Source organism: Heptranchias perlo, chromosome 31, assembly GCF_035084215.1.
Source record: "Heptranchias perlo isolate sHepPer1 chromosome 31, sHepPer1.hap1, whole genome shotgun sequence".
NCBI classification, from domain to species: domain Eukaryota; kingdom Metazoa; phylum Chordata; class Chondrichthyes; order Hexanchiformes; family Hexanchidae; genus Heptranchias; species Heptranchias perlo.
Window position 1 is genome coordinate 35754258 of NC_090355.1, and position 140856 is coordinate 35895113.

General features: G+C 49.5%; 7 protein-coding genes, 1 long non-coding RNA gene and 3 other non-coding genes across 14 annotated transcripts in view; 7 read left to right on the forward strand and 4 right to left on the reverse strand.

Annotated features, from left to right (window-relative positions):
• The window catches only part of slc2a6 (solute carrier family 2 member 6), a 13973-nt gene extending 4473 nt beyond the window's left edge, over positions 1-9500 (reverse strand). Inside the window, exons 1-8 of the mRNA XM_067970000.1 lie at positions 9087-9500; positions 7453-7615; positions 6786-6992; positions 5105-5204; positions 4172-4383; positions 3033-3185; positions 2236-2344; positions 277-471 (exon numbers count right to left, since the gene is read on the reverse strand). Of these exons, the coding sequence (XP_067826101.1) occupies positions 277-471; positions 2236-2344; positions 3033-3185; positions 4172-4383; positions 5105-5204; positions 6786-6992; positions 7453-7615; positions 9087-9283 (1336 nt within the window). The 5' untranslated portion in view covers positions 9284-9500. The remainder of the gene's footprint in view (positions 1-276; positions 472-2235; positions 2345-3032; positions 3186-4171; positions 4384-5104; positions 5205-6785; positions 6993-7452; positions 7616-9086) is intronic.
• Positions 9501-16352: 6852 nt separating this feature from the next.
• LOC137300738 (piercer of microtubule wall 1 protein-like) lies at positions 16353-24360 on the forward strand. The gene is made up of 3 exons (XM_067970009.1): positions 16353-16668; positions 21720-21798; positions 24007-24360. Exons 1-3 carry the CDS (start codon positions 16385-16387, stop codon positions 24193-24195), a joined length of 552 nt encoding a protein of 183 aa, XP_067826110.1. The 5' UTR covers positions 16353-16384; the 3' UTR covers positions 24196-24360.
• A 3656-nt stretch (positions 24361-28016) lies between these two features.
• Positions 28017-37814, reverse strand: LOC137300740 (uncharacterized). Its single transcript, XR_010958150.1, has 3 exons — positions 37428-37814; positions 35627-35738; positions 28017-32980 (listed from the first exon to the last, which is right to left on the reverse strand). It is a non-coding gene; the product is annotated as an uncharacterized lncRNA (long non-coding RNA).
• On the forward strand, positions 37521-41819 carry dnlz (DNL-type zinc finger). Its single transcript, XM_067970010.1, has 3 exons — positions 37521-37795; positions 39346-39485; positions 40976-41819. Exons 1-3 carry the CDS (start codon positions 37586-37588, stop codon positions 41142-41144), a joined length of 519 nt encoding a protein of 172 aa, XP_067826111.1. The 5' UTR covers positions 37521-37585; the 3' UTR covers positions 41145-41819.
• Positions 41820-44374: 2555 nt separating this feature from the next.
• On the forward strand, positions 44375-60111 carry med22 (mediator complex subunit 22). Of its 4 annotated transcripts, none has more exons than XM_067970003.1 (5): positions 44375-44490; positions 45740-45879; positions 49442-49522; positions 54564-54772; positions 58801-60111. In XM_067970003.1, the coding sequence occupies exons 2-5, from the start codon at positions 45757-45759 to the stop codon at positions 59033-59035; spliced, it is 648 nt and encodes a 215-aa protein (XP_067826104.1). In that variant the 5' UTR covers positions 44375-44490; positions 45740-45756; the 3' UTR covers positions 59036-60111. The 4 variants fall into 4 exon arrangements, with proteins under 4 accessions (XP_067826104.1, XP_067826105.1, XP_067826107.1 ...); XM_067970004.1 differs by having other exon boundaries at positions 58807-60111; XM_067970006.1 differs by lacking the exon at positions 58801-60111 and adding an exon at positions 55892-57317 and having other exon boundaries at positions 44376-44490.
• A 23427-nt stretch (positions 60112-83538) lies between these two features.
• On the forward strand, positions 83539-96428 carry rpl7a (ribosomal protein L7a). The gene is made up of 8 exons (XM_067970002.1): positions 83539-83558; positions 85390-85510; positions 86073-86222; positions 91889-92029; positions 92826-92905; positions 94665-94795; positions 95586-95655; positions 96263-96428. Exons 1-8 carry the CDS (start codon positions 83556-83558, stop codon positions 96365-96367), a joined length of 801 nt encoding a protein of 266 aa, XP_067826103.1. The 5' UTR covers positions 83539-83555; the 3' UTR covers positions 96368-96428.
• LOC137300757 (small nucleolar RNA SNORD24) lies at positions 91733-91810 on the forward strand. The gene has a single exon (XR_010958154.1). It is a non-coding gene; the product is annotated as a small nucleolar RNA SNORD24 (small nucleolar RNA).
• LOC137300755 (small nucleolar RNA SNORD36) lies at positions 93589-93667 on the forward strand. Its single transcript, XR_010958152.1, has one exon. It is a non-coding gene; the product is annotated as a small nucleolar RNA SNORD36 (small nucleolar RNA).
• On the forward strand, positions 95437-95509 carry LOC137300756 (small nucleolar RNA SNORD36). Its single transcript, XR_010958153.1, has one exon. It is a non-coding gene; the product is annotated as a small nucleolar RNA SNORD36 (small nucleolar RNA).
• An 851-nt stretch (positions 96429-97279) lies between the features above and the next one.
• On the reverse strand, positions 97280-108267 carry surf1 (SURF1 cytochrome c oxidase assembly factor). Its single transcript, XM_067970001.1, has 9 exons — positions 108185-108267; positions 105548-105620; positions 104723-104850; positions 103310-103392; positions 101510-101701; positions 100355-100427; positions 99168-99330; positions 97933-98014; positions 97280-97461 (listed from the first exon to the last, which is right to left on the reverse strand). Exons 1-9 carry the CDS (start codon positions 108236-108238, stop codon positions 97395-97397), a joined length of 915 nt encoding a protein of 304 aa, XP_067826102.1. The 5' UTR covers positions 108239-108267; the 3' UTR covers positions 97280-97394.
• Positions 108268-130456: 22189 nt separating this feature from the next.
• Positions 130457-140856, reverse strand: part of ppp1r26 (protein phosphatase 1, regulatory subunit 26) — an 11045-nt gene continuing 645 nt past the window's right edge. Inside the window, exons 2-3 of the mRNA XM_067969999.1 lie at positions 133858-138083; positions 130457-131057 (exon numbers count right to left, since the gene is read on the reverse strand). Of these exons, the coding sequence (XP_067826100.1) occupies positions 131000-131057; positions 133858-138026 (4227 nt within the window). The 5' untranslated portion in view covers positions 138027-138083 and the 3' untranslated portion in view covers positions 130457-130999. The remainder of the gene's footprint in view (positions 131058-133857; positions 138084-140856) is intronic.

Sequence of the window (140856 nt, forward strand, 5' to 3'; positions counted from 1 at the left end):
CCCAGGGCAGGTACAGGGTTAGATACAGAGTAAAGCTCCCTCTACACTGTCCCATCAAACACTCCCAGGGCAGGTACAGCACGGGTTAGATACAGAGTAAAGCTCCCTCTACACTGTCCCATCAAACACTCCCAGGGCAGGTACAGGGTTAGATACAGAGTAAAGCTCCCTCTACACTGTCCCATCAAACACTCCCAGGGCAGGTACAGCACGGGTTAGATACAGAGTAAAGCTCCCTCTACACTGTCCCATCAAACACTCCTCAGAGGGACCTACCGAATATGTAAAGCATGACACTGATTAGAGGAATCACGGTCAGCCAATGTGACATTTTGTGTTGAAATAGATGCTCAACTGTGAAATGGTCTCGGTGCACAGAGGAAATGTTATTGATGGTGGTGTGGTTACTCTGTAGTCCATCCAGCTTGACGTAGATTCCAAAAGCAAATGTGGAGATGAACATGATTGCACCTGGTAGGGGGAGAAGAAAGAGAAATGGGATTTCTTGATGGTTAAAGTGATTATAAACCATGTGTGGGCTGATCCATATGTTGAAAGGTAGTGGTTGCGTTACTGGACTAGTAATCCAGAGAACGTGAGTTCAAATCCCACCGTGGGCAGTTTATGAATTTAAATCCACTTTATGAGATCTGGAAATAAAAAGCTGGGATCAGTAAAAGTGTCCGTGAAGCTGTCGGATTGTCGTAAAAACCCAACCGGTTCACTAACGTCCTTTCGGGAAGGAAACCTGCCGTCCTTACCCGGTCTGGGCCTATATGTGACTCCAGTCCCCGCACCAACGTGATTGACTCTTAACTGCCCTCTGAAGTGACCCCTCATTTGTATCGAACCTGCTACCAGTGGTTCAAGAAGGCGGCCCATCACCACCTTCTCAGGGCAACTAGGGGATGGGCAATAAATTCAGGCCCTGCCAGCGACGCCCACATCCCGAGAATAAATAATAAAAAAAAGAGCCTACCCAGTTCTGCTGATATTCAGAACCCCATAGAATTGGGCTCAGAGTATGTAAACAAGTATCTGGGAGATGAGCTGGGAAGTGTATTCACCCCCTGCTCTTTTGGCTATGTGTCGCTGGATAGTTTTTATGCGGTGTGGTAATGGTCTTGTCCTTTCCCTCTTACTCCTCCTTCCCCAGTTGATACCATCCCTCCCCCACACCCACATCCTACCCTGTTGTGTACTTTGATTGGAGGAGTCATAGAATCTTACAGCACAGAAAGAGGCCATTCAGCCCATCGTGCCTGTGCCGGCTCTTTGAAAGAGCTATCCAATTGGACCCATCCCCCTGCTCTTTCCCCACAGCCCTGCAATTTTCTCCTTTTGAAAGTTATTATTGAATCTGCTTCCACCGCCCTTTCAGGCAGCGCGTTCCAGATCATAACAACTCGGTGAGTAAAAAAATTTCTCCTGAATTTGTTGAGCCTGCAACACAGCTCAGTGAATTCCAGGAGCGTTGAAGACGGGGAGTGCTCTGTCTCACTCCCCCCACCCCATAGATAACCTGACTGGGACCAATGAACCCCGCCCCCGGGAGGAGCCTGAATGTAAAGGTCAGTTGTTGGGTTATCCTGCTCCCCCTTCCCTGAGACCCAGCTCTGGGACCGAGACATCAGGCCAATCAGTTCCAGGGTTACAGGCTGCTCTCAATCTCCCTAATCTGCGCTCAGCAACTCTCCAGACAAGGTCCCGTCAATAACAGCCTCGAGGGGAGGAAGCATCGTTCCCTGATTACAGTCGGGAGGAGCCCAGTCGAGACTGGTCAGATCCCCACAGGATTAGTGACAGAGTTTAAACAGGGGTCGGTCTCCCCTCCCCGGTCCTGGAGGCGCTGGCTCTCCCAGGACTGCAAGCATTAGCCGTTCTCCAGTAACCTCACCCCCAAGAGCCATTCTCCAGATGTGCAACTGGAACAGTGAGAGCCACCAAGCTATTGGACCATTGGAGGCATTGCAGCCGAGTCTGAAACTGTCTTGCAGGGGCCTCTGGACAGTGGTCAGGAGCAGGAGCCCCAGCTCATTCTCCCCCCTCCCTAACCCAGGCGAACCGAGACCAATTTTAGCAAACCGTAGCATCACCCCGGCTGACTCAGCGCGGACCCGCGATGGGAGCTGGACCCTCCCTGGTCAGTGTGGCTCAGTACCACAGCGGGCTGAGTCATCGAGGGAGCCAAGGCAGTTACACTTTTGACACGATAAAGTTCCTGTTCCAATCTACCTGATACAAAGAGAAGTTTTCGTCTTCCAGCTTTATCCATCAGCCAGGCGGCGATACACACGGACACAATCCGAATCACCGCAGTCAGCACTGCATCGACGTCAGGTTTCTAACAGAAAACACCTTCCGTTAGTGCGAGGGAGAGGGAGAGTGAGAAATAGAGAGGAGGGAGAGAGAGAGAGGAGGGAGAAAGAAAAAGAGACAGAGCGAAAAATAGGAGGAAGAGAGATAGAAAAAAAGAGAGAGGAAGAGAGCGAGAAAAAGTGAGAGATAGAAAGAGAGAAGTATGTGTGACTCGAGACCACACCAATGTGGTTGAATTTTAACTGTCCTCTGAAGAGGGCTAGCAAGCCTTTCAGTTGTATGAATAAAGGAAAGTCTTGCATTTCTATCGCCCCTTTCACCACCTCAGGACGTCCCAGAGTGCTTTACAGCCAGTGAAGTACTTTTTGAAGTGTAGTCACTGTTGTAATGTAGGAAACTTGGCAGCCAATTTGCGCACAGCATGATCCCACAAACAGCAATGTGGCAATGACCAGGTCATCTGTTTTGGTGATGTTGTTTGAGGCAGCTGAAGGCACGGCCGCCAATGGTGGAGTGAAGGATGTGGGTGACGGGAAAGAGGCCGGAATTGGAGGAGGGCAGAGATCTTTGAGGGGTGTAGGGCTGGAGGAGGTTACAGAGAGAGTAACTAGGGATGGGCAATAAATGCCGGCCTTGCCAGTGACGCCCACACCCCGAGAATGAATAAGCCCCTGGCTGTTTGGCTGACGACAGAGTCCTACGCTGGTACTTACCAGGATGACTTTCGTACTTTTAAAGATGAGCTGCATGTTGAAGAGGATAACTGTGATCCCACTGAGTTGCTGAATAATCCTCATGATGACAGCAGTCAGCACGGGTTTGTAGATGAAGGGCTGGCGTAGGTCGGCGCACGATATCCGTGTGACCTGAGCGGGGAACAGAGCCAAAATCTCATCGCAAGAAAAGGAAAAGTGAGTGTGCAAAAACTCAAAGAAAGGACTTGCATTTCTGTTGCGCCTTTCACCACCTCTGGACGTCCCAAAGCGCTTTACTGCCAATAAAGTACTTTTGAAGTGTAGTCACTGTTGTAATGTAGGAAAAGCAGCAGCCAATTTGCGCACAGCAAGATCCCACAAACAGCAGTGAGATAATGACCAGATAATCTGTTTTTAGTGATGTTGGTTGAGGGATAAATATTGGCCCCAGGACACCAGGGAGAACTCCCCCCTGCTCCACTTTGAAATAGTGTCCGTGGAGTCTTTTACATCCTGAGAGGGGCAGACGGGGCCTCGGTTTAACATCTCATCCAAAAGACACTCCCTCAGTGTTGCACTGTGAGTGTTGGCCTGGATTTTGTGCTCAAGTCTCTGGAGTGGGACTTGAACCCACAACCTTCCGACTCAGAGGCGAGAGTGCTGCCCACTGAGCCAGGGCCGACACTGCGACCCTTTTGACTCTGTGTACACTTAATGAAACAAAAATACTGCCTCCCGAGATGGCTCAGTGGGTAAAGAGACCACCCGATGTGATACTGAGCCCTACAATCAAGGAGGTCTCAGTTTCAGCCCTCTGGTCTGTGCTGGGATGGCCATTGAGAGTCCATAGTTAGTCTCTGCTCTCAAGGGTTAGGGAGGAGATAAATCAGCAAGGATTCCAGCTCCTTCCTGATTTCTGTCCAGTGACCCCCTTGCTGGGTGAGGGCAGAATCGGCCTTGGCTGCGAAGCCCCCCATGGTCAAATGTCTCAGGCTCGCACAACAGGCATGGCCGCTTGGGTGAGGTATCGGAGGGCTGCTAGTCTCTATGGAACCCATGGCCCAGTTGGGAGTCGGCACCTTCAGGAGAGGAGGGGGGAAAGGCAAGTAAACTGGACATTAAGATTTCAGTCTGAGCTAAATAGAACGACCACTTACATTTCTGCTCAGTGACTCTTGGATCTCCTTGTATTCGAGTTGGAAATTGGCCTCAGCTCCCCGAAGCCACACCAGTGACTGTATGGCCTCGTCCGTGCGGTGTTTGGAGATTAAATAGCGAGGGGATTCCGGCATGAAGCAAAGAATAATAATCATTATGGCCGGTATAAAAGCCCCCACAACAGCCAGCCAACGCCATGGCAGGACCAGGTCTAAGAAAGAACAAAAAGGCTTAGCCTCAATTTTACTCTCGAATCGCTGAATATCTTTCCAGTAATAGAACATGAACTCAACAGATTATAACTCAGACCCCTTCCCATTCACTCCCACTGTACACAATCCCAATGGACCAAACCCCTTCCCATTCACTCCCACTGTACACAATCCCAATGGACCAAACCCCTTCCCATTCACTCCCACTGCACACAATCCCAATGGACCAAACCCCTTCCCATTTACTCCCATTGTACACAATCCCAATGGACCAAACCCCTTCCCATTTACTCCCATTGTACACAATCCCAATGGACCAAACCCCTTCCCATTCACTCCCATTGTACACAATCCCAATGGACCAAACCCCTTCCCATTCACTCCCGCTGCACACAATCCCAATGGACCAAACCCCTTCCCATTTACTCCCATTGTTCACAATCCCAATGGATTAAATCCCTTCTCATTCACTCCCATTGTATAGAATCCCAATGGACCAAATCCCTTCCCATTTACTCCCATTGTACACAATCCCAATGGACCAAATCCCTTCCCATTCACTCCCATTGTACACAATCCCAAAGGCCCAAAACCCTTCCCATTTACTCCCATTGTACACGATCCCAATGGATTAAACCCCTTCCCATTCACTCCCATTGTACACAATCCCAAAGGCCCAAACCCATGGACCATTCATTCCCATTCTATAGAATCTCTCACCCAATGCGAAGAGCAGGAACGATCCACAGACACTCATGAACTGCGGCCCAGCTCCCAGTCTTCCTCTCAGCTCGGCCAGTGATATCTCAGAAATGTAAACCTGGAAAAGAGGAACAAGACACTTTACGTCTCGCTGTACATTTGCTGTCGTGTGAGCTGCCAACTACCCTAAGCAGGGTCTGAGCATTTCATCCCTGTCAGCTGTGTGGGTGGATACCATGGGGCCTTGGGAAACAGGGGGACGCAGAGAAAGTTTAAGTCCCGTTAATCTGCAGATATTTCAAGCTGCTGATACCAACACATCTTGATGTTCACCTTGGCTCAGTGGGTTATCTCTGAGTCAAAAGCCACACTCCAGAGACTTGAAACACATAATCCAAGCTGTCACACCCAGTGTCAGTACTGAGGGAGCGCTGCACTGTCGGAGGGTCAGTACTGAGGGAGCGCCGCACTGTCGGAGGGTCAGTACTGAGGGAGCGCTGCACTGTCGGAGGGTCAGTACTGAGGGAGCGCCGCACTGTCGGAGGGTCAGTACTGAGGGAGCGCTGCACTGTCGGAGGGTCAGTACTGAGGGAGCGCTGCACTGTCGGAGGGTCAGTACTGAGGGAGCGCTGCACTGTTGGAGGGTCAGTACTGAGGGAGCGCTGCACTGTCAGAGGGTCAGTACTGAGGGAGCGCTGCACTGTCGGAGGGTCAGAGCCAAACAGATACTCCAAGCAAAAGTTTGTTCCTGATGATGATTTCTCTCTTGCCTTGACTCTCCAACCTTCTAGCATAATCTTTCTAGACTTTCTCTGTCTATTACTATTTTGCATCCCTAAATTTTTCTCCATTGCCCCTCTTAACGCTCCCGATAACCCACCTGACAGCACCTCCCAAAGCCGCAACCTCTACCAGCTAGAAGGACAAGAGCAGCAGGTACATGGGAACAACACCACCTGCACGTTCCCCTCCAAGTCACACACCATCCTGACTTGGAAATATGTCGCCGTTCCTTCATTGTCGCTGGGTCAAAATCCTGGAACTCCCTTCCTAACAGCACTGTGGGAGAACCTTCACCACACGGACTGCAGCGGTTCAAGAAGGCGGCTCACCACCACCTTCTCAAGGGGCAACTAGAATTATATAGGATTACATCGAATGTACAGCACAGAAACAGGCCATTCGGCCCAACAGGTCGGCGTTTATGCCCCACATGAGCCTCCTCCTTCCCTACTTCATCTCACCCTATCAGCATATCCTTCTATTCCTTTCTCCCACGTGTGTTTATGTAGCTTCCCCTTAATTAGGGATGGGCTATAAATGCCGGCCTTGCCTGCAATGCCCACATCCCCAGAATGAATGTACAAAAAAATCCCTGTAAACAGTTCCTCCTCCCTGCGTTCTCACTCTGTTGAAATACAAACATGTGGCATCACTCCGACTGTAACAAGGATTTCCAAAACACTGGGACTTCCCTCACTTGACTTTCCCTTCCCCCTTCAGAGTACATGATTTAAAATCCAGGCGTGCCATCATCTGACCTGCTTCCCAATTTGCCGTGTCCCTCACCGACTCTGTTCAGCCTGGGTGTTGCCCTGCCCTGCGACCCTTGACCCTACATCTCCAATTCCCAGACCCGGCAATGAGCTGTTTCCCGAGAGTTCAGGGATTGACGACGAGTTATCCATTGCATTCTTACCGGAATGGAGGCAGCGGCCATTCCCCCTGCGATGCCCGTCAATGCCCGGCCAACATCCAGCATCCACACAGCCTGGGCACTGCCCATGATCAAAAAGCCAAGCGCCGAGGGCAGGCTGGACACCATGATGGTCAACTTACGGCCCAGCAAGTCGTTGAGCAGCATAGTGCTCAGACCTCCAGCCGCTGTCCCCAAGGTGAACACCGACTGTAAAACAACACGGACAAAGCACAGGGTCAGGCACAGGTTAGATACAGAGTAAAGCTCCCTCTACACTGTCCCATCAAACACTCCCAGGGCAGGTACAGGGTTAGATACAGAGTAAAGCTCCCTCTACACTGTCCCATCAAACACTCCCAGGGCAGGTACAGGGTTAGATACAGAGTAAAGCTCCCTCTACACTGTCCCATCAAACACTCCCAGGGCAGGTACAGCACGGGTTAGATACAGAGTAAAGCTCCCTCGACACTGTCCCATCAAACACTCCCAGGGCAGGTACAGCACAGGTTAGATACAGAGTAAAGCTCCCTCGACACTGTCCCATCAAACACTCCCAGAGCAGGTACAGGGTTAGATACAGAGTAAAGCTCCCTCTACACTGTCCCAACAAATTGACTCTGCCCTTCATCCCCCAAAATACATCACAACAGTTGCTTTCTTTGCTTACTGTAAACAAGGAGGCCTTTTTGTCATTCAGTCGAAGGTTCGGGTTGGGTGAATCCTGCAGTTTGGGGACCAGGGGAGCGGTGTAGACCATTGCATAGCCGAAGCTTAGATTTCCCAACACAGCGGTAAACACAGCGAGGTACATCCACCTGTTGCAGACAGTCCTGGAAGAAATATCCGGATTAAAGCTGTCTGTCTGCAGTGTAACGAAAGCTGGAAATTGAACCTCCCGACTACAGCCCTGTGCGTCCATCATCTATCATAGAATTTACAGCAAAGGAACAGGCCATTTGGTCCACCCGAGAGGGCAGACGGGGCCTCGGTTTAACGTCTCATCCGAAAGACGGCACCTCCAACAGTGCAGCACTCCCTCAATACTGACCCTCCGACAGTGCAGCGCTCCCTCAGCACTGACCCTCCGACAGTGCAGCGGTCCCTCAATACTGACCCTCCGACAGTGCAGCACTCCCTCAGTACTGACCCTCCGACAGTGCAGCGGTCCCTCAGTATTGACCCTCCGACAGTGTGGCGCTCCCTCAGTACTGACCCTCCGACAGTGCGGCGCTCCCTCAGTACTGACCCTCCGACAGTGCGGCGCTCCCTCAGTACTGACCCTCCGACAGTGCGGTGCTCCCTCAGTACTGACCCTCCGACAGTGTGGCGCTCCCTCAGTACTGACCCTCCGACAGTACAGCACTCCCTCAGTACTGACCCTCCGACAGTGCGGCGCTCCCTCAGTACTGACCCTCCGACAGTGCGGCGCTCCCTCAGTACTGACCCTCCGACAGTGCGGCGCTAGCTCAGTACTGGCCCTCCGACAGTACAGCACTCCCTCAGTACTGACCCTCCGACAGTGCAGCGCTCCCTCAGTACTGACCCTCCGACAGTGCGGTGCTCCCTCAGTACTGCACCGAGAGTGTCAGCCTGGAATATGGGCTCAAATCTCTGGAGTGGGGATGTGAACCCATGACCTTTTGACTTAGAGGCGAGAGTGCTGCTCACTGATCCAAAGCTGTCACCTTGTTAATGTGTTTGTGGGACAATTATTGGTCCAGTATTTTCACCCTGGCATTTAATACATCCAAATAAACAGGCTCAGTACGGTGGTTTAGTGATTATGTTAATAGACTAGCAACGTCGGTTCAAATCCCACCGTGGGTAGTTTGAGAATTTAAATTTAGTTCTTAAAAAATCTGGAAATAAAAAGCTGGGATCAGTGAAAGTGACCGTGAAGCTGTCGGATTGTCGTAAAAACCCAACTGGTTCATTAATGTCCTTTAGGGAAGGAAACCCGCCGTCCTTACCCGGTCTGGGCCTATACGTGACTCCAGTCCCCACACCAACTGCCCTCTGAAGTGGACACTCAGTTGTACCAAACCCGCTACCAGCGAGTCAAGAAGGCGGCGGCTAATCACCACCTTCTCAGGGCAACTCGGGGACGGGCAATAAATGCCGGCCTCGCCAGCGACACCCACATCCCCAGAACGAAAGAGAAAGGTTCACAGTTAATGTCCGACAAACTCTGAGCTACAAACTATCGCCAGATATTTTTTTTTAAAACTTTTTTTTTGTCCTGAAACGCTTTGGTTCAAATATATAGAATTCAGGTTTAAAAAGGAGGTTCCTACTTCTTACCCTGTTTGCGTCTCCTGCTGGTTAATGATGTCTCGGAAGGTGCTGTACTGATGAGGAGTCGGGACCTTTAGCAGTGAGTTCCTCATCTTGGGATGGAGTGAAGTCTTTGCTCTATCGACCAATCCACTTTTATTCTGTCTGGTTTCTCTCTTAATTTCCTCTTCAAGGAGTTTCGTCAGTTTACAGAAATTACTCATCTTGAAAATCAGCTGCGGAACTGGCTGCCGTGGAATTTTTGCAAAATGTGATTCTGGTTGTTAGCACTGACCCTGGACAGTGTCTCAATACCTCCGCACCATGAGGAAGTGAAAACACTGAACCCTCGAGTGAAATCTCCAAAAAATCGTGCGGTGGAAAATGAGATTTCCTCCAACAGGCCACAGGTGGGAACTTGTTAACTCCTGGAATCACAGATTTTTTTACACCGCAGGAGGAGGCCATTCAGCCCCTCGTGCCTGATCCCCCATTTGATAAGATCATGGCTGATCTGTGATCTAACTCCATATACCTGCCTTAATACCTTTGGTTGCCAAAAAGCTATCTATCTCACATTTAAATTTAACAATTGAGCTAGTATCAATTGCCGTTTGCGGAAGAGAGTTCCAAACTTCTACCACCCTTTGTGTGTAGAAATGTTTTCTAATCTCACTCCTGAAAGGTCTGGCTCTAATTTTTAGACTGTGCCCCCTACTCCTAGAATCCCCAACCAGCGGAAATAGTTTCTCTCTATCCACCCTATCCGTTCCCCTTAATATCTTATAAACTTCGATCAGATCACCCCTTAACCTTTGAAACTCGAGAGAATACAACCCCAATTTGTGTAATCTCTCCTCGTAACTTAACCCTTGAAGTCCAGGTATCATTCTAGTAAACCTACGCTGCACTCCCTCCAAGGCCAATATGTCCTTCTGAAGGTGCGGTGCCCAGAACTGCTCACAGTACTCCAGGTGCGGTCTAACCAGGGTTTTGTATAGCTGTAGCATAACTTCTGCCCCCTTGTACTCCAGTCCTCTAGATATGAAGGCCAACATTCCATTAGTCTTCTTGATTATTTTCTGCACCTGTTCGTGACACTTCAAAGATCTATGTACCTGAACCCCTAAGTCCCTTTGGACATCCACTGTTTTTAACTTTTTACCATTTAGAAAGTACCCTGTTCTATCCTTTTTTGATCCAAAGTGGATGACCTCACATTTGTCTACATTGAATTCCATTTGCCACAGTTTTGCCCATTCACCTAATCTATCAATATCGCTTTGTAATTTTATGTTTTCATCTACACTGCTTACAATGCCGACAATCTTTGAAAGAGTTAATCCCCTGGATACCGGGGCTTAAAGGGTTAAATTACGAGGACAGGTTGCATTGATTAGGCTTGTATTCCCTTGAGTTTAGAAGGTTGAGGAGTGATCTAATTGAGGTGTTTAAAATGTTAAAGGCATTCGATAGGGTCGATAGAGAGAAACTATTTCCTCTGGTGGGGGGAGTCCAGAACAAGGGGGCAGAACCTTAAAATTAGAGCCGGGCCGTTCAGGGGTGATGTCAGGAAGCACTTCATCACACAAAGGGGAGTGGGAATCTGGAACTCTCTCCCCCAAAAAGGCTGTGGATGCTGGGGGTCAATTGGAGCTTTTAAGACTGAGATTGAGAGATTTTTGTTGGGTTGGGGTATCGGGGGATTTGGAGCAAAGGCGGGAAAATGGGGTTGAGGTACAGATCATCCATGATCTAATTGAATGGTGGAACAGACTCGAGGGGCTGAATGGCCTCCTCCTGTTTCTTAGTCCCATTTCCTTGCCCGTTCTCCAGTCGGCCCAGAATGCTTGTCCCAGTTCTCTGAAAGAGCAATCCCCTTGGTCCCACTCCCTTCACCGTTAACTGTACGATTTTAAATATTTCTTTGACGAATGTTTATCCACTTTCCTTTTAAAAGCTTTCGTGGATTCCACTCCCACCCTGACACTTCTGTCCTCTCCTGGAGATCTCATCTCTCAGCTCCTCTTAGCATTAGAACCAAGTGCGAATATATCAATCCACATAGTGAGGGTTCACGCGCTATTCACAATTGGGGTGCATCACACCCGAGCACAATCCTATCCTGACCCAATATCCACAACTCAGAGCAACTCTCTGGATAAACATAAGAAATTGGAGCTCTGGCTAATTTAATCCATGCCCCCCCGCTCCCCACTCCAAACTAACCCAGGACAATTATGGAATGCCTAATTTTGCTCCGATTGAGATCTCTGCAAAGATTGAGATCCTGCTCGTAACTTTCCGTGGCCGTGACGTTCGACAGCTCACTGGGCCTGTGCTGGTGATATTTACCTTCGAAAATTCCGTCCCTTTCTCCAGAAGGTCCAGATTCCTTCTGAGGCTCCGCCTACCCACCCAGGACTTCATCCAAACGCTGGGCACAGAGTAAATCTCTCTCTATACTGTCCAATCAAACACTCCCAGGGCAGGTACAGCACGGGTTAGATACAGAGTAAAGCTCCCTCTACACTGTCCCATCAAACACTCCCAGGGCAGGTACAGGGTTAGATACAGAGTAAAGCTCCCTCTACACTGTCCCATCAAACACTCCCAGGGCAGGTACAGGGTTAGATACAGAGAAAAGCTCCCTCTACACTGTCCCATCAAACACTCCCAGGGCAGGTGCAGCGCGGGTTAGATTCAGACTAAAGCTCCCTCTACACTGTCCAATCAAACACTCCCAGAGCAGGTACACGGTTAGATACAGAGAAAAGCTCCCTCTACACCGTCCCATCAAACACTCCCAGGGCAGGTACAGCACGGGTTAGATACAGAGTAAAGCTCCCTCTACACTGTCCCATCAAACACTCCCAGGGCAGGTACAGCACGGGTTAGATACAGAGTAAAGCTCCCTTTACACTGTCCCATCAAACACTCCCAGGGCAGGTACAGCACGAGTTAGATACAGAGTAAAGCTCCCTCTACACTGTCCCATCAAACACTCCCAGGGCAGGTACAGGGTTAGATACAGATTAAAGCTCCCTTTACACTGTCCCATCAAACACTCCCAGGGCAGGTACAGCACGGGTTAGATACACAGTAAAGCTCCCTCTACACTGTCCCATGCATAGAAAAAAATCAGAGAGTTGACAGTTTCTGGGAATAAAAAATTGCAAACACAATTACTAAAAAGTGATGTTGTGAAATGTTGGGGTATTTAGGGCATGCTCTGCTGATGTGTAATGCTGCAATAGGCAGTGTGTTATTGGGGATTCTGGTCACATTGCTTCACCCGAGTTTATTGAGAAATTCTGCAATCGCCCTGTGCTGATTTTAGAGAAATTACTGACAAGGAAACAAAGTAAAATTCAATCTGGTCAGTAATGGATATGGAAATAGCAGAGAAAATGGCATCGAAGGACCAGTGACCAGTGACAGGGGACCAGTGACCAGCGACCATTGACCGGTGACTGGGGACCAGTGACCAGTGACTGGGGACCAGTGACCAGCGACCATTGACCGGTGACTGGGGACCAGTGACCAGCGACCAGTGACTGGGGACCAGTGACCAGCGACCAGTGACCAGTGACCAGCATTCAACGCCCTTTTTGCATGAACTGAGGGCAGAGTTTGCAGCCGAGGAGGTGCCCCTCTGCTGTTCAGTGGGGTCAGACTCAGCAGCCATGGGGAAGGGGTATGGAGGATGTGGGAGAGGGTGAGGAGGGACAGGGGGAGAGTGGGGAAGATAGAAACATGGAAACATATAAAATAGGAGCAAGAGTAGGCCATTCAGCCCTCCGGGCCTTTTTTTTATTCGTTCATGGGATGTGGGCGTCGCTGGCGAGGCCGGCATTTATTGCCCATCCCTAATTGCCCTTGAGAAGGTGGTGGTGAGCCGCCTTCTTGAACCGCTGCAGTCCGTGTGGTGACGGTTCTCCCACAGTGCTGGTAGGAAGGGAGTTCCAGGATTTTGACCCAGCGACAATGAAGGAACGGCGATATATTTCCAAGTCGGGATGGTGTGTGACTTGGAGGGGAACGTGCAGGTGGTGTTGTTCCCATGTGCCTGCTGCCCTTGTCCTTCTAGGTGGTAGAGGTCGCGGGTTTGGGAGGTGCTGTCGAAGAAGCCTTGGCAAGTTGCTGCAGTGCATCCTGTGGATGGTACACACTGCAGCCACAGTGCGCCGGTGGTGAAGGGAGTGAATGTTTAGGGTGGTGGATGGGGTGCCAATCAAGCGGGCTGCTTTATCTTGGATGGTGTCGAGCTTCTTGAGTGTTGTTGGAGCTGCACTCATCCAGGCAAGTGGAGAGTATTCTATCACACTCCTGACTTGTGCCTTGTAGATGGTGGAAAGGCTTTGGGGAGTCAGGAGGTGAGTCACTCGCCGCAGAATACCCAGCCTCTGACCTGCTCTCGTAGCCACAGTATTTATGTGGCTGGTCCAGTTAATTTCTGGTCAATGGTGACCCCTAGGATGTTGATGGTGGGGGATTCGGCGATGGTAATGCCGTTGAATGTCAAGGGGAGGTGGTTAGACTCTCTCTTGTTGGAGATGGTCATTGCCTGGCACTTATCTGGCGCGAATGTTACTTGCCACTTATGAGCCCAAGCCTGGATGTTGTCCAGGTCTTGCTGCATGCGGGCACGGACTGCTTCATTATTTGAGGGGTTGCAAATGGAACTGAACACTGTGCAATCATCAGCAAACATCCCCATTTCTGACCTTATGATAGAGGGTAGGTCATTGATGAAGCAGCTGAAGATGGTTGGGCCTAGGACACTGCCCTGAGGAATTCCTGCAGCAATGTCCTGGGGCTGAGATGATTGGCCTCCAACAACCACTACCATCTTCCTTTGTGCTGGGTATGACTCCAGCCACTGGAGAGATTTCCCCTGATTCCCATTGACTTCAATTTTACTGGGGCTCCTTGGTGCCACACTCGGTCAAATGCTGCCTGGATGTCAAGGGCAGTCACTCTCACCTCACCTCTGGAATTCAGCTCTTTTGTCCATGTTTGGACCAAAGCTGTAATGAGGTCTGGAGCCGAGTGGTCCTGGCGGAACCCAAACTGAGCATCGGTCAGCAGGTTATTGGTGGGGTAAGTGCTGCTTGATAGCACTGTCGACAACACCTTCCATCACTTTGCTAATGATTGACAGTAGGCTCATGGGGTGGTAATTGGCCGGATTGGATTTGTCCTGCTGTTTGTGGACAGGCCATACCTGGGCAATTTTCCATATTGTCGGGTAGATGCCAGTGTTGTAGCTGTACTGGAACAGCTTGGCTAGAGGAGCAGCTAGTTCAAAATGATCGTGGCTGATCGTCTAACTCTGTACCCTGTTCCCTCTTTTTCCCCATATCCCTTGATCCCTTTAGCATTAAGAAATATATCTATCTCCTTCTTGAATACATCTAATGACTTGGCCTCCACTGCCTTCTGTGGTAGAGAATTCCACAGGTTCACCACCCTCTGAGTGAAGAAATTTCTCCTCATTTCGGTTCTAAATGGCATACCCCATATCCTGAGACTGTGACCCCTGGTTCTGGACTCCCCAGCCATCGGGAACATCCTCCCTGCATCTAGTCTGTCTCGTCCTGTTAGAATTTTATATGTTTCGATGAGATGAACTCTCATTCTTCTAAACTCAAGATGGGGCAGAGTTTAGAAGAACTCTAGGGAGGGGGAAGAGAGGGGGAGAGGAGAGTCATGTTCTCTTGAGCACCCCGATTTGAGGCATCATCGAGGGATTGTGATTGCTGCCTGGTTTTTGTAACGATCTTTCTGTGGTCAGATTCCACTGGAGAACAGATTGATCGCAAACCCTCCCTGTTCATGAGGGTGATATGGAGACTCCCTTCCCCGCCCTCATCCCTCCACCGCCCTCATCCCTCCATTCCTCCTCTCCTCCATCCCCCCTCTCCTCCATTCCTCCTCTCCTCCATCCCTCCTCTCCTCCATCCCCCCTCTCCTCCATCCCCCCTCTCCTCCATTCCCCCTCTCCTCCATCCCTCCATTCCCACTCCCCTCCTCCACCCCTCCATTCTCCCTCTCCTCCATCCCCCCTCTCCTCCATCCCTCCACCGCCCTCATCCCTCCATTCCCCCTCTCCTCCATCCCTCCTCTCCTCCATTCCCCCTCTCCCTCTCCTCCATTCCCCCTCCCCCTCTCCTCCATTCCCCCTCCCCCTCCTCCATTCCTCCATTCCCCCTCTCCTCCATCCCTCCACCGCCCTCATCCCTCCATCCCCCTCCCCTCCATTCCCCCTCTCCTCCATCCCTCCATTCCCCCTCTCCTCCATCCCCCCTCTCCTCCATCCCTCCTCTCCTCCATTCCCCCTCTCCTCCATCCCTCCTCTCCTCCATCCCTCCACTCCTCCATTCCCACTCCCCTCCTCCACCCCTCCATCCCCCCTCTCCTCCATCCCTCCACCGCCCTCATCCCTCCATTCCCCCTCTCCTGCATCCCTCCTCTCCTCCATTCCCCCTCTCCTCCATTCCCCCTCCCCCCTCTCCTCCATTCCTCCTCTCCTCCATCCCCCCTCTCCTCAATCCCTCCTCTCCTCCATTCCCCCTCCCCCCTCTCCTCCATTCCCCCTCCCCCCTCTCCTCCATTCCCCCTCTCCTCCATCCCTCCTCTCCTCCATCCCCCCTCCCCCTCTCCTCCATACCCCCTCCCCCTCTCCTCCATCCCTCCATACCCCCTCCCCCTCTCCTCCATCCCTCCATTCCCTGTCTCCTCCATCCCTCCATTCCCTGTCTCCTCCATCCCTCCTCTCCTCCATTCCCCCTCCCCTCCTCCATTCTCCCTCTCCTCCATCCCCCCTCTCCTCCATCCCTCCACCACCCTCATCCCTCCATCGCCCTCATCCCTCCATTCCCCCTCTCCTCCATCCCCCCTCCCCTCCATCCCCCCTCCCCTCCATCCCTCCTCTCCTCCATCCCTCCATTCCCCCTCCATCCCTCCATTCCCCCTCCCCTCCATTCCCCCTCCCCTCCATTCCCCCTCCCCTCCATCCCTCCATTCCCCCTCCCCTCCATTCCCACTCCCCTCCTCCACCCCTCCATTCCCCCTCCCCTCCATCCCTCCATTCCCCCTCTCTCTCCCCCGGGCGGGTATCGAACTTTCAGCTCTCGGGATCCCCGGGCCCGCGATGATGAATTTGTTCCCGCGCCCGGCACTGACCCCGCCCCGGGGAGAGTCAGGTGACCATCCTTCAGGCGCTCCCATTGGTGAATGAGGCACTTCCGGTGTGGGTGATGTCACGGGCCGTTGCCTGGTAACCGTCAGTTTGTTACAGACGCGGCCCCGCCCCTCCCGCCATGGCGCTTTGCCGAGTGAAGGAACCGAGAGTCCGACTCCCGGAGCCCGGCCCGACCCCGACCCCCGCCCGGGGCCCGACCCCGACCCCCGCCCGGCCCCGGGACCCCATCCCCTGCCCGACCCCCACCCCCGCCCGGGACCCGACCCCCACCCCCGCCCCGATCCCCTGCCCGGACCTGGACCTGACTTCCCCCCCGGCCCCCGCCCGCACCAGCCAATACTACCGGGTGCATCCGGGCGTCCCCGAGAGGTTCGAGCACCCGGACTGCTTCAAAGGATACAGGTACCGGGGGAGGGATCCGGGGATTGGGATCCGGGGATTGGGATCCGGGGGAGGGATCCGGGGAATGGGGTCCGGGGGAGGGATCCGGGGAATGGGGTCCGGGGGAGGGATCCGGGGATTGGGATCCGGGGAATGGGATCCGGGGGAGGGATCCGGGGAATGGGATCCGGGGGAGGGATCCGGGGAATGGGGTCCGGGGGAGGGATCCGGGGATTGGGATTCAGGGATTGGGATCCAGGGATTGGGATCCGGGGATTGGGATCCGGGGAATGGGATCCGGGGATTGGGATCCGGGGGAGGGATCCGGGGAATGGGATCCGGGGGTGGGATCCGGGGATTGGGATTCGGGGATTGGGATCCGGGGATTGGGATCCGGGGATTGGGATCCGGGGAATGGGATCCGGGGATTGGGATCCGGGGGAGGGATCCGGGGAATGGGGTCCGGGGGAGGGATCCGGGGAATGGGATCCGGGGATTGGGATCCGGGGGAGGGATCCGGGGAATGGGGTCCGGGGGAGGGATCCGGGGATTGGGATCCGGGGGTGGGATCCAGGGATTGGGATTCAGGGATTGGGATCCAGGGATTGGGATCCAGGGATTGGGATCCGGGGAATGGGATCCGGGGATTGGGATCCGGGGGAGGGATCCGGGGAATGGGATCCGGGGGAGGGATCCGGGGAATGGGGTCCGGGGGAGGGATCCGGGGATTGGGATCCGGGGGAGGGATCCGGGGAATGGGATCCGGGGGTGGGATCCGGGGATTGGGATCCGGGGGAGGGATCCGGGGAATGGGATCCGGGGGAGGGATCCGGGGATTGGGATCCGGGGAATGGGATCCGGGGATAGGGATCCGGGGAATGGGATCCGGGGGAGGGATCCGGGGAATGGGGTCCCGGGGATTGGGATCCGGGGGAGGGATCCGGGGAATGGGATCCGGGGGTGGGATCCGGGGAATGGGATCCGGGGGAGGGATCCGGGGATTGGGATCCGGGGGAGGGATCCGGGGAATGGGATCCGGGGGAATGGGATCCGGGGGAGGGATCCGGGGAATGGGATCCGGGGATTGGGATCCGGGGATTGGGATCCAGGGAATGGGATCCGGGGATTGGGATCCGGGGATTGGGATCCGGGGAATGGGATCCGGGGGAATGGGATCCGGGGGAGGGATCCGGGGAATGGGATCCGGGGATTGGGATCCAGGTAAAGTGATCCAGGGATTGGGATCCGGGGAATGGGATCCAGGTAAAGTGATCCAGGGATTGGGATCCGGGGAATGGGATCCAGGTAAAGTGATCCGGGGAATGGGATCCGGGGATTGGGATCCGGGGAATGGCATCCAGGTAAAGTGATCCAGGGAATGGGATCCGGGGATTGGGATCCAGGGATTGGGATTCGGGGATTGGGGAATGGGGTGCAGAAGGGCCATTTATTCACCTACTATGGAACTCTGCAAATATAAACTATAGGATGTCATGTCACACACAGAATGGGCGTGTAATTGGCAAATGAATTTCAATATAGATAAGTGTGAGGTGGTGCATTTTGGCAGGAAGAATAAGGAGGCCACACACTGCTTGGATAATAAGAGAATAAATGGGATAGAGGAGCAGAGGGATCTGGGGGTACAGATACACAAATCACTAAAAGTAGCGACGCAGGTTAATAAGACCATAAAAAGGCAAATCAAACACTGGGGTTCATTACTAGAGGGATAGAATTGAAAAGCAGAGAAATTATGGTAAACTTGTATAAAACCTTGGTTAGACCACACTTGGAGTATCGTGAACCGTTCTGGTCCCCATATTATAAAAAGGATATCGAGGCACTGGAGAAGGTACAAAAAAGATTTAGAAGGATGATACCAGAACTGAGGGATTATAACTATCAGGAAAGATTGAACAGGCTGGGGCTCTTTTCTTTAGAAAAGAGAAGGCTGAGGGGTGACCTGATAGAGGACTTAAAATTAAGAAGGGGTTTGATAGGGTAGATGTAGAGAAGATGTTTCCACTTGTGGGAGAGACCAGAACTAGGGGTCATAAATATAAGATAGTCACTAATAAATCCAATAGGGAATTCAGGAGAAACTTCTTTACCCAGAGAGTGGTGAGAATGTGGAACTCGCTCCCACAAGGAGTAGTTGAGGTGAATAGTGTAGATACATTTAAGGGGAAGCTGGATAAACACATGAGGGAGAAAGGAATAGAAGGATATGCTGATAGGGTGAGATGAAGTAGGGAGGGGGGAGGCTCGTGTGGAGCATAAACACCGGGATAGACCATTTGGGCCGAATGGCCTGTTTCTGTGCTGTACATTCTATGTAGTTCTATGTTTATAGTGCTGAGCACAGACCCTGTCACTCATTGCTGATCCCCAGCATCAGAGGGACTGAGCGATGAGGAGAGAGGTGGGCTTCTCAGCCTTGAAAGGAGGCATCTGAGGGGGAACCTCACAGAGGGAGAGCAGGTGGTAAGGGGAATGGAAACGCTGGATGCAGAACTCTGCTTCAAACTGAACCGTGACCACAGGACAATGGCACAGGGGCAAACTGGGGAAAGGGAATGAGAGGCAGGGAATGGGACTGGAGAGTTGGATCCAGGCAGTTGGGATCCAGAGAATAATTTGACAGGAAGTAGCTTTTCACACAGTGATCCAGCACATGGAACAGACTGGGTCAGGTGCAGGGTTTCAAACTGGATCCTCAATCTCGGGAGATCTCAGGGATTACAGCCTGTGTTAGATCATCAGATCTCTGCATTTTCCTGAAAATTATTGTCATTTCTGTTGCTGTATAAAGCACATTTACTGTACAGGGAGTCAGTTTCCCTTTGGAGAACTGCTGCTGTGCTTTTGGAAGGTAAGGGAATGTTCCTGAGACTCTGTCGATATTTGTAGGGGGTCCCCGGGACAGTCGATATTTGTAGGGGGTCCCTGGGACAGTCGATATTTGTAGGGGGTCCCCGGGACAGTCGATATTTGTAGGGGGTCCCCGGGACAGTCGATATTTGTAGGGGATCCCTGGGACAGTCGATATTTGTAGGGGGTCCCTGGGACTGTCGATATTTGTAGGGGGTCTCTGGGATTGTGTCGATATTTGTAGGGGGTCCCCGGGACAGTCGATATTTGTAGGGGGTCTCTGGGATTGTGTCGATATTTGTAGGGGGTCCCTGGGACTGTCGATATTTGTAGGGGGTCCCTGGGACTGTCGATATTTGTAGGGGGTCCCCGGGACAGTCGATATTTGTAGGGGGTCCCTGGGACTGTCGATATTTGTAGGGGGTCTCTGGGACTGTCGATATTTGTAGGGGGTCTCTGGGACTGTCGATATTTGTAGGGGGTCCCTGGGACTGTCGATATTTGTAGGGGGTCCCTGGGACAGTCGATATTTGTAGGGGGTCTCTGGGATTGTGTCGATATTTGTAGGGGGTCTCTGGGACTGTCGATATTTGTAGGGGGTCTCTGGGACTGTCGATATTTGTAGGGGGTCCCTGGGACTGTCGATATTTGTAGGGGGTCCCTGGGACTGTCGATATTTGTAGGAGGTCTCTGGGACTGTCGATATTTGTAGGGGGTCTCTGGGATTGTGTCGATATTTGTAGGGGGTCCCTGGGACTGTCGATATTTGTAGGAGGTCTCTGGGACTGTCGATATTTGTAGGGGGTCTCTGGGACTGTCGATATTTGTAGGGGGTCTCTGGGACTGTCGATATTTGTAGGAGGTCTCTGGGACTGTCGATATTTGTAGGGGGTCTCTGGGATTGTGTCGATATTTGTAGGGGGTCCCTGGGACTGTCGATATTTGTAGGAGGTCTCTGGGACTGTCGATATTTGTAGGGGGTCTCTGGGACTGTCGATATTTGTAGGGGGTCCCTGGGACTGTCGATATTTGTAGGGGGTCCCTGGGACTGTCGATATTTGTAGGGGGTCCCTGGGACTGTCGATATTTGTAGGGGGTCTCTGGGATTGTGTCGATATTTCACATTAAAGATAAGGAGACTCAGTTACAAAGTGGGAAAGGAAAGTTCAGGATAGATATGAGAAAGGATATATCGGCCTTGGACGGGGGACAGCGCAGATTCACCAGAATGATACCGGGGCTAAAAGGGTTAAATTACAAGGACAGGTTGCACAGACTGGGCTTGTATTCCCTCGAGTATGGAAGATTAAGGGGTGATCTAATCGAGGTGTTTAAAATGATAAAGGATTTGTAGGGTGATGTCATGGCAACAACACCACCTGCACGTTCCCCTCCAAGTCACACACCATCCCGACTTGGAAATATATCGCCGTTCCTTCATCGTCGCTGGGTCAAAATCCTGGAACTCCCTTCCTAACAGCACTGTGGGAGAACCGTCACCACACGGACTGCAGCGGTTCAAGAAGGCGGCTCACCACCACCTTCTCAAGGGCAATTAGGGATGGGCAATAAATGGCGGCCTCGCCAGCGACGCCCACATCCCATGAACAAATAAAAAAAGGGTAGATAGAGAGAAACTATTTCCTCTGGTGGGGGGAGTCCAGAACAAGGGGGCAGAACCTTAAAATTAGAGCCAGGCCGTTCAGGGGTGATGTCAGGAAGCACTTCATCACACAAAGGGGAGTGGAAATCTGGAACTCTCTCCCCCAAAAGGCTGTTGAGGCTGGGGGTCAATTGGAGCTTTCAAGACTGAGATCGATAGATTTTTGTTGGGTATCAGGGGACTCTGAGCAAAGGCGGGAAAATGCAGCTGAGGTTCAGATCAGCCACAATCTAATGAACGGGTGGCACAGGCTCAAGGGGCTGAATGGCCTCCTCCTGTTCCTATGTTCTTCACACAGACTGATGAACACCTGGAATGGACTGGAGTGGGAGCAGAAACTCGGGTCATTCATGGGGCAAATATGCACTGTTGACGGGGGGGGGTCATGGAAGGGTGTGTTAGATGGGCCGAATGGCTTTGCACTTACCATTGTGACTCTCAAGTTTCTAAATAATACGTACAATAATGTCTCTATAAATGTACGTCTATATGTTTTATCAGTGCAGTTTGCATTGTTTTGTCTGACAATCCTCAGATCTCTGAAGATTAATCCAATATACAGGACAACCAATCAGACATACGGGAGTGATTCGCCAACTGTCCATGAAATGCCGGTAAGAATGATCACTTCCTAAAATCAGTGGGTTTAACCAGGAATTTTACCAAACTGCGATGCCCATCAGTGGTAGAATAGCCTGTTGGTACGCTCTGTCCACCTCTGGCGGAACCCGTACCCCAGTGAGAGTCAGTGTCTGTGGGACCCGTACCCCAGTGAGAGTCAGTGTCTGTGGGACCCGTACCCCAGTGAGAGTCGGTGTCTGTGGAACCCGTACCCCAGTGAGAGTCAGTGTCTGTGGGACCCGTACCCCAGTGAGAGTCAGTGTCTGTGGGACCCGTACCCCAGTGAGAGTCAGTGTCCGTGGGACCTGTACCCCAGTGAGAGTCGGTGTCTGTGGAACCCGTACCCCAGTGAGAGTCAGTGTCTGTGGGACCCGTACCCCAGTGAGAGTCAGTGTCTGTGGGACCCGTACCCCAGTGAGAGTCAGTGTCTGTGGAACCCGTACCCCAGTGAGAGTCAGTGCCCATGGAACCCGTACCCCAGTGAGAGTCAGTGTCTGTGGGACCCGTACCCCAGTGAGAGTCAGTGCCCATGGAACCCGTACCCCAGTGAGAGTCGGTGTCTGTGGAACCCGTACCCCAGTGAGAGTCGGTGTCTGTGGGACCCGTACCCCAGTGAGAGTCAGTGTCTGTGGGACCCGTACCCCAGTGAGAGTCAGTGTCTGTGGGACCCGTACCCCAGTGAGAGTCAGTGTCTGTGGGACCCGTACTCCAGTGAGAGTCAGTGTCTGTGGGACCTGTACCCCAGTGAGAGTCAGTGTCTGTGGAACCCGTACCCCAGTGAGAGTCAGTGTCTGTGGAACCCATACCCCAGTGAGAGTCAGTGCCCATGGAACCCGTACCCCAGTGAGAGTCGGTGTCTGTGGAACCCGTACCCCAGTGAGAGTCGGTGTCTGTGGAACCCGTACCCCAGTGAGAGTCGGTGTCTGTGGGACCCGTACCCCAGTGAGAGTCAGTGTCTGTGGGACCCGTACCCCAGTGAGAGTCAGTGTCTGTGGGACCCGTACCCCAGTGAGAGTCAGTGTCTGTGGGACCCGTACCCCAGTGAGAGTCAGTGTCTGTGGGACCCGTACCCCAGTGAGAGTCAGTGTCTGTGGGACCCGTACCCCAGTGAGAGTCAGTGTCTGTGGGACCCGTACCCCAGTGAGAGTCAGTGTCTGTGGGACCCGTACCCCAGTGAGGGGCTTCAGTGTGACGTGGCACGGTGTAGATTCAAGTCCACAAGTCGCCACATCCACAGTCGAGGGAAGGTGTCAGATGACACCGGGTGTTTCTTGCAGCAGCGTCGGCAGAATCTGGAGGTGGGAGGGGTTGGTGAAGAGTGGGTGATGGAGGGCCTCGGTCTGGCCAATCACCACCTTCTCCTGCTGGACATGGTGCCCTGAAACATAATTAAATGTTCCCAATCGGGATTTAAGAGTTGGCGCTGACACTAGGTGCAGGGAGCAGAACTGATTCAGGTCCCAGTATTGGCCCCTATCCTCCCCTCGCCCCTCCCCTCTCCCCCCACAGCCCCTGGGTGGACCCACAGCGAGTGACGGGCGCAGAGCATCCCAGCCGAGGAGGCAAGGTAGATCGAGGGGTGGGGGGGGTGTCAATGCCTCCCGGGCTCTTGACTGTGGAAAACCTGGTCAAAGAGTTGGTTTTTTCGATGGTGAAGAGGTTCCAGAGAGTGGGTTCGAGGGGCCAGGAGACACAGAGAGCCAGGCGGAGGACCAGACGTGATACGAGGGGGAAAGGAGCTCCCAAAGACTGGGTCGGGCAAGGAGGGATCTGAAGATGAGGAGAAAGGTTTTAAGTTGTTTGTGTTGGGGGACTGGGAGCAGGTGTCGGTCAGTGAGGGCAGGAGTGACAGGCAAATGGGGCTCAGTGCATGTCAGGATACGGCCAATCGAGTTCAGGACGCCTCCTCACCGTATCCCTCAACCCCATCGACCCAACTCCGTTTTGTCAATACTCCCCTCTGGAATCTCGGAATAGTCTTCAATTATTTCTCCTCGGAGTCAACTCTTTTCCAAAGGGGATAACCCCGAACTTTCCCTCAGAAGCTAATAGTGGGACCGTCGATGGGGAATCTGGGGCGAAGGGGGATTTGTGTGTCGGCGACGAGCGATCGCAGCTGTTCAGAGTCGGGGAGGGTGGAAGGGGTGTGTTTCCCCCACTGCCAAACTCAAACTCATCCCTGCTGATCTCTTGCTTTCCAGACCAGCTACCATGCAATATCCCAGAAGCTTTCCAATCATTTAAGTAAATGCGGAATGTACAGGAACCACGGATTAAACGTGGGAACGGAGAAATCCCTGGTCACTGGTCCTGGAAACCTCGTCACCTTCCAGGACCGTCTGAACTTCCACCACTCGTACTTTGACGCTGGGCCATCGTACACGGATTAGTCGAGCCCACTCCCTGCAGGCTCCAAACGGGACGTCAGTGACTGCACCGCACCCTCTGTGACCCCACGATAGACGACTCGTCTCCAATACTCTGTGACCTTCCACCCCCTCCCCAACTGTGTAACGCATTTAAATTTACTGTTATTAAAAAGATTTATTCAAATACCCGTGGAAAGGATTTTATCTTTTTTTGAATCATTGTTATTTGCTCCACCGTGTCAGTGGGAAGCACTCTCGCCTCTGAGTCAGAAGGTCGTGGGTTCAAGTCCCACTCCAGAGACTTGAGCACAAAATCCAGGCCGACACTCAGTGCTGAGGGAGCGCCGCACTGTCGGAGGGTCAGTGCTGAGGGAGCGCTGCATTGTCGGAGGGTCAGTACTGAGGGAGCGCCGCACTGTCGGAGGGTCAGTACTGAGGGAGCGCTGCACTGTCGGAGGGTCAGTACTGAGGGAGCGCTGCATTGTCGGAGGGTCAGTACTGAGGGAGCGCCGCACTGTCGGAGGGTCAGTACTGAGGGAGCGCCGCACTGTCGGAGGGTCAGTACTGAGGGAGCGCCGCACTGTCGGAGGGTCGGTACTGAGGGAGCGCCGCACTGTCGGAGGGTCAGTACTGAGGGAGCGCCGCACTGTCGGAGGGTCAGTACTGAGGGAGCGCCGCACTGTCGGAGGGTCAGTACTGAGGGAGCGCCGCACTGTCGGAGGGTCAGTACTGAGGGAGCGCCGCACTGTCGGAGGGTCAGTACTGAGGGAGCGCCGCACTGTCGGAGGGTCAGTACTGAGGGAGCGCCGCACTGTCGGAGGGTCAGTACTGAGGGAGCGCTGCACTGTCGGAGGGATTGATAGCTGTTGAGGAGGTGGATTGAAGGTTCCAGTTCGAGGAGCTGTCCAGTGAAGGTGGTGGTATTGGGATCAATTGTTTCTGTTACTATTTGGCATCTCTTCCTCCTCTCTGAAGGGCCTTGGGGCAAATTCTTTAACTAGACCTGAGAAGGTGGCCCCAAAAACACATTTCTCAATTCCTATTGAAAATGAGAGTTCTTCAATCTTCTGGGTACGGAAGGGTTAACACTGCACTGATTGGTTGTAACTTTAACATCTGTGATTGAAAGAAAACCCAATTGATTTTTAGCAAATCATGTGGTGAAAAGTATCGATACATTTAAGGGGAAGAAAGGAATAGAAGGAGATGTTGATCGGGTGAGATGAAGTAGGGAGGGAGGAGGCTCATGTGGAGCATAAACACCAGCATGGACCTGTTGGGCCGAATGGCCTGTTTCTGGGCTGTAGACTGGATGTAATTCGATGTAACTCGATGTAATGAGAGTTTGAGAGCCATGGTAGTTTCAAGTTTTTAAATTTTTTGCGTGGCAAGTTGCTGAAAGTGCAAGGTGATAAGGTCACAGTGAGGGAAACAGGGAATCTAGGACCTGAGTGAACAGGGCAAGAAACTGGGTATCTCCTTAACCAATCAGAGTGAAGGGTTGAGAAATAAACAGAAAGACTGAGAAGGAAGTGTAAATTAGAGTGGGTGGATTTAATATCAAATCAGGTACAGAAAGACAAATAAAGAGACAGACAGAACGATTGGATTAAGAGAGAGAGAAAAAAGAGACAGAAAGGAAAAGTTTTTTAAAAAGTTTTACTTTTAAATTTAAAATGTTTTAAATCTCCACCAACAATTAAAACATGAAGGAATGAGACGTCACACTTGTAATAGTTAATTTTCAGTGCCAGAGAGGTTGATTGGCAGTAATTAACAATTATCACATTGTTAAAAGGGTACTCAGACTTGAAATAACTTCACTTAACTCTCTGTTGCGCGTTTAGTTCATATTTACCGCACAAATACAGCAACTTCACGCCATTCGATGCATTTCAAAGGTGAGGCAGACACCGAGATGCCGTTTTCGCGAAGCTAACGGAGGAGCAGCGCATCTCGGACAGCAACTTCTGGATTTCCGCGTTTAACCGCGTAACTGCCCCTCGCCTGAAGTTGCTGTACCACGTGTAGCGTGACATGAACACGTAACCCCACCAGCGAATAAAAGTTATCTGTTTTTAATACAACGGGTCATTCTCTGTCTTTCTCTTCCTTTCGGATGTTTCTCCCTCTCTGTCTTTTGTTCTGGCCGTTTGTGTATTCGGTGGTCCTGTAGGTAACACCTCTCTGTCTGAACACTTTGATTGCCTTGACAACGGGCAGTTGGAAAGATTATCTGTAATCACCAGGTATTGTTCTCTGAATATAAATGCGAAACGTTCAAGGAATCCCACACTCACCTGACGAAGGAGACAATCTCCGAAAGCTTGTGATTTTCAAATAAAATTGTTGGACTATAACCTGGTGTTGTAAGATTCTTTACATTATTTTGACAGCAAATTCTGGCCCATTATATCCCAAGTTAATTCCTGTGCCATTAATGTGCAGCCTTTCTGTTCATTAAATTGTTATTTAGACCCACTCGTGCCTCGGTAGTCAGTGAATATTGAACTGCGTTCACATTCTCCATGTTTGTTTTTGTGCTCCCCATAATTATCAATTCATACTATTCTTATTTTATTTTGTCATAATATATAAATGGCACGAGTCACACAACTGGGGTTACCAACTCTGGCTGGACATATTCCTGGAGGTTTCATCACATGACCTCCTGCCTCCAAATACCCTGCCCGGTCAAACAGCCTTTTTTCCCCCGTCTCCAATATTTTTATAACTAATAAACAAAAGTGTTCAAAGAAAATGGATTAGAAACACATCTTTTATTAATATCCCTATGATTTATTTCCTGGGTTGTTCACAACAGTGTCCAGGAGATTAATTTTTAATTCCTGGAGACTGCAGGACAATTCTGGAGAGTTGGAAACACTAAACACAACTCTGCCTCTGAATACATGGTTGGGTGAGGATGTCAGTCTCGACTTGTTCCCCAACTCTCAATTCTTCACCCCCCCCACCACCCAACCCCTTCCCCCCGGTACTTTTTTGTACCAATTCACAACCTTTTTGTTTAGTCACACTTTGGAGGTGTTCCTTGCTGTGACCAGGGATTTTGAAAGAGCCACTGGTTCTTTGGTGACTGAATCGGCCAAATTCAGCTTTTACTGACCTGGGATTTGGCGATTTACTTACTGGAACTTTGGGGATCACGTGATAGAATTCCATCCAGTGTAACTTTCAAAAGGGAATTGGATAAATACTTGAAAAGGAAACATTTGCAGGGCTATGGGGAAAGAGCAAGGGGAGTGGGAATAATTGGAGAGTTCTTTCAAAGAGCCAGCACAGGCAGGATGGGCTGAATGGCCTCCTGTGCTGTTTGATTCTATGAGTTCTCACAGAGACATCACCCCGTGGAACAAACGTACGCAACATGTGCGGAGTGTGGGGTCACTACAGTCCTTTAAAGGGGAACTTGACAAGTTCCTGAGAGGACATTGCCAGTTACAGGGAGTTGGTGGTTAGTTTAGATTGTGATGTGTCTCCTGGAGCCTCAGGGAGCGGGAGAGCAATTGCCCAGAGGTTTTTCCTGAATTGGCCACCTTTCTTTGTCTGTTCCACGAGACAGTGTTACTAAGAGCAGCGTGCGAGGTTATAATGTCCACTGGATGGGCCTGTTAGCCTTTACTTGCCCTTTTTGTAGGTTTGCTTGTGCAGACTGGGGATTGTCTCTGGGCCCTTCCTGGTGTGTGGCTCAAAGAGTTCACCCAGTCAGTAGCTGAGCCCAGGGACAATCCCCAGTCTGCAATTCCCCATCGGAGAACTCATCTCTCCCCCTTTCTGTTCCTTGCTATGACCCGTGCACAAATCACAAAACACACAGTATGTTAATTTCCAGATGTTAAATTTCTCACATTTATGTTGTTGAAATATGTTGCTCTTAAAAGAGACAAAAAATGACAGGCAGGAAAAGACCCACTGGTCCATCCAGCCTGTGCATCACAAGATATCCACTCCCCACCCCACCCCAGAGCATGTGATCTCTGGGAGAGGCGAGAAACCAGATTAAAAACCCAGACCAATTTAGGAAAAGATAAATCTGGGAAATTCCTCTCCGACCCCCTGCTTCGGTAATGGAAACTAGTCCAGGGGATCACTCCGACCCTGATAAGGACGTGCATTACAAGGCCATTGATTTTGCACTTCCACTCTGCAGACACCATCTGAACAGCTGCCTCGGAGCCCGGTCTCCAACGATCTCCAGTCCAGCTCTGTCCCAGCAGCCACTCCCCGAACATTCAACGATGACTTGAAACCGGTCGGAGGCTTGTCCAGAATTTCCACTTCTGTCTCATTACAGCTTGAACAAAACCTGTCCCAGTCTTTTTTTTAAGTGCCAACTGTAACATCCTTTAATTCACCGGGATCTGATCCCATTCCTTTAATTCACCGGGATCTGATCCCATTCCTTTAATTCACTGGGATCTGATCCCATTCCTTTAATTCACCGGGATCTGATCCCATTCCTTTAATTCACTGGGATCTGATCCCATTCCTTTAATTCACCGGGATCTGATCCCATTACTTTAATTCACCAGGATCTGATCCCATTCCTTTCAGCTGTGCTGTGCTCAGTGGTTTAGAATTTAGTTACTGAGCCAGCAGTGATTGGATGAAACATCAGCCCCTGACCATTGATGGGCCGAATGGGGGGAATGGGGACCTAATTATCGGGAAGCATCGGCATAATTTCCTGGGGAACAATCTCTTCAGGCATGACCTCCATTTTAAGACATTTTTAGATGTCCTAACTTTGAAGAACATTCCCACATGTTTCCCCTCCCTCCCCGGCTCCGGTGCAGTGTTCACTTTTAGCACACTCCAGAACTCAGTTTGTTGACACCCAAAGGCAACCCAGAACGAGGAAAAGACACAAACCAAACACTCCCCACAAGACCCAAGAGACAACCAGGTGGGTGGAAAACGCTGAGTTACTTGGAGAATGAAGAGGACCTTACAAGGGAGCAGCTTACAAAGGGTCAGCTTACAAGGGAGCTGGTGGTCATTCAGGCATTCTTCACACACTGCTGGGGACTAACCAAGTAGCACTGAGGACAAGGAGGATGGAGGTACTTGTAGGGGAACAGAGACTTAAGTGACCAGGACAGACATGATAAAGTGAGTATTACCCATGAATGCCACGCTGCTGGTGTACCCTAATCTGATAGGCATTCCATCTCAACAGCCAGGCCATCAATCAGCAGCTGGCCGGATCCAGATCCAGATTCTGACACTTCAGCTCACTGTTTGGATCGAGCGCCCATGAATCACACTCACTTTGACCTATTTGTCCTGGGAGCCGGATTCTGTTCCCTTGCAGGGTCCACCCTTCTCACCCTGAGTACCAGTTGGACAGTGTCCAGCAGTGTGTGGAGGATGTCAGAAAGAAGCATAAAGATTCCCTAAAAAAGTAGGGACGTCTTTAATCTTCAAATGACTTGGCGTTCTCCCGTGGGCTCCTGAAGTCAGACTAGCAGCATTCAACACAGGGGTTCTGAGAAGCACGGTTTGTGAGGTCAGTAAAGGGTTAACCAGAACCACCATCTGCTGCAATTTTCTCGAGCATCCTGGAGATCAGGCAACCCTGAGCAACAGAATCTAGAAACAAAAGAACAAAAGACTGTCCCAGCCTCCACCTTGACTGTCTGAGGTCCTCGAGCAGATTGGTGATTGTCCGGTGATACGAGCAAGTCGATCGATCTGGTCACTCCCCAAGTCCTGAAGATATTCTGGACTACCTCAGTGTGGATCATCCACTCGTCAGGGTGGACTACAGAGCAGCTGAGTGTGCCGACTGTAGTGTTGTCCACGCCGGCCAAATGTGGCATCAAGAGTGTCACCCCGTCGTTCAAGCACCAATGGGAAGCAATGTGTCATCTTGACAGAAGGACCCAGGAGGGAGTCCCACCCTGTTTGTAGACAAACCGGACGAATGTCATATTGTCTGTCTGGAGACACACTGACTTACCCCGCACCGAGTCTGAAAGTGGATAATGTCCTATTGTACCGTTCACGCCTCGAGCCTGTTGAAATGCCAAGTGAACCCATCCATGTCCACTGGCCTAGAAAAGCCCATTCTCCCTGAATGTGACCCCCACCCGTATGTCAGAGCATTAGCTGAAGAGCCTGATGGCTGTAGCACCAACCCCTGGAGAACACTGTGCTCCCAGGACCACCAGCTCTAGTTCAGATGCTGTGACAAAGGAGACTTGTGGAAACATTACTGACGGAGCAAGACTCAACTGGAGAAATATCCCCAACAGTTGAGCCTTCTGGATGACTATCACTCACTCACTCTCAGTGTGGATGGTAGAAGACCATGATGTCACCTGCCAGTATGCCCACTGGTAGATGGTTCCTCTGATGGTCAAACCAAACCACGTTGTGAAAAACATGGAGGCTCAAGCTGCTAACGCCGAGGATACTCACTACTCCTGGTCTCCTGCACCCATGCGTCCAGAGTAATCCACTTCCACAGGGAAGGACTGGAAATGGCCCACCCATCCAGACCTGTGGTGGGCTATCAAGTCAGAATTACTGCTTGGGGAGGTGAAGCTGGACAGGGTCTCGAAGGTTACTTGTTGCGAGCTCCCTCAATTCTAGGTCCTAATCTGGAATGACGGGCTGGCCTGGTACAAAGGACATTGCGGTCCGGATAAAGCCTCGAAAAGGCTGCTGTCCCTGAAGATGGGGTGTGGGCTAAGCTACAAAATAAGACAATGTTACCCCCCTCCCCCCGAGTGCCAATGCGGGAATGCCTGAAGGTTCTGCTGGAGATGCTTGTAGCCCTGCAGCAGCTCCTCCACTTGCTCGCCACAGAAGCCCTCAGCATCAAACGGCAGCTGCAGTAGTTGCTGCTGCAGTTCCTGAAGGAACCCCAAGGTTTGCTAACAAGCTAATTGGCGATACAAGATCCACTGGGCGATGGACGCTGCTCCGACATTGAGGGCACCCACACGGCCTGCTGCTGCAGTGATGCTCTCTGAAGGTGGTCCTCACTCTGTGGCAGGGATTGCTCCCTCAACTCACCCGCAAAACATTTGCCTGCCGGTAAGTAAAGCCGGCCCCAGTGGATTTGGTGGCAGGGAATGTGGGATATGTGCCAAACCCTGCAGGAAGAACAAGACGAGTTTCCTGGGTGGTGACCTTCCTTCTGGTGCTTTCACGATTGCAGTTCGCCAGCTGGATCAGTGAACTGCAAGGTGTGAAGCAGGGTGGCGGAGGCACTATGGACACTGACTACCTTGGCCATAACCAACGGAAGGGCAGGGACTTCCGGAACCGACAGTTTCAGACTCTGGGTCACCCTTGTGTTGAATACATGAAAAAGCCTCAACGACTGGAGGTCGTGGTCCGACTCAGGCTCCCAACTGGACTTCCGAAGGCGGGAAGCCTCCGGGCAGCTTCCTCGGGCTGAACCGACAGGGAAGGTTGATAGTTAGCCCCTGGGAACAGGGATGAGGGCGGCTGTACCAGCAACGGGCCCATGAACACAAGGGCCGATCGAGTTAAACCCTCGAGACATGAGCCCCTGCCACTCGGGGGAGGTGCCACTGAGGCACACGTAACCTCCCTGGGAGTGAGAGCCCTTGGAACCTGGATGCCCCTCAGGAATTGTAGGGAGCGGCTGACGGTGGCTCCACAGTGGTGGGGGGGGGAGACACAGATCTATGAAAAGTGAACGGAGACCTGTGACTGCCCTCACCAAAGTGGAACTCATCCGCAGCATAGGTGACCCCGAGCGGGGTCGAGTCCTCAGAGGGTGGTGCCCCCAAATGAGCTGGCGCCAACTGGAGACCAATGTCCCGGGGCTGGGTTGGTGTCACCAGAGGGCATGACGGATGCCTCTGGTGAAGGACTCACCAACAGTAGCTGGCGGCGCTTGGGGGAACCAGCCTGATTCTGGCACCAGTCGGCACGGACACCTCAGAGTCAGCTGGTGCCAGAGGAGGACTCTTCCTCTTTATCCCGGGAGGCCTCGGTACAAGTTGGTACCGGGGCTTCACCCGATGGTGTGGACTGGGATGGCAGGGACTGGTTGGCGAGTGGCCTTAACCAGCCCGTCCCACTCTACATCATCGAGACAACAACCGGAGCGTCCTCCTCGAGACTTTCCTGTTCAGTCCCGAGGTGGAGCTCCAGCCGACATCGGTCGGAGATGACTGTATGGACTGGGCCCTCTCCAGTGCCAGTGCAGTTAACCCCGAGCAGTGCCGAACTGAGCCTGGAGTTGGAGCAGGGTTGGTGCTTGATGCCGATGCTGGGACAAGACGGCTGGACGTGGAGGTCCAGCCCAGGGGACTGCGGAGGAGGAGAGCAAATTAACAATGCAAATCGATGTCAGAATAAGTCAAGGCGGAGCTGGTAGGGATAACAGGTTCCTAACCCTAACCCTTAGATTTTGCTAAAGCTGGGAATCTGGGACGGGAAAGAAATGGGACAGAAGGGAGAGAGTGGGTTTAACACCATCTCCAGTCATTGGCTGCATGTTTAGATCGGTCTTTGGGGGGTTGGTAGGTGGCCTTCAATTAAAAAACAAATTAAAAGATGCAGAGTTGGCACCGAGAAATGGATGAGACGCAGAGGGATGGGGTGAGGAGATTTCCAGTTGCACTGCTCCCTCCTTTGTGGGATCTCTGCTGACATTGATTCGATTCCGGTGGCGATGTGCTCTCTCTCCCTCGTATTAGATCCACTTGTCTTTGTCCTTTTCTTACTCACAACTTTAGTCTGTGGGTGGTTTGATCAAAACGCCCATTTCCTCTCTCCCATCCTCGTACCAACCGTGTACCTGTGGCAGAAAAAAAATTACTCACAAAAATCACAGCATTGCAACAAGGACAACTACAGGCATTTTATGGCTCCACACGTATCGTAAACCATTTAACCTGGAAATGCTTAATGCAGATGCTGGGGGCAAAACTTATCGACTTGTTTCTTTTCTTGTGACGTTACTGGCCACAGATTCTGATGCCACCTGAGTATTAAAGGCAGAAGATTCCACCAGTTCTGGAGTTGGACAATTGACACCTTCTTCAGAATCAGAGAGAAGATCCAGAATGGCTGCCATGCCTTCAGGTGAACCAGGATCACTGGCACAAGAGGAGCTTGTCTGACACTCTCGGAGTGCTTTAGATGGCAGTACCTGAACCAGCTGACCCAGGAGGTCCTTGGCAAGGACCCAGGGATTGACCAGTCCAGACGACACCAGTAACCCCTCGGTCAAGAGTTTCTCCCCGACTCCTTCAGTCTCATTGTTTGAGGCTAAGCCCAAGCTCCAGATGATCAGAACAACCATCGTGTACTGACCTGGTTTCACTTTCCAGGATTTGAGCCTTTCCATCTGCACGGTCACTACAGTGGATTTTACTGGTGCTCACCCTGACGGTCACTGGAACTACAGGTCGAAACAAACCTTCTACAGCAACAACTGTCAGCGGGCGAGCGATACTTCCACTGACCGATTCACAAACCTGTTCAGATCTTCTACCCGACCGTGTTCACTCCGAGATAGATCAGCCAGTTAGTCCCAGTCAGTGCAGCTCCCTTTCCTTCACTGAAACTGGTTGTCCAGCCTCCTGCCTCAAACTGACCCAGTTTACAAACCTATTGTGATGTCTGATCTCACTGTGATGCGCAGTGTGAGGGTGAGGCTTGCTCTGCGATCTCAGTGTGACCCGTCCAGTTAAAGGGGCCTCACCCTGCGATCTCACAGTGTGACCTGTCCAGTTAAAGGGGCCTCACCCTGCGATCTCACGGTGTGACCCGTCCAGTTGATGAAACAGAGTTTGGCAAAAACTCTTGGGCTTGATTTAGATTACAATTCGCTAGAATGCGATAACAGGTTTCCATGTGGTTATGACCCAGAGAACAGGGTGCGCCTTGTTAGCCCCTTGAGCCTGCTCCACCATTTAATAAGATTATGGTTGATCTGTATCTTAACTCCATTTACCCGCCTTGGTTCCATATCCCTTAATACCCTCAATTGAAAATTTACCCCCCAGAAGGGGAGAGGGTTCCAGATTTCCACTCCCCTTTGTGTGATGAAGTGCTTCCTGACATCACCCCTGAACAGCCTGGCTCTAATTTTAAGGTTCTGCCCCCTTGTTCTGGACTCCCCCCACCAGAGGAAATAGTTTCTCTCTATCGACCCTATCAAATCCTTTAATCATCTTAAACACCTCGATTAGATCACCCCTTAATCTTCTATACTCGAGGGAATACAAGCCCAGTCTGTGCAACCTGTCCTCGTAATTTAACCCTCTAAACCCTGGTATCATTTTGGTGAATCTGCGCTGCACCCCCTCCAAGGCCAATATATCCTTCCTGAGGTGCGGTGCCCAGAACTGAACGTAGTCTCCAGATGGGGTCTGAGCAGGGCTTTATATAAACTGGAACATCACTTCCACCCCTTTGTATTCCAGCCCCCTTGGGATAAAGGTTAACATTCCATTCGCTGTTTTAATTATTTTTTGTACTTGTCCACTAGTTTTTAGTGATTTCTGTACACGGATCCCTAAATCTCTCGGCTCCTCCACAGTTCCGAGCTGCTCACCATTTAGAAAATACCCTGATTTGTCTTTCTTAGGCCCAGAGTGGGTGACCTCACAGTTCCCCACATTGATCTCCATTTGCCCCAGTTTTGCCCCCTCACTGAATCCATCAATGTCCCTTTGCAACTTTCTGCTCCCATCTACACTATTTACTGGGTCACCTCACTCAGTGTCGTCAGCAAACTTGGATATCCTGCTCTCGATTCCATCATCTAACTCATTGATAAATCCAGTAAAAAGCTGAAGCCCCAGTACAGATCCCTGGGGAACACCACTTGTCACATCCTGCCAATCAGAGAACGTTCCCTTTATCCCTATTCTCTGTGTCGCCTCTCTCACAACCAGTTACCAATCCATGTCACAAGGTTATCTCCAATTCCATGAACATTCATTGTCACCAATAATCTCCTGCGCGGAACCTTATCAAATTCCTCGAAGTCCAAATAAACATCCACAGACACTCCCTGTCCACCATGTTAATGGTCCCCTCAAAAAAATGATTGGATTCGTCAGACATGACGTACCCTTCATAAATCCACACTGAGTCTTTGACTACCTATGAGCAATGCCATGGGAGATCCACCATAGACATTAAGATGTTGTCTACATTTACAGAACGGGGAGTGAGCAGCAAACTCAAGGACAGGGGGCACCTGGTCAGTGAGGGACAACAGGGAGGGACCTGAGTGTGGGGCTCAGTATCGAGCAGTAATCAGGCTCCAGACCCCAGACTACCTACGAGCAACGCCATGGAAGATCTTCTAGTGACAACAAATTCAACTATTCCACCCGACTGTGCATCAATATTACTGGGTCTGTTAAACTGTCCATATTGCTCGTTGTGACTTTCACAAATGAGACAAGATAAACTCGTTAAGACAAACCTTTCAATGTCCACAACCTTCTGTCCAATCTGCTGGTTGATGAGGTTTTCATTGATTGCGTTCTCTTCACAAAGTAAAGCTGTTCAGATCTTCTAGCCGACCACATTCACTCCTAGATAGATCAGCCAGTTAGTCCCAGTCAGTGCAGCTCCCTTTCCTTCACTTAAACTGGTTGTCCAGCCTCCTGCCTCAAACTGACCCAGTTTACAAACCTCTTGTGATGTCTGATCTCACCGTGATGCGGAGTGAGGGTGAGGCTTGCTCTGTGACCTCACGGAGTGACCCGTCCAGTTAAAGGGGCCTCACCCTGTGATCTCACGGTGTGACCCGTCCAGTTAAAGGGGCCTCACCCTGAGATCTCACGATGTGACCCGACCAGTTAAAGGGGCCTCACCCTGAGATCTCACGGTGTGACCTGTCCAGTTAAAGTGGCCTCACCCTGTGATCTCACGGCGTGACCCGTCCAGTTAAAGGGGCCTCACCCTGTGATCTCATGGCGTGACCCGTCCAGTTAAAGGGGCCTCACCCTGAGATCTCACGATGTGACCCGACCAGTTAAAGGGGCCTCACCCTGAGATCTCACGGTGTGACCCAACCAGTTAAAGGTGACTCACCCTGAGATCTCACGGTGTGACCCGTCCAGTTAAAGGGGCCTCAGCCTGTGATCTCACGGTGTGACCCAACCAGTTAAAGGGGCCTCAGCCTGAGATCTCACGGTGTGACCCGTCCAGTTAAAGGGGCCTCAGCCTGTGATCTCACGGCGTGACCCGTCCAGTTAAAGGGGCCTCACCCTGAGATCTCACGATGTGACCCAACCAGTTAAAGGGGCCTCAGCCTGTGATCTCAAGGTGTGACCCGTCCAGTTAAAGGGGTCTCTCCATTGATGAAAGAGAGTTTGGCAAAAACCCTTGGGCTTCATGTTGATTACAATGACTTGATTTGCTAGAATGCGATAACAGGTGTCCATGTGGTTATGACCCAGGGAACAGGGTGCGCAGGCGATGAGCAGCGATGGGATTGTTTCTCCTACCAATGATGTTAAGTCGATGCATTCATTTACAGCAACAGGAGGAGGCCATTCAGTCCCTTGAGCCCATTCCACCATTCAATTAGATGACCTCACACTTCCCCACACTGAACTCTATCTGCCACAGTTTTGCCCACTCACTCAATCTATCAATAGCCCCTTGCAACTTTCTGCTCCCATCTACACTATTTACTCTGCCACCTAACTCAGTGTCGTCAGTAAACTTGGATATATGGCTCTCGATTCCTTCATCCAAGTCATTGATAAATACAGTGAGAAGCTGTGGCCCCAGTACAGATCCCCGGGGGACCATACTGGAGTCCATACCCATTATCCCCACTCTCCGTCTCCGACCTCCTGAACAATTAGATGTCAGAATATAATGAGGCTGAATTTAACAAATCCACAGCATTGACTATTTGACATGATTGGAGCTGCAAGTTTGGTTTGGTGAGGGCGCATTTCATTGGAGGAGAGCGTGACCTTTCCCCTCTTCTGGGCCACGATCTCCCCCTGGTATCCCCCCAATCACATTCTCTCCCCCCCCCCCCGGCTTCCTTCACTCTCTCCCTCCATTCCCCTCTCTCTCCCTCCATTCCCTCCTCCCTCTCCCCCCCTCCATTCCTCCCTCTCCCTCTGTCCCCCTCATTCTCTCTCCATTCCCTCCTCCCTCTCCCCCCTCATTCCCCCCTCCCTCTCTCTCCATTCCCTCCTCCCTCTCCCCCCCTCCATTCCTCCCTCTCTCTCTGTCCCCCTCCATCTCTCCCTCATTACCTCCATCGGCCTCCGTTCCCGCGCTTTCAGTGAACAGCAGCGAGGGCAGATGGTGACCTGCAATGCGCATGCGCGTCACCTAAACAGGACCTTCTGCTCCCCGGGCGGGGTTTCCATAGTAACGGAGCTCCGCAGGCGCTGCGGCCTAGCTGCGAGCGATGAGCCTCGGCCCCGCGTTCGGCCGGTTCGCGAAAGCCGCCGCCCCCAGGCTGTTGAGAGTGGTCTCGGGCCGGGGCCTCCTCACTCCTGGCAGCGGCGGCCTGGTTCCGGCCTCCTGCAGCCGCCTCTCCACCGGCCCGGGATCGCGGGCTGGGATCGGCGTGGCCCAGGCCGCCTCCACCCACTACCAGCTGGTCTACACCTGCAAGGTGAGCAACTGAGCACCCGGTTGAGTTTCGGGCCTGACGAACGATGTGCCTCACAAGACAGAAATTCCCCCGCCCAGGCCCATTAGAGAGTGGGGGGGAATTCATAGGAACAGGAGTAGGCCATTCAGCCCCTCGAGCCTGCTCCGCCATTTGATAAGATCATGGCTGATCTGTGATCTAACTCCATATACCTGCCTTTGGCCCATATCCCTTAATACCTTTGGTTGCCAAAAAGCTATCATCTCAGATTTAAATTTAGCAATTGAGCTGGTATCAATTGCCGTTTGAGGAAGAGAGTTCCAAACTTCTACCACCCTTTGTGTGTAGAAATGTTTTCTAATCTCGCTCCTGAAAGGTCTGGCTCTAATTTTTAGACTGTGCCCCCTACTCCTAGAATCCCCAACCAACGGAAATAGTTTCTCTCCATCCACCCTGTCTGTTCCCCTTAATATCTTATAAACTTCGATCAGATCACCCCTTAACCTTCGAAACTCCGGAGAATACAACCCCAATTTGTGTAATCTCGCCTCGTAACTTAACCCTTGAAGTCCAGGTATCATTCTAGTAAACCTATGCTGCACTCCCTCCAAGGCCAATATGTCCTTCCGAAGGTGCGGTGCCCAGAACTGCGCTCACTACTCCAGGTGCGGTCTAACCAGGGTTTTGTATAGCTGCAGCATAACTTCTGCCCCCTTGTACTCCAGTCCTCTAGATATAAAGGCCAGCATTCCATTAGCCTTATTGATTATTTTCTGCACCTGTTCATGACACTTCAATGATCCCTAAGTCCCTTTGGACATCCACTGTTTTTAACTTTTTACCATTTAGAAAGTACCCTTTTTTGATCTAAAGTGGATGACCTCACATTTGTCTACACTGAATTCCATTTGCCACAATTTTGCCCATTCACCTAATCTATCAATATCGCTTTGTAATTTTATGTTTTCATCTACACAGCTTACAATGCCACCAATCTTTGTGTCATCTGCAAACTTAGAAATGAGACTTTCTATGCCTTCATCTCAGTCGTTAATAAATATTGTGAATAATTGAGGCCCCAAGACAGATCCCTGGGGGACTCCACTAGTCACATCCTGCCAATGTGAGTACCTACCCATTATCCCTACTCTCTGTTGCCTTTCACTCAGCCAATTTCCTAACTTAGCTAACAGTCTCTTATGTGGGACTTTATCAAATGCCTTCTGGAAGTCCATATAAATAACATCCATTGACATTCCCCTGTCCACTACTTTAGTCACCTCTTCAAAAAATTCAATCAGGTTTGTCAGGCTCTCTCTGATTAATTGAAAATTCTCGAGGTGTTCAGTCACCCTATCCTTAATTACAGACTCCAGCATTTTCCCCACAACAGATGTTAGGCTAACGCCTCGGAGTACGATTGCCAGTGGGAGGTTCCCCAGTGGGTGCCGAGGGGCGGGGGGAATGGAAAATATGCAAAAAGGTCGGATAGAACCAGGCAGAAAGATGATGCGAGCAGACACACAGCCATCCCCTGTTATTGCACAGACGAGTGTTTTATCTTGTTTCAGGTGTGCAATGCAAGATCTACAAAGAGGATTTCCAAGCTTGCCTATCGTAATGGAGTGATCATCGTGAAGTGTCCTGGGTGCAGCAATCACCACATCATAGCAGACAATTTGGGATGGTTTTCAGACCTCGAAGGGAAAAAGTAAGTCCTGTTTCGCGCTCTGTGTTTGGTGGAATTTTATTTAACTCTAATCTCCGTTGTGCCCCGTGACTCTCAGCCAGGAGGATGAAGCTCCCGCCACTGTCAGACCCCACCCTGTGTAGCAGGATACTCATGTGTTACTTCCAGAGGAGGCTGGGAGTGTCCAGGGTCTGACAACGCCTCGATTTTAAAATTCTCATCCTTGTGTTCAAATCCCTCCCTGGCCTCGCCCCCTCCCTATCTCTGTAACCTCCTCCAGCCCTACAACCCTCCGAGATCTCTGCGCTCCTCCAACTCCGGCCTCTTGCACAGCCCTGATTTTCTTCACTCCACCATTGGCGGCCGTGCCTTCAGCTGCCTCAGCCCCAAGCTCTGGAATTCTCTCCCTAAACTTCTCCCCCTTTCTCTCCTCCTTTAAGATGATCCTAAAATCTTATCTCTTTGACCAAGATTTTGCTCACCTGTCCTATTATCTCCTTATGTGGCTCGGTGTCAAATTTTGTTTGATAATCGCTCCTGTGAAACGCCTTGGGACGTTATTACTACCTTAAAGGCGCTATATAAATTCAAATTGTTGTACTGCGATTGATATGGCCAGCACCCAACTGATGACTAGAACAAACTACACAAGTGTAGGAGCTTGTACCTTCTTGAGATTCCTTCAGTTCTCAATGTGATATGCCAGGGATTGCAAATTATCTATTACATGTCTATAAAATATTAAAAATCTTACATCTGCACCTAAGGAGAATCTGTTTCCACTGGCAGGAGGGCCAGTAACCAGAGGACACAGATTTAAGATAATTGGCAAAAGAACCAGAGGGGAGATGAGGAGAATTTTTTTTATGCAGCGAGTTATGATGATCTGGAATGTGCTGCCTGAAAGGGTGGTGAAAGCAGATTCAAGAATAACTTCAAAAGGGAATAGGAAAGTAAAAATTGGCAGGGCTATGGGGGAAAAGAGCTGAGGAGTGGGACTAATTGGTTAGCTCTTTCAAAGAGCCAGCACAAGCATGATGGACTGAACAGCCTCCTTCTGTGCTGTATGACTCTATGACCTCCTGTCACCCTTTATCATTATAAATTCCTATGATGGAACCTGCCTATGTAAACGTGTCACGCTGTAATTACACATTCCTGCCTGTGGTGGCACTGTAGAGCCTGAGTTTCGTGTCTCCCAGCTCCTCCGCCTGAGCTGCAGAGACTTTCGTCTGCTCCAACCAACTCTGCTTCCCAAATTGCTGTCAGTTTTGCTATTTAATTAATGAATGTTATAAAATCGAAGTATTATTTAAAAATATGGATAGAATATATCGCTTTAAAATGGGGTCCGAATTCTGTCTGCACACCTTGGTCCAATTATCCCCCGCCCTCTAACCCCGCATCACCTGAAGGCTACATTTGCTCTCGACTCCCTCTGTGCATCTAGTATTTATGAAATAAGTTAAAAGTTTCCAACTTAAAAGTATCTTTGTCATTGGTGTCGTCAGGAATATTGAAGAAATATTGGCTGCAAAAGGTGAGAAGGTTCAGCGTGTGTTTGGTGAAGACTCACTGGAAATTACCACAGAGGAGATTGTCGGCGACAAACCTGGGGATTCATCCGAAGGGGACGATTCTCAGGGGGCCCTGAGCCCTGGAGATCAAACAAAATCTTAACGCAGTCTCCAGCGTGGATGGTCTTGGTGAAGGAGAGCATCAATGGGGGCCCCGGGAATGGCCACGTTGTAATCTTTGTGTTTCGCTGGTCGAATCTGCACCAGATGAAATCATTCACAAATAAACTTAAAGGATTGGAGCCGAATTCTCTCCCTTGCAGCCCACGGACACACAGTGTAGCCTGGGAAGAAATAAAGGAAAAGAAATTGCTCCATGCAAACCCGGAGATATCTTTTTTTTCTAAATGTTTTTTTTTAAAAAGACACCGGTTAATGAAGCTAATTCAGGGCAGGATATCGAGGAGCAGATCGGTTATCTGAAATGACTCTACAAGAGGCCATTCACATTGTAAGAGGAAAGAGAGGGACCAAATCATTGTGGGAGGGGATTTAATTTTATCCAATAGTGCAACTGTTTCTAAAACAAGGAAGTCTGAAGACTCTTTCCTAATACCATAGATTTAAATAGCGAGCACACAGTTGCTGGGTTATATCACACGTGGTGTGTAAAACCAAGCTATGCTGTGTTATATTAATCTGACTCCAGATAAGGCCGAGTGTCTGTAATGGACTGAGTTATGTCGGACTTGACTGATTGAAGTCACCGCTGGAATCCATAGTTGTACAATCGGTCATTACTGTATAGAGTTAGAATAAAAGAGTGCAAGAGATACAACTTTGAGTTGCCGTTCATTTCTTGATCTCTGGTAAGCTGAGAGCTAAATACTCTCCAACCAACATTGCACTTGGCCTGTTGAATGAATATAAGTCGCTATGTATGGCTCGTACATTAAAGGCCAGAGTTCAGAGGTGAATTATGATATGTTTCCTCCATCAGCTGTGTTCATCGTCACATCGAGATTTTCCAGCTATCTGTCCATATTATAATGTATGTTCAGGTTCAACCATTTGAATGGGGCTTGGGGCAGACACATACCTTAATCCTTCCTACAGTACGCTGCCCTCCAAACTGTTGCTTGAAGTTATGCCCCCTCCTATAATTTGAGCCTATCTGGATTGTTCATTCTCCATTTGCCCTGGTACATCAATGACTGGTCTATTCTCCACTGTTATTACATGGAATGTACAGCACAGAAACAGGCCATTCGGCCCAACTGGTCTATGCTGGTGTTTATGCTCCATACGAGCCTCCTCCCACCTTACTTCGCCTCACTCTATCAGCATAACCTTCTATTCCTTTCTCCCCCATGTGTTTATCCAGCTTCCTCTTAAATGTGTCTATATTATTCACCTCAACTACTCCTTGTGGGAGCGAGTTCCACGTTCTCAGCACTCTCTGGGTAAAGAAGTTTCTCCTGAACTCCCCATTGGATTTATTAGTGACTATCTTATATTTATGGCCACTAGTTTTGGTCTCCACAAGTAGCAACGTTTTCTCTACATCTATGCTATCAAAACCCTTCAGAATTTTAAAGACCTAAGCCCGCTCTTTTCTGGAGAAAAGAGCCTCAGCTTATCTGTGTAATATTGTTCTTTATATTTATTTATATCATGATTCAGGGGCCTATTTCACCCTCACAGATCACAAGATAATCATAGATGAGGATCTATTGATTCATCCATTTAGAGAGATCCTAATGTCCCCACTCCCATCATTGCAGCTTCCAATTGTTTCTTGTGTCAATCATGGGCTCAGTGGGTAGCTCACCCACCTCTGAGTGAGAAGGTCGTGAGTTTGAGCCCCACTCCAGAGACTTGAGCACATAATCCAGGCTGACACTCCCAGTGCCAGGACTGAGGGAGCGCTGCACTGTCGGAGGGTCAGTACTGATGGAGCGCTGCATTGTCGGAGGGTCAGTACTGAGGGAGCGCTGCACTGTTGGAGGGTCAGTACTGAGTGAGCGCTGCACTGTCGGAGGGTCAGTACTGATGGAGCGCTGCATTGTCGGAGGGTCAGTACTGAGGGAGCGCTGCACTGTCGGAGGGTCAGTACTGATGGAGCGCTGCACTGTCGGAGGGTCAGGACTGAGGGAGCGCTGCACTGTCGGAGGGTCAGGACTGAGGGAGCGCTGCATTGTCGGAGGGTCAGTACTGAGGGAGCGCTGCACTGTCGGAGGGTCAGGACTGAGCGAGCGCTGCACTGTCGGAGGGTCAGTACTGAGGGAGCGCTGCACTGTCGGAGGGTCAGGACTGAGGGAGCGCTACACTGTCGGAGGGTCAGGACTGAGGGAGCGCTGCACTGTCGGAGGGTGAGGACTGAGGGAGTGCTGCACTGTCGGAGGGTCAGTATTGAGGGAGCGCTGCACTGACGGATTCTCCTTTAAGATTAGAAGTTAAGCTAAGAGCCCTGTCTGGCCCCTCAGGTGGTCGTAAAAGATCCTATGGCACTATTTCGAAGACGAGCAGGGGCGTTCTCCCTGGTGTCCTGGGCCAATATTTATCCCTCTGCCAACATCTCTAAAAACAGATTATCTGGTCATTTATTTCATTTTCTGTTTGTGGGATCTTGCTGTGCGCAAATTGGCTGCTGTGCTTCTCTACATTACAAAAGTGACTACACTTTAAAACTACCTCATTGACTGTAAAGCACTTTGTGACTTCCTGAGACCGTGAAAGGTGCTGTACAAATGCAAGTTGTTATCCTTTTTGCTGCCTCTCTGTAGCACATCACATTTATCACACTGCCTATAAATTTAATCTGCCATTGTTCTGTCCACTGACAGATCACGTCTAACTCGTTCTGTAATTTATGAGTTGCCACTTTTGATTCCAGTGCCCCTCCTAGAATCATAGAAGTTTACAACTTGGAAACAGGCCCTTCGGCCCAACATGTCCATGTCGCCCAGTTTATACCACTAAGCTACTCCCAATTGCCTGCACTTGGCCCATATCCCTCTATACCCATCTTACCCATGTAACTGTCCTAGTTTGGTATCAGCTGCTAATTTGACCGCTTCTGAATCCAAGCCCTTTACATGAATTAAAAACAGTCGTGGTCACAGCACCGGTTTTTGTCCCAAAGTTCCAAATGTCCATGCCCCATTTTTGATCTGCTCCTTTACCAAGATGGCACGACCTTACCAAGATGGAGGCGAGAAATCACATGCCCCAGTCAGGGTCCTGCTATTGGTTAGTTACCCACCGCTCAACGGAACTTGATAGCGGACGTCATGACGCATAAACGACATCTCAGCCAGCCATACAGATCGCGGGATTTCCCGGCGGTCCGGGCCCAGCGCCAATCAGCTCCCCCCGGAGGCGGAACCGTAGGATAGCGTAAGTTTGGTTGCGGTGAGGCGGCGGGAGGTGAGAGCTGAGGGGATCCGGGGAGCTGCGTGCCGCTTCCCAGCGAGGGGCCCGGGAGCGGGAGAGAAGCACCGGGACAGGTAACTGCTTCCAACCGGCGGCGGGGCCGGGGGTTTCGCGGCTTAACGGAGGCGGCCGTCGCACCGGGAGCCCCCTGGCGGCCCGAGTGGCGCGGTGGTGCAGAAAGTGCAGCGCTCTCTGTACACTGGCGCCCCCAGGTGGCTCGGAGGGGGAATGTGCAGGGCTCTCTGTACACTGGCGCCCCCAGGCGGTTCGGAGGGGAAAGTGCAGCGCCCTCTACACTGGCGCCCCCAGGCGGCTCGGAGGGGAAAGTGCAGCGCCCTCTGTACACTGGCGCCCCCAGGCGGTTCGGAGGGGGAAAGTGCAGCGCTCTCTGTACACTGGCGCCCCCAGGCGGTTCGGAGGGGGAAAGTGCAGCGCCCTCTGTACACTGGCGCCCCCAGGCGGTTCGGAGGGGGAAAGTGCAGCGCCCTCTGTACACTGGCGCCCCCAGGTGGCTCGGAGGGGGAAAGTGCAGCGCCCTCTGTACACTGGCGCCCCCAGGCGGTTCGGAGGGGGAAAGTGCAGCGCTCTCTGTACACTGGCGCCCCCAGGCGGTTCGGAGGGGGTAAATGCAGCGCCCTCTGTAGACTGGCGCCCCCAGGCGGTTCGGAGGGGAAGGTGCAACGCCCTCTGTACACTGGCGCCCCCAGGCGGTTCGGAGGGGGAAAGTGCAGCGCCCTCTGTACACTGACGCCCCCAGGCGGTTCGGAGGGGAAAGTGCAGCGCCCTCTGTACACTGGCGCCCCCGGGTGGCTCGGTTAGTCATTGCATGGACAGGTGCCATCTCTGGGCTGTGCTGAGTCAGCTGATCCCAGCCAGGGGCTGCAGTTGGCCTCAGTGCCCTTTAGTGAGGGAGAGGTAAGTCCTGAAAATTATCCAGTGTTCGCAGACAGGTATAGAATCTTACTGCACAGAAGGAGGCCGTTCAGCTCATCGTGCCTGTGCCGGTTCTTTGAAAGAGCTATCCAATTAGTCCCACTCCCTAGCATTTTTCCCCAGATGTTGACTCCTCACTAGGACCCCCCTTGGGGTCACTTGCAAAGTTCACACAGCTTTAGTTTTTTTGCTGTGGGCCAAACACATTCTCAGACCCAGACCCGTGCAGGAACCCTGGCCATTTAATCCAGGTACTGCAGGGCAGCCAACTCCTGTAGAACTGAAGCCCCTGAGAGTTAGCACCCTCAGGAGGGGAGAGGGAGGGGGAGAGGGCATTGAGAAAGTTGTAATAAGATGTTGCTTTTCGTGTTGCGACCTCTATCGCTGCAGGGAGACCGGGAGCCAGAATGTCGCAGCAACGATCTCTGCCTCAGAGTAAAGAGCTCATGCTCCAATCCTACAACAAAAGGCTGAAAGACGACATCAAATCTATTCTGGATAACTTCACAGAAATCATCAAAAGTGCCCGGGTATGTGGCGACCAAACGAGACCGAGTGTCAGCTCAGCCTGTCCGAGACAGAGTCCGCTCAGTATTCTCATTTTTATCTTCACGTTTATCATGTGAGAAAATAATTTTTCAATGGCACGTTAAATCTCATCTCACGAGCAGCTGTAAATCATACACCGAGTGTTTGTAGTTCAGTGGCATCCAGCACAGAATCAGGCCATTCAGCCCATTAAGTTTGTGCTAGTATTACCCACCACCTGAATCACCCAGTCTAATCCCACTCTCCTGCTCACTCCCCTCATCCTTTAATTTTCCTCTTTCTCAGCAACTCTCTAATTTCCTTTTAAAATAATTTCTGGACTTTGTTTCACCATCAGTTTGTGAGAGAGAATTCCACATTCGAACCATCCTCTGTATAAAGAATGTTTCTAACCTCCCCTTTAATTCTTTTTACGATCATCTTAAACTTGTGTTTATCGTTACTCTCTCGCTGACCAATGGAAACAATCTCTCACTATTTTTACCCCCTCATAACACATTATAATTTTGAAGTCCCCCATCGGGTCGCCCCTTAACCTTGTCCGCCAATGGAAAAAGCCCTAATTTCTCAAATCTCCCTTTATAACCATGCCCCCCGCCCGCCAATTGCTGGTAAGATTGAATATTTCAACCTGTGCCTCCCATCCATCCCCAAAGAATCACGCTGAATGGTTAAATATTGCGACGGGAATAGAACAAATGCTTTAACTACTGCGCATCTGACCCTTCAGCCCTTGAGTTATTGGACACGAACCACAGCAACAAAATCAGTCGGCATTTTTATTATTTTCATTGGTCGGGTAATTCCCATTACGGCCTGTAGCTAGCAGGACAGTGGTTGGTGATTGGGAGCAGGAGCCCTGACATAGAAACATAGAAAATAGGAGCAGGAGTAGGCCATTCGGCCCTTCGAGCCTGCTTCGCCATTCAGTATGATCATGGCTGATCCTCTATCTCAATACCATATTCCCGCTCTCTCCCCATACCCCTTGATGCTTTTTGTGTCTAGAAATCTATCCAGCTCCATCTTAAATATATTCAGTGACTTGGCCTCCACAGCCTTCTGTGGTAGAGAATTCCACAGGTTCACCACCCTCTGAGTGAAGAAATTTCTCCTCATCTCAGTCCTAAATCTCCTACCCCGTATCCTGAAACTGTGACCCCTCGTTCTGGACCCCCCAGCCAGGGGGAACATCCTCCCTGCATCCAGTCTGTCTAGCCCTGTCAGAATTTTATATGTTTCAATGAGATCCCCTTTCATTCTTCTAAACTCGAGTGAATACAGGCCTAGTCGACCCAATCTCTCCTCATACGACAGTCCTGCCATCCCAGGAATCAGTCTGGTGAACCTTCGCTGCACTCCCTCTATGGCAAGTATATCCTTTCTTAGGTAAGGAGACCAAAACTGCACACAATATTCCAGGTGTGGTCTCACCAAGGCCATGTATAATTGCAGTAAGACATCCTTGCTCCTGTACTCAAATCCTCTTGCAATGAAGGCCAACATACCATTTGCCTTCCTAACTGCTTGCTGCACCTGCGTATTTGCTTTCAGTGACTGGTGTACAAGGACACCCAGGTCCCTTTGTACATCAACATTCCCCAATCTATCACCATTTAAATAATACTCTGCCTTTCTGTTTTTCCTTCTGAAGTGGATAACTTCACATTTATCCACGTTATACTGCATCTGCCATGTATTTGCCCACTCACTCAACTTGTCTAAATCGCCTCGAAGCCTCTTTGCATCCTCCTCACAACTCACAATATTACCTAGTTTTGTGTCGTCAGCAAACTTGGAAATACTACATTTGGTTCCCTCATCCAAAGCATTGATATATATTGTGACTAGCTGGGGCCCAAGCACTGATCCCTGCGGTACCCCACTAGTCACTAACTGCCACCCCGAAAAAGACCCATTTATTCCTACTCTCTGTTTCCTGTCTGTTAACCAATTTTCAATCCATGCCAGTATATTCCCCCCAATCCCATGTGCTTTAATTTTGCACACTAACCTCTTGTGTGGGACTTTATCAAAGGCCTTCTGAAAATCCAAATAAACCACATCCACTGGTTTTCCCTTATCTATTCTACCGGTTACATCCTCAAAAAACTCCAGTAGGTTTGTCAAACATGATTTCCCTTTCATAATTCCACGTTGACTTTGTCTAATCCCGTTGATATTTTCTAAATGTCCTGTTATTACATCCTTTATAATAGACTCTAGCATTTTCCCCACTACTGATGTTAGGCTAACCGGTCTATAGTTCCCTGTTTTCTCTCCCTTCTTTTTTAAATAGTGGGGTTACATTTGCCATCCTCCAATCTGCAGGAACTGTTCCATAATCTATAGAATTTTGGAAGATGACAACTAATGCATCTATTTCCATGGCTACCTCTTTTAGTACTCTGGGATGCAGATTATCAGGCCCTGGGGATTTATCGACTTTCAGTCCCATTAATTTCTCCAGCACTTTTTTTTTACTAATACTAATTTCCTTTAATTCCTCCTTCTCACTAGTCCCTTGGTTCCCTAGCATTTCTGGTAAGTTGTTTGTGTCCTCTTCCATGAAGACGGAACCGAAGTATTTGTTTAATTGCTCTGCCATTTCCCTGTTCCCCATTATAAATTCTCCTGTTTCTGACTGTAAGGGACCTACATTTGTCTTCACTAATCTTTTTCTTTTTACATACTTGTCGAACCTTTTACAGTCCACTTTTATGTTCCTTGCAAGTTTACTCTCATACTCTATTTTTCCCCTCTTAATCAATCTCCTGGTCCTTTTTTGCTGAATTCTAAACTGTTCCCAATCCTCAGGCTTGCTACTTTTTCTGGCAACTTTATATGACTCCTCTTGACATGTTTACCCCCCCTCCCCATCCCTAACTCAGGGTGCTGAGCCAGATTATCATTCCCCTTCCACTGCCCCCTCACCACACACCAGGCATCGAGCTTCAGACCCCATGGTCATTATGGTTCTGTTGCTGACTGGCCCATTTTCCCTTCCATGAATTCAGCATGTAATCCTCCCTCCTCCATCTTCCTCTCCACCCAAGTGATGCCAAAAACCAGTGGTAAAGACAAAAAAAACATAGAATTTTACTTCACAGAAACAGGCCATTCGGCCCAACTGGTCCGTGCTGGTGTTTATGCTCCACATGAGCCTCCTCCCTCCCTACTTCATCTCACCCTATCAGCATAACCTTCTATTCCTTTCTCCCTCGTGTGTTTATCGAGTTTCCCCTTAAATGCATCTACACTATTCACCTCAACTACTCCTTGTGGGAGCGAGTTCCACATTCTCACCACTCTCTGGGTAAAGAAGTTTCTCCTGAATTCCCTATTGGATTTATTAGTGAATATCTTATATTTATGGCCCCTGGTTTTGGTCTTCCTCACACGAGCTGTACCACTCATTGACCTAACGGGGAGTCCACCAGCCTGCTGGAACCACCTGTATTTGGGAAGCGGTCGGAGGTTTGACGTAAAGTCCCTAAGACAATGATCCTAAATATCCATCTGAATCTAAACCTTGTCTTACAGGTTGAAGATGAGACGCAAGTTTCTCGTGCGACTCAGTGTGAACAAGATCACTACGAGATGCATGTTAGAGCAGCAAATATTGTAAGTACTGCGCAGGTCAGAGGCAACTCTTCATTTCTCTGTGTAGTTTCGTTGTCCCCTCCTCTCGTCTCTTGATGGCTCTGACTCTCGCTGGGGGAGGGGGTCCCACAGGCACAGGCCAAGTGATTTTAATCACACCACCATTGGCGGCCGTGCCTTCAGCTGCCTGGGCCCTAAGCTCTGGAATTCCCTCCCTGAACCTCTCCGCCTCTCTCTCCTCCTTTAAGACGCTGCTTAAAACGAACCTCTTTGACCAAGCTTTTGGTCACCTGTCCTAATGTCTCCTTATGTCAAATTTTGTCTGATTTACGCTCCTGTGAAGCTCCCGTGGGACGTTTTACTCTGTTAGAGGCGCTATATAAATGCAAGTTGTTGTTGTTGAGCGTCATCAGGCTATTTGACCACAGAAGGAATCATCCAATCCCTGCCTTACCCGGTGTCTGCATGCGGAGGGTTTGCAGCCTGAATGACAGGAGAGGAGTCGGGATCGGGAACTCCGGCTGATTTCCCCTTCCCTATCCAGGGGTGCTGAGGCTAATAAGAGATCCCAGTCCGGCTCCCTAACACCTGGCAATCCTGAATACATTAAATCACTGACATGGAGGATATGGAATGACAGGATTCCAGGCAGACAGGTGATCTCAATATTGTCCGTTTTTACCTCTAGGGCCTTGGTTAGATCAAATTAGAGTTTTCTCTGTCCAATACAGCAGGAGGCCATTCAGCCCCTCGAGCCTGTTCTACCATTCAATTAGATCAGGGCTGATCTGTATCTTAACTCCATTTACCTGCCTTGGTTCTGTAACCTTTAATCCCCTCACCCAATAGAAATTGATCAATCTCAGTTTGAAATTTCCAATTGACCCCCAGCCTCAACAGCTTTTCGGGGGAGAGAGTTCCAGATTCCCACTCCCCTTTGTGTGATGAAGTGCTTCCTGACATCACCCCTGAACGGCCTGGCTCTAATTTTAAGGTTATGCCCCCTTGTTCTGGACTCCCCCACCAGAGGAAATAGTTTCTATCGACCCGATCAAATCCTTTAATCATCTTAAACACCTCGATTAGATCACCCCTTAATCTTCTATACTCGAGGGAATACAAGCCCAGTCTGTGCAACCTGTTCTCGTAATTTAACCCTTTCAGCCCCTGTATCATTCGGGTGAGTCTGCGCTGCACCCTCTCCAAGGCCAATATATCCTTCCTGAGGTGCGGTGCCCAGAACTGAACCCAATATCTCCAGATGGGGTCTGAGCAGAGCTTTATATGAACTGTAATATAACTTCCACCACTTGTTTAGTTGCAACGTATGAATTCTTGTGTTAACATGACCCTCCCAATAGTCAATAGCAAATTGGCAGGAAAAATGTCAGCATAATAGAATCATAGAAAGTTACAGGACAGAAGGAGGGCATTTGGCCCATCGTCTCCGTGACAACCAAAAAAGAGCCATTCAGCTTAATCCCACTTTCCAGCACATCCAGGGATTTTTTTAATACGTTGAGGGTTTCTGCCTCTCCCACCCTCTCAGGCAGTGAGTTCTAGACCCCCACCACCCTCTGGGTGAAAAAATGTCTCCTCAACTCCCCTCTAATCCTTCTACCAATTATTTTAAATCTATGCCCCCTCTGACCCCTCTGCTAAGGGAAATAGGTCCTTCCTATCCAGTCTATCTAATCCCGTCATAATTTTATACACCTCAATTAAATCTCCCCTCAGCTTCCTCTGGTCCAAGGAAAACAACCCCAGCCTATCCAATCTTTCCTCATAGCTAAAATTCTCCAGTCCTGGCAACAGCCTCGTAAATCTCCTCTGTACCCTCTCTGGTGTAATCACATCTTTCCTGTAATGTGGTGACCAGAACTGTAAGCAGTACTCTCGCTGTGGTCTAACTAGTGTTTTATACAGTTCTAGCATAACCTCCCTGCTCTTATATTCTATGCCTTGGCTAATAAAGGAAAGTATCCTGTATGCCTTTTTAACCACCTTACCTACCTGTCCTGTTACCTTCAGGGATCTGTGGACATGCACTCCAAGGTCCCTCACTTCCTCTACACCTCTCAGTAACCTCCCATTTATTGTGTACTCCCTTGCCTTGTTTGCCCTCCCCAAATGCATTACCTCACACTTCTCCGGATTGAATTCCATTTGCCACTTTTCTGCCCACCTGACCAGTCCATTGATGTCTTCCTGCAGTCTACAGCTTTCCTCCTCACTATCAACCACATTGCTAATTTTCGTATCATCTGCAAACTTCTTAATCATGCCCCTTACATTTAGGTCTAAATCATTAATATATATCACAAAAAGCAAGGGACCTAGTACTGAACTCCACTGGAAACAGCCTTCCAGTCACAAAAACACCCGTCGACCATTACCCTTTGCTTTCTGCCACTGAGCCAATTTTGAATCCAACTTGCCACTCTCCCTTGGATCCCATGGGCTTTTACTTTTCTGACCAGTCTGCCATGTGGGACCTTGTCAAAAGCCTTGTTAAAATCCATGTAGACTACATCAAATGCGCTACCCTCATCGACCCTCCTTGTTACCGCCTCAAAAAATTCAATCAAGTTAGTCAGACATGACCTTCCCTTAACAAATCCATGCTGATTGTCCTTGATTAACCCGTGCCTTTCTAAATGATGATTTATGCTGTCCCTCAGAATTTTTTCCAATAATTTGCCCACTACCGAGGTTAGGCTGACTGGCCTGTAATTACTCGGTCTATCTCTTTCTCCCTTTTTAAACAATGGTACAATGTTAGCAGCCCTCCAATCCTCCGGCACCACGCCTGTAGCCAAGGAGGATTGGAAAATGATGGTCAGAGCCTCCGCTATTTCATCCCTTGCTTCTCTTAACAGCCTGGGATACATTTCATCCGGGCCTGGTGATTTATCTACTTTCAAAGAGGCTAAACCCCTTAATACTTCCTCCCTCATTATGTTTATCCCATCCAATAGTTAACACTCCTCCTCCTTAACTACAATGTCTGCATTGCCCCCCTCTCTTTTGTGAAGACAGATGCAAAATATTCATTAAGAACCATACCCACATCTTCTGCCTCCACACGTTACCTTTTTGGTCTCTAATAGGCCCTACTCTTTCCTTAGTTATCCTCTTGCTCTTAATGTATTTGTAAAACGTCTTTGGGTTTTCCTTAATCTTACTTGCCAGTATTCTTTCACGCCCTCTCTTTGGTTTCCTAATTTCCTTTTTAATTTCACCCCTGCACTTTCCTCCTCTAGGCTTTCTGCAGTATTGAGCTCTCAATGTCTGACATAAGCTTCCCTTTTCTTCCTTATCTTACCCTGTATGCTCCTTGTCATCCAGGGGGCTCTAGATTTGGCAGTCCCACCCTTTTTCTTTATAGGATCATATTTGCTCTGAACCCTTACTATCTTCCCCTTGAATGCCTCCCACTGCTCTGACACTGATTTACCTTCAAGTAGCTGTTTCCAGTCCACTTTTGCTAAATCACTTCCCAGCTTTGTAAAATTTGCCTTTCTCTAATTGAGAGCTTTTACTCCTGTTCTATCTTTGTCCTTTTCCATAACTATACTAAATCTAACTGAATTATGATCACTCCCACCAAAATGCTCTCCCACTGATACTCCTTCCACCTGCCCAGCTTCATTCCCTAAAACTAAATCCAGAACTGCCCCCAGTCTTGTTGTGCTTGCTACGTACTGGCTAAAAAAGTTCTCCTGAATGCAACTTAAGAATTCTGAGCCCTCTATACCTTTTACACTGATTCTATCCCAGTTAATATTCGGGTTGTTGAAATCCCCGACTATTATTGCCTTACTGTTTTTGCACTTCTCAGAAATTTGCCTACATATTTGCTCTTCTATCTCTCTCTGATTGGGGGTCTATATTTCACTCCCATAGTGTAACTGCCCCTTTTTTGTTCTTTAGCTCAACCCATATGGCCTCATTTGATGATCCTTCTAACATATTATCCCTTCTCACAGCCGTAATTGTTTCTTTAACCAATATTGACACCCCCCACTTCCTTTTTTATCCCCCTCTCTATCCCATCTGAAAACTCTGTAATCAGGAATGTTGAGCTGCCATTCCTGCCCCCCTTTAAGCCATGTTTCAGTAATAGTTATGATATTGTACTGCCACGTGTCTACCTGTGCCCTCAGCTCATCTGCCTTATTCACTAGACTCCTTGCATTGAGGTCTACACCATTAAGCACTGCCAGACTCCTTTGTTGTCTATTTTCTAACCTTTGCTTCCTCTGCCTTCCAAACTCACTTACTCATTTTCTGCCTTCCACTTCCAGCTCTATTTCTCTCTCTTCTGAATCTGTGCTCAGGTTCCCAACCCCCTGCCAAGCTAGTTTAAACCCTCCCCAACATCACTAGCAAAACTCCCCACGAGGATATTAGCCCTGACCCTGCTGAGGTGCAACCCGTCCGGCTTGTATAGGTCCCACCTCCCCCAGGAACCTAAAGCCCTCCCTCCTGCACCATCTCTCCAGCCACGCATTCATCTGCTCCATCCTCCTGTTTCTATAATATTAATTAATATCCATACAATATATTAAAAATATTACATCTGCTCACACTTCCTGGAAAGTTTTTCCATTCTAAATTCCTATGTCAACATTTATAATGGGAAATCCTATGTAAACTCGTCAGGCTGTAATTACACCCTCTCACCACTGATAGGAGGTGTATTGTACAGAGGCTAATCCCATTACAAATGTGGACATAACTGTTTATAATGGAAATATAAAAATAAGGACAGAATGTATGACTTTAAATGGAGGAATTAATTACCTGTGCCCGATTCAGTCACCCCTCCATATAATGGGACTAGCCTCTGTTCAATACACCCCCCTGGTGAGAGGGTGTAATTACACACTGACGAGTTTACATAGGATTTCCCACTCTGACCCCACTTCACCTGAAGTCTTCACTTGGTCTCTACTCCGCGTATGTAACGCCAAGAGAAATCGACTAGTAAATACATAATCGGAAATATTTGGCTAATTTTACATTTTAGCTCTTGTTTCTCCCCCTGCCCTGGTGTTAGGTGCGTGCCGGGGAGTCGCTGATGAAGCTGGTGTCAGACCTGAAGCAGTTCCTGATCCTGAACGACTTTCCCTCGGTGAATGAAGCCATTAATCAGCAGAAGCAGCAACTGCGGACCCTGCAGGAGGAATGTGACAAGAAGTTGATCACACTGAGAGACGAGATCGCAGTCGATCTGTACGAACTGGAAGAAGAATATTACTCCTCCAGGTACAAATAGCACAGAACTACTCCCCGCACAGCCTCGAGAATGTGTCTGTGAGCAGCCACAGCACAGCCCCTTATAACACTGGTATACCTCACAGTGTGACCCAGTCTCACCTGCCCACTCTGTAACTCTCTCCTAATCCCGCCCTGCGACTCTCTCCTAATCCCGCCCTGCGACTCTCTCCTAATCCCGCCCTGCGACACTCTCCTAATCCCGCCCTGCGACTCTCTCCTAATCCCGCCCTGCGACTCTCTCCTAATCCCGCCCTGCGACACTCTCCTAATCCCGCCCTGCGACACTCTCCTAATCCCGCCCTGCGACTCTCTCCTAATCCCGCCCTGCGACACTGTCCTAATCCCGCCCTGCGACACTGTCCTAATCCCGCCCTGCGACACTCTCCTAATCCCGCCCTGCGACACTCTCCTAATCCCGCCCTGCGACACTCTCCTAATCCCGCCCTGCGACACTCTCCTAATCCCGCCCTGCGACACTCTCCTAATCCCGCCCTGCGACTCTCTCCTAATCCCGCCCTGCGACTCTCTCCTAATCCCGCCCTGCGACTCTCTCCTAATCCCGCCCTGCGACTCTCTCCTAATCCCGCCCTGCGACACTCTCCTAATCCCGCCCTGCGACACTGTCCTAATCCCGCCCTGCGACACTCTCCTAATCCCGCCCTGCGACACTCTCCTAATCCCGCCCTGCGACTCTCTCCTAATCCCGCCCTGCGACTCTCTCCTAATCCCGCCCTGCGACACTGTCCTAATCCCGCCCTGCGACTCTCTCCTAATCCCGCCCTGCGACTCTCTCCTAATCCCGCCCTGCGACACTGTCCTAATCCCGCCCTGCGACACTCTCCTAATCCCGCCCTGCGACACTGTCCTAATCCCGCCCTGCGACTCTCTCCTAATCCCGCCCTGCGACACTGTCCTAATCCCGCCCTGCGACACTCTCCTAATCCCGCCCTGCGACTCTCTCCTAATCCCGCCCTGCGACACTCTCCAGCGTGCTCACACTGTGACACTCTCGTACATATACCATGATGTATTTATTTACGTCCATCCTCCTCAACCTAACTCCACTTGTAATCAGACAATTTTTTTTTAAAAACACCCAACACACAGCTGAAAATCACTGCGATCACCTGAAGGATTTTCCCCGTTCTGGCATGTGTCTGTTGAAGTAGACCATGCTGATTTCTCACAGGTGAACCTGGGATGCAGACACGTTGCAAACAAGCTGCTAAAATAAAAAAAGGCCGACTCAAGGATGCCCGCCAATCAGTGCATCTTTAAAAGCTCTCGGGAGCTACATGTCTCGCTAACACATTCACAAGTGCGATTCTGAAGAGCTCCCTTTGCTGCAGCACCTGTTAAAGGACTTTGCTCTTCCTGTCTCCTTGTGTGTGTGTCGAGGACATTGAAGTTTAGATGTTCCTTTAATGTGATTCATAAGCTCCGTTCCTTCAATGATGTACTGAACGGGGCGGTCATTTTAAACCATTACTTCCGGGAGACACTTCCTGTCCCTGTTTTATTGCAACAAGAATATGGGAATTTTATTTTAAAGATCGTCCCAGATTTAATAAGAGATCCTTTATATCTATTATAATTTTATATATCTATCTATAATATAATTATATAAACATTATGTATGCGCACACACCCTGTTTGTCACACTTTAGATGTCTCACCCTGAGTAATGCAAATTTCTGTGTCATATTTGGAGGGGGGAGTATTTCTTGCATTTGCCTGTTTGCAGTAATATCACCTTGTGGTCTTAAAGGGACAGGCCACTTACACGGAGATTTCCCTTTGCAGCAGAATAATATATTTTGCATTAAATGGTGTAATGGTCCCGTCCTGTTGGTGTATCGTCCAAATTAACCATAGCCAGCATCATTATATACAATAATCACTTCAACAACACAATAACTCTTCATACAATGTACATTTATACTTGATTCTGTGATATGATCCTCATTAATGCGGCTGAACAGAAAAAAAATCCCAGTTTCATAACTCACAAGTGTTACAGTTGAAGGACTGTGTAATTCCTTCCACTCCAGTGTATCCCACAGCACCATTAGTGCTCTTACAGTGCATTACATACAATGATCCAACTTAACCCGTACATCCCATAATATCACAGCACTCTCAGCTAAAATCACTGTGACCTCCTCCTTCACATGCGGCTGATTCTATTTCCATGAAACACATGCTTTAAAGTTAAAAGCTGTTGTCAGTCAAACTCCCGCCCAGGACCATAATGGATCAGAGTGCAATCCTGTTTTAACTAACAGAACCTTCGATAAGTGATGTCCAAGTGAATGTTACAAATAATAATTGTGGTTACACCTTGTGCCTTGTTCACTGTTCCCAACATTTTAAAAAGAAAATTGCTTTTATCCATGTATTTGTGTTTATTTTTGTTAAGATTTATATATAATTTAAAAGCTGCATCCTTCATTCTATTACACATTCCAGCATCCCACTTTAGAGATTCAAAATTTTAAATACTTTATAAATAAAGTTAAAATCATATAGATCACCAATTTCAATCTCTGTGTTTCTGTTTAACTTCACCTCATCTAATTAAGTTCCACCAGTGTTGCTCCTGTCGCTTGCTTTCTCTGCCATTCAAAGACAGCCCATTCTTTAGTTAATTTTCATTAAACTTTTTACTTTTAAACAGACAAGTTCCTCCCCAGGTTGAGTCAGTAAAAGCACCACCTGGTGTTATCCCAAGTCACACAGACTTCGATCCCCGGACAGTGCTGAGTTTGCTGATCACAGCTGGGGCAGGAGCAGGGTTACTACAATTGGCCTACGTGCCTCTGGATTAGGGAATATTAGCCAGGATTCCTGTACAGATCTCCACGCATTGACTCCGTCTGCACAGTACGTGTCTGCATGCCGGCTGATTGGGCTCGACTGTGATGCCCTTCTTAGTTAAATAGCCCACTGTACCTGCCCTGGGAGTGTTTGATGGGACAGTGTAGAGGGAGCTTTACTCTGTATCTAACCCTGTATCTGCTCTGGGAGTGTTTGATGGGACAGTGTAGAGGGAACTTTACTCTGTATCTAACCCTGTATCTGCTCTGGGAGTGTTTGATGGGACAGTGTAGAGGGAGCTTTACTCTGTATCTAACCCTGTATCTGCTCTGGGAGTGTTTGATGGGACAGTGTAGAGGGAGCTTTACTCTGTATCTAACCCTGTACCTGCCCAGGGAGTGTTTGATGGGACAGTGTAGAGGGAGCTTTACTCTGTATCAAACCCTGTACCTGCCCAGGGAGTGTTTGATGGGACAGTGTAGAGGGAACTTTACTCTGTATCTAACCCTGTACCTGCCCTGGGAGTGTTTGATGGAGTCTCTGACAGACCATGTACTGTTTTATGGCTCATTTACTAACAGAGAACTCACATTCAACAACAACTTGCATTAATACAGCGCCTTTAAGGTAGTAAAATGTCCCGAGGTGCTTCACAAGAGCGTAAATCAGACAAAATTTGACAACAAGCCACATAAGGAGATATTAGGGCAGGTGACCAAAAGCTTGGTCAAAGAGGTTTTAAGGAGCGTCTTAAAGGAGGAGAGAGAGGCGGAGAGGTTTAAGGATGGAATTCCAGAACTTAGGGCCGAGGCAACTGAAAGCACGGCCGCCAATGGTGGAGCGATTAAAATCGGGGATGCGCAAGAGGCCAGAATTGGCCTCGGAGGGGTGTAGGGCTGGAGTAGGTTACAGAGATAGGGAGGGGGAGGCCATGGAGGGAATTTGAACACAAGGTTGAGAATTTTAAGGGGGGAAAAAAATAATTGAGTCAGGATTGGCCGCGTTTCCTACATTAGAACAGTGACCGTGGTTCATTGGCTGTGAAACACTTTGGGACGTCCTGAGGTTGTGAAAGACGCTGCAGAAATGCAAGTTGTGTTTTTCTTTCTTTGTCACTAACTCGCTTTCTTTTGTCGTGCTCTTGGCTCGTTGTTACATCCGTTGCTTTTCTTTCTTACGCCACCTTTGTTCCTGGCAAGCTACAGCCTGTGGGACGGTGCTGACCTCCCATTGTGTGAAGCATTCCGGAGACGGGAGGATGAGGAGGAGGAGGAGGAGGAGGAAGGGGCCGTCACGCCTGAAGAAGAGATGGCGACGGAAACTGCGCCTGCGGCAGCGGCGGGTGGAGAATCTAACGGCGGAGCGGTGCCAAGCGGCTCGGCGGAGCGGCCGCAGGTGAATGGACTCGGAGCAGGCGCGGCGGAACCCATCTGAGGGCGGGCGGCTGCTAAAAGAAATGCCCCCCCCGAGTCCTCACCCCCCCCCCCCCCCCGCCCCGGCACCCAGATACGCGGAAGCATCAGACGTGTTCGAACCCGACCCGACCTGTAGAATACTGTAGGCCACGGCCGTTCGCCAGAGGCCCGCCGATGGGGGATATTCACCAAATGTATGAGGGACCCCTGGAAACACATCTGAAAGAAAAAGATGGGTTCACATGGGAGGGGGGGAGGGGAGGGGAGGAGAGTGGGTGCGTGGGGTGTAACCGGGCTTTGGGGGCGATTGCTCTTACACCCGGTCCAGTCGAAGTCGACGGGAAACAAGATGGGGGGCCGGGGTGTGAAAGGGACGCCCGTTCTCCCCCAAAGCTCAGCTTCACCCCCAGTGTTTCCATCGGGAACGGGAGCCCCCCCGAAACACTAAATCCGTCTTTTCCCTTTCAGGGGCTGATCGATCTGCTGTGCATTTTCACCTCTCTATTTTGAAATATATATATATTGATTTGAAATATATATATATTGATTTGAAATATATATATTGATTTGAAATTGATATATTGATTGATCGATTTGCCGGCGGTGCAGTTCGACGTTGATTTCCATTCGTTTCCCACCTGCCTGGAGACTGGCCGCTGGCTCCTGGCATCGGCTGGAGCTCGAGTCCAGTAAATGTAACGGTGACGGTCTTTACTTTCTTATTTTTCGTCTGTGAGTTAGAAGCTGGGAGACGTCTGGTAGAAACAGACCAGACGGGGAGGGGAGGGGGAATTGTAGGGTCGGAAGTGGGAAACTTAACACCGTCTCTGTTAGTCGTGAAACGTTGAAACTCGAGAGTGCCAACAGCAAGAAATAACTGAAGATTAAAATGACCAGTGCAGCACTAACTGACCTCATTGTAACCCACGGCAGTATTACAAGGCACACCGTGATTGTGTCTAGATAACCAGAACACTTTAAAAATAAAGGGAAGTCTCATTGTTTTATACTGTAACAGTATTCATCCCAGGCAGGAACTGTGCCAGAAAGGTCACATTCTGTAATACTTGAATTTGTTAGTAAACTTAAACTTGAGATACTTGTTCTGTTTTTTGTTCCGTGGATTCACACACAAGGTGCGTAGGAATGTGGGCCATTGTCACAAGGTGTTCATAGAATCATAGAATGATACAGCACAGGAGGAGGCCATTCAGCCCATCGTGCCTGTGCCGGCTCTTTGAAAGAGCTATCCAATTAGTCCCATTCCCCCCGCTCTTTCCCCAGAGCCCTGCAAATGTTTCCTTTTCAAGTATTCATTCAATTCCCTTTTGAAAGTTATTATTGAATCTGCTTCCACCGCCCTTTCAGGCAGCGCATTCCAGATCAGAACAACTTGCTGCATAAAAATGTTTCCTCATGTCGCCTCTGGTTCTTTTGCCGATCGCCTTTAATCTGTGTCCTCTGGTTACCGACCCTCCTGCCACTGGAAACAGTTTCTCCCCATCTCCTCTATCAAAACCCTTCATGATTTTGAACACCTCTATTAAATCTCCTCTTAACCGTCTCTGCTCTAAGGAGAACAATCCCAGCTTCTCCAGTCTCTCCACATAACTAAAGTCCCTCATCGCTGGTACCATTCTAGTAAATCTCCTCTGCACCCTCTCTAAGGCCTTGACATCCTTCCTAAAGTGCGGTGCCCAGAATTGAACACGATACTCCAGCTGAGGCCTAACTGCAGGATTCACCATTGGGGTAATTTTAACCTAACCTGCTGGGCAGGGACAGTGATAACGGTGTTACCATCAGACTCGATGCCTCTGGGTTAGAGGGGGAGCAAAAAACAGTTGAGGTTCCCACTCCTCATCACCGTCCAGTGACCCCCACCCCGCTGCAGAATGGGAGCCGACCATGGTCAAATAACCCGATGGTGCTGACCGCCTCGGGTCGCACATGGAATGGGCTGTTGGGTGAGGTACTGGAGGGCACGAGGGAGAGCCCTGCCCGTCGAGCCCGTAACCCAGGGCAATCGGTGTCAGCGCCTTCAGGAGAATCTGATTTTCCCCCCCTGACTGTGGGGTTTCGGTGACCTTTAGCGACCCTGTTGTGTAACCGCTGTCATTAAAGCAGCAAAGGACTTGGGGGCCGTTTTCTCAACTGGCCAAAATCGACGCTAAAGGGACAGTCAGGGCCTCTAAATGGCATCCGTAGAATTAGCGCCCCGTTAATGCCGACACTGTGCCCGCTGCCATTTTCACAGGAGCCTCGCGCTGGGCGGCTAGGCACAATAATCCTGAGATCGTGAGTTCAAATCCCACCTGGGCCGTTTGAGAATTTTAATTCAGTTAAAAATCAGTAAAAGTGACCGTGAAGCTGTCGGATTGTCGTAAAAATCCAACTGGTTCACTAATATCCTTTAGGGAAGGAAACCTGCCGTCCTTACCCGGTCTGGGCCTATATGTGACTCCAGTCCCCACACCAATGTAGTTGACTCTTAACTGCCCTCTGAAGTGACCACTCACTGCTCCCAGCGGTTCAAGAAGGCAGCTCACCACCTTCTCGGGGCAACTGGGAGACGGGCAATTAAATGCCGGTCTTGCCAGTGACACCCGCACCCTGAGAATAAATGAAAACAAATACCAGATAATCTCTTTTTACTGATGTTGTTTGAGGGATAAATACTGGCCCAGGACACAGGGGAGAACTCCCCCTGCTCTTCCTTGAAATAGTGGCCATGGGATCTTTTAATCCACCTGAGAGGGCAGACAGGGTCTCGGTTTAATGTCTGATCCAAAAGACGGCACCTCCGATAGTGCAGCACTCCCTCAGTACTGACCCTCCAACAGTGCAGCGCTCCCTCAGTACTGACCCTCCGACAGTGCAGCACTCCCTCGGTACTGACTCTCTGACAGTGCAGCATTCCCTCGGTACTGACTCTCTGACAGTGCAGCACTCCCTCAGTACTGACACTCCGACAGTGCGGCGCTCCCTCAGTACTGACCCTCCGACAGTGCAGCGCTCCCTCAGTACTGACCCTCCAACAGTGCAGCGCTCCCTCAGTACTGACCCTCCGACAGTGCAGCTGACCCTCCGACAGTGCAGCACTCCCTCGGTACTGACTCTCCGACAGTGCAGCACTCCCTCGGTACTGACCCTCCGACAGTGCAGAGCTCCCTCAGTACTGACCCTCCGACAGTGCGACGCTCCCTCAGTACTGACCCTCCGACAGTGCGGCGCTCCCTCAGTACTGACCCTCCGACAGTGCGGCGCTCCCTCAGTACTGCCCCTCCGACAGTGCGGCGCTCCCTGAGTACTGACCCTCCGACAGTGCGGCGCTCCCTCAGTACTGACCCTCCGACAGTGCGGCGCTCCCTCAGTACTGACCCTCCCACAGGGCAGCGCTCCCTCAGTACTGACCCTCCGACAGTGCGGTGCTCCCTCAGTACTGACCCTCCGACAGTGCGGCGCTCCCTCAGTACTGACCCTCCGACAGTGTGGCGCTCCCTCAGTACTGACCCTCCAACAGTGCAGCACTCCCTCAGTACTGACCCTCCGACAGTGCGGCGCTCCCTCAGTACTGACCCTCCGACAGTGCGGCGCTCCCTCAGTACTGACCCTCCGACAGTGCAGCGCTCCCTCAGTACTGACCCTCCGTCAGGGCAGGGGGAGCAAACGAGGGATCCCCAGAGGTTCTGGGCTTTTGACAATTCCATCTGTAATTCCGACATCAGTTTTCCAAGTTGTTTAAAATGCTAAAAGCAAAATACTGCAGATGCTGGAAATCTGAAATTAAAACAGAAAATGCTGGAAGCGTCTGTGGAGAGAGAAACAGAGTTAATGTTTCAGGTCGATGACTTTTCATCAGAACTTGGGCAATTTGATAGGGAGAGATGAAATCACTTCAATGATATAGGAGGATATAACGAGAGGTAAGCAGCCAACAGAGACCTTATGGGTTGAATTGAGAAATAGGAAAGGATCTAAGACTATAGTGGGAGTTGTGTATGGGAGCCCTGGCTGCAGCTCTGAAGTGCTAGATTGTATAAATGCAGAGATTAGACAAGCGTGTAAGAAAGGCACAGTGGTCTTAATGGGGGACTTTAACCTTCACATAGATTGGGGAAAGCAGACTAGCAACTGTCAGAAAGGTAGTGAATTTCTTGAGTGTGTCCGGGATAGTTTTCTACAGCAGTGCGTCCTAGAGGCAACAAGGGGGCAAGCCATACTAGATTTAGTAATGAGTAATGAACCAGACTTAGTTAACAGCTTAACTGTGCGTGAACATCTATCCAATAGTGATCATAACACGATCGAGTTCAATGTAGTGTTTGAAAGGGAAAAAAGTGAATCAGCTGCTAAGATTCTAGACTTGGGTAAGGCCGACCTCAATGGGATGAGACAGAGACTGTCCACAGTAAACTGGGCAAATCTGTTAATGGGTAAAACGACTGATGATCAGTGGGAAATGTTTAAAGAAACATTTAACGTGATACAGAACCGGTTTATACCCCTGAGGGGCAAGAACTCTACTTGCCAAAAAAACAGCCATGGACAACTAAAGAGGTAAGGGACAGTATAAGACATAAGGAAAGGGCATACAAAAAGGCAAAAATGGCACAGATCCTGGTGAATGGGAAAGATACAAAGATCAACAAAGTGTCACAAAACAGATAGTAAGAGCTACAAAAAGAGAGTATGAAAAGAAACTTGCAAGGGATATCAAAACCAATACGAAGAACTTTTATAGTTATGTTAGGAAAAAGAGGGTGGTCAGGAGCAGTGTTGGCCCCTTAAAAACTAAAAGTGGGGATATTGTCATTGACGATGGGGAAATGGCAGACATGTTGAACGGTTACTTTGTGTCAGTATTTACAGTAGAAAAAGAGGATAGCATGCCGGAAATCCCAAGAAAACCAATATTGAATCGGGGACAGGGACTCAATAAAATTAACATAAGTAAAGCAACAGTAATGAAGAAAATAATAGCACTAAAGAGTGACAAATCCCCAGGACCAGATGGTTTCCATCCCAGGGTTTTAAAGGAAGTAGGTGAGCACATTGCAGATGCCCTAACTATAATCTTTCAAAGTTCTCTAGATTCAGGAACCGTCCCTCACGATTGGAAAATTGCACATGTCACTCCGCTTTTTAAGGAAGGAGAGAGAGGGAAACCAGGCAATTATAGACCAGTTAGCCTAACATCTGTTGTGGGGAAAATGCTGGAGTCTATAATTAAGGATAGGGTGACTGAACACCTTGAGAATTTTCAGTTAATCAGAGAGAGCCTGCAAGGATTTTTGAAAGGTAGGTTGTGCCTGACAAACCTGATTGAATTTTTTGAAGAGGTGTCTAAAGTACTGGGCAGGGGAATGTCAATGGATGTTATTTATATGGACTTCCAGAAGGCATTTGATAAAGTCCCACATAAGAGACTGTTAGCTAAGATAGAAGCCCATGGAATCGAGGGAAAAGTACGGACTTGGTTAGGAAGTTGGCTGAGCGAAAGGCGACAGAGAGTAGGGATAATAGGTAAGTATTCACATTGGCAGAATGTGACTAGTGGAGTCCCGCAGGGATCTGTCTTGGGGCCTCAATTATTCACAATATTTATTAACGACTGAGATGAAGGCATAGAAAGTCTCATATCTAAGTTTGCCGATGACACAAAGATTGGTGGCATTGTAAGCAGTGGAGATGAAAACATAAAATTACAAAGCGATATTGATAGATTAGGTGAATGGGCAAAATTGTGGCAAATGAAATTCAATGTAGGCAAATGTGAGGTCATCCACTTTGGATCAAAATAGGATAGAACAGGGTACTTTCTAAATGGTAAAAAGTTAAAAACAGTGGACGTCCAAAGGGACTTAGGGGTTCAGGTACATGGATCATTGAAGTGTCATGAACAGGTGCAGAAAATAATCAATAAGGCTAATGAAATGCTGGCCTTTATATCTAGAGGACTGGAGTACAAGGGGGCAGAAGTTATGCTGCAGCTATACAAAACCCTGGTTAGACCGCACCTGGAGTACTGTGAGCAGTTCTGGGCACCGCACCTTCGGAAGGACATATTGGCCTTGGAGGGAGTGCAGCGTAGGTTTACTAGAATGATACCCGGACTTCAAGGGTTAAGTTACGAGGAGAGATTACACAAATTGGGGTTGTATTCTCTCGAGTTTCGAAGGTTAAGGGGTGATCTGATCGAAGTTTGTAAGATATTAAGGGGAACAGACAGGGTGGATAGAGAGAAACTATTTCCCTGGTTGGGGATTCTAGGAGTAGGGGGCACAGTCTAAAAATTAGAGCCAGACCTTTCAGGAGTGAGATTAGAAAACATTTCTACACACAAAGGGTGGTAGAAGTTTGGAACTCTCTTCCGCAAATGACAATTGATACTAGCTCAATTGCTAAATTTAAATCTGAGATAGATAGCTTTTTGGCAACCAAAGGTATTAAGGGATATGGGCCAAAGGCAGGTACATGGAGTACCGCTGGTTTTTGGCATCACTTGGGTGGAGAGGAAGATGGAGGAGGGAGGATTACATGCTGAATTCATGGAAGGGAAAATGGGCCAGTCAGCAACAGAACCATAATGACCATGGGGTCTGAAGCTCGATGCCTGGTGTGTGGTGAGGGGGCAGTGGAAGGGGAATGATAATTTGGCTCAGCTCCCTGAGTTAGGGACGGAGGGGGGTGGTAAACATGTCAAGAGGGGTCATATAAAGTTGCCAGAAAAAGTAGCAAGCCTGAGGATTGCGAGCAGTTTAGAATTCAGCAAAAAAGGACCAAGAGATTGATTAAGAGGGGAAAAATAGAGTATGAGAGTAAACTTGCAAGGAACATAAAAGTGGACTGTAAAAGCTTCTACAAGTATGTAAAAAGAAGATTAGTGAAGACAAATGTAGGTCCCTTACAGTCAGAAACGGGAGAATTAATAATGGGGAACAGGGAAATGGCAGAGCAATTAAACAAATACTTTGGTTCTGTCTTCATGGAAGAGGACACAAACAACTTACCAGAAATGCTAGGGAACCAAGGGACTAGTGAGAAGGAGGAATTAAAGGAAATTAGTATTAGTAAAAAAATAGTGCTGGAGAAATTAATGGGACTGAAAGCCGATAAATCCCCAGGGCCTGATAATCTGCATCCCAGAGTACTAAAAGAGGTAGCCATGGAAATAGTGGATGCATTAGTTGTCATCTTCCAAAATTCTATAGATTATGGAACAGTTCCTGCAGATTGGAGGGTGGCAAATGTAACCCCACTATTTAAAAAAGGAGGGAGAGAGAAAACAGGGAACCACAGACCGGTTAGCCTAACATCAGTAGTAGGGAAAATGCTGGAGTCTATTATAAAGGATGTGATAACAGGACATTTAGAAAATATCAACGGGATTAGACAAAGTCAAAATAGATTTATGAAAGGCAAATCATGTTTGACAAACCTACTGGAGTTTTTTGAGGATGTAACTGGTAGAATAGATAAGGGAGAACCAGTGGATGTGGTTTATTTGGATTTTCAGAAGGCCTTTGATAAAGTCCCACATACGAGGTTAGTGTGCAAAATTAAAACACATAGGATTGACGGTAATATACTGAGCATGGATTGAAAATTGGTTAACAGGCAGGAAACAGAGGGTAGGAATAAATGGGTCTTTTTTGGGGTGGCAGGCGGTGGCTAGTGGGGTATCGCAGGGATCAGTGCTTGGGCCCCAGCTATTCACAATATATATCAATGATTTGGATGAGGGAACCAAATGTAATATTTCCAAGTTTGCTGACGATACAAAACTAGGTGGGATCATGAGTTGTGAGGAGGATGCAAAGAGGCTTCAAGGCGATTTAGACAAGTTGAGTGAGTGGGCAAATACATGGCAGATGCAATATAATGTGGATAAATATGAAGTTATCCATTTCGGTAAGAAAAACAGAAAGGCAGAGTATTATTTAAATGGTGATAGATTGGGGAATGTTGATGTACAAACCATCCCCACACCTCTACTACTCGCCTTTAAACAGCCACCCAACCTCAAACAGACCATCGTTCGCAGCAAATTACCCAGCTTTCAGGAGAACAGCGTCCACGACACCACACAACCCTGGCACGGTAACCTCTGCAAGACATGCCAGATCATCGACACAGATACCACCATCACACGAGAGGACACCACCCACCAGGTGCATGGTTCATACTCCTGTGACTCGGCCAACGTTGTCTACCTCATACGTTGCAGGAAAGGATGCCCCAGAGCATGGTACATTGGCGAGACCATGCAGACGCTGCGACAACGGATGAACGGACACCGCGCAACAATCGCCAGACAGGAGGGTTCTCTCCCAGTCGGGGAACACTTCAGCAGTCAAGGACATTCATCCACCGACCTTCGGGTAAGCGTACTCCAAGGCGGCCTTCGAGACACACGACAACGCAAAATCGCAGAAATTGATAGCTAAGTTCCGCACCCATGAGGACAGCCTCAACCGGGATCTTGGGTTCATGTCACGCTACACGTAACCCCACCAGCGAACAAAAGTTATCTGTTTTTAATATAACGGGTCATTTGCTGTCTTTCTCTTCCTTCCGGATGTTTCTATGTTTCTGCCTCTCTCTCTCTCTCTCTCTTTTTTTGGTTGTTTGTATATTCGGTGGCCCTGTAGGTAACACCTCTCTGTCTGAACACTTTGATTGCCTTGGCAACGGGCAGTTGGAAAGACTATCTGTAATCACCAGGTATTGTTCTGTGATTTATAAATGCGAAATGTTCGAGGATTTCTTGACATTCACCTGAGGAAGGAGCAGCCTCCGAAAGCTTGTGATTTTCAAATAAAATTGTTGGACTATAACTTGGTGTTGTAAAATTGTTTACAATTGTCAACCCCAGTCCATCACCGGCATCTCCACATCGATGTACAAAGGGACCTGGGTGTCCTTGTACACCAGTCACTGAAAGCAAATATGCAGGTGCAGCAAGCAGTTAGGAAGGCAAATGGTATGTTTGCCTTCATTGCAAGAGGATTTGAGTATAGGAGCAAGGATGTCTTACTGCATTTATACAGGGCCTTGGTGAGACCACACCTGGAGTATTGCGTGCAGTTTTGGTCTCCTTACCTAAGAAAGGATATACTTGCCATAGAGGGAGTGCAGCGAAGGTTCACCAGACTGATTCCTGGGATGGCAGGACAGTCGTATGAGGAGAGATTGGGTCGACTAGGCCTGTATTCATTCGAGTTTAGAAGAATGAAAGGGGATCTCATTGAAACATATAAAATTCTGACAGGGCTAGACAGACTGGATGCAGGGAGGATGTTCCCCCTGGCTGGGGGGTCCAGAACGAGGGGTCACAGTTTCAGGATACAGGGTAGGACATTTCAGACTGAGATGAGGAGAAGTTTCTTCACTCAGAGGGTGGTGAACCTGTGGAATTCTCTACCACAGAAGGCTGTGAAGGCCAAGTCACTGAGTATATTTAAGATGGAGCTAGATAGATTTCTAGACACAAAAGGCATCAAGAGGTATGGGGAGAGAGCGGGAATATGGTATTGAGATAGAGGATCAGCCATGATCATACTGAATGGCAGAGCAGGCTTGAAGGGCTGAATGGCCCACTCCTGCTCCTATTTTCTATGTTTCTATGTCAGGGCTCCTGCTCCCAATCACCAACCACTGTCCTGCTAGCTACAGGCCGTAATGGGAATTACTCGACCAATGAAAATAATAAAAATGCCGACTGATTTTGTTGCTGTGGTTCGTGTCCAATAACTCAAGGGCTGAAGGGTCAGATGCGCAGTAGTTAAAGCATTTGTTCTATTCCCGTCGCAATATTTAACCATTCAGCGTGATTCTTTGGGGATGGATGGGAGGCACAGGTTGAAATATTCAATCTTACCAGCAATTGGCGGGCGGGGGGCATGGTTATAAAGGGAGATTTGAGAAATTAGGGCTTTTTCCATTGGCGGACAAGGTTAAGGGGCGACCCGATGGGGGACTTCAAAATTATAATGTGTTATGAGGGGGTAAAAATAGTGAGAGATTGTTTCCATTGGTCAGCGAGAGAGTAACGATAAACACAAGTTTAAGATGATCGTAAAAAGAATTAAAGGGGAGGTTAGAAACATTCTTTATACAGAGGATGGTTCGAATGTGGAATTCTCTCTCACAAACTGATGGTGAAACAAAGTCCAGAAATTATTTTAAAAGGAAATTAGAGAGTTGCTGAGAAAGAGGAAAATTAAAGGATGAGGGGAGTGAGCAGGAGAGTGGGATTAGACTGGGTGATTCAGGTGGTGGGTAATACTAGCACAAACTTAATGGGCTGAATGGCCTGATTCTGTGCTGGATGCCACTGAACTACAAACACTCGGTGTATGATTTACAGCTGCTCGTGAGATGAGATTTAACGTGCCATTGAAAAATTATTTTCTCACATGATAAACGTGAAGATAAAAATGAGAATACTGAGCGGACTCTGTCTCGGACAGGCTGAGCTGACACTCGGTCTCGTTTGGTCGCCACATACCCGGGCACTTTTGATGATTTCTGTGAAGTTATCCAGAATAGATTTGATGTCGTCTTTCAGCCTTTTGTTGTAGGATTGGAGCATGAGCTCTTTTGGCCCGAGACCACTCCCAACAGCCTGGGGGGCGGCGGCCAAACGCGGGGCCGAGGCTCATCGCTCGCAGCTAGGCCGCAGCGCCTGCGGAGCTCCGTTACTATGGAAACCCCGCCCGGGCCCACACTTCCGCCTGGCCAAACCAGGGGAGGAGCACTTCCTGTTTAGGTGACGCGCATGCGCGTTGCAGGTCACCATCTGCCCTCGCTGCTGTTTACTGAAAGCGCGGGAACGGAGGCCGATGGAGGGAGAGAGAGGAATGAGGAGGGAATGAGGGGGGAATGGAGGGAGAGAGGGGGAATGGAGGAGGGAATGAGGGGGGAGAGAGGGGAATGGAGGGGGGAGAGAGGGGAATGGAGGAGGGAATGGACAGAGAGAGGGGGAATGGAGGGAGTGAGTGAGGGAGAGAGAGGGGAATGGAGGGAGAGAGTGAGGGAGAGAGAGGGGAATGGAGGGAGAGAGTGAGGGAGAGAGAGGGGAATGGAGGGAGAGAATGTGATTGGGGGGATACCAGGGGGAGATCGTGGCCCAGAAGAGGGGAACGGTCACGCTCTCCTCCAATGAAATGCGCCCTCACCAAACCAAACTTGCAGCTCCAATCATGTCAAATAGTCAATGCTGTGGATTTGTTAAATACAGCCTCATTATATTCTGACATCTAATTGGTCAGGAGGTCGGAGACGGAGAGTGGGGATAATGGGTATGGACTCCAGTATGGTCCCCCGGGGATCTGTACTGGGGCCACAGCTTCTCACTGTATTTATCAATGACTTGGATGAAGGAATCGAGAGCCATATATCCAAGTTTACTGACGACACTGAGTTAGGTGGCAGAGTAAATAGTGTAGATGGGAGCAGAAAGTTGCAAGGGGCTATTGATAGATTGAGTGAGTGGGCAAAACTGTGGCAGATAGAGTTCAGTGTGGGGAAGTGTGAGGTCATCTAATTGAATGGTGGAATGGGCTCAAGGGACTGAATGGCCTCCTCCTGTTGCTGTAAATGAATGCATCTACTTAACATCATTGGTAGGAGAAACAATCCCATTGCTGCTCATCGCCTGCGCACCCTGTTCCCTGGGTCATAACCACATGGAAACCTGTTATCGCATTCTAGCGAATCAAGTCATTGTAATCAACATGAAGCCCACGGGTTTTTGCCAAACTCTTTCATCAAAGGAGAGGCCCCTTTAACTGGATGGGTCACACCATGAGATCACAGGCTGAGGCCCCTTTAACTGGACAGGTCACTCCGTGAGGTCACAGAGCAAGCCTCACCCTCACTCCGCATCACGGTGAGATCAGACATCACGAGGTTTGTAAACTGGGTCAATTTGAGGCAGGAGGTTGGACAACGAGTTTGAGTGAAGGAAAGGGAGCTGCACTGACTGGGACTAACTGGCTGATCTATCTCGGAGTGAATGTGGTCGGGTAGAAGATCTGAACAGCTTTACTTTGTGAAGAGAACGCAATCAATGAAAACCTCATCAACCAGCAGATTGGACAGAAGGTTGTGGACATTGAAAGGTTTGTCTTAACGAGTTTATCTTGTCTCATTTGTGAAAGTCACAACGAGCAATATGGACAGTTTAACAGACCCAGTAATATTGATGCACAGTCGGGTGGAATAGTTGAATTTGTTGTCACTAGAAGAACTTCCATGGCGTTGCTCGTAGGTAGTCTGGGGTCTGGAGCCTGATTACTGCTCGATACTGAGCCCCACACTCAGGTCCCTCCCTGTTGTCCCTCACTGACCAGGTGCCCCCTGTCCTTGAGTTTGCTGCTCACTCCCTGTTCTGTAAATGTAGACGACATCTTAACGTCTATGGTGGATCTCCCATGGCATTGCTCATAGGTAGTCAAAGACTCAGTGTGGATTTATGAAGGGTACGTCATGTCTGACGAATCTAATCATTTTTTTTGAGGGGACCATTAACATGGTGGACAGGGAGTGTCTGTGGATGTTTATTTGGACTTCGAGGAATTTGATAAGGTTCCGCACAGGAGATTATTGGTGACAATGAATGTTCATGGAATTGGAGATAACCTTGTGACATGGATTGGTAACTGGTTGTGAGAGAGGAGACACAGAGAATAGGGATAAAGGGAATGTTCTCAAATTGGCAGGATGTGACCAGTGATGTCCCCCGGGGATCTGTACTGGGGCCACAGCTTCTCACTGTATTTATAAATGACTTGGATGATGGAATAGAGAGCCGAATGTCCAAGTTTGCTGACGACACTGAGTGAGGTGACCCAGTAAATAGTGTCGATGGGAGCAGAAAGTTGCAAAGGGACATTGATGGATTCAGTGAGGGGGCAAAACTGGGGCAAATGGAGATCAATGTGGGGAAGTGTGAGGTCACCCACTCTGGGCCTAAGAAAGACAAATCAGGGTATTTTCTAAATGGTGAGCAGCTCGGAACTGTGGAGGAGCCGAGAGATTTAGGGATCCATGTACAGAAATCACTAAAAACTAGTGAACAAGTACAAAAAATAATTAAAACAGCGAATGGAATGTTAACCTTTATCCCAAGGGGGCTGGAATACAAAGGGGTGGAAGTGATGTTCCAGTTTATATAAAGCTCTGGTCAGACCCCATCTGGAGACTACGTTCAGTTCTGGAAGGATATATTGGCCTTGGAGGGGGGGCAGCGCAGATTCACCAGAATGATACCGGGGCTAAAAGGGTTAAATTATGAGGACAGGTTGCACAGACTGGGCTTGTATTCCCTCGAGTGTCGAAGATTAAGGGGTGATCTAATCGAGGTGTTTAAGATGATTAAAGGATTTGATAGGGTCGATAGAGAGAAACTATTTCCTCTGGTGGGGAGAGTCCAGAACAAGGGGGCAGAACCTTAAAATTAGAGCCAGGCCGTTCAGGGGTGATGTCAGGAAGCACTTCATCACACAAAGGGGAGTGGGAATCTGAAACTCTCTTCCCCGAAAAGCTGCTGAGGCTGGGGGTCAATTTTCAATTGAGGGTATTAAGGGATATGGAACCAAGGCGGGTAAATGGAGTTAAGATACAGATCAGCCATAATCTTATTAAATGGTGGAGCAGGCTCAAGGGGCTAACAATCCCATCGCTGCCCATCGCCCGCGCACCCTGTTCTCTGGGTCGTAACCACATGGAAACCTGTTATCGCATTCTAGCAAATCAAATCATTGTAATCTAAATCAAGCCCAAGAGTTTTTGCCAAACTCTGTTTCATCAACTGGACAGGTCACACCGTGAGATCGCAGGGTGAGGCCCCTTTAACTGGACAGGTCACACTGTGAGATCGCAGGGTGAGGCCCCTTTAACTGGACGGGTCACACTGTGAGATCGCAGGGTGAGGCCCCTTTAACTGGACGGGTCACACTGTGAGATCGCAGGGTGAGGCCCCTTTAACTGGACGGGTCACTCCGTGAGGTCACAGAGCAAGCCTCACCCTCACACTGCGCATCACAGTGAGATCAGACATCACAATAGGTTTGTAAACTGGGTCAGTTTGAGGCAGGAGGCTGGACAACCAGTTTCAGTGAAGGAAAGGGAGCTGCACTGACTGGGACTAACTGGCTGATCTATCTCGGAGTGAATACGGTCGGGTCGAAGATCTGAACAGGTTTGTGAATCGGTCATTGGAAGTATCGCTCGCCCGCTGACAGTTGTTGCTGCAGAAGGTTTGTTTCGACCTGTAGTTCCAGTGACCGTCAGGGTGAGCACCAGTAAAATCTACTGTAGTGACCGTGCAGACAGAAAGGCTCAAATCCTGATCATCTGGAGCTTGGGCTTAGCCTCAAACAATGAGACTGAAGGAGTCGGGGAGAAACTCTTGACCGAGGGGTTACTGGTGTCGTCTGGACTGGTCAATCCCTGGGTCCTTGCCAAGGACCTCCTGGGTCAGCTGGTTCAGGTACTGCCATCTAAAGCACTCTGAGAGTGTCAGACAAGCTCCTCTTGTGCCAGTGATCCTGGTTCACCTGAAGGCGTGGCAGCCATTCTGGATCTTCTCTCTGATTCTGAAGAAGGTGTCAATTGTCCAACTCCAGAACTGGTGGAATCTTCTGCCTTTAATACTCAGGTGGCATCAGAATCTGTGGCCAGTAACGTCACAAGAAAAGAAACAAGTCGATAAGTTTTGCCCCCAGCATCTGCATTAAGCATTTCCAGGTTAAATGGTTTACGATACGTGTGGAGCCATAAAATGCCTGTAGTTGTCCTTGTTGCAATCCTGTGATTTTTGTGAGTAATTTTTTTTCTGCCACAGGTACACGGTTGGTACGAGGATGGGAGAGAGGAAATGGGCGTTTTGATCAAACCACCCACAGACTAAAGTTGTGAGTAAGAAAAGGACAAAGACAAGTGGATCTAATACGAGGGAGAGAGAGCACATCGCCACCGGAATCGAATCAATGTCAGCAGAGATCCCACAAAGGAGGGAGCAGTGCAACTGGAAATCTCCTCACCCCATCCCTCTGCGTCTCATCCATTTCTCGGTGCCAACTCTGCATCTTTTAATTTGTTTTTTAATTGAAGGCCACCTACCAACCCCCCAAAGACCGATCTAAACATGCATCCAATGACTGGAGCTGGTGTTAAACCCACTCTCTCCCTTCTGTCCCATTTCTTTCCCATCCCAGATTCCCAGCTTTAGCAAAATCTGAGGGTTAGGGTTAGGAACCTGTTATCCCTACCTCCTCCGCCTTGACTTATTCTGACATCGATTTGCATTGTTAATTTGCTCTCCTCCTCCGCAGTCCCCTGGGCTGGACCTCCACGTCCAGCCGTCTTGTCCCAGCATCGGCATCAAGCACCAACCCTGCTCCAACTCCAGGCTCAGTTCGGCACTGCTCGGGGTTAACTGCACTGGCACTGGAGAGGGCCCAGTCCATACAGTCATCTCCGACCGGTGTCGGCTGGAGCTCCACCTCGGGACTGAACAGGAAAGTCTCGAGGAGGACGCTCCGGTTGTTGTCTCAATGGTGTAGAGTGGGACGGGCTGGTTAAGGCCACTCGCCAACCAGTCCCTGCCATCCCAGTCCACACCATCGGGTGAAGCCCCGGTACCAACTTGTACCGAGGCCTCCCGGGATAAAGAGGAAGAGTCCTCCTCTGGCACCAGCTGACTCTGAGGTGTCCGTGCCGACTGGTGCCAGAATCAGGCTGGTTCCCCCAAGCGCCGCCAGCTACTGTTGGTGAGTCCTTCACCAGAGGCATCCGTCATGCCCTCTGGTGACACCAACCCAGCCCCGGGACATTGGTCTCCAGTTGGCGCCAGCTCATTTGGGGGCACCACCCTCTGAGGACTCGACCCCGCTCGGGGTCACCTATGCTGCGGGTGAGTTCCACTTTGGTGAGGGCAGTCACAGGTCTCCGTTCACTTTTCATAGATCTGTGTCTCCCCCCCCGCCCCCCCCACCACTGTGGAGCCACCGTCAGCCGCTCCCTACAATTCCTGAGGGGCATCCAGGTTCCAAGGGCTCTCACTCCCAGGGAGGTTACGTGTGCCTCAGTGGCACCTCCCCCGAGTGGCAGGGGCTCATGTCTCGAGGGTTTAACTCGATCGGCCCTTGTGTTCATGGGCCCGTTGCTGGTACAGCCGCCCTCATCCCTGTTCCCAGGGGCTAACTATCAACCTTCCCTGTCGGTTCAGCCCGAGGAAGCTGCCCGGAGGCTTCCCGCCTTCGGAAGCCCAGTTGGGAGCCTGAGTCGGACCACGACCTCCAGTCGCTGAGGCTTTTTCATGTATTCAACACAAGGGTGACCCAGAGTCTGAAACTGTCGGTTCCGGAAGTCCCTGCCCTTCCGTTGGTTATGGCCAAGGTAGTCAGTGTCCATAGTGCCTCCGCCACCCTGCTTCACACCTTGCAGTTCACTGATCCAGCTGGCGAACTGCAATCGTGAAAGCACCAGAAGGAAGGTCACCGCCCAGCAAACTCGTCCTGTTCTTCCTGCAGGGTTTGGCACATATCCCACATTCCCTGCCACCAAATCCACTGGGGCCGGCTTTACTTACCGGCAGGCAAATGTTTTGCGGGTGAGTTGAGGGAGCAATCCCTGCCACAGAGTGAGGACCACCTTCAGAGAGCATCACTGCAGCAGCAGGCCGTGTGGGTGCCCTCAATGTAGGAGCAGCGTCCATCGCCCAGTGGATCTTGTATCGCCAATTAGCTTGTTAGCAAACCTTGGGGTTCCTTCAGGAACTGCAGCAGCAACGACTGCAGCTGCCGTTTGATGCTGAGGGCTTCTGTGGCGAGCAAGTGGAGGAGCTGCTGCAGGGCTACAAGCATCTCCAGCAGAACCTTCAGGCATTCCCGCATTGGCACTCGGGGTGAGGGGGGTAACATTGTCTTATTTTGTAGCTTAGCCCACACCCCATCTTCAGGGACAGCAGCCTTTTCGAGGCTTTATCCGGACCGCAATGTCCTTTGTACCAGGCCAGCCCGTCATTCCAGATTAGGACCTAGAATTGAGGGAGCTCGCAACAAGTAACCTTCGAGACCCTGTCCAGCTTCACCTCCCCAAGCAGTAATTCTGACTTGATAGCCCACCACAGGTCTGGATGGGTGGGCCATTTCCAGTCCTTCCCTGTGGAAGTGGATTACTCTGGACGCATGGGTGCAGGAGACCAGGAGTAGTGAGTATCCTCGGCGTTAGCAGCTTGAGCCTCCATGTTTTTCACAACATGGTTTGGTTTGACCATCAGAGGAACCATCTACCAGTGGGCATACTGGCAGGTGACATCATGGTCTTCTACCATCCACACTGAGAGTGAGTGAGTGATCGTCATCCAGAAGGCTCAACTGTTGGGGATATTTCTCCAGTTGAGTCTTGCTCCGTCAGTAATGTTTCCACAGGTCTCCTTTGTCACAGCATCTGAACTAGAGCTGGTGGTCCTGGGAGCACAGTGTTCTCCAGGGGTTGGTGCTACAGCCATCAGGCTCTTCAGCTAATGCTCTGACATACGGGTGGGGGTCACATTCAGGGAGAATGGGCTTTTCTAGGCCAGTGGACATGGATGGGTTCACTTGGCATTTCAACAGGCTCGAGGCGTGAACGGTACAATAGGACATTATCCACTTTCAGACTCGGTGCGGGGTAAGTCAGTGTGTCTCCAGACAGACAATATGACATTCGTCCGGTTTGTCTACAAACAGGGTGGGACTCCCTCCTGGGTCCTTCTGTCAAGATGACACGTTGCTTCCCATTGGTGCTTGAACGACGGGGTGACACTCTTGGTGCCACATTTGGCCGGCGTGGACAACACTACAGTCGGCACACTCAGCTGCTCTGTAGTCCACCCTGACGAGTGGATGATCCACACTGAGGTAGTCCAGAATATCTTCAGGACTTGGGGGGTGACCAGATCGATCGACTTGCTCGTATCACCGGACAATCACCAATCTGCTCGAGGACCTCAGACAGTCAAGGTGGAGGCTGGGACAGTCTTTTGTTCTTTTGTTTCTGGATTCTGTTGCTCAGGGTTGCCTGATCTCCAGGATGCTCGAGAAAATTGCAGCAGATGGTGGTTCTGGTTAACCCTTTACTGACCTCACAAACCGTGCTTCTCAGAACCCCTGTGTTGAATGCTGCCAGTCTGACTTCAGGAGCCCACGGGAGAACGCCAAGTCATTTGAAGATTAAAGACGTCCCTACTTTTTTAGGGAATCTTTATGCTGCTTTCTGACATCCTCCACACACTGCTGGACACTGTCCAACTGGTACTCAGGGTGAGAAGGGTGGACCCTGCAAGGGAACAGAATCCGGCTCCCAGGACAAATAGGTCAAAGTGAGTGTGATTCATGGTGCTAATTGATGGCCTGGCTGTTGAGATGGAATGCCTATCAGATTAGGGTACACCAGCAACGTGCCATTCATGGGTAATACTCACTTTATCATGTCTGTCCTGGTCACTTAAGTCTCCGTTCCCCTACAAGTACCTCCATCCTCCTTGTCCTCAGTGCTACTTGGTTAGTCCCCAGCAGTGTGTGAAGAATGCCTGAATGACCACCAGCTCTCTTGTAAGCTGACCCTTTGTAAGCTGCTCCCTTGTAAGGTCCTCTTCATTCTCCAAGTAACTCGGCGTTTTCCACCCACCTGGTTGTCTCTTGGGTCTTGTGGGGAGTGTTTGGTTTGTGTCTTTTCCTCGTTCTGGGTTGCCTTTGGGTGTCAACAAACTGAGTTCTGGAGTGTGCTAAAAGTGAACACTGCACTGGAGCCGGGGAGGGAGGGGAAACATGTGGGAATGTTCTTCAAAGTTAGGACATCTAAAAATGTCTTAAAATGGAGGTCATGCCTGAAGAGATTGTTCCCCAGGAAATTATGCCGATGCTTCCCGATAATTAGGTCCCCATTCCCCCCATTCGGCCCATCAATGGTCAGGGGCTGATGTTTCATCCAATCACTGCTGGCTCAGTAACTAAATTCTAAACCACTGAGCACAGCACAGCCGAAAGGAATGGGATCAGATCCCAGTGAATTAAAGGAATGGGATCAGATCCCGGTGAATTAAAGGAATGGGATCAGATCCCGGTGAATTAAAGGATGTTACAGTTGGCACTTAAAAAAAAGACTGGGACAGTTTTTGTTCAAGCTGTAATGAGACAGAAGTGGAAATTCTGGACAAGCCTCCGACCGGTTTCAAGTCATCGTTGAATGTTCGGGGAGTGGCTGCTGGGACAGAGCTGGACTGGAGATCATTGGAGACCGGGCTCCGAGGCAGCTGTTCAGATGGTGTCTGCAGAGTGGAAGTGCAAAATCAATGGCCTTGTAATGCACGTCCTTATCAGGGTCGGAGTGATCCCCTGGACTAGTTTCCATTACCGAAGCAGGGGGTCGGAGAGGAATTTCCCAGATTTATCTTTTCCTAAATTGGTCTGGGTTTTTAATCTGGTTTCTCGCCTCTCCCAGAGATCACATGCTCTGGGGTGGGGTGGGGAGTGGATATCTTGTGATGCACAGGCTGGATGGACCAGTGGGTCTTTTCCTGCCTGTCATTTTTTGTCTCTTTTTTTAAGAGCAACATATTTCAACAACATAAATGTGAGAAGTTTAACATCTGGAAATAAACATGGAAGGAAAATTAACCAACATACTGTGTGTTTTGTGATTTGTGCACGGGTCATAGCAAGGAACAGAAAGGGGGAGAGATGAGTTCTCCGATGGGGAATTGCAGACTGGGGATTGTCCCTGGGCTCAGCTACTGACTGGGTGAACTCTCTGAGCCACACACCAGGAAGGGCCCAGAGACAATCCCCAGTCTGCACAAACAAACCTACAAAAGGGGCAAGTAAAGGCTAACAGGCCCATCCAGTGGACATTATAACCTCACACGCTGCTGTCCCACCTCTTAGTAACACTGTCTCATGGAACAGACAAAGAAAGGTGGCCAGTTCAGGAAAAACCTCTGGGCAATTGCTCTCCCGCTCCCTGAGGCTCCAGGAGACACATCACAATCTAAACTAACCACCAACTCCCTGTAACTGGCAATGTCCTCTCAGGAACTTGTCAAGTTCCCCTTTAAAGGACTGTAGTCACCCCACACTCCGCACATGTTGCGTACGTTTGTTCCACAGGGTGATGACTCTGTGAGAACTCATAGAATCAAACAGCACAGGAGGCCATTCAGCCCATCCTGCCTGTGCTGGCTCTTTGAAAGAACTCTCCAATTATTCCCACTCCCCTTGCTCTTTCCCCATAGCCCTGCAAATGTTTCCTTTTCAAGTATTTATCCAATTCCCTTTTGAAAGTTACACTGGATGGAATTCTATCACGTGATCCCCAAAGTTCCAGTAAGTAAATCGCCAAATCCCAGGTCAGTAAAAGCTGAATTTGGCCGATTCAGTCACCAAAGAACCAGTGGCTCTTTCAAAATCCCCGGTCACAGCAAGGAACACTCCAAAGTGTGACTAAACAAAAAGGTTGTGAATTGGTACAAAAAAATACCGGGGGGAAGGGGTTGGGTTGGTGGGGGGGGTGAAGAATTGAGAGTTGGGGAACAAGTCGAGACTGACATCCTCACCCAACCATGTATTCAGAGGCAGAGTTGTGTTTAGTGTTTCCAACTCTCCAGAATTGTCCTGCAGTCTCCAGGAATTAAAAATTAATCTCCTGGACACTGTTGTGAACAACCCAGGAAATAAATCATAGGGATATTAATAAAAGATGTGTTTCTAATCCATTTTCTTTGAACACTTTTGTTTATTAGTTATAAAAATATTGGAGATGGGGGAAAAAAGGCTGTTTGACCGGGCGGGGTATTTGGAGGCAGGAGGTCATGTGATGAAACCTCCAGGAATATGTCCAGCCAGAGTTGGTAACCCCAGATGTGTGACTCGTGCCATTTATATATTATGACAAAATAAAATAAGAATAGTATGAATTGATAATTAATGGGAGCACAAAAACAAACGTGGAGAATGTGAACGCAGTTCAATATTCACTGACTACCGAGGCAGAAGTGGGTCTAAATAACAGTTTAATGAACAGAAAGGCTGCACATTAATGGCACAGGAATTAACTTGGGATGTAACGGGCCAGAATTTGCTGTCAAAATAATGGCGAGGCTGATGGAGCTCACCGTTATTTCTGCGTAAATGGTACAGCAACTTCGGGCGAGGGGCAAATGCGCGGTTAAACGCGGAAATCCAGAAGTTGCTGTCCGAGATGCGCTGCTCGTCCGTTAGCTTCGCGAAAACGGCATCGCGGTGTCTGCCTCACCTTTGAAATGCATCGAATGGCGTGAAGTTGCTGTATTTGTGCGGTAAATACGAACTAAACGCGCAACAGAAAGTTAAGTGAAGTTATTTCAAGTCTGAGTACCCGTTTAACAATGTGATAATTGTTAATTACTGCCAATCAACCTCTCTGGCACTGAAAATTAACTATTACAAGTGTGGCATCTCATTCCTTCATGTTTTAATTGTTGGTGGAGATTTAAAACATTTTAAATTTAAAATTAAAATTTTTAAAAACTTTTCCTTTCTGTCTCTTTTTTCTCTCTCTCTTAATCCAATCGTTCTGTCTGTCTCTTTATTTGTCTTTCTGAACCTGATTTAACATTAAATCCACCCACTCTAATTTACACTTCCTTCTCAGTCCTCCTTCTGTTTATTTCTCAACCCTTCACTCTGATCGGTTAAGGAGATACCCAGTAGCACAATTCAATTTTAACTTATGCCCTCCAATTTCTCAGTGGTATCCAAAGGAAAGAGTTTGTATTTCTATGGCGCCTTTCAGGAACTCATGACGTCCCAAATGACGGCAGCCAATTTGCGCACAGCAAGATCCCACAAACAGCAATGAGCAAATGACCAGGTAATCTGTTTTAGTGATGTTGGTTGAGGGATAAATGTTGGGAGACTGGGAGAAATGCCCTGCTCTTGTTTGAAATATTGGCCATGGGATCTTTTACATCCACCCAAGAGGGCAGACGGGGCCTTGGTTTAACGTCTCATCTGAAAGACGGCACCTCCGACAGTGCAGCACCCCCTCTGTACTGCACTGGAGTGTCAGCCTGGATTACTAGATAATGTTCTACTGCTGAGCCATGGCAGACACCTGTATCCAACATCTGGACGATTTTAAAAGCACTGGTGATTGAACAAGAAAACGGAATGAGTTTCAAGAGGAACTAGACAGGTTCATACCAACAAATGGGATTCAGGGTTATTGGAAATGCACCAAGGGAATACTGTGGATAGGTGGGCTAGATGGGCCAAAGGTCTTCTCCTGCCTGAAACTGTTATTATGTCACCCAACTGGTTCACTAATGTCCTTTAGGGGAGGCAACCTGCCGTCCTTACCCAGTCTGGGCCTATATGTGACTCCAGCCCCCACACCAATGTGGCTGACTCTTAATTGCCCTCTGAAGTGGCCAGCAAACCCCTCAGTTGTATCAAACCCGCTACACTGCGGAGGTTCAAGAAGAAAGCCCAACACCACTTTCTCAGGGCCACTAAGGTCGCCAATTAATGCCGGCCTTGCCATTGACGCCCACATCCTGCGAATTAATTTTTAAAAAATTACGGACTGCATGATTCCCTGTGTTCAGTTTCAGGCGACAGACTTTATAAAAAGAAGAGCTATTACACAGACTTTCCTATTGCCAGTTTAAAGATTAAACACCATGGAAAAATGCAAGATAGTCTAACCTACGTAAACTGACCCCACCTTTAAGAGCTTCCTTCACTTATGGACAACATTTGTGCAAATAACAGGGAAGAAATCTGCCTCAGGCTGTGGCGTAAAACGGGCGATTTTACACTCCGCCCGATTATACACTCCGCCCGATTTTACACTCCGCCCGATTTTACACTCCGCCCGATTTTACACTCCGCCCGATTATACACTCCGCCCGATTATACACTCCGCCCGATTATACACTCCGCCCGATTATACACTCCGCCCGATTTTCTTTTCCATTAAAGTCAAAAATCAAAATCGTATCTCTGATTCGCCATCGCCTGTTTTATACTATTGTCCAAGACCAATTTCTACCCCACAGTGGGGGTGAAATCGGTCTCCACTCATCGGGCTCGTTCCTAAATCAGCGGCCCCTTCTACACCGCAGCAGAATGGAAAACCTGGTGTAGTGTAAAACGGGCTGGTGATTAGCGATGAGCTCATTTAGTGCAGCCAGTGTAGGCCAGTTTCATTCCCACAGTACGTTAACATTTATAACAACATCTTGCATTCATATAGTGCCTTTAATATAGTAAAAACGTCCCAAGATGCTTCACAGGAGTGATTGTCAAACAAAATTTGACACAAGCCAAATAATGAGATATTAGGTAGGTGACCAAAAGCTTGGTCAAAGAGGGAGGTGCAGGGCACCCTCAAGAATAGAAGAAAAAACAAGTGATTCAGGAAGTAGTGATTAGGTGATGCTAAGGATGGATTTTAAAACCCTGGATAATACAGCAGGCTAGGAAGACCAGGGAGATCATGTGATGTCGAGCTTCGGTTTTAAAACATTACATACATAGAATTACAGCATAGAAACAGGCCATTCGGCGTTTATGCTCCACACGAGCCTCCTCCCTCCCCTCTTCATCTCACCCTATCAGCATATCCTTCTATTCCTTTATCCCACATGTACTTATCCAGCTTCCCCTTAAATGCACCAATGATGCACATTGTAGGATGATGGGAAAACTGAGGGGATTGGAAAAAACAATGGACGGAGAAATATGGGAGGGTCAATTGGTGCTGATTCAGAATAAATCTCCTTCTCTCTCTTCAAACACACTTGTATTGTGCACAATTCTGGGCACCACACTTTAGGAAGGATGTGAAGGCCCTCGAGAGGGTGTAGAGGGGATTTACTAGAATGGTACCGGGGATGAGGGATTTCAGTTATGTAAAGATTGAAGAGGCAGGGGTTGTTCTCCTTAGAACAGAGAGGGTTAAGGGGAGATTTTATCGAGGTGTTCAAAATCATGAGGAGTTTTGATAGAGTAAACAAGGAGAAACTGCTTCCAGTGGCAGAAGGGTCGGTAACCAGAGGACACAGATTTAAGGTAATTGGCAAAAGAACCAGAGGGGAGATGAGGAAACATTTTTTTACGCAGCGAGTTGCTCTGATCTGGAATGCGCTGCCTGAAAGGGCGGTGGAAGCAGATTCAATAATAACTTTCAAAAGGGAATTGGATAAATACTTGAAAGGGAGAAAATTGCAGGGCTATGGGGAAAGAGCAGGGGAATGGGACTAATTGGATAGATCTTTCAAAGAGCCGGCACAGGCACGACGGGCCGAATGGCCTCCTCCTGTGCTGTAAGAGTCCAGCTTATGGACACTGACCCTTTTAATTCTGTTTCTGTTGCACATTTGTGGCAAGTACTGCCCCTTTAAATTCAAATCTCGCCGCGGCCTCCTCAACTCTCGCGAGAATCCCCGCTGCTTATAAGCATTACCCAGCGGGCCCCGCGCTCTCTCTCTGCCATTTTCCGCCATGGTGAGTCCGCGGCCCGCGGCCCCAATCCGCCTCCATCCGCCGCCATCCGAGCGCTGAGGCCCCGCTACTGCCCCCACCGCCCATCGGCAGGCCTCCCTCTCCACATACAACCCGCAATTCGGGTGCGATGATACCCCGGATCCCCGGGGGGTGAGGGAGTTACCGGCGGGGCGATGTCGCGGCTTCAGGGCCTGTGCTTCCCGGAGATCAGACCGGCCTCTCCTACATCGAGTCGGCTGACCCGGGGGAGAGTTGCAGCTGCCGGCGTCGCCCGATACCCGGATTCACCGCGCCGCGCCAGGCCCGCGCTTCAGTGCCGTAATGAGGGAGGGTCAGTACTGAGGGAGCGCCGCACTGTCGGAGGGTCAGTACTGAGGGAGCGCCGCACTGTCAGAGGGTCAGTACTGAGGGAGCGCCGCACTGTCGGAGGGTCAGTACTGAGGGAGCGCCGCACTGTCAGAGGGTCAGTACTGAGGGAGCGCCGCACTGTCGGAGGGTCAGTACTGAGGGAGCGCCGCATTGTCGGAGGGTCAGTACTGAGGGAGCGCCGCACTGTCGGAGGGTCAGTACTGAGGGAGCGCCGCACTGTCGGAGGTGCCGTCTTTCGGATGAGATGTTAAACCGAGGCCCCGTCTGCCGTTCCAACAACAACTCCCATTAATACAGTTTCTTTAATGTAGTAAAATGTCCCAAGGAGCTTCACAGGAGCGTAAATCAGACAAAATTTGACATTGAGCCACATAAGGAGATATTAGGACAGGTGACCAAAAGCTCGGACAAAGAGGGAGGTTTTAAGGAGCGTCTTAAAGGAGGAGAGAGAGACAGAGAGGTTTAGGGAGGGAATTCCAGAGCTTAGGGCCCCGGCAGCTGAAGGCACGGCCGCCAATGGTGGAGCGATGGAAATCGGGGGATGAACAAGAGGCCAGAATTGGAGGAGCGCAGAGATCTCGGAGGGTTGTAGGGCCGGAGGAGGTTACAGAGAGGGGGAGGGGGGGCGAGGGCCACGGAGGGGATTTGAGAAGAAGGATGAGAATTTTAAAATCGAGACATTCCCGGACCGGGAGCCAACGTAGGTCAATGAGCACAGGGGGTGATGGGAGAACGGGACTTGGTGTGAGTTAGGATACAGGGGGGAGAGTTTTGAATGAGCTGAAGTTTATGGAGGGTGGGGTGAGGTCACAGATCAGCCATGATCTCATTGAATGGCGGAACAGGCTTAAGGGGCTAAATGGCGTCCTGTTCCTATGGCAGGCTGGCCAGGTGAGTATTGGAATAGTCTAGTCTGGAGGTAACAAAGGTTAAGAACGAGGGTTTCAGGAGCAGATGGGCTGAGGCGGCCGATATTATGGAGATGGCTACAGGTGGTCTTGGAGAGGATATGGGGTCAGTGCGAATGGCAAGCAGATGTAAAAGATTCCCATGACACGTTGGAAGAGCAACACTGGAGTTCTTCCCCGTGTCCTGGGCCAATATTTATCCCTCAACTAACATCACTAAAACAGATGTTTGTGGGTCGTTTCCTACATTGCAACAGTGACTACACTGGGAAAAGTACTTAATTGGCTGTAAAGGGCTTTGGGACGTCCTGTGGATGTGTATGGTGCTATATAAATACAAGTTCTTTTATCTCAGCAGTGGTGGCCCTAGCAAATTGGGCAAAGGCCTCTGGCTTTGCTGCTGTGTGCATGCACCCCTCTCGCTGGGAGCCGATGGTAAAAGGCTGACAGGAGTTGTGTGTCTGAGTGGGTGTTTGGGGCAGTGAAGGGGTGGGTTTTGGGTGACAGTGAGCTGTGTTGTGCCCTCATTAATTTGTGACTTCTGTCTTTTGCAGCCCAAAGGGAAGAAAGCGAAGGGGAAGAAGGTTGCTCCGGCCCCTTCTGTTGTGAGGAAGCATGAGGTTAAAAAGGTCGTGAACCCTCTGTTTGAGAAGAGACCCAAGAACTTTGGGATCGGTGAGTTCTGGAACCAATCAGTAGTCTGACACTGCAGTGAGCAGGATTCAGGTGTGAATCAGGAGCTGTACCAGCGCAGAAAGCTTTGCTCAGTATTGAAGTTACTGTTTTAAAAACAGGAAGTTTGATCAGTCGGGGCCAGTGTTGCCACTAGACTTATTTATCCTGTCCACACCAGTGCTGTGAATCCCACTTTATTTGATACTAATGATCATCGTTCAGAACTCATGGCACCAATTCAGAGTATTTTCCCAATGTCCTGGGCAACGATCTTCCCTCAACCCGTGACCCCAAAAGCTAAATGAACCGGTCGTTCATTTCGTTGCTGATTGCCGGATCTTGCTGTGTACAAAATGGCTGCTGCGTTTGTGGCTGCAGTCACAGCATTTCAGTATAAACCAAAAGCAAAAAACTTGCAGGTGTTGGAAACTCCCAGCATCTGTGGAGAGTGCAGAAGTCCCCATTCTTCAGGAATTTGTTGTGAGAGAAACACTTTGAGGTGCTCCTTTTTCTAAATGATGGGGTGCCTGGCGCTCGTTTACTGTTCCGATTCTCTTCGCAGGTCAAGATATCCAGCCCAAACGGGACCTGACGAGGTTTGTGAAATGGCCACGGTACATCCGGCTTCAGCGGCAGAGGTCCATCCTGTACAAACGCCTGAAGGTGCCTCCGGCCATCCATCAGTTCACTCAGGCCTTGGACAGACAAACCGGTGGGTCTTGGTGTTACAGGAAGCTTCAGTATTGGGGGGGGCGTCCCACCCACTGTTTAATTGGGTCTTGGTTACTGTTCTCGGGATAAGACCATAAGAGATAGGAGTAGGCCATTCGACCCCTCAAGCCTACTCCGCCATTTAATGAGATCATTGCTGATCTGATTTTTACCTCAACTCCACTTTCCCGCCCTTTCCCCATATCCTTTGACTCCCTTGCTGATCAAAAATTTGTCTAACTCAGCCTTGAATGTATTCAATGACTTGGCCTCCACAGCTTTTTGGGGTAAAGAATTCCAAAGATTCATGACCCTCTGGGAGAAGAAATTCCTCCTTATTTCAGTCTTAAACGGGTGACCCCTTATTCTGAGACTATGCCCCCTAGTTTTAGATTCCCCCATGAGGGGTAACATCCTCTCAGCATCTACCCTATCGAGTCCCCTCAGAATCTTGTATGTTTCAATAAGATCTCCTCTCATTCTTCTAAACTCCAATGAGTATAGACCCAACCTGTTCAATCTTTCCTCATAAGACAACCCTTCCATACCCAGAATCAACCTAGTGAACCTTCTCTGAACTGCCTCCAATGCAAGTATGTCCTTCCTTAAATAAGGGCACCAGAACTGTACGCAGTACTCCAGGTGTGGTCTCACCAGCACCCTGTACAGTTGTAGCATGACTTCCCTGCTTTTATACTCCATCCCCCTCGAAATAAAGGCCAATATTCCGTTTGCCTTCCGGATTACCTGCTGCACCGTATGTTGACTTTTTGTGTTTCATGTACGAGGACACCCAGATCCTCCATTCAAATAATATTTTGCTTTTTTATTTTTCCTTCCAAAGTGGATGACTTCACATTTTCCCACATTATATTCCATCTGCTAAATTTTTGCCCATTCGCTTAACCTGTCAATATCCCTTTGCAGACACTTTGTGTCCTCATCGCAACTTGCTTTTCCACCTATCATCAGCAAATTTGGCCACAAGACACTCTGTTCCTTTATCCAAGTCATTGATATATATTGTAAATAGCTGAGGCCCCAGCACTGATCCCTGCGGCACCCCACTAGTTACAGATTGCCATTTTGAAAATGACCCTTTTATCCCGACTCTTTGTTTTTTGTTAGTTAGCCAATCCTCTATCCATCCCAACACCATGAGCTCTTATCTTGTGCTGTAATCTTTTATGTGGCACCTTATCGAATGCCTTTTGGAATCCAAATATACTGCATCCATTGGTTCCCCATTATCCACCCTGCCCGTTACTTTCTCAAAGAACTCTAATAAATTTGTCAGACATGATTTCCCCTTCATAAAACCATGTTGACTCTCCTTGATTGTATTATGAGTCTCCAAATGTCCCGCTGCTACTTCCTTAATAATGGATTCTAGCATTTTCCCAATGACAGGTGTTAGGCTAACTGGTCTATCGTTACCTGCTTTCTGTCTCACTCCCTTCTTGAATAGGGGTGTTACGTTTGCGGTTGGTACCTTTCCAGAATCGAGTGAATTCTGGAAGATTACAACCAATGCATCCACTATCTCTAAGCCACTTTAAGACCCTCGGATGCAAGCCATCAGATCCAGGGGACTTGTCAGCATTTAGACCCATTAGTTTACCTAGTACTTTTTCTCTTGCCCCCTTGTTGCCTCTAGGACATACTGCTGTTGAAAACTATCCCAGACACACTCAAGAAATTCACTACCTTTCTGACAGTTGCTAGTCTGCTTTTCCCAATCTATGTGAAGGTTAAAGTCCCCCATTAAGACCACTATGCCTTTGTTACATGCTTGTCTAATCTCTGCATTTATACAATCCAGCACTTCAGAGCTACTGCCAGGGTCCTATACACAACTCCCACTATAGTCTTAGATCCTTTCCTATTTCTCATTTCAACCCATAAGGTCTCTGTTGGCTGCTTACCTCTCGTTATATCCTCCTATATCATCGAAGTGAGGTAAGCTCCTCCCCCTCTTCCATTTTCCCTATCTCTCCTGTAGACCTTACAACCTGGTATATTTAGTTCCCAATCCTGACCATCCTGCAGCCATGTCTCAGTAATAGCTATCATGTCATGTCCTCCAATTTGAATTTGTGCCTGTAGTTCATTTAATTTATTCCTTATACTCCGTGCGTTTGTATATAGAACTTAGTTGGGCCACACACCTCCTGAAATGTGCTATCCACGAAACTCTCAGCCTCGCGGATGCACTGCAGTGACACCAGCTGCAAGATCCGAAACCTGGAGCTTGAGCTCCACCAGCTGACGATACTTCCTGCACGTGCGGTTGTCCACGACACGGGAAGCGTTCTGGAGTTCCCACATGGCACAGGTCGTGCATTCCACGGGTCTGAGCTGCCCTGCCATCGATTTATTAGATTAACATCAACCAAGCATAACCAAATTAAGCCTTAAATACCGTTATTTTTGGTTTTGTTACTCTATTTAAGTCGTTTAATTTTAATGAGCTACCAGTAGTTTTACGTTATTTGATTTTAATTGAATTTTATCCAATTCCCTAACTCAGAAAAAAAAACTAATACTCACCAGCCGATCACCTACCTGCTGTCCTGTGATGTCAATCCTTGTTTTTTCACCGATTGCCTCTCTGCTGGGATGAAGCCTGTAGCTCCGCTCTGAGTGTAGGTAGGCCTTCAAGCCTGGGCCTTTAGTAGTGCTCCAGATTTAGCTAACGGCTTAACTGTGCGTGAACATCTATCCAATAGTGATCATAACATGATCGAGTTCAAGGTAGTGTTTGAAAGGGAAAAAAGTGAATCAGCTGCCAAGATTCTAGACTTGGGTAAGGCCGACTTCAATGGGATGAGACAGAGACTGTCCACGGTAAACTGGGCAAATCTGTTAATGGGTAAAACGACTGATGATCAGTGGGAAATGTTTAAAGAAACATTTAACGTGATACAGAACCGGTTTATACCCCTGAGGGGCAAGAACTCTACTTGCCTAAAAAAACAGCCATGGACAACTAAAGGGGTAAGGGACAGTATAAGACATAAGGAAAGGGCATACAAAAAGGCAAAAAATGGCACAGATCCTGGCGAATGGGAAAGATATAAAGATCAACAAAGGGTCACAAAACTGATAGTAAGAGCTACAAAGAGAGAGTATGAAAAGAAACTTGCAAGGGATATCAAAACCAATACGAAGAACTTTTATAGTTATGTTAGGAAAAAGAGGGTGGTCAGGAGCAGTGTTGGCCCCTTAAAAACTGAAAGTGGGGATATTGTCATTGACAATGGGGAAATGGCGGACATGTTGAACAATTATGTCAGTATTTACAGTAGAAAAAGAGGATAGCATGCCGGAAATCCCAAGAAAACTAATATTGAATCGGGGACAGGGACTCAATAAAATTAACATAAGTAAAGCAACAGTAATGAAGAAAATAATAGCACTAAAGAGTGACAAATCCCCAGGATCAGATGGTTTCCATCCCAGGGTTTTAAAGGAAGTAGGTGAGCACATTGCAGATGCCCTAACTATAATCTTTCAAAGTTCTCTAGATTCAGGAACCGTCCCTCTAGATTGGAAAATTGCACGTTACTCTGATTTTTTAAGAAAGGAGAGGGAAACCAGGGAATTATAGACCAGTTAGCCTAACATCTGTTGTGGGGAAAATGCTGGAGTCTGTAATTAAGGATAGGGTGACTGAACACCTCGAGAATTTTCAGTTAATCAGAGAGAGCCAGCATGGATTTGGAAAAATTAGGTCGTGCCTGACAAACCTGATTGAATTTTTTGAAGAGGTAACTAAAGTAGTGGATAGGGCAATGTCAATGGATGTTATTTATATGGACTTCCAGAAGGCATTTGATAAAGTCCCACGTAAGAGACTGTTAGCTAAGCTAGAAGCCCATCTAATCGAGGGAAAAGTACAGACTTGGTTAGGAAGTTGGCTGAGCGAAAGGCGACAGAGAGTAGGGATAATGGGTAGGTACTCACATTGGCAGGATGTGACTAGTGGAGTCCCGCAGGGATCTGTCTTGGGGCCTCAATTATTCACAATATTTATTAACGACTTAGATGAAGGCATAGAAAGTCTCATATCTAAGTTTGCCGATGACACAAAGATTGGTGGCATTGTAAGCAGTGTAGATGAAAACATAAAGTTACAAAGCGATATTGATAGATTAGGTGATTGGGCAAAACTGGCAAATGGAATTCAATGTAGGCAAATGTGAGGTCATCCACTTTGGACCAAAAAAGGATAGAACAGGGTACTTTCTAAATGGTTAAAAACAGTGGATGTCCAAAGGGACTTAGGGGTTCAGGTACATAGATCATTGACGTGTCATGAACAGGTGCAGAAAATAATCAATAAGGCTAATGGAATGCTGGCCTTTATATCTAGAGGACTGGAGTACAAGGGGGCAGAAGTTATGCTGCAGCTATACAAAACCCTGGTTAGACCGCACCTGGAGTACTGTGAGCAGTTCTGGGCACCGCACCTTTGGAAGGACATTGGCCTTGGCGGGAGTGCAGCGTAGGTTTACTAGAATGATACCCGGTCTTCAAGGGTTAAGTTACGAGGAGAGATTACATAAATTGAGGTTGTATTCTCTGGAGTTTCGAAGGTTAAGGAGTGATCTGATCGAAGTTTATAAGATATTAAGGGGAACAGATAGGGTGGATAGAGAGAAACTATTTCCGCTGGTTGGGGATTCTAGGAGTAGGGGGCACAGTCTAAAAATTAGAGCCAGACCTTTCAGGAGTGAGATTAGAAAACATTTCTACACACAAAGGGTGGTAGAAGTTTGGAACTCTCTTCCGCAAACGGCAATTGATGCTAGCTCAATTGTTAATTTTAAATGTGAGATAGATAGCTTTTTGGCAACCAAAGGTATTAAGGGATATGGGCCAAAGGCAGGTATATGGAGTTAGATCACAGATCAGCAATGATCTTATCAAATGGTGGAGTGGGCTCAAGGGGCTGAATGGCCTACTCCTGTTCCTATGTTCTAGTGATAGTGACTTTTTCTCTGGGGATATCAGATGAACGGAGCTCTGTGTCCCTGCTAGCTGCAGAGATTGTCCTTTTTATACCAGGGGAGGTTTCCCAAGCTTGTGGAGGGGTGTCTTGTGGTTTGCTGGGCGATTTGCCCTTAGCTACGTTGGGTGAAGAAACACAAATTATTAATTACAGTCCAAACCATCTGATTTAACCTGCAGTTTCTTCAGCCGGGTGCTGTGTGAGCCTCCGCTGTCTCGGTTAAATCCAATACCCCGAATGACGGCAGTGCTGGCTGTTAAGTGGAGCCGGAAACTGCTGGAAATAAGCGGCAGGTCAGTCAGCGTTTGGCCTGCGCCGTGTTTCCAGCATCTCTCGTTCCTGTGCTTGCAGTTCTATCTGTGTGGTGTTTGTTCGTGGTCACTAATTTAATACATGTGATCAGTTTGCAGTGTTTGGGATTGGGCCATTGGTCACCCATGAAACACTAGCCTGTTGCTGTGCTGGTCGGTTCCTTGCTGGGGAGGGGTTCCGGAGGCTGCAGATGATGTGAACAGAATATTTGCTATCTGAGGTCAGCGGATGACAAGCCTTCAACCACCAAGATCGCTGATGCACTCCGACCCCACCACCACTACGTCAGCTCCGCGACTCCGAGCTACAGCTCCAGTAACACTGCCTCCTTCTGTTCGCAGCCACCCAGCTCTTCAAACTGGCCCATAAGTACAGGCCCGAGACCAAACAGGAGAAGAAGCAGAGGCTGCTGGCCCGCGCTGAGCAGAAAGCAGCCGGGAAGGCAGACGCTCCAACCAAGAGGCCCGCAGTTCTCCGATCAGGTGGGTGTGTGTTTACGCCGTTCGATTGGTGGGTGTGCGTTTATGCAGTTCTCCAGGTGGACGGGTGTGTGTTTACGCAGTTCTCTGGGTGGGTGGGTGTTTACGCGGTTCAGTCCGCTCCTATTTAACCCTTAATGGGCCCTGTAGGGGAAGTGACTCGGGGGTTTCCATCTTGTCTGAGCTAAAAGAGGTCAGTGAGGTTTGAGGTGTGTGTGTATTGATTACAGGTAACCTGTACCCTGTCCTGTAAGTGTGTGTGTACCTGTACTCTCGGGTGACCTGGTGTGCGGTGCAGTGGTGCTGTTGATTCAGGATTCAGGTTTGCCTGTTCCTTCACGAGCCGCAGCCCTTCGGCTCTGTGCTTTATCATCTTCGCTCTGAATGAAATAACTCTTTCCTCCGGTGAGGGGGTGCAGTCTTTTAAAATTACAGCTAGGCCGTTCAGGGGTGATGTCAGGAAGCATTTCTTAACACAAAGGGGAGAGAAAATCTGGAACACACTCCCCCAAAAAGGCTGTGGATGCTGGGGGTCAATTGGAGCTTTCAAGACTGAGATCGATAGATTTTTGTTGGATATCAAGGGATATGAAGCAACGGTGGGTAAATAGAGTTGAGATACAGATCAACCGTGATCTGATTGAATGGCAGATCAGGCTCGAGCGGCTGAATGGCCTCCTGTTCTAAATTTGACGATATTGATTCAATTGATTGTTCGGGTTGGGCTGGGCTGGATAGGTTCCTCTCCCTCTCCCCAAGCCCAGCACTGACACTTTGTCTTTACACACTTTGTACGTAGGTGTGAACACTGTCACCACTCTGGTGGAGAGTAAGAAGGCTCAGTTGGTGATCATCGCACACGACGTTGATCCCATTGAGGTAAGAAACCTTTGGGCAGATCGACCGGTCGTTCCGGGGACCCTGAGTCTAACTACCGACTGCGGACCGATCCCAGGCGGCTCGAACAACGCTGCAGGGCTTCTCTCCCCGAGCGAGTTTGGTGACTCTCAGCCTTGAGCGACAACAGATCTCCTTTCGCTGCATTTCACTGTAGATATGTGTAGAAGGAGACTCCCCTCACATGGGCAGTTGTGACAGAGTTGACTGCCTCCCCTGCTTTTCACCCACTATGTCCTGTACCAGCACAGGAAGATCCCATTTCTCCTTCCCCTCTGGATCTGAGGATTCAGTCAGCTCCCAGGACGGCTCAGATATAACAACGGGAGAGTGAGGCGGGGAGGCTGTTTCGGAGTCACGCTGAGTCTACTGCGATTGGCTGTGTGTCTGATTTAAACACTTGGATTAAATACCCACAGGATCCTGGAAACAGTCCTGCACGATGTTGAGGGGTGGGGGGGTAATGAATCTTTATCCTCCCTGAGCCACGCATCAGTGTCTAGGCGAGGTACCCCCTCCCAGTGCCACAATTCACCGGCTTGGGGTGCTTGGAGTTGGTGTGTCTCCCACGTGCGGCAGGGGCTGTGGGCTGGGGTGGGAGTTGGAAGGCGGGCAGTCTGGGGTAGTGTGTCTCCCTCCCGCGCACGGTACAGGCCTGGCTCATGTTGCGATGATGTTTTTGAATTTCTTCACCTGAAGCTCAACATGTAGCGAAGAAACACGAGCTTTTTAACCCTGAGCAACAGCCGAGGCCGCGCCTGTATCGGGATCCGAGGGGTGTTCAGTGACGTGTAACTATGTATTCGTGTAGGAGGCTGTTCCCATGGCTCCTTCCCAAACCCCTCCCCACGGCTGACTGGCCATGCTTGCTCCCTCCATCGATTGGGAGTGAAAGGCGGGGACCCTGAGCCAGGTGAGGCAGCGAGTCTGTTGAGAGCAGGCGGGCTGCCCAGTGTGGACACCTGACGGTATGAACCACCCACTGGACATGTGGTTCTCTCTGTTGTTCACTCTGCCCAGCTGGTGCTTTAAGCTGCTGAGTGATAAATGTTTCAGTATCTAAATACCAGCAGATTAATGGGAGAGAGATGCTCGAACTGAGACCAGAAATTGTGGAGATCTCGATACAAAGAGCCTAGCCTCCCATCTGGAACCTCTGAAAAGCTGGGTCTTGGGCACTTTTTGTGGGAGCACAGTCGTCTGTCTTGAATCAGATGGTACTGCACACCCTGTGTTACTGCTATATGGTACTGTCATCCAAAACTCGCACCAAGTCCCGTTCACCCATCGCCCCCTGTGCTCACTGACCTACATTGGCTCCCGGTCCGGCAACGCCTCGAATTTAAAATTCTCATCCTTGTTTTCAAATCCCTCCATGGTCTCGCCCCTCCCTATCTCTGTAACCTCCTCCAGCCCTACAACCCTCCGAGATCTCTGCGCTCCTCCAATTCTTGTGCATCCCTGATTTTCATCGCCCCACCATTGGCGGCCGTGCCTTCAGCTGCCTGGGCCCTAAGCTCTGGAATTCCCTCCCTAAACCTCTCCGCCTCTCTACACCCCTCTCCTTTCAGATGCTCCTTAAAACCTCCCTCTTTGACCACCTGTCCTAATATCTCCTTATGTTTCAAATGTTTGTTTGATAATTGCTCCTGTGAAGCGCCTTGGGACATTTTACTGTGTTAAAAGTGCTATATAAATGCAAGTTGATGTTTATCTGTGTGTTTGTGATGTTCCCCCTCAGCTGGTTGTGTTCCTGCCTGCCCTGTGCCGTAAGATGGGGGTCCCTTACTGCATCGTCAAAGGCAAAGCCAGACTGGGGCGCTTGGTGCACAGAAAGACCGCTACCTGCCTCGCCTTCGCACAGGTTAACCCGTGAGTACCCTGCTGGTAAACTGAGTGTCAAACGATCGCCTGGTTTGTGGGGGAGGGGGCCGTGGTCTGTGTACGGTCACACGGAGTCTGGAGCCGGCATTAAGCTGGTGTATCACTGTTAGAGGGTGTTAGTCACCGTTCCATCAGCCACTTAAACCACTTGTTCCCTTCATGCTGAGGTTTATTGAAACACTGGGACGATCCCAGCTTGTTTTCCCTACCAGTGGGTGAACAATTGAGGGACTCCTGCACAGTGATGGGGAAGAGCAGTTCAGAGCGCTGTCCTATAGCCAGAGACGACCGGTTAGCATTTTCAGCCACTCTAGAATCAGCGTCCAGTGATTCCCGTTGGACGGTGCACAGAGTGTTGGGCGAGGGCAGAATTGGGTTCGGCTGTGATGCCCCTGCAGTTGAATACCACATTGCCAATCACTGTCCAGGCTGCCGTGTGAAGATTGGGCATCACACCAGAGGTGTTCTTAGCCTACTGGGAACCGATGCCTTTTGGAGTTGGGGGCGGGTGGGTGTGACTATCTTAAAGCCACTCGTTCATCGTGGAGTGTTGTAATGTGCTGAGGAGCAGGTAGAGGGGTAGCTGTCCCGGTTTATCCCTGTAGCCAGTTTGAAGAGTTGAACCGAATCTGCGATGATGAACAATGAATTTCTTCACCTGAATGACCGTGTGGCATTTTGAGCTTTTTAACCCTGAGCAGTCGGTTCTCCTCAACACCGCCCCTGACCTCCCGAGACCCGGCACTACAGCGAGCAATAACCTGTTCCCTTTCTGCAGTGAGGATAAGGGGGCGATCGCCAAGCTGATCGAGGCCGTGCGGACAAACTACAACGACCGATTCGATGAGGTATGATTCCCGACCCTCTCCTGTTAACTCGATGAATGATGTAGCAGCTTCATGCTGAGATGGGGAGGGAGGTGCTCCGAGGGTCCCAGTGGTTCTTTGTGGTCGCCTATAATCGATGAGGCGGGGTGGGCAGTAGTAATGTCGAGTTACTTGAACTGGAAATAACCATCAAGAGGGATGGGGGAGGAGGCGGCAGGCACTTGAATGGGGGGGGGGGGGGGGCGATGATTGGCGACACATCAGGAGTCCCCGAGTGTAACGAGAGAGTAATTGAGGATGCCGTGCTGTCTGGGGTCTTCGGGGAGGGGGGAAATGTTTGACAGGCTCATGTCCAGCAACTGTGTCTGGACTCTGAGCAACTGCAGGCCGATTAGCTCCATTGTGTCGCACGGTGCTGATTCCATGAGAAGCAGAGGGTGAAGCCAGTAGGAGTTCTCGATTTAAACCATCGCACGGGCGGGCTGGGGGAGGGGATAGTGAGGGAGCTGTCAGCATGACCTGGGCGGATTGTGAATGCAAGTGGAGTCTGTGTTGAGCTGCGGGATTGTTACTGACTGGGGGGTTGGGTTAAGCTTTAACTGATCTGATCTTTCTCTCTCTCTCCCAGATCCGTCGTCACTGGGGGGGTGGAATTCTGGGCCCCAAATCCGTGGCTCGCATTGTGAAGCTGGAGAAGGCCAAGGCCAAGGAGCTGGCCACCAAACTGGGCTAAATCCGAGCGCACTCTGCCGGTTGTACATAAAAATAAACAAAACTAATTGTATTTTAAAGAACTGCACCTCATTTTTGAATCAGAGCGTTTCCCCGCTTGAATGATTCAAGCTTATTCTGCAAAACAATCCCCCCTGAGCTCACATCGGTGTCCTGGTTGGTTTCTGCTAATGCTAGTTACTGGGTTCAAAACTTCAATATGCTTTCTCTCCACTGAGCTTGTATAAACATGACCAGCCGTCTCAGTCTCTCCTTAAGTGCCTGGTACACCCCCTCTGTTTAATTGCTGCTGCTGCAGTGCAATGACCAGAACTCACTCATATACCCCAGCGCTTGGAGCATGTTCTGTGTGATCTTTGCAGTGCCACTGGTATTGAGATAAGGAGAGTGACTATAATTACTTGTGGCAAGACAGTCCATGTTAATTGTGGAGCTGTGAGGTGCTGCATCTCAGCCAAAACTGAACCGACTGACAACTACAGCAAGATTTGCTTGTGAAGCTGTGAGGGTTTCAAACTGAAAACAGTAGCTCAGAAGCAGACTGGGAATATTTACACAGGAAAGACGTTTTAAACACCAGAGGTGCAGATGACTGAAAATAAAATGTGCTGAAATTTTCCAGTTCCTTCCCCTTCTAGTGCTGACTCTCACTGGGGTACCAGTTCCACAGGCACTGGCTTTTTTACATTTAAACCCAGTGTCCGGACATTTGACTGGTGCAGTAGAACTGGATCTTGCTGAGTGTTCATGTGTACTTTAGCCCTGACCGACTTGTTCCTCCAACCCGCCCGTTTGTAGTGCCCTGGGTGACTGGACCTGGGATCCTCCTGTGCATTACCCAGAGTCCTGCAATGTGAGGAGGGGTTTCTGAAACCTGTCTGCATGGAATGACTAAACCCACACACGTCAAACCTTATGGTCGGGGAGATTGATTTTATTGGATTTATTTACAGCATCATTGTGACCTTTCCTGGCCGGAAGATCAGAATTCCAGGAGGAGCCACTGCCACGGGTGGTTCAATTTGTCACTAGAGGGGGATTTTCCGTACAAACTTCTGGAACCACATGTAGGCGGTAGCTGCACAGAGCCCGTACCTTCAAAATAAACACACAGATACAAGAGGTTATACCTAAGATTGTATTATCAGGAAAGACTGAACAGGCTGGAACACTTTAGAAAAGAGAAGGCTGACCTGATTGAGGTATTTAAGATCATGAAGGGGTTTGATAGGGTAGACAGAGAGATGATGTTTCCACATGTGGTGGAGAATAAAACTAGGGACCATAAATAAGATAAATCTGATAGGGAATTTGGGAGAAACTTCTTTACTCAGAGAGTGGTGAGAATGTGGAACTTACTACCACAAGGAGTAGTTGAGGTGAATAGTGTAGATGGATTTAAGGGGAAGCTCGATAAACACATGAGGGAGTGATAGGGCGAGATGGAGGAGGCTTTTGTGGAGCATAGACCAGTTTCTGTGCTGTAAATTCGATGTAATTATTTTTAGGCGCAGTGACTGCATGTTGGCCTAGTCCTCAATATGAGACACGGCCCTGTGATCTTACCAGGTTATGATATACTGCAGGTGTTCGTTTCTTAAGGTGATTCTAGTTTGGCCCCCGACTGGCCCTCCAGGGACTGTGCTGTCTGTAAGAGATAGCGATGCGATCAGCTCAATGCTCAGAGAGAGAAAACCAGTGAGGTTATCAGATTACGGTCAAGAATACCTCCCTCGCCCAGCCCACACCGGGGACACGGTTAAATCTGTGGAAACTTTCGATTACAGGGTGGGAAGGTGTGCCGCGCCCCACCTCACAGCGTGGGAGGAGCAATTAGAGCCTGTTAAATAGGTTCTTACCCTGGTACAGTGTGAGGTCGTCTGATTCATACCTTGTAACTCTTAGCCCTGCCCCCCCCCACCCAAAATCTCTCAGAAGGGGCACCTCGTACAGCGGACGGAGTAAGTGGCCATTCCTCACGTGCCGACACACACGCACTTTCCCGTGGGTGGTCACTGGATAGTGATCGCGAGTGGGGGCATGGGGCTGATTGTGTTTCTCTCCTACCTAGCCCAGGGGCATTGAGGCAAACCGCCTGCCCACCCGAGATCAGATACATCGGGCAGGGTATTTATACACGGGGCCATTCAGCAAGGGTGGGGTGGAATTGAATAGCAAACCTCATTCGTGCCTCAAAGAAGCAGCTGGTGGGTTTGTGCAGATTGAGTAACGACATCCTGCTTTGCTCCCACGGCAACACTAAGGTACAAAAGGGTTACTGCTGACAGGAAATACATTAAAGAAAGAAAGAACTTGCATTTCTATCGTGCCTTTTATGACCTCAGGACATCCCAAAGCACTTTACAGCCACTGAGGTACTTTTAGAAGTGTAGTCACTTGTAATGTAGGAAACGTAGCAGCCAATTTGTGCACAGCAAGAACCCACAAACATCAATGGTATAAACGATCAGTTGATCTGTTTTAGTGATGTTGGTTGAGGGATAAATATTGGCCCCAGGACACCGGGGAGGAGAGGGTCGACGTCTCATCTGAAAGATGCCACCTCCGACAGTGCGGCGCTCCCTCAGTACTGACCCTCCGACAGTGCGGCGCTCCCTCAGTACTGACCCTCCGACAGTGCAGCGCTTCCTCAGTACTGCACTGGGAGTGTCGGCCTGGATTATGTGCTTAAGTCTCTGGAGTGGGACTTGAACCCACGACCTTCTGACTCCGAGCTGAGCGCGCTGCTCACTGAGCCACGGCCCACACCTAATGCCGCGCAGTGTTTCCCCAAGCCTTACCCAAGTCCGCGTCGATCAGGATGGGTTCAGTGTCCACAACCTGCGCCATTGCCTTTAAATCCCTGTAATACCAATAGTTCTTCTCAACGTCATTCTGAGGGATGAACGGTTTGCGAGTTTCCGACAGTCGAACGACCCCAACAAGCTCAACCTCGTCTGTAATCTAGGAGAGACATCGTATGACAACTTCAGAAGGAAAACCTTTACAGCTTCCATCGTAAACTCTCAGGTGTAGAAATGTAAGGAATCTTACACCAGGTTATAGTCCAACAGTTTTATTTGAAAATCACAAGCTTTCGGAGATTATCTCCTTCGTCAGCTGATGATTCTCTCACAGAAGGTAGAGACTCCCAGCTCCACCTCATTAGGCTGCACCTGCCCAGCATTTTGGCCCAGGTTTTCTGATCTTGATGCCAACAGGAACCCATTGAAAATTGATCTGCAAACTCGGGCACTGATTCTACTGGTCACAATACATGGGCATCAGCCCATCACGGGCAGCAGTGGCAAAGGCTACAGCTCAGGCACAGTCCCAACACCACAAACCTGCATTTATATAGTGCCTTTTAACGTAAAACATCCCAAGGCGCTTCACAGGAACGCAAATCAGGCAATAATGGACACCGAGCCACCGGTGACCAAAAGTGGTCAAAGAGGTAAGTTTTAAGCCGAAGGGGTTTAGGGAGGGAATTCCAGAGCTTAGGGCCCAGGCAGCTGAAGGCACGGCCGCCAATGGTGGAGCGAAGGAAATTGGAGGAGCGCAGAGATGTCGGAGGGTTGTAGGGCTGGAGGAGGTTACAGAGATAGGGAGGGGCGAGGCCACGGAGGGATTTGAAGACGAGGATGAGAATTTTAAAATCGAGGTGTTCCCGGACCGGGAGCCAATGTAGGTCAGCGAGCACAGGGGGTGATGGGTGAACGGGACTTGGTGTGAGTTAGGATACAGGGGGCAGCAGAATTTTGGATGAGCTGAAGTTTATGGAGGGGGGAAGATGGGAGGCCGGGCAGGGGAGCATTGGAATAGTCGATTCTGGAGGTAACAAAGGTACGGATGACACCACAAATTTCATAAGAACACAGATGAGAAAAGGTCACTCGGGTCATCCACGCTGCTCATTCCCACGGCCCCCGGACACTCTCCGCTATCAGGGATGCTGCCCATCCATTTAATCTCCGCTCCCTCTCACCTGTCCTTTGAGTCGAGTTTCTGGTTTCATCCTATTTCTCGGTACAAAGCCCCTGTTCACAAGAATTCTCACCCTGGAATAAATAAACACATGGACAGTTCACCCAGAGGCCACAACGTCCCACGGAGAGCACCATCAATTTATTGAAAACACGATGAGGGGCCACTGGGTGGGGTGATGGGTTAGACTCAGACTGATGGGATGAGTGGTCTGTCTGCTGGCTGAGCACTGAGTTTGGCCCCAGTCTCAGTCCAGCTGACCTGGGCTCACACCAAAACTGTGCTGTACCTGCCCTGGGAGTGTTTGATGGGACAGTGTAGAGGGAGCTTTACTCTGTATCTAACCCTGTACCTGCCCTGGGAGTGTTTGATGGGACAGTGTAGAGGGAGCTTTACTCTGTATCTAACCCTGTACCTGCCCTGGGAGTGTTTGATGGGACAGTGTGGAGGGAGCTTTACTCTGTATCTAACCCTGTACCTGCCCTGGGAGTGTTTGATGGGACAGTGTAGAGGGAGCTTTACTCTGTATCTAATGGTTTTAAAATCAAGGGAAGAGTTACAATGGGCCTTACATTGTTGAATGATTACCTCGGAGGGATGGGCTGTCAGATAGCAGGAATGCACTGCAATTGGTCCCTGACTGTAGAGGGTGAGTGAAAAACCCCAATCGATCCCGAAGGAAGAGCAGGATTGACCCCCATGGTGACCCCGCTGTACCCCCCCCCCACCCATCTCCCCCTTCACATCCTGAAGTGTTAAATTACCGGACAAACACATACATGAGGTGTCGATGGGTCTCCCTGAAACTGTCGCATTAATCAGTGCGAAAAAATTAATTGTTCGGCTGTTTTGCTGCTGTTAAAAAATTAATATAAAAGATCTGAGTGTGGGATGTAGCGAGGCGACAGAGACACAAAAGGGGAGTGAGGGAGATGAGAGAGTCACTGACACCATGGATTCCATCACCACATGATCTGATTGAATGGCAGAATAGACTGGAGGGGCTGAATGGCCTCCTCCTGTTCCTGTGTAACAGGCTCGAGGGGCTGAATGGCCTCCTCCTGTTCCCGTGTAACAGATTTGAGGGGCTGAGTGGCCTCCTCCTGTCCCTGAGAGTGGCTGGGCTCCCAGGGCTGAGTGGTAATCATGGACATACCCCAGCTCTGTGCAGTGGAATGGTGTCACCACATTGCCTCCGGTTTCCGTGCTGGACATCAGCTGTCCGGTCTCTCGAGCCTCCTTCTCCGGGTCCACTCTCGACCGCGGCAGGATGTAGAGCTCCTTGGAGTGGTCAAACCTCCCTCGCACCTTTACCCGTCTGTATTCCAGCTCCTTCAGTTCCAGCTGACTGCAGGGCACAGGACGCAAGGGTTAGAGTTGGTGTTACCATGGAAACATCACTAATAAAACAAACTGTGAAACTCTTCCCCCCCCTCCCCTAGGACTGAGTCAAAGGGTCAAAGTGTTACTCCTCAAACTGAGTGGTCATCTCTCTCTCTGCCTCCATAAGAACATTCGGCCCCTCGAGCCTGCTCCGCCATTCAATCAGATCATGGCTGATCTTCGACCTCAACTCCACTTTCCCGCCCGATCCCCATATCCCTTGATTCCCCGAGAGTCCAAAAATCTATCGATCTCTGCCTTGAATATACTCAATGACTGAGCATCCACAGCCCTCTGGGGTAGAGAATTCCAAAGATTCACAACCCTCTGAATGAAGAAATTCCTCCTCATCTCAGTCTTAAATGACCGACCCCTTATCCTGAGACTGTGACCCCTAGTTCTAGACTCTCCAGCCGGGGGAAACAGCCTCTCAGCATCTACCCTGTCAAGCCCCCTCAGAATCTTATATGTTTCAATGAGATCACCTCTCATTCTTCTAAACTCCAGAGAGTATCGGCCCATTCTGCTCAACCTCTCCTCATAGGACAACCCTCTCATCCCAGGAATCAATCTAGTGAACCTTTGTTGCACCGCCTCTAAGGCAAGTATATCCTTCCATAGATAAGGAGACCAAAACTGTACTCAGTACTCCAGGTGAGGTCTCACCATAGCCCTGTACAATTGCAGCAAGACTTCCTTACTCTTATACTCCAGCCCCCTTGCAATAAAAGCCAACATGCCATTTGATTTCCTAATTGCCTGCTGATCCTGCATGCTAACTTTTTGTGTTTCTTGTACGAGGACACCCAAGTCTGTCTGGACACCAACATTTAATAGTTTCTCACCATTTAAAAAATATTCTGTTTTTCTATTCTTCCTACCAAAGTGAATAACCTCACATTTCCCCACATTATACTCCATCTGCCACCTTCTTGCCCACTCACTTAACCTGTCTGTATCCCTTTGCAGACTCTGTGTGTCCTCCTCACAGCTTACTTTCCCACCTAGCTTTGTATCGTCAGCAAACTTGGATACATTACACCCGGTCCCTTCATCCAAGTCATTAATATAGATTGTAAATAGCTGAGGCCCAAGCACTGATCCTTGCGGCACCCCACTAGTTACAGCCTGTCAACCTGAGAATGACCCGTTTATCTCTACTCTCTGTTTTCTGTCCGTTAACCAATCCTCTATCCATGCTAATATATTACCCTCAACCCCATGAGCCCTTATCTTGTGTAACAACCTTTTATGTGGCACCTTATCGAATGCCTTTTGAAAATCCAAATTTACTCCATCCACTGGTTCCCCTTTATCTACCCTGCTAGTTACATCCTCAAAAAACTCTAATAAATTTGTCAAACACGATTTCCCTTTTGTAAAATCATGTTGACTCTGCCTAATCATATTATGATTCTCTGTGTCTGGCCCCGTCTCGCTGTGTCTCTCTCGCCCGTTCGCTCTCAGACCCAGCTTTCCTCAACACTGACAAAGTAGACTGTGGTGATGGCCAGAGGTTAAGGGTCAGCTGTACTGAGCTGATGGCCAGGGGTCAAGGGTCAGCGTTACTTACTCCAGGGGAAGGGGCAGAGGCTCCAGACGGCTCCGCGCCTTCAGTTCCTCGATGAGCCGCAGTTTCCATTTCCGTCGTTGAATCTAAACAAAGGAGAGTGAAACCATCAGAAACCCAGACACTGACCCAGACCCGGACAATGACCGAGACCCGGACAATGACCGAGACCCGGACAATGACCGAGACCCGGACAATGACCGAGACCCGGACAATGACCCAGACCCGGACAATGACCCAGACCCGGACAATGACCCAGACCCGGACAATGACCCAGACCCGGACAATGACCCAGGCCTGGGCAACGACCGAGACCCAGACCCGGGCAATGACCGAGACCCAGACCCGGGCAATGACCGAGACCCAGACCCGGGCAATGACCGAGACCCAGACCCGGGCAATGACCGAGACCCAGACCCGGGCAATGACCAAGACCCAGACCCGGGCAATGACCGAGACCCAGACCCGGGCAATGACCGAGACCCAGACCCGGGCAATGACCGAGACCCAGACCCGGGCAATGACCGAGACCCAGACCCAGGCAATGACCGAGACCCAGACCCAGACAACTGACCCAGACCCAGACAACTGACCCAGACCTGCAACCAAACTACCAGAGGAGCCTCGTGTGAAGTGTGGGGACCAACTTCTCCTGGCACAAGGTCCTCTCAAAGTTGAAGGGGAAATATCTGACCCTTCCCCCGACACTGCCCCCATGACCCCCACACTGACCCCTCCATGCTGCTCCCCTCCCCCCCACACTGACCCCTGACCCCACATTGCCCTGGTTACTGTGGAAAACCATAAAGAAATGCCTGACTGAATTAACCTTCTAATACACCTAAACCATAAAGCTGACCATATTAATGTAGAAATACTTGACCATAAAAGAAGCAAAGCATGTTTGCTTCTTTTATGGTCAAGTTGATCATGTCAGCTGACCAGCTGAATATAATGAGAAGCTTAATGTGTTCACATTCCCAGCAAAGACACACAGAAGAGCTATTGTCTGCTTATGAGATAACTGTCTGACTTAACAAAAATGAATGACCATATAGCCTTGAGACTGAGTACAGAACTGATAATAAAGACAGTTTCTTAGGGGAAAGGCACTTTCCCCAGACATTGTCTCGTGATGTTGAACAAGCATGGGAAACTAGAGGGTGGGTTCCCTTTTCTTGATTGACTAACCACTTGAACCAATGAGAGTGTACATGTACGCCCATATTCAATGATAGACAGACATTACTAATTGAACTGTATAAAAGTTAACCGTTTCCTCTGCTCAGCGAAGAGGTGGTTCTAACCATTGTCTTAGAACACAGCTTCCCTTGTATACAAGCTTCTTTTAATAAATTCTTACTTGTCTGAAGTTAATGCATTGTGTATAATAGGTAATTAAGTTTTCGACATTACCTGCCAGGTTCCGAGACTGAAGGTAGCGACTGGGATTAACAGCAGGCCCCACTTCAGGAGCGAGTCGTCGGCACCCCCGACAACAGTTGCTGTGGAGACGTGCGCCCCGTTACGTCTCACACTGACTCCTGCAGCACAAACAAAGACCAGTATTAACCGAGTGAGTAACGGGAGGGGCTGAGGGACAGAGACTCCCCCTCTCTGTAACCTCCTCCAGCCCTACACCCCTCCGAGATCTCTGCGCTCCTCCAATTCTGGTCTCTTGCCCATCCCCGATTTCCATCGCTCCACCATTGGCGGCCGTGCCTTCAGCTGCCTGGGCCCTAAGCTCTGGAATTCCCTCCCTAAACCTCTCCGCCTCTCTCTCCTCCTTTAAGACGCTCCTTAAAACCTCCCTCTTTGACCAAGCTTTTGGTCACCTGTCCTAATATCTCCTTATGTGGCTCGGTGTCAAATTTTGTCTGATTTACGCTCCTGTGAAGCACCTCGGGACGTTTTACTACGTTAAAGGCTCTGTATAAATGGGAGTTGTTGATGGGGAAAAACTTTTTTACACAGCGAGTGGTTAGGATCTGGAATGCACTGCCCGAGGGGGTGGTGGAGGCAGATTCAATCTTGGCCTTCAAAAGGGAACTGGATAAGTTCTTGAAAGGAAAGATTTGCAGGGCTACGGGGAAAGGGCGGGGGAGTGGGACTAGCTGGATTGCTCTTGCATAGAGCCGGCACGGACTCGATGGGTCGAATGGCCTCCTTCTGTGCTGTAACCCTTCCTATGATTCTATATATTTCCCAGTTGTGGATGCACAGCCCTGACCCGGTCCTTACCGTTACACTTCCCGGTGACACAGGGTGAGTTCAGGTGAGTTCCAGAGTCTCCTGCTGAGCAACCGTTCAATGTCTGCAAAAAAAGAGAGGAGCTTGGAAAAGATTTAAAAGGGTTTGACACCAGCAACTGCCCGTGGGCCCCACCGATACCTTCCGTTCACACTGTGACTCCAGGCCCAACAGGAGGAACTGAGAGATCCAGAAGACTTCAATTCACTTTATTTCATATCAACGATTATCAGGATCTCCTCGGCTCTGCTTATCACAGAATCACACAGCACAGAAGGTGGCCATTTGGCCCATCGAGCCTGTGCCGGCTCTTTGAAAGAGCTATCCAATTAGTCAACAATTTTCACCAAAACAGAACATTAAACATCACACCAATACCCTGAAAATTGGAGAGTTGTACAGCTTGTCTGATACTTTTAATCCAAATTACACCTGCCCCCAGTGACAGACCTGTACCCACCAGTACTGTACCCCAGTGTTATACAGTGACAGACCTGTACCCACCAGTACTGTACCCCAGTGTTATACAGTGACAGACCTGTACCCACCAGTACTGTACCGTGTTATACAGTGACAGACCTGTATCCACCAGTACTGTACCCCAGTGTTATACAGTGACAGACCTGTACCCACCAGTACTGGAGCCCAGTGTCATACAGTGACAGACCTGTACCCACCAGTACTGTACCCGTGTTATACAGTGACAGACCTGTATCCACCAGTACTGTACCCAGTGTTATACAGTGACAGACCTGTACCCACCAGTACTGGAGCCCAGTGTCATACAGTGACAGACCTGTACCCACCAGTACTGTACCCCAGTGTTATACAGTGACAGACCTGTACCCACCAGTACTGTACCCCAGTGTTATACAGGGACAGACCTGTACCCACCAGTACTGTACCCCAGTGTTATACAGGGACAGACCTGTACCCACCAGTACTGTACCCCAGTGTTATACAGTGACAGACCTGTACCCACCAGTACTGTACCCCAGTGTTATACAGTGACAGACCTGTACCCACCAGTACTATACCCGTGTTATACAGTGACAGACCTGTACCCACCAGTACTATACCCCAGTGTTATACAGTGACAGACCTGTACCCACCAGTACTGTACCCCAGTGTTATACAGTGACAGACCTGTACCCACCAGTACTGTACCCCAGTGTTATACAGTGACAGACCTGTACCCACCAGTACTGTACCCCAGTGTTATACAGTGACAGACCTGTACCCACCAGTACTGTACCCCAGTGTTATACAGTGACAGACCTGTACGTGCATCAGAAGAGGAAGAGGGAGGGTGGGTTGGGTTAGAAGGCGGATCTTTTACCTCTGGCACCTCGGTACAAATTGAGCCCGAGCAGAGTGTGAGTGAAGGGGTCCCCACTTTGTTGCTAAATTGCAGGCAGCCTCGGTTAGTCAGTCCAGCTGTGTGTGGACAGATGTTACAATACCCACCCGGCTGGCAAATCAGCTTTTGGAGGTCAGTTCTGAGATATTCTTAAGATGTTTGTTAGAATATTCACAGGGGTGCAGAATTCTCCGGAGAGTTTCTGAGATTGGACCAACTCCCAACGTAGCACAGGTATATCTCAGAGCTCTGTGAGGTGTGAATGGTGAGAGTGATCCAAACTCCAGCTCCAAACCGGGGAGACGCCAACACCAGCCCGGAATTACTCCTCAGTCTCAGTAAATCAGTGGCCTAGAAATGGTTTTTCTATAAACTGGGAACCAAAAGCGCTCAGATAGAGAGAGAGAGAGAGAGAGAGAGAGAAAGGGGCGTTCAGATTCTACCATCACCTGCTGCCTGTTTTATAACCGACACTTGAATGTAATGGGGGCAATACCGGGTAAAAAAGGGGCAAACGGGGAATTGGGTTTTGGGGGGGCAGTGGAGGATTTGGGGGGGTGGGGATGACGGTTTGGGGGATCAATGGGGGATGAGGTATCAATGGGGTGGATGACGGTTGGGGGGAATGGGGGCCCCCTCTCTCCCCAGGGGCGGGGTTGTGAGATGGGGGGAGGGGGATGCGTGAGATGGGGGGAGATGGGGGGGGGGGGAGATGGGGGATGAGATGGGGGATGGGGGGGGGTAGATGGGGGATGGGGGAGAGATGGGGGATGGGGATGGGGGGGGAGATGGGGGATGGGGGGGGAGAGGGGGGTAGGGGGGGTGGGGGGGAGAGGAGGGGGTGGGGGAGAGAGGGGGGGATGGGGTGGGGGGGGAGAGGGGGAGAGGGGGGTAGGGGGGGTGGGGGGGAGAGGAGGGGGTGGGGGAGAGGAGGGGGTGGGGGACCCCCTCTCTCCCCAGGGGTGGGGGGTTGGGGGGCACTGGGGGGATGGGGTTTGGGGGATGCGGACTGTGGGGATGGGGCGACCCCCTCTCTCCCCAGGGGCGGGGGGTTTGTGAGATGGGGGGAGGGGGGATGCGGATGGGGGGAGTGGGGGGGGTTTGGGGGGAGGGGGACCCCCTCTCTCCCCAGGGGCAGTGGGGGTGGGGCGATGTGGGGGGGTGGGGGCGATGTGGGGGGGTGGGGGCGACCCCCTCTCTCCCCAGGGGCGGGGGTTGATGCTATGGCGGGAAATTTAAAGCGCCAAACCCTCGGCCGATCCGCTCACCCAGAGCCCGAGGAGCCGCGGCCTCGGAATCTTCAGCCTCCCGAGGATCAGCATTCTCCAACAGGAAGGCCTCCTCCCCCGGAACCGGAAACACGGCCACACTTCCGGGTCACACCATCGAAACCAGCTGGAGGCCGCCATGTTTGTAAAGGAGGCCTGAGGCCTGGGCCTGGATTCTGGGAGCAGCCTCGCACTGGTCGTGCTTTGCTTCGCCTCTTGCAGGGTTTAAAAAAATCTCTATTGCTGTCCAGTTTAAACTCCCTGCTAAGGGGAGCCTCTGTTAATAATGTTTTAGACATTTCACAAGTTTGTCGGATATGCACTTGATGCTTGAGTGGGGAAACTAGGCAATAAATGCCTGCCTTGCCAATAACGCTGGCACAGACACAATGGGCCGAATGGCCTCCTTCTGTGCTGTAAATTTCTATGAGGCCCACATCCTGTGAATTAATAAAAATAAGAATGCACCACCCGGGGTGGTACCGGGACATGTATACCAGGAAGCCCCAGCTTCTATGCCCAGTCAGTGCTGGATTAGCTAAATTGGGCCACAGTGATCCCATGGTTTGAGATGAGTGAATCAGCCAGGGTTCCTGCTCCTGATCACTGTCCAGTGATCCCTGCTGAAAAGGGTGTGTGTGTGGGTGTGGACAATAGAGTCATAGAGTCATTGAAGTTTACAACATGGAAACAGGCTCTTCAGCCCAACATGTCCATGTCGCCCAGTTTATACCACTAAGCTAGTCCCAATTGCCTGCACTTGGCCCCTATCCCTCTATACCCATCTTACCCATGTAACTGTTCAAATGCTTTTTAAAAGACAAAATTGTACCCGCCTCTACTACTGCCTCTGGCAGCTCGTTCCAGACACTCACCACCCTTTGAGTGAAAAAATTGCCCCTCTGGACCCTTTTGTATCTCTCCCCTCTCACCTTAAATCTATGTCCCCTCGTTATAGACTCCACTACCTTTGGGAAAAGATTTTGACTATCTACCTTATCTGTGCCCCTCATTATTTTAGACTTCTATAAGATCACCCCTTAACCTCCTACTCTCCAGGGAAATGTGTTGTGAGTGCAGGTTTGAGCTCAGTATTATGCCCGCCCCCCTGGGCTCAAATATTCCGACACTGTCTAGGCTCACATGTAAAGAATATCCAATCGGGTGAAGTTCCAGAGGGCGCCTGCTGCCTGAAGCATCAGATCCGCATGAGGCTCTCAGGAAGGGAAGAGAAATAAATCAGAATCGCTCTGCACTTCCCCTAATAAAGACGGCAGATTCTCACTCTGTCCCTCCCGTCTCTTGGATGGTTAATATTTATCACTTTTATTTACTTCACTTAAGGTCAACTTCTCCTCTCATTGTTTAGCTGGGCCTTTGTCCTCTCTTCCCATTTGCTGCATGGTACATTGTTCTCTCTCCTCCTTGGGTTGTTGACAGATTCCCCTCTCTCCCCATTGGATAGTTGGCCCTTTACCCTCTCTCTGGGCCTCCATATCTGAGTAAGGAAGCTGGAGTTGAACCTGAGGTGTGTTGTCTGTTCCAGACATGGGCTGAGGTCACTGATCAGTCTTTATCACATTATATTTACGTTACATTATTATTCACAATAACTTTTCCAATTTCTTCAAGCAACATATTTATTTGACAACGTTCTTACAGAGAATCAGAGATTAATAAGCTTAGAACATAATAAGTATAAAGACAAACAGTTTCTGAAGCAGCAGCCTCTGTGGCCTGCCACAATAAAGTAGCTTCCTTGCTCCCAGTTAAACCCAGAACACGAGACACACACAACACATGTAACTCCTTCCCTCTTAACCTTGAAGATTATAGTATTTGGGATGTACAATATTTTTCTTCACTCTTTGATGTTTGTATAAAGCAGGGAAACTCACTTCAGACTGACTTTTTCAGTAACATTAATGAACAGAAAGAAATAAGTTCTTCACAGATCAATGTCAGTCTTATACATTCCTGTGAGGGAGTGTCTGGCCTCTACCAACACAGCCCAGGGTAGCAGCTTTGAAACCAGGAACTAAATTGGGTTGAAAGTACCTGTGCTCCAGATGTTATTAGGGTGGAAGTACATGAGCTCCAGATGTTATTAGGGTGAAGTACGAGCTCCAGATGTTATTAGGGTGGAAGCACATGTGCTTCAGATGTTATTAGGGTGAAGTACATGAGCTCCAGATGTTATTTGCATGAATCACGTGCTCCGGATGTTATTAGGGTGGAAGCACGTGTGCTCCAGATGTTATTCAGGTGAAATACATGAGCTCCAGATGTTATTGGGTGAAGTACTTGTGCTCCAGATGTTATTAGGGTGGAGGTACATGTGCTCCAGATGTCATTAACCTGCCATAATTTCCGGTAAGACAAAGACATCAACAAAAATGGCTTGTATGAGTGAGCACCAAGTACTCCCTTCAGAAAACAAAGAAACCGCATGAAACAGAGGGCTGCAATTAAACGAGTAAGTAACATAATGAAAGGAATTGTTTCCAATGCTGTCTGTCTTCTCTCCATCTCCACACAGTGGGATTTGCAACAGGCACCAATGAATTGCTGACAATTTATTCAACACAGATGTGGACGGTGACTGTGATATGATAAATGCCCATCCTTCAGCAGAGTGTGGGGATCCTCACCCCCCCCCCCCCCCCCCATCCTCTTCCCGCTGTAAATTCACTCTTATACAGGAACTCAGTGACGCCCCAGTTCCACACGGGGGGCTCTCGTACTGAACAAAGAGGCGTTTATTTCTCACTCCTTTTCCAAATTTGCTCCCCATCTCTCCTGAAGACGCTGAGGTACCAGATTGTAGGGGCTCCATCCACACTTGGTACCGCACCCATCTAACCAATCATTGTGTGTGAGTGTTGAGGAGTGGTCCAAATGGGGCACCATTGCCATCCTCTCTCCCGATATCTACATACACTCACTTTCCAGCAGGAGTCATTGGACAGTCCGGGGTCTGGCTGTGGTCTGGCTCGGTAATCCAGAGAACTAATAATCCCGAGACCGTGAGTTCAAATTCCACCCTAGGCAGTTTGAGAATTTTAATTCAGTTTTAAAAAAAACTAAATCTGGGAATAAAAAGCTGGGATCAGTAAAAGTGACCGTGAAGCTGTCGGATTGTCATAAAAACCCAACTGGTTCACGAATGTCCTTTAGGGAAGGAAACCTGCCGTCCTTACCCGGTCTGGGCCTATATGTGACTCCAGTCCCCACACCAACATGGTTGACTCTTAACTATCCTCTGAAGTGACTCCTCATTTGGGGATGGGCAATAAATGCCGGCTTTGCCAGCGGCACCAACATTCCGGGAATGAATGAAAAAAAAATAATCAGGAAACCTGACTGATTCCCCCCACCACCTAGCCCAGGGGCACTGAGGCCAATTACAGCCCCCCCCACCCCCAGAGTGTTCCCCATCCTATGACCAGCTAGCTCGGCACAGACTGTGGGTGGAACCTTGGACACCCCTGGACTGTGTGCGGGTCTGTTACTCTCTGCCTTTACTCACTGTGTTGTAGGGGAGCAAGAGGCGAGTCGTTAACTGGAAAGTGATGGGTGGAAAGTTTGAGAATGTAATTGACAGGTGTTTTGAGTTGTTGCTGTGTGAGAGTTTCCTGCAGATCTTTGACTGACTGGCGAGGGTACGTACAGTCCAATGCATTTAAAACCTAATCGTCATGGCAGCTATCTATGACACTATGGGGAATATTAAACTAACCCCCTGACAATTCAGGGAGTCCATCCAGTCAGTACTGGAGATACACTGACCAGGAAAGCGTCAGATTCCATCCCTATTCCATGTGGTGGGGCAGGTGCAGGAGAGGGGCTACAATTGGCCTCAATGTCCCCGAGCTCGGGAGGTGAAAATTCAGCCAGGGATCCTGCTCCTTATCGCCAGCCAGTGACACTTGCTGGAAGGTGCCCGTGCGCACAGATATTGGGTGAGGACAGCAGCGAGCTTGGCTGTGAAGCCCCACAAAGTTGAACATGCTGCTGACATTCGCTGTCTGCACTCACACAGAAAGAACGATCACTTGAGTGAGGTACGGGTGGCCAGTGGGACTCTTGTGGAAGTCGTACTGTAGCGAGAGTCAGCGCCTTAAGCAAGGAGGAGAGATGGGAGGAAAACACTCATCTCGCTGAGGTTTCAGTTCCTGCGCTCGCTGCAGAACAAGGTTTCCACTGGGATTGAGGCCACGAGTAAAAACGGGGTTACACGGGGAACGGGGCAGAGTGAATGGTTTGTAATAATGGGGTTACACGGGGACCGGGGGAAAGTGAATGGTTTGTAATAATGGGGTTACACGGGGAACAGGGGAGAGTGAATGGTTTGTAATAATGGGGTTACACGGGGAACGGGGGAGAGTGAATGGTTTGTAATAATGGGGTTACATGGGGACTGGGGGAGAGTGAATGGTTTGTAATAATGGGGTTACATGGGGACCGGGGTAGAGTGAATGGTTTGTAATAACGGGGTTACACGGGGACCGGAGGCCAGTGAATGGTTTGTAATAATGGGGTTACACGAGGATCGGGGCAGTGAATGGTTTGTAATAATGGGGTTACACGAGGATCGGGGCAGTGAATGGTTTGTAATAATGGGGTTACACGGGGACCGGGGAGAGTGAATGGTTTGTAATAACAGGGTTACACGAGGATCAGGGCAGTGAATGGTTTGTAATAATGGGGTTACACTGGGACCGGGGAGAGTGAATGGTTTGTAATAATGGGGTTACACGGGGATCGGGGCAGTGAATGGTTTGTAATAATGGGGTTACACGGGGACCGGGGGAGAGTGAATGGTTTGTAATAATGGGGTTACACGAGGATCGGGGGCAGTGAATGGTTTGTAATAATAGGGTTACACGGGGACCGGGGGAGAGTGAATGGTTTGTAATAATGGGGTTACACGGGGACCGGGGGCAGTGAATGGTTTGTAATAATAGGGTTACACGGGGACTGGGGGAGAGTGAATGGTTTGTAATAGGGTTACACGGGGATCGGGGCAATGGATGGTTTGTAATAATGGGGTTACACGGGGATCGGGGCAGTGGATGGTTTATAATAATGGGGTTACACGGGGATCGGGGCAGTGGATGATTTGTAATAATGGGGTTACACGGGGATCGGGGCAGTGGATGGTTTGTAATAATGGGGTTACACGGGGATCGGGGCAGTGGATGGTTTGTAATAATGGGGTTATACGGGGATCGGGGCAGTGGATGGTTTGTAATAATGGGGTTACACGGGGATCGGGGCAGTGGATGGTTTATAATAATGGGGTTACACGGGGATCGGGGCAGTGGATGGTTTGTAATAATGGGGTTACACGGGGATCGGGGCAGTGGATGGTTTGTAATAATGGGGTTACACGGGGATCGGGGCAGTGGATGGTTTGTAATAATGGGGTTATACGGGGATCGGGGCAGTGGATGGTTTGTAATAATGGGGTTACACGGGGATCGGGGCAGTGGATGGTTTGTAATAATGGGGTTACACGGGGATTGGGGCAGTGGATGGTTTGTAGTAACGCTATTCCACAGGGATCAGGAAACAGGACTGACACAGCATTGTTTGTAACAGCAAAGTTGCAGTGTACAAACGACACTCTCTTCAGTAATACCCCTCCCTCTCACTGTAGGAAGAAGCTGAGAGTATCGTAGTTCCCTCTGCACCTCCCTCCCCCAGCACTGCTGTCAATCAACATGTCCAAGTTACTTTCTTGTCTTTAACACACAATGAATATCGGTCGGGACTGGGTCCGATTACAATCCACATTGGCTTCGTTTGCATTTTCCTTTCTGCTCTTGGCTCCTTTCTGTCCTTTTTTAAATGGTTTTCTCCCCTTAATTTCAGGGAAACAAAACATTTTTTAAAGTTATTGATAAACACCAAGAGATAGATCTCCACCATGAAACGTGACACTTGTTATCTCCATGTTATAACCAGTAACACAGAGTGTCATTCTATATACTAGTACATCGTGAGGACCGCACCGATATAGGATTTGGTGGGACAGGAGGGTTAGACGGTATCATGGAGAATGTGAGTTATAGAATTATAACAAGATGTATGTAAGCAATTGAAAATTGGGATAAAATTATAAGAAGGTTCATATATAATTATAGATGTCTGGAAAAACAGAAATAAGAGTTCAAATAAATTAATGTGCAATAAACAAAATTGTTTAGTACACAGAGTCAAAATCCGAGTACAGTGTTAAGGTGAAGGAGGGCAAGAGTGGGGGATAACTGGACCCCATTCCAAAGTCACACCTCCTGTCCTTATTTTCAGATTGCCATTATTATTTCAAATGTCCCCATTTATAATGGGAACTGCCCATGAGAACGTGTCACACTGTAATTACATCCTCCCGCCAGTGACATGGACATAGGAATTTCTGATGGGGAAAAGTTGACAGGAAGTACAGAGATATACCCAGTAACGCTGGGTGTGTTATCATATATTGTACGTGCGCTATCTCTGCTAACACACAGAATTGCATAGAATTTACAGCACAGAAACAGGCCATTCGGCCCAACTGGTCCAGGCCGGTGTTTATGCTCCACACGAGCCTCCTCCCTCCCTACTTCATCTCACCCTATCAGCATATCCTTCTATTCCTTTCTCCCTCATGTGTTCATCGAGCTTTCCCCTTAAATGCATCTACACTATTCACCTCAACTACTCCTTGTGGTGGTGAGTTCCACATTCTCACCACTCTCTGAGAAAATAGAGGCACGGTCAGAGTGGGTGGTGGAATCAGGGCTGGCGTTCGATTTTAAATCAGGATTTTGGTGCCATTATGGTTTTGTATTTCCAGCCCTCGCTGCTTCCCTGCTCTGTGCTCTGTTACCCGATCACCGCCAGCACAGCAGTGATGAACGACAATTGATTCTCAGTGTCCCGGGGCTAAAGAAAGAAAGAGCTCGCATTTCTATCGTGCCTTTCACAACCTCAGGACCGCCCAAAGTGCTTTGCAGCTAATGAAGTACTTTTGAAGTGTAGTCAGTTGCAATGTGGGAAACGCAGCAGCCAATTTGCGCACAACAAGATCCCACAAACAGCAATGGGATAATCACCATGTAACCTGTTTTAATGATGTTGGTTGAGGGATAAATATTGACCAGGACACCGGGGAGGACTCCCCCTGCTCTTCTTTGAATAGTGGCCATGGGATCTTTTACATCCGCCTTAAAGGGCAGATGTGGCCTCGGTTTAATGTCTCTTCCGAAAGACAGCACCTCCGACAGTGTAGCACTCCCTCAGTACTGTCCCTCCGACAGTGCAGCGCTCCCTCAGTACTGTCCCTCTGACAGTGCAGCGCTCCCTCAGTACTGCCCATCCAACAGTGCAGCGCTCCCTCAGTACTGTCCCTCCGACAGTGCAGCGCTCCCTCAGTACTGTCCCTCTGACAGTGCAGCGCTCCCTCAGTACTGTCCCTCCGACAGTGCAGCGCTCCCTCAGTACTGACCCTCCGACAGTGCAGCGCTCCCTCAGTACTGACCCTCCGACAGTGCAGCGCTCCCTCAGTACTGACCCTCCGACAGTGCAGCGCTCCCTCAGTACTGACCCTCCGACAGTGCAGCACTCCCTCAGTACTGACCCTCCGACAGCGCAGCGCTCCCTCAGTACTGACCCTCCGACAGTGCAGCACTCCCTCAGTACTGCACTGGGAGTGTCAGCCTGGATTATGTGCCAAGTCTCTGGAGTGGGGCTCAAACCCATGACCTTCTGACCCACTTAGAGGAAGCACTGAGGGTAGCAAGGGCACAGAATGTACTCTGGGTGGGGGACTTCAATGTCCATCACCAAGAGTGGCTCGGTAGCACCACTACTGACCGAGCTGGCCGAGTCCTGAAGGACATAGCTGCCAGACTGGGCCTGCGGCAGGTGGTGAGCGAACCAACACGAGGGAAAAACCTACTTGACCTCGTCCTCACCAATCTACCTGTCGCAGATGCATCTGTCCATGACAGTATTGGTAGGAGTGACCACCGCACAGTCCTCGTGGAGACGAAGTCCCGTCTTCGCACTGAGGACACCATCCAACGTGTTGTGTGGCATTATCACCGTGCTAAATGGGATAGATTCAGAACAGATCTAGCTGCTCAAAACTGGGCATCCATGAGGCGCTGTGGGCCATCAGCAGCAGCAGAATTGTATTCCAGCACAATCTGTAACCTCATGGCCCGGCATATTCCTCACTCTACCATTACCAACAAGCCAGGTGTCAACCCTGGTTCAATGAGGATGCACTACAGCAACTCGCCAAGGTTGCTTCGACAGCACCTCCCAAACCAGCGACCTCTACCACCTGGAAGGACAAGGGCAGCAGGCACATGGGACCAACACCACCTGCACGTTCCCCTCCAAGTCACACACCATCCCGACTTGGAAATATATCACCGTTTCTTCATCGTCGCTGGGTCAAAATCCTGGAACTCCCTTCCTAACAGCACTGTGGGAGAACCTTCACCACACGGACTGCAGCGGTTCAAGAAGGCGGCTCACCACCACCTTCTCAAGGGCAATTAGGGATGGGCAATAAATACCGGCCTCGCCAGCGATGCCCACATCCCATGAACGAATTTTTTAAAATGAACTTGGTTAGGAAGTTGGCTGAGCGAAAGGCGACAGAGAGTAGGGATAATGGGTAAGTATTCACATTGGCAGGATGTGACTAGTGGAGTCCCACAGGGATCTGTCTTGGGGCCTCAATTATTCACAATATTTATTAACGACTGAGATGAAGGCATAGAAAGTCTCATATCTAAGTTTGCCGATGACACAAAGATTGGTGGCATTGTAAGCAGTGTAGATGAAAACATAAAATTACAAAGTGATATTGATAGATTAGGTGAATGGGCAAAACTGTGGCAAATGGAATTCAATGTAGACAAATGTGAGGTCATCCACTTTGAACCAAAAAAGGATAGAACAGGGTACTTTCTAAATGGTAAAAAGTTAAAAACAGTGGATGTCCAAAGGGACTTAGGGGTTCAGGTACATGGATCATTGAAGTGTCATGAACAGGTGCAGAAAATAATCAAGAAGGCTAATGGAATGCTGGCCTTTATATCTAGAGGACTGGAGTACAAGGGGGCAGAAGTTATGCTGCAGCTATACAAAACCCTGGTTAGACCGCACCTGGAGTACTGTGAGCAGTTCTGGACACTGCACCTTCGGAAGGACATATTGGCCTTGGAGGGAGTGCAGCGTAGGTTTACTAGAATGATACCCAGACTTCAAGGGTTAAGTTACGAGGAGAGATTACTCAAATTGGGGTTGTATTCTCTGGAGTTTTGAAGGTTAAGGGGTGATCTGATCGAAGTTTATAAGATATTAAGGGGAACGGATAGGGTGGATAGAGAGAAACTATTTCCGCTGGTTGGGGATTCTAGGAGTAGGGGGCACAGTCTAAAAATTAGAGCCAGACCTTTCAGGAGCGAGATTAGAAAACATTTCTACACACAAAGGGTGGTAGAAGTTTGGAACTCTTCCGCAAACGGCAACTGATACTAGCTCAATTGCTAAATTTAAATCTGAGATAGATAGCTTTTCGGCAATCAAAGGTATTAAGGGATATGGGCCAAAGGCGGGTATATGGAGTTAGATCACAGATCAGCCATGGTCTTATCAAATGGCGGAGCAGGCACGAGGGGCTGAATGGCCTACTCCTGTTCCTATGTTCCTATAACCAAGGCTGACATTAGGCTGGGGAGAAAATACAATCAGCCAGGGTTCCCATTCCTCATCAGTATGCCTGGATTTGTCTTACCTGCAAATATCTACGGATATCCTCATTCGTGCTTTTGTTTGTGAAAGCACGTGTTGCCTCGGGAGAATCCAGGCCGGACTGGGAGGTTCGTTCTCAGCTGCTGACACAGCTCTGTGTATAGTGAATCCCACGGCTCTGCACAAACTCTCCCAGGCACGAGCTTCTTTTAAAAACAATAAAGGCAGTTAGAGCCTTTCTCAATGGTTAACATCAGAACAAAAATACATTTGACAGCTTTCAGATCCATTTACTTGCTGCTCTGGTGGCTCAGTGTGTACATGCTCTGCCCAGTGTGGTGTAGAGTCACACAGATCTGAAAGGAGCCAGCTTCAATGCCGGGTCGGTGCTGTTACATCTCCAACCGGGACACCAGCAGTGCCCAGATCAGAACATTAGAACATAAGAAATAGGAGCAGGAGTAGGCCATACGGCCCCTCGAGCCTGCTCCGCCATTCAATAAGATCATGGCTGATCTTCAACCTCTACTCCACTTTCCCACCCGATCCCCATATCCCTTGATTCCCTGAGAGTCCAAAAATCTATCGTTCTCAGTCTTGAATATACTCAACGACTGAGCATCCACAGCCCCCTGGGGTAGAGAATTCCAAAGATTCACAACCCTCTGAGTGAAGAAATTCCTCCTCATTGCACTGTCGAAGGTTCACCAGACTGATTCCTGGGATGGCAGGACTGTCGTATGAGGAGAGATTGGGTCGACTCGGCCTGTATTCATTCGAATTTAGAAGAATGAGAGGGGATCTCATTGAAACATATAAAATTCTGACAGGGTTAGACAGACTGGATGCAGGGAGGATGTTTCCACTGGCTGGGGGGTCCAGAATGAGGGGTCACAGTTCCAGGATACGGGGTAGGACATTTTGGACTGAGATGAGGAGAAATTTCTTCACTCAGAGGGTGGTGAACCTGTGGAATTCTCTACCACAGAAGGCTGTGGAGGCCAAGTCACTGAATATATTTAAGATGGAGCTAGATAGAATTCTAGACACAAAAGGCATCAAAGGGTATGGGGAGAGAGTGGCAATATGGTATTGAGATAGAGGATCAGCCATGATCATATTGAATGGCGGAGCAGGCTCTAAGGGCCGAATAGCCTACTCCTGCTCCTATTTTCTATGTTTCATCTCAGTCTTAAATGGCTGACCCCTTATCCTGAGACTATGCCCCCTAGTTCTAGACTGTCCAGCCAGGGGAAACAATCTCTCAGCATCTACCCTGTCAAGCCCCCTCAGAATCTTATATGTTGCAATGAGATCACCTCAGATTTTTCTAAACTTCAGACAGTATAGGCCTTTTCTACTCAATCTCTCCTCATAGGACAACCCTCTCATCTCAGGAATCAATCTAGTGAACCTTTGTTGCACCGTCACTAAGTCAAGTATATCCTTCCTTAGGTAAGGAGGTCAAAACTGTACACAGTACTCCAGGTGTGGATTCACCAAAGCCCTGTACAATTGCAGTAAGACTTCCTTACTCTTGTACTCCAACCCCCTTGCAATAAAGGCCACCATACCATCAGGGAGAACATCAGGCAGGGTTCTCACTCCTTATCACTATCCGGCCAATCTAGCTCGACAGTACAGCTATGTGGATGGTGAGTGAGGGTGGGAGTCAGTGTTTGTGGAACCTGTACCCGAGTAAGAGTCATTGCCCGTGGAACCCATACTCCAGTGAGAATCAGTGTCTGTGGGACCCGTACCCCAGTGAGAGTCAGTGTCTGTGGGACCCGTACCCCAGTGAGATTCAGTGTCTCTGAAACCCGTACCCCAATGAGAGTCAGTGTCTGTGGGACCCGTACCCCAGTGAGAGTCAGTGCCCCTGGAACCAGTACCACAGTGAGAGTCAGTGCCCATGGAACCCGTACTCCAGTGAGAGTCAGTGTCTGTGGGACCTGTACCGCAGTAAGAGTCAGTATCTGTGGGACCCGTACCCCAGTGAGATTCAGTGTCTCTGAAACCCGTACCCCAATGAGAGTCAGTGTCTGTGGGACCCGTACCCCAGTGAGATTCAGTGTCTCTGAAACCCGTACCCCAGTGAGAGTCAGTGTCTGTGGAACCCGTACCCCAGTGAGAGTCAGTGTCTGTGGAACCCGTACCCCAGTGAGAGTCAGTGTCTGTGGGACCCGTACCCCAGTGAGAGTCAGTGTCTGTGGGACACGTACCCCAGTGAGAGTCAGTGTCTGTGGAACCCGTACCCCAGTGAGAGTCAGTGTCTGTGGAACCCGTACCCCAGTGAGAGTCAGTGTCCGTGGGACCCGTACCCCAGTGAGAGTCAGTGTCTGTGGAACCCGTACCCCAGTGAGAGTCAGTGTCTGTGGAACCCGTACCCCAGTGAGAGTCAGTGTCTGTGGAACCCGTACCCCAATGAGAGTCAGTGCCACTGGAACCCGTACCCCAGTGAGAGTCAGTGTCTGTGGAACCCGTACCCCAGTGAGAGTCAGTGTCTGTGGGACCCGTACCCCAGGGAGAGTCAGTGCCACTGGAACCCGTACCCCAAATTGGAGCTTGGTGACGGCCCCTTTTCAGCGTTGTGTCGACAGCGCACATCCTGACCGGGAAGGCCTGAGGCCAGCCCGAAATTGGTCCTCAGGCCTCATTAACATTTTTTGGGCGAGGTGCTGGAACCTGTTTCGCCTCCACAGGCAGCTCGAGCATTTTACTGAGATGGTTATCGGGCTGCTTGGCTTGCCGGCAGGTGCCTGAAAGCAAGTACTGGGGGTGGGGGGGGGGGGTAACGTGGAGGGGGTAAGGAGAGCGGATAATGCAGAGGGGGTAACGGGGTGCGGGTGCGATTGTGAGAACTGTGGAGTCGGGGGGGGGGGGGGGGGGAGGTGCAGGGCTCCACAGCAACGCTTTTTAATCTTTAAATTTGCCTGTTGGTGGGGTCCGCTGGAGAATCCTGAGGGGTTCAGGCCCAACCACTGCTCCACTCATCAGGAACCAATTTCTCAGAGGGGGCCTTAAACAGGGGTTAGGCCCCCTTATTAACATATGCATGGGGCCTAACGCCTGCTTTAGGTGGCCGCCTGAAGAATGGGCCCCACTATGTCTCTGTCTTCACAAAGGAGGACACAAATAACCTCCCAGAAATGTTAGGGAACCAAGGGTCTAGTGAGAGGGAGGAACTGAAGGAAACCAGTATTAGTAAGAAAATAGTCCTAGGGAAATTAATGGAGCTAAAGGCTGACAAATCCCCAGGGCCTGATAATCTACATCCCAGATTACTAAAGGAAGTGGCCCTGGAAATAGTGGATGCATTGGTGATCATCTTCCAAAATTCTATAGACTCTGGAATAGTTCCTACAGATTGGAGGGTGGCAAATGTAACCCCACTATTTAAAAAAGGAGGGAGAGAAAAAACAGGGAATTACAGACCAGTTAGCCTAACATCAGTAGTAGGGAAAATGCTCGAGTCTATTATAAAAGATGTGATAACAGAACACTTGGAAGGCATTAACGGGAATGGACAAAGTCAGCATGGGTTTATGAAAGGGAAATCATGCTTAACAAATATACTGGAGTTTTTTGAGGATGTAACTAGTAGAATAGATAGGGGAGGAACCAGTGGATGTGGTGTACTTGGATTTTCAGAAGGCTTTTGATAAGGTCCCACACAATAGGTTAGTGTGCAAAATTAAAGCACATGGGATTGGGGGGAATATACTGGCATGGATTGAGAATTGGTTGACAGACAGGAAACAGAGAGTAGGAATAAACGAGTCTTTTTCGGGGTGGCAGGCAGTGAATAGTGGGGTACCGCAGGGATCAGTGCTTGGGCCCCAGCTATTCACAATATATATCAATGATTTGGATGAGGGAAGTAAATGTAACATTTCCAAGTTTGCAGATGACACAAAGCTGGGGTGGAATGTGAGCTGTGAGGAGGATGCAAAGGGGCTCCAATGTGATTTAGACAAGTTGGGTGAGTGGGCAAGAACATGCCAGATGCAGTATAACGTGGATAAATGTGAGGTTATCCACTTTGGTTGTAAAAACAGAAAGACAGATTATTATCTGAATGGTGATAGATTGGGAAAAGGGGAGGTGCAACGAGACCTGGGTGTCCTTGTACACCAGTCGCTAAAAGCGAGCATTCAGGTGCAGCAAGCAGTTAGGAAGGTGAATGGTATGTTGGCCTTCATTGCAAGAGGATTTGAGTACAGGAGCAGGGATGTCTTACTGCAGTTATACAGGGCCTTGGTGAGACCACATCTGGAATACTGTGTGCAGTTTTGGTCTCCTTATCTGAGGAAGGATGTCCTTGCCATGGAGGGAGTGCAACGAAGGTTTACCAGACTGATTCCTCGGATGGCAGGACTGACGTATGAGGAGAGATTGGGTCGACTAGGCCTATATTCACTAGAGTTTAGAAGAATGAGAGGTGATCTCATCGAAACATATAAAATTCTAACAGGACTAGACAGACTAGATGCAGGATGTTCCCGATGGCTGGCGAGTCCAGAACCAGGGGTCACAGTCTCAGGTATGCCATTTAGAACCGAGATGAGGAGAAATTTCTTCACTCAGAGGGTGGTGAACCTGCAGAATTCCCTACCACAGAAGGCAGCGGAGGCCAAGTCATTAGATGTATTCAAGGAGATAGATATATTTCTTAATGCTTAAGGGATCAAGAGGATATGGGGAGAAAGCGGGAACAGGGCACTGAGTTAGACGATCAGCTATGATCATTTTGATTGGCGGAGCAGGCCCAAAGGGCCGAATGGCCTACTCTTGCTCCTATTTTTTATGTTTTTATGACTAATTTAGCAGTGGCTTGAACACAAGCATAGATCGGACATGTTTCGTTCCACTCCTACATTTGCCATTGTTGCACCCATTTTATGCCTGAGAAACTACCCCCTAGTCTAGTGACTTCTAGCCTAATGCAAATCTCCGACAGCCTGTCACACCCTGGATTAACAGCACGCAGTCTCTATCTGTAACACCGTGTGGTCACCTGGCTGCTTTTCGCTTTCCTCTGTGAATATCCGGCAGGACGTTTGTCGAGGAGCTGTTCAGGGCTCAGAATTATGTATGGCTCAATGCTTAATCCGGGATCGATGTACGAGGACAGACGCATCCTGTAGCAAAAGTGCAGTAAAATACAGATTATTGGCAAGTTGATAAGGCTGTTACAAAAAGCATACGGGTTCCTGGGATTTACAAATAAAGGCATGGAATACAAAGGCTGGAGGCCTCAGCTGCTGTACTGCGTCCAATTCTGGGCACCACACTTTTAGGAAGGATGTCAAGGCCTTGGAGAAGGTGCAGAGGAGAGTTACAAGAATGATCCCAGGGATGAAGGACTTCAGTTACATGGAGAGACTGGAGAAGCTGGGGTTGTAACTGAGGGCTATGGGAAAAGAGCAGGGGACTGGGGCTAATTGGATAGCTCTTTCAAAGAGCCAGCATTGGCACGATGGGCCAAATGGCCTGCTGTAATATTCTATAACAGAGAATGGGGAGTAACATACATTGTCATAACTTTCAGTGAAGTATAACAGAGACTTGTAACTAATGCACTCTAATGCCATGTTGTAACTATAGCTGACTAAATGTCTGTTTATTTCAGTGCTGTTCTGTGACCCTCCGGCAGAGATGGGAGCTGAGGTTCGGAGCTGGCCTTTTTTGTGCTTGAATCCCCTATTGTTAATGTTGAATTTTCCAGAATTCTGCCTGATGCAGTTTCAGTTCTGCGCTGTGTCCGCACAGTGCCCAGAAATGATTTAACAGCGGACACTGAGATATTGTGCATCGTGTGTGGAGAAAGAGAAAATCCTAAAGCAGCCTGCAGTACTAATTGAGTTATTTAGTGAGGCGTTTGATATCATATAAGAGACTTGTTACAAAAATGAAATTAACATGGGAATGTTGACATGTGGATAGTGGGATGGATGACGAGGGCACAGAAAGCAAAAAGTAGGGATTGGTGGTCTGGATGTCAAGGGCTATGGATCAAAGGCAGGTAAATGGAGTTAAGATACAGATCAACGATGATCTGATCGATTGGCGGAACAGGCTCGAGTGGCTGAATGACCTCCTCCTGGAACTAACAAAGGCATGGTAATTTTGTCTTATGAATGAAATGAAAGCAGAAATGAACAGGCTGTATTGGGTTGGGGGCGCATGAGATTCCAAACTTGGAAAACTCTGGTATTCAAAACACACGATTTTAAAAATAATCTCTAAATAGAGTGTGGTGACAGCACACCGCAGTGCTCAGTGATATATTATCAGTCTGGTGTGGTGGTGATCTGTGCCATGCGGTTGCAAGACTTTTGAAGCGATAACAGCACAGGAAGCGACAAAGAGGCAGGAAGCTCGGGGATTATCTGGAGCAATGTAGGTTATTAGGGCTCAAGCTAATACACATGCGTGGGTCCGCAATTATATGGACAGGTGTGTGTTTATGCAGACACGTATGAAGGTGTGTGCATACAGAAGCATGTGTGCATACATGTTGCCATTTGAACACGTATGTAAGCATATTTAAAGAGCTTGCATTTCTATAGCGTTTTCACCACTTCAGGACATCCCAAAGCGCTTTACAGCCAATGAAGTACTTTTTAAGTGTAGCCACTGTTGAAATGTAGGAAATGCAGCAGCCAATTTGCGCACGGCAAGATCCCACAAACAGCAGTGAGATAATGACCAGATAAGCTGTTTTAGTGATGTTGGTTGAGGGATAAATATTGGTCAGGACACTTGGGAGAACCCCCCTGCTCTTGCAATAGGGACCATGGGATCTTTTATGTATACCTGAGGGCAGACGGGGCCTCGGAAACACGGCACCTCTGACAGTGCAGCACTCCCTCAGTACTGCACTGGAGTGTCAGCCTAGATTATGGGCTCAAGTCTCTGGAGCGGGGCTCGAACCCATGACCTGATGAGAGTGATACCCACCGAGCTACGGCTGGCACCTAATTGTAAGACTTGAAAGTAGTGCAAGGTCCCGGGGGGGGGGGGGGGCGGGATCTGATACCTGACCCACGGACTGCTGACTGTATGCATTTGCACACACTAGCCTAAACACCCACTCCCTCCACCACCGGCGCACTGTGGCTGCAGTGTGTACCATCCACAGGATGCACTGCAGCAACTTGCCAAGGCTTCTTCGACAGCACCTCCCGAACCCACGACCTCTACCACCTAGAAGGACAAGAGCAGCAGGCACATGGGAACACCACCACCTGCACGTTCCCCTCCAAGTCACACACCATCCCGACTTGGAAATATATCGCCGTTCCTTCATCGTCGCTGGGTCAAAATCCTGGAACTCCCTTCCTAACAGCACTGTGGGAGAACCTTCACCACGCGGACTGCAGCGGTTCAAGAAGGCGGCTCACCACCACCTTCTCAAGGGCAATTAGGGATGGGCAATAAATGCCGGCCTTACCAGCGACGCCCACATCCCGACAATGAATAAATAAATTTTAAAAAAACACACCTGCACATATTAGCTGGATGTTCCTGGTTTTCTGCAATCCATTGATTCTATCGCAGCTTTCATTTTCTGGCCTCGCACTTTGCCTGTTGGGGTTCTGGTTGGTTGGGGGGTGGGGGCGTTTGGGTGGTGTTATGAAGGTCAATATAGGCCAGCAATGCAAATATTGTGTCATTGGGACGAAGGTTTAGAACAGAAGATGCGGCATCCTGCAGCAGATTAGATCGCAGACATTCACTTCTCCTGACGCAGAGGAAAAGCTCCTCCTGGCTGACACGCCGGGATCCATTAGTTCCACTGTATTTATATCTGTTTCACGGCCAAACTCAGGGGCACCGTCAGCAATGCAGTTAATCATAAATATAGCAAGCGACGTGAATCAGCTGCTGCTATTTCCAGCGCTGGTGTGGGCATGCAGTCTATACATATATTTATATAAGTGAGACTGCGGGTTGTAAGTTCACTCGCTGCGATGAATCCTCACTGCCCTTGTAAGAAACGGTAATCTGCAATTTGAACAAAGCAGCAGAAGGTGCCTAAACGATGCCAGGAGGACAGATCGAGGCAAAACTTTGTCCACAACGATAGCTTTACAAGGAGGCTTTGTCGACAATCAGCCTGTAAGCTGTCACAACGATCGAATTAATATCACTGACAAACAATGCAGTGTGAAGGGAGCACTGAATCTGACAATTACAGGAGACGATGTTTATTCACTGTCAAAACTTCACAGATTAAAAACACAAAAGATTAACCCCTTAAGCAGGATTCCATGGAAACTGTAATGGAATAAGGATATTATACAGAGGCAGGCTGATTTTCTCCCCCTCCTGAGCTGATAGAGGGAACATAAGACGACTCTCGTGTCCGCACTGTGATCATTTATTTGAGCAGAGTGGGGATTGAGCCTGTGCAACTCAGTACCACACTAGGTGGTGTATTTATTTAGTAAATCATTAGGAGAGCTTGAATAGACCAATCTCCGATGGGCGTGATAACTCGGAAAGTAAGAGCAAGTTATATACCGACTGACAAAAGCTCCTGAAATCATGCCTGCTCCTACACCATCTTTATACACGTTTACACTAATTAAGGTAGTGATATTCGTTTTACATTCATGCCTCCATCGAGAGAAGGGTGGAATTCTTTTCGGGCGATGCTTCTGATTTATTGTTCCTGGCTTGGAGTCCAGTGAAGGAGAGTTAGAGAGCAAAAGGACAGCTGGCAGATAGACTGGGGAGAATCCTTCCCAGCAAGTACAGGAATGGAATTTAACAATGGTCGACCGCGCTATCATCCGTATATTTAGCACCCTCCCTGCTGATAGGATGGCGTCACTGCATTGCAACACCAACACCCACTCACTGTGCAGTGTCAATCCAACCACAGGAAGTTGCTCAGACATCACAAACACAGCTGTGTTTACACACGAGGTGTAGTATTAGGCCTCAGCTGGAGTCTTGCAGTCTGCCCACAACTGGACCCAGTACTCAAGGTGGGTCTGACCAGGACTGGGCACAGTGCTCAAGGTGGGTCTGACCAAGACTGGGCACAGTGCTCAAGGTGGGTCTGACCAGGACTGGGCACAGTGCTCAAGGTGGGTCTGACCAGGACTGGGCACAGTGCTCATGGTGGGACTGATCAGGACTGGGCACAGTGCTCAAGGTGGGACTGATCAGGACTGGGCACAGTGCTCATGGTGGGACTGATCAGGACTGGGCACAGTGCTCAAGGTGGGTCTGACCAGGACTGGGCACAGTGCTCAAGGTGGGTCTGACCAGGACTGGGCACAGTGCTCATGGTGGGACTGATCAGGACTGGGCACAGTGCTCAAGGTGGGACTGACCAGGACTGGGCACAGTGCTCAAGGTGGGTCTGACCAGGACTGGGCACAGTGCTCAAGGTGCAGTCTGACCAGGAATGGGCACAGAGCTCAAGGTGGGTCTGACCAGGACTGGGCACAGTGCTCAAGGTGGGTCTGACCAGGACTGGGCACAGTGCTCATGGTGGGACTGATAAGGACTGGGCACAGTGCTCAAGGTGGGACTGACCAGGACTGGGCACAGTGCTCAAGGTGCAGTCTGACCAGGAATGGGCACAGTGCTCAAGGTGGGTCTGACCAGGACTGGGCACAGTGCTCAAGGTGCAGTCTGACCAGGACTGGGCACAGTGCTCAAGGTGGGTCTGACCAGGACTGGGCACAGTGCTCAAGGTGCAGTCTGACCAGGACTGGGCACAGTGCTCAAGGTGGGTCTGACCAGGACTGGGCACAGTGCTCAAGGTGCAGTCTGACCAGGAATGGGCACAGTGCTCAAGGTGGGTCTGACCAGGACTGGGCACAGTGCTCAAGGTGGGTCTGACCAGGACTGGGCACAGTGCTCAAGGTGCAGTCTGACCAGGACTGGGCACAGTGCTCAAGGTGCCGTCTGACCAGGGACTGGGCACAGTGCTCAAGGTGCCGTCTGACCCACCTTGAGCACTGTGCCCAAGACCAGGACTGGGCACAGTGCTCAAGGTGCCGTCTGACCAGGGACTGGGCACAGTGCTCAAGGTGCCGTCTGACCAGGACTGGGCACAGTGCTCAAGGTGCCGTCTGACCAGGACTGGGCACAGTGCTTAAGGTGGGTCTGACCAGGACTGGGCACAGTGCTCAAGGTGCCGTCTGACCCACCTTGAGCACTGTGCCCAGGACCAGGACTGGGCACAGTGCTCAAGGTGCCGTCTGACCAGGGACTGGGCACAGTGCTCAAGGTGCCGTCTGACCAGGACTGGGCACAGTGCTCAAGGTGCCGTCTGACCAGGACTGGGCACAGTGCTCAAGGTGCCGTCTGACCAGGGAACTGTAGAATTTAGTTGAGACATCCTCCTTATTCCAGTTTTGGCTGTAGAGCTAAAAGCTATTAGCTTTGTTGATTGCTGCTCTGCATTGGTTGAACTTGTTGAAAGTCGAGTCCACTAAGCTTCCTAGGTCGTTTTTGGCTTCTCATGGCTATTTCAACACCGTTCACTGAGTACGTGCGCTGCTTTTTCATCTTCCTATGTGCAACACTCTACAATTATACACAACTAGCAGCGCCTCAAAGGCAGGCAAGGAGATATAATCAGCCAGGGTTTCCGCCCCTGATCGTTGTCCAGATTACCCATTGGAAAGTGGGTATAAATGGACAGGATTGGGTGCAATTTCCTTCCCCCAGTCGAATTAGTCCGCCCACATGACAAACAGCCATTTGAATGGGGTACTGGACATCTCCCGGTACCTATGAAGCTGTGCTGCAAAGGGATTCATTTAACGGACAGCGTGTGTCCTGACGTATACACAAGGTCTTTTGTTCCCTCTTGTGGTTAGAATCATAGATTCGTACAGCACAGAAAGAGGCCATTCAGCCCATCCTGCCTGTGCCGGCTCTTTGAAAGAGCTATCCATTTAGTCCCAGTCCCCCACCCTTTGCCCTTCACATGCTGTTTTTTTTTCAGTCAGTGGCTATTACAGAGCAGAAGATTAAAGAGAAGAATGTATTTTTGTTAACAGGTTTTCTTTGTAATCTGTACCACTATCAATAAACATGCTAGAAATAGCAAGCAGGAAATCTTCATCCGCATTCATACAGCCAGCTAGGGAACTCTACCATCATGTAACATAACTGTGTGTGTGTGTGTGTGTGTGTGTGTGTGTGCGTGAGTGAGTGAGGAGAGAAGGAGAGGAGGGGGGAGAGGAGAGAGAGAAAAGGGGGGGGAGAGAGAGAGAGAAAAGGGGGGGGGAGAGAGAGAGAGAAAAGGGGGGGGGAGAGAGAGAGAGAAAAGGGGGGGGAGAGAGAGAGAGAAAAGGGGGGGGAGAGAGAGAGAGAAAAGGGGGGGGAGAGAGGGAGAGAAAAGGGGGGGGAAGAGAGAGAGAGAAAAGGGGGGGGAGGGAGAGAAAAGGGGCGAGAGGGAGAGACAAGGGGCGAGAGGGAGAGACCAGGGGCGAGAGGGAGAGAAAAGGGGCGAGAGGGAGAGAAAAGGGGCGAGAGGGAGAGAAAAGGGGCGAGAGGGAGAGAAAAGGGGCGAGAGGGAGAGAAAAGGGGCGAGAGGGAGAGAAAAGGGGCGAGAGGGAGAGAAAAGGGGCGAGAGGGAGAGAAAAGGGGCGAGAGGGAGAGAAAAGGGGCGAGAGGGAGAGAAAAGGGGCGGAGAGGGAGAGAAAAGGGGGGGAGAGGGAGAGAAAAGGGGGGGGAGAGGGAGAGAAAAGGGGGGGAGAGGGAGAGAAAAGGGGGGGAGAGGGAGAGAAAAGGGGGGGAGAGGGAGAGAAAAGGGGGGAGGGAAGAGAGAGAGAGAAAAGGGGGGAGGGAAGAGAGAGAGAGAAAAGGGGGGAGGGAAGAGAGAGAGAGAAAAGGGGGGAGGGAGAGAAAAGGGGGGAGGGAGAGAAAAGGGGGGAGAGAGAGAAAAGGGGGGAGAGAGAGAAAAGGGGGGAGAGAGAGAAAAGGGGGGAGAGAGAGAAAAGGGGGGAGAGAGAGAAAAGGGGGGAGAGAGAGAAAAGGGGAAAGGGGGGAGAGAGAGAAAAGGGGGGAGAGAGAGAAAAGGGGGGAGAGAGAGAAAAGGGGGGAGAGAGAGAAAAGGGGGGAGAGAGAGAAAAGGGGGGAGAGAGAGAAAAGGGGGGAGAGAGAGAGAGAAAAGGGGGAGAGTGAGAGAGAAAAGGGGGAGAGTGAGAGAAGGGAGAGAAGAGGGAGATTGGGAGAGGAGAGGGAGATTGAGAGAGGAGAGGGAGATTGAGAGAGGAGAGGGAGATTGAGAGAGGGGAGAGGAGAGGGAGATTGAGAAGAGGGGGAGTGGAGGGGAGAGTGAGAAGAGGGGGAGTGGAGGGGAGAGTGACAGAAGGGGGAAAGAGAGAGAAGGGGAAGAGAGAGAGAAGGGGAAGAGAGAGAGAAGGGGAAGAGAGAGAGAAGGGGGAAGAGAGTGTGATTGAACACAAATGAACAAGTCTCCATAACCTGCTGGCCCCATGAGCTGCATCTACAAAGAACAACCAGTGTCACAAGTCCCAGTCTGTGCTATTTATTAGATAAATGCCATGAAGATGTGGAACTGTATAATTTAAATAATTTTCACAAATTTGTTAAAAAGTATGTGCATCGATATACCCCTCAAGCAAAAACGGAGGAGCACTTTCAACATCAGAAGAAAATTTCACAAAACGGAAAACATATTTGGCAACATATACAACAAAAAGGAAAAATGATTAAAAACAGAAGATAGGAACAAATTCTTTTTTTCCCTCTCTGGGTCAGTAATGAAGGACGATAAAGAATATGTAGTATCAGTATTGTCAACAGGCTTATGTAGAGTATTTAGACTGTGATCAATGATGGGAAAAATCCCACTTAAGACAATACACTAACGTTGCTGTCCGCTTCTCGTATCATCTTACGTCATCCCCTCAGATTGCTCCCACCACCAGTAACTGTCCTGTAACCACCGGTACTTCACCCCAGTCCAAAGGTCGTCAAAATGGGGCCTCTGGATCTTAGGGGATCGGTGAGGGAATCCCAGGAGGTCCGTGAGTTCACCAGGTTTGTGTCTTGTCACCACAACTCTGTACTTTTCTCCATTTCTTCACCTACTAGTACTGTACCTTTGCTGCTGTACACCAACGGGAAATAATAGCGTTGTTTTACTCTGTTGTAGCTATTCACTGTCTATTGCAAGTTTAGACAGGGCATCTCTGGGAAGGTGTTGCTATTTCCAGGGGGGGTGGTCCCTAGATGTGTCAATAGTTGCAGGAGGGTATCCCAAAGAAAAGTTTTGAAAATCACTACCCTAACTGTACAGCTCAAAATACCTCCTCCAGACACAATCAGTTGTACTGCTGGGTGTTTTTCTACCATTTGGGTAGACGTAGTACAATACAGACATTTCACACGCCCACTGTCCCAGGGCAGTCTACACGCTTTACAAAATCTACTGTGGAAAGCACTTTCGGACATTCTGATGTGGGAAGGCGCTTTTTAATGCAAGTATTATTTATTATTTAGTCTGACTGAAATCCTAGCGACAACACTGCAACAGAATGTATATAATCAAAGGGCAGGCTTAGAACCCAAACATTTAAACATTATTTTGGGTTTCTCATTGGGATGTAGTAGAATAAAATGTGGCAGGCTTCACATACATAAGGAGCAAATTAAATAAAAAACCCTCATTAAAATCAATGCCATCCTGTACTCTTAGAGTATGAACAGTCTGTACAGATTTCACATTTCAATATAAAATACACAGAGAAGGCAGTGTGTTGTTTCCAGTGCATGCTTGCCTATGGATGTTCGGAGCCACTAACTGGCCGGGAGCTAACATTCCCATTTTTTAAATGTAAAATTGAAATTTGTTTAATTCTCTCCTCTCCTGAAGGGGGCTCTTTGCTGCGGTGCTTTCCCTCTATGATACCTCATCCTTGTTTAGACAGTGAGTTTCGGCAGGCTATTTGATTGTGGAGGGCATCACAGACGAGCCCAATCCTGCCCTAAGCAGATGCCTGCACGCACGTCGCTGGCCGGTGATCGGGAAAAAAGTATCCCTGCTGACTTTTTTCCCCCTTCCCTGAAGAAAACGGCAGTGCCCCCTCGCACTGCCCCCATTGCCCCCTCGCACTGCCCCCCTTGCCCGACATCAGCTAACTCAGCACAAGCTGTTGACAGAAAGATGCGTATTTCTTTTTAATTCAAAAGTACTTCACCTCTGCTGCATATTGGAAAACTCTCTGAGTAACTTTTAAAAGTCAAACTTTTACTTCCCCCATAGGGATCCGGCATCTGATAACGTGGTTTCCTGAAGTGGGCCAGATGCCAGTGGAGCGACTCTAGGATACCTGGGGCTGCTCCCCACTGCTGACATCGCAACATGGCCCAGTGCAAAGGAAACCCGACTTCACAAGTCTTAATAATAAAAAAAATGTCCAATATAAAAGAGAGGTACTTTGAATAAAATGATCAGTGCCCAGCTTTCCCCTTTAATGATTGGGTTAGATTACACCAACCCAAATGATAATTCTAACATACACCCATGGGCAACTCCTATTGCAATACACAGGGAAGACCCCGAGGAGCATGCGATTGGCAACACGCCCTTTCACCTCTGGGACCTGGGTTCAATTCCAGACTGATGGGGTGAAGATTTCTGTCTGTGGGTGGTCAGATTTGTACCCAAAATAAATTCCAGGCACTGGCTGCCCACAATCTGGCACGGAAATAGTCAGTCTGAGTCCAGAGAGGCCGCAGAGGATGGCAGGTGCTTGGAAAATGGCAAGATGTCACACTAGTGCAGTGGGGGGGTGGTGTGGTGCTATTGTGAGGTTGGGGATTAAGGCACATTGTTGGGAGCAGAGTAGAGGGAGCTTCACTCTGCGTCTGGTTGTGCTGTACCTGACCTGGGAGTGCTCGATGCTGGCGCCAGAGGCTCAAAACAGGAAAAAAACTGATTTCCCACCATCAATATCCCTAACCTCGTAAAGCACACAAATAAAATCCCCTCTCGGCAGAAGACCTCGTCCACTCCACCGCCCGGGGTCCTAAGTCACGTGCTACTGGTATCAAACTGAAACGCCATCTGTACACCCCTCTCGTCAGACAAAACAGAAATAAAAGGAAAGTTTGTGCAAGTGAGTTGAAAGTCTGCAGGGCGCAGCTTCAGTTCAAAGTATATCCCCTCTACGGTCATTTCTAAAGATTTTCTTTCGAAATCGGCACCAATCTTTTCTCCTCATCTAGGCTTTCAATCCTCACTGGGTTCTGGTCGCCCACCAGGACCTCAGCCAACTGACTGTGATTCATGTGTGATCCCACTGTGAGTGCTATTCAACCACGGGAGCCATTGCAGCCGAGCCCCCCCCGTCCTTGTTCTCGTCCCCTTTACATGTGCATTTTCTATAGTGTTCAGAAGCAGAGACTGCGGCTGATTTTCCTCATCTCAGCAAAGACCAGGAATGGAACCCGAGGGGGACTTCCTGGTCTGTACGGGTGGGCTGAGCTCACACCAGACTGTAATAAACATCACTGAGTGGGAGCTGGTGAGTGACCCGCAGCGATTCCGATAACTACAACTTCAGATCGGCCCGGGAGCTGAGCAGAACTCTGCGACCCCGGGGAAACGCACTGCAATGGGGGCGGCACGGGGCGTGATTCTCAGCACCAGCCAGAAACTGGTTTAAACAAAGAGCCGTATTTTAATCAGCCTATTTGTTTTGAATAGACTGTAAGGGTATACTTTCAAAAAAATAAACCTTTCCTTTGCCATTAGTCCAATATAGAGGTTTACCTGGGATAACCCTCCACCCCCACCACCACAAATTGCCTCTTGTCGATATCCCACTGTCTGCAATGTAACTATACTGAACATCGTGACTGTGTCTTAAATAATTAAGGGAAAAGCTACTGTACATCATACTTACACCTCAGCACCTTGTCCCTGCAGTCCTGACCTGCCAGTGTCCGCTCTACCGTCGTCATCTGATTGAACGATAGCTTCATCGTAAAAGGTTTCAGGACTTTCCCCTTCAGCTGTCTCTCCTGTTTCTGTGCCCCTGTTGTTCTCCTCCTCATTCTTAGTTCCTGACAAAGACTGGCTCAGCACTTGCCACTGAGGGGCTGGAAAGGCTACACCATCCCCTCTACCCGTGCACTGACCGCTGGTCTCCCCTTCAGAAGCTCCCTCGGGAATCACTGCTTCTAGATGGCGGTCTGTCTCTGTCGCCAGACCTACACTATGGCCCCTCTTTTCTATCCAGCTGGTTTCCTCACGGATTGAGAGCTTGGTACATGCAGCAACTGACACATAGCCAGATGGTCCTGTCATTTCGCACAAACGCTGTGTCACACAGTTGGAGCGTGCAAGCCCAGCGTCACACTGCTCCCTCACCTCACTCCTCATTCCACTCTGATAATTATGGTCGCTCTCGTCCTGCCTTGCAACACAAAGCAGGCCCCTCGCCTCACTGGAATGGGCACCAAGACTTACTGACGGCATCAGAGACCTGAAAGGTCGGCCTGTACGTCCACCCTCCTCACATTTAACTTTAGCACTGCGTTCCCAGCCTACACTGGAGGGAGTGTTAACTGCAGCAAGCAAGCTCTGGTCCGTACTGCCCCCTACATCTGATTTGCTGTCTCCGGAACAGTCTGCCTCCCTGCCGGTTCCTTCCTCCCCGCCTATTTCTACAGTTTCACCGAGAGGTTCGTTTGGGAAGACAGGCCACAATTTCAATTTGTTTACAATTTTTTCGGAAGATTTGTCTTGGACTACTTTCAGTTGAAGCTCTCCTGCACCCCCCTGCCTGGGGCCGTTGTATCGCACACTTAGCTCCTCAACCAAGTGGTGCCTTGACTCTAAACTGAGAGCTGCCCGTTTTCCCTGAATGTTCTGGGTGATGCAGCTTTCTGGGGTATCGTTAACCCTTTTGCCCTTAGAGACATCACTGTGCCAGCCAGACTGGCAGCTACCTGCCCCTTTCCCTGGACAGTCTGTGCTGCCAACTTGCAAACGCCCCTGAACGATACCAGCTTTAGTTTCTGTTTGGGATTCTCCAATGACCTGTCTGTGCTCAGTCTGGTGCTGTGCGCTGCAGGCACGACCAATGTCCTGAATCAAATTCTGCCCGTTAACGTCGGCCTTGCTTTCAGCGCCAGTTCTTTCTGCACCGCTATGCGAATACCCGGCCACGACCTCCTCTTTCACGTGACGTGGTCCCTTCACACCAACACCACGAGATTCCTCAGTTTGTTGAGAAACAGGAGGCATCGTCCTGTCCTGGGCTGGCACTTGTGAAGATCTGCTTTCTTCTTCTGGTTCATTAAAACCTTGTACCTCGTCTTTCGAGCACTCCTCCAATTCGTTATTCACTCTGGCCTTTTCGGCCAGAAACCTCAGAATTTCTTGCTCGATGCCATCATCACTGTCCGCAGAACTGCTGTCGCCCACTGCCACCATTCTCCCAGTCAACTCCTCCCTCCCCCTGGATGGAGGAGCACAGAACAAACCGACTCTTGGCTTTCCGGTTCTGGCCACTCTGCCATTGCTTTCACTTTCTGAAGGCTCCGCTGCTCTCTTGTTCCCTTTACTCTTAAAGTCTAGATAACTTCTACAAGCCGCCCTGCTACTTTTTGACAAACAGCTTTTTAATGGGCCGTAACTAGCAGCAAGACCTTCTCCTGGACGGACGTGGCCAGTGGCCTTGAGCATTTGATCAGCAATCCCTGTACTTTGCTCAGAGTATGTGAGCACCTCTGCTCCTATAAACCGCACTCGCTTCTTGCATCGGTTCTTTGCATCCCTTGACCGTTTCCCCAGTTTCTTTCTGGTTTTCAAGAGATCCTTTGTGGCAGTATCAAGGTCCTCGTCACTGTCCAGAGAGCTACTCTTCTCATCTGTCTGCCAAGCATCACGGACAGGCTTAACACAGGACAGTTCCCTGGCAGCCCAATCAAGGGGAAACGATTCCTCTCGATCTCTGTTGGCAGTCCTGCCATCCCAGACATTACTCGTGTCAAAGATGTCTTGTTCCGATGAACCATTTTTAAGTTTAATCTTAGAGGTGACGGTGCTACGGTTAACCAGTGCTACAGACGCTCCACTAGGCTCTTGTGGTTGACTTTCTGTGAGCTCCTCCATACAGAGTCCATGATCAGTGCCAACATTATTCTTCAACCTTCCTTTTTGCAACAATGATGTCTGAGAAGACAATGAAGATGAAGAAGAGAACAAAGACGGAGAGTCATTCAGACTATCTTCTCTCTTCAGTTCTGGGGGCAAGGTTCTGTCCAATTGGGTTGCAGCTTCGACTCCATCTGGTTTCTGACTACTTTGGTTTGCCTTCAGAGCCAAATAATTTTGAATTTCTTTTTCAATGCTGTCGCTGCTGTCCACAGAACTGTTTTCACTGTCTGAAGAGGACACGACTTGTTTGGAGTCAGCATTGGCGCACTCGCTGATTGCCTTGCTGCTGCCTGTGTGCTCTTCCCTTTCTGCTGGCGCCATACCTGCCGTGCTGTCTGTAGATGACTGCATTTTGGGCGCTAGAGGCCCTTCTCGTTTTGGGGACGATTCTGACACAGTCTCAGCTTGAAACCTTTTTTTCCAACCGAACCTCCAGTCTGTGCTTTTTTTCTCCCTTTGCGTCACAAAGTCATCACTGGACTGATCACTCGAGTCCGTTTCGGAAAGGTTGAGAGAACACAGCACCTTGAACTCTCCAGATTTGAGGACACAATGTTTCCGCTTCTTGCTCGAAGTCACCTGCAGTGTTTCCTTCTTCGCACTCTTTGCTCCACAAAGACAAACATCTGAAGAAGAATCAGCACATTTCGGAGTACAGGAGGGCTTGTGAGGTAACAGACCAGGGACAAGGGCAATATCCTCGGTCTTCCCTTTCTTCTGTTCTAACTGGTAAAGTTGAATGGCTTCCTCAATCCCATCATCGCTGCTGGAATCGGACAATTCAACTACTGCAATAATGGGATTAGGTTTCGGGTCAGAGACTTCAGCGTCGACATTCCATTGGGCATTGCTGCTTCTGTTGAGATCCTTAAAGCTATGCATCACGGTTGCTTTCTTCTCACTGGTCAATCTTTTATTACACTTGTGATTCCCTTCATTGCTTTTCTCAGTCTTGCAGAGGGTCCCAACTTTTTCCAAACGGAAGGATTTAGTGCCGCTAACCTGAGTGTCGGTATGCACTGGCGATGGTTTGCTGACGTGCGTTTGGTTTCCTCCGCTGGATTTAACTAACCTCTTTCTGTTCTTCGATCCTACCTTCACCAGATTTTCTTTCTGTTCCGGCCTCCCCCCAGAAGCTGGCTCGTTTTCAGGGCCGCCGGTGGTGGTGGTTTCCTTATCCCGCTTGTCTTGCAAGAACCGTTCGATCTCAGCCTGTATACTCAGTTCAAAAGAATCATTACTACTGACGCTGGAAGGAGAAGAACATCTGGATCTCACAGCAGCCTCCAAACCGAGACCGCGACGGTCAATATCCACAAAGCCAAGTTCAAGCTGGGCGGAGGGTGCTTCTCGTTCAACTGTGATACCATTGCTGACGTTTGGAGTGGAGTCTTCACTGGCTGGATGTGTCCCCGGGGGACCATTTATGTTGTGAATGGCCTTCGATATCAAGCAACTATCTTCCGTTTTCTTCTTCAGATATTCCTGAATTGCTTCTTCTATACCTCGGTCAATTGACTCATCGCTGTCGGAGTCTATGACACAACGGCCCAAGTTGGACTCCTCCGTGCCAAGTGCGCGGGGCAGGTAACCGGTCTTCAGATCCTCCACAGAGGCCCCCTTCAAAACTTTGATGGAGGCGCTGTCTAACGCGCCCTCGCTCCGTCGTTTTGTGGCTGCGTTTGTCTGCGCGTTATTACTGGGGTCATTGTTCATGGCACAAGGCGAGTCATTGGGCTGCAGGTTTTCTATGATCATTTGCACATTCACTTTGACGGCACTTCCCACAGCAGAGAACTCCTGCCCAGGGTCGGAGAAACTCACGGGGAGGCTGAAACCGGGAGATGGTCCAAAGGGCTGCCAATCTGTCGATACTCCAGAGACAGGTGCCAAATTCATTAAGAACATTATAGCAGAAAAGTGACAGCCCAGGCATGCGATCTGTGTTGCTACTCCACTCACATCCTGTAAATAAAACACAACAGAAAAAAACGCTCAAAACTTCTGCTGTTAAAAACTGGTACAGTTTAACAAATTCTCGTATTGACGTTTTGTGAGATTCAGCGAATTTAGAGAAACATTCTTTTCTTCTGCTTCTCCCCCACTGTTTCCTGAAGACAGAACAAACTTGCATTTATAGAGCACCTTTCACGACCTCAGGACATCCCAAAGCGCATTACAGCCAACAAAGTACTTTTGAAGTGTAGTCACTGTTGTAATGTAGGAAATGCAGCAGCCAATTTGCACACAAGATCCCACAAACAGCAATGAGATAATCCCTTTTAGGTGTTGGTTGAGGGATAAATATTGGCCCAGGACACCGGGGGGAACTCCCCAGTTCCTCTTCGAATAGGGTCGTGGGATCTTTTACGTCCACCTTAGAGGGCAGACAGGCCCTTGGATTAACATCCCATCCGAAAAAAGGCACCTCCGACAGTGCAGCATTCCCTCAGTGCTGACCGTTCGACAGTGCAGCGTTCCCTCAGTACTGACCCTCCGACAGTGCAGTGCTCTCTCAGTGCTGACCCTCCGACAGTGCAGCGCTCCCTCAGTACTGACCCTCCGACAGTGCAGCACTCCCTCAGTACTGACCCTCCGACAGTGCAGCGCTCCCTCAGTACTGACCCTCCGACAGTGCAGCGCTCCCTCAGTGCTGACCCTCCGACAGTGCAGCGCTCCCTCAGTACTGACCCTCCGACAGTGTAGCGCTCCCTCAGTACTGCACTGGGAGTGTCAGACTAGATTTTGTATTCAAGTCTCTGGAGTGGGACTTGAACCCATGACCTTCTGATTCAGAGGGTGACGGCACTGACCCTTGTGGCCATTCTTCATGTGTTCGCTTAGACTGTGTCTACAAGATATTCGACTATGGCAGGTAGCACAGCCAAGCTCGATCCTGCCCTCACCTGCGGGCTTTCTAGCAGAAGTCACTACAATCAGGAACAGGAACTCTGGCTGATTTTTCCTGCTGAGGCCACCTGCAGCTCCCCTATTACTGCCCAGCTGAGATCAGCAACAGTCCTAACAGCAAGAACTCGGCAAATAGATGGCTCCACTCAGCACTCTTTGCAAAAACCCAGCCACGCGATCGTGCTTTGCTGACTCGAGAATACAACTTGCCAAAAAAAAATGATTCTCGCACTGGGGGATGTTTTGTATTGCAGATTCACACAAGTGGAAACACTAACAGCAGAAACAGGGAACAGCAGCACCCCATTCTGCGGGCTCCCTCCAGCACCTCTAAACTAAACAAATTCTCAATTTTACAAACACTTCCACATGACTCCGTGAGCCCTACAACCCTCCAAGAACTGCTGTCTGTATCCTAACTCGCTCCAAGTCCCCTTCACCCATCACCCCTGCGCTCGCTGACCTACATTGTCCAGCAATGCCTCGATTTTAAAATTCTCATCCTTGTATTCAAATCCCTCCATGGCCTCGTCCCCTCCCTATCTCTGTAACCTCCTCTAGCCCTACAACCCTCCGAGATCTCTGCGCTCCTCCAATTTGGCCTCTTGCGCATCCCTGAATTTCATCGTCCCACCATTGGTGGCCATGCCTTCAGCTGCCTAGGCCCTTAGCTCTGGAATTCCCACCCTAAACCTCTCCGCCTCTCTCTCCTCCTTTAAGACACTCCTTAAAACCTACCTCTTTGACCAAGCTTTTAGTTAACTGTCCTTATGTGGCTCCGTGTTAAATTTTGTCTGATTTACGCTCTTGTGAAGCGCCTTGGGACGTTTTCCTATGTTAAAGGCGCTGTATAAATGCAAGTTGTGGTTGAAAATAAAACTTCTGGTAACTTTGCAATGATCATCTCACAGTGTCATTTTAAAGTGAGGATGCCCTGGATGTCAATACTGGTTCTGAGAAGTGTTGCTGAAAACAAAAAAGATCTTTACCTCAGTGACAAAAACGTGAGAAAAGCTCACTTTAAAAATAGTACCGCTTGAATTCTCTCTTCCCTCCTCCCAAGGTCACAATGGGTAAAGAAGCTGCCCGGTGTGGTACGGACCCATTCCTGGGACTTGTACAGATTTAAAATAAATTGCAAAGTAGTTAAAAGGCAAGTTTAAGGCAGATATCAGGAGGTTCTTCAAATGGACTGGACCCCCAATTGGAGTAGAGGGTAAAGCCCTGGGTGCTGCGATCAGGGGACTGCGTGCGGCCTAAGAGAGGCCAAATGGCCGGGCTCGTCCCCGGTTATAAGGTGATCCTGACTGGGGGGGGGCGGGCAGTAGGGGCTAGAACCGGACTCCGCAACCCCCGACTTAAGGAGGGGGATATTTAGTTGGGGTCCTGCTGCTGACCGCTGTCCCGTGACCCCCCGCACAGCTGCTGCGTGCGATTGGGGGACACAAGGGGTCAGTCTGTGATGCCCCACACAGTTGAATTGCCGACGGACACTGCTCAGACCTGGTCTGGGTACAGCCCCTTGGCCCCGGGCGGTCAGTGCCCGCGGTACCCGGACCTCGGTGAGGGTCAGTTCCCCCCCCCCCCCCCCAGGGGTGGTGGTCAGCGGCTGCCCCACCTGATTCTAGTATAACTGACCGTCCTCCCGGGGACCTGGTCACTCGGGCCTCCCGCCCCGCCCTACCCTCAGCTGCGGCCCGTTGGCCTCCAACACCGACCCCGAGGCCCAGGCCGCTCCCTTTGATTCTCTGTCCCCGACCTGCCGCATAGTGGCGGCCCGGCTGTGAGTGAGGAAAGCGCCGGGCGGTACCTCACCCCCACCCCGGCG

What these genes read in the sequence shown, in the direction of transcription:
- LOC137300738 (XM_067970009.1), top strand. Translation starts at nt 16,385, where the DNA reads ATGGCGCTTTGCCGAGTGAAGGAACCGAGAGTCCGACTCCCGGAGCCC. An exon ending in GACTGCTTCAAAGGATACAG is followed by an intron (nt 16,669 to 21,719) that starts GTACCGGGGGAG and finishes GACAATCCTCAG; the next exon opens with ATCTCTGAAGATTAATCCAA. An exon ending in CAACTGTCCATGAAATGCCG is followed by an intron (nt 21,799 to 24,006) that starts GTAAGAATGATC and finishes CTTGCTTTCCAG; the next exon opens with ACCAGCTACCATGCAATATC.
- dnlz (XM_067970010.1), top strand. Translation starts at nt 37,586, where the DNA reads ATGAGCCTCGGCCCCGCGTTCGGCCGGTTCGCGAAAGCCGCCGCCCCC. An exon ending in AGCTGGTCTACACCTGCAAG is followed by an intron (nt 37,796 to 39,345) that starts GTGAGCAACTGA and finishes ATCTTGTTTCAG; the next exon opens with GTGTGCAATGCAAGATCTAC. An exon ending in TCAGACCTCGAAGGGAAAAA is followed by an intron (nt 39,486 to 40,975) that starts GTAAGTCCTGTT and finishes TGGTGTCGTCAG; the next exon opens with GAATATTGAAGAAATATTGG.
- med22 (XM_067970003.1), top strand. Translation starts at nt 45,757, where the DNA reads ATGTCGCAGCAACGATCTCTGCCTCAGAGTAAAGAGCTCATGCTCCAA. An exon ending in ATGTTAGAGCAGCAAATATT is followed by an intron (nt 49,523 to 54,563) that starts GTAAGTACTGCG and finishes CCCTGGTGTTAG; the next exon opens with GTGCGTGCCGGGGAGTCGCT. An exon ending in GAAGAATATTACTCCTCCAG is followed by an intron (nt 54,773 to 58,800) that starts GTACAAATAGCA and finishes GTTCCTGGCAAG; the next exon opens with CTACAGCCTGTGGGACGGTG.
- rpl7a (XM_067970002.1), top strand. An exon ending in ACCCAAGAACTTTGGGATCG is followed by an intron (nt 85,511 to 86,072) that starts GTGAGTTCTGGA and finishes TTCTCTTCGCAG; the next exon opens with GTCAAGATATCCAGCCCAAA. An exon ending in GGCCTTGGACAGACAAACCG is followed by an intron (nt 86,223 to 91,888) that starts GTGGGTCTTGGT and finishes TTCTGTTCGCAG; the next exon opens with CCACCCAGCTCTTCAAACTG.
- surf1 (XM_067970001.1), bottom strand. Translation starts at nt 108,238, where the DNA reads ATGCTGATCCTCGGGAGGCTGAAGATTCCGAGGCCGCGGCTCCTCGGG. An exon ending in TGTCACCGGGAAGTGTAACG is followed by an intron (nt 104,851 to 105,547) that starts GTAAGGACCGGG and finishes TTTGTGCTGCAG; the next exon opens with GAGTCAGTGTGAGACGTAAC. An exon ending in AAACTCGACTCAAAGGACAG is followed by an intron (nt 99,331 to 100,354) that starts GTGAGAGGGAGC and finishes TGTCTCTCCTAG; the next exon opens with ATTACAGACGAGGTTGAGCT.